The sequence below is a fragment of the Spea bombifrons genome, chromosome 2 (assembly GCF_027358695.1).
Source record: "Spea bombifrons isolate aSpeBom1 chromosome 2, aSpeBom1.2.pri, whole genome shotgun sequence".
Taxonomy (NCBI): Eukaryota; Metazoa; Chordata; class Amphibia; order Anura; family Pelobatidae; genus Spea; species Spea bombifrons.
In genome coordinates this window covers 75,340,185-75,468,060 of record NC_071088.1, presented here as the reverse complement: position 1 = coordinate 75,468,060, position 127,876 = coordinate 75,340,185, and the positions used below count along the sequence as shown (strand labels likewise).

At 39.2% G+C, this 127,876-nt stretch overlaps 3 protein-coding genes across 5 annotated transcripts; 2 read left to right on the top strand and 1 right to left on the bottom strand.

The window, feature by feature from the left end:
* Positions 1 to 16,055: 16,055 nt before the first annotated feature.
* Positions 16,056 to 48,192, bottom strand: SSC4D (scavenger receptor cysteine rich family member with 4 domains). The gene is made up of 11 exons (XM_053455955.1): positions 48,141 to 48,192; positions 35,233 to 35,406; positions 34,453 to 34,485; positions 30,081 to 30,386; positions 28,777 to 28,848; positions 27,395 to 27,709; positions 25,958 to 26,038; positions 25,207 to 25,281; positions 22,486 to 22,797; positions 18,676 to 18,753; positions 16,056 to 16,722 (listed from the first exon to the last, which is right to left on the bottom strand). Exons 1-11 carry the CDS (start codon positions 48,190 to 48,192, stop codon positions 16,406 to 16,408), a joined length of 1,815 nt encoding a protein of 604 aa, XP_053311930.1. The 3' UTR covers positions 16,056 to 16,405.
* Positions 48,193 to 51,917: 3,725 nt separating this feature from the next.
* On the top strand, positions 51,918 to 118,671 carry DTX2 (deltex E3 ubiquitin ligase 2). Of its 3 annotated transcripts, XR_008346220.1 has the most exons (11): positions 51,918 to 52,096; positions 54,462 to 54,858; positions 66,167 to 66,743; positions 70,053 to 70,111; positions 74,165 to 74,299; positions 81,017 to 81,084; positions 81,310 to 81,468; positions 82,569 to 82,730; positions 83,821 to 83,910; positions 84,036 to 84,637; positions 118,659 to 118,671. XR_008346220.1 is itself a non-coding variant. In XM_053454843.1 (10 exons), exons 2-10 carry the CDS (start codon positions 54,549 to 54,551, stop codon positions 84,258 to 84,260), a joined length of 1,785 nt encoding a protein of 594 aa, XP_053310818.1. In that variant the 5' UTR covers positions 51,918 to 52,096; positions 54,462 to 54,548; the 3' UTR covers positions 84,261 to 84,820. The 3 variants fall into 3 exon arrangements, 2 of the variants coding, with proteins under 2 accessions (XP_053310818.1, XP_053310819.1); XM_053454843.1 differs by lacking the exon at positions 118,659 to 118,671 and having other exon boundaries at positions 84,036 to 84,820; XM_053454844.1 differs by lacking the exons at positions 74,165 to 74,299; positions 118,659 to 118,671 and having other exon boundaries at positions 84,036 to 84,820.
* On the top strand, positions 93,337 to 110,110 carry LOC128473701 (uncharacterized). The gene is made up of 10 exons (XM_053455954.1): positions 93,337 to 93,465; positions 95,470 to 95,613; positions 96,437 to 96,641; positions 98,474 to 98,550; positions 99,429 to 99,558; positions 104,949 to 105,082; positions 107,544 to 107,772; positions 108,610 to 108,689; positions 108,939 to 109,068; positions 109,868 to 110,110. Exons 1-10 carry the CDS (start codon positions 93,405 to 93,407, stop codon positions 109,914 to 109,916), a joined length of 1,239 nt encoding a protein of 412 aa, XP_053311929.1. The 5' UTR covers positions 93,337 to 93,404; the 3' UTR covers positions 109,917 to 110,110.
* Positions 118,672 to 127,876: the final 9,205 nt, after the last annotated feature.

Genomic DNA, 127,876 nt, shown 5'->3' with positions numbered 1-127,876 from the left:
AGACTTACTTGCCTTGTTATTGTTTGCCCTGGGAAATTAGTACCAAATAATTAGAACATCATATTAGTACTACAAACTCTTGAGACCAACATTCACAACTAAGCATAGATATCCAATGTTTGTATTAGGTTATATATAATCAGCTTTTATAAGTAGACTGCGTTCACATTTTGTCCGCTACTTTATGGTGGGCTAGAAATTCCTTGAGGTTAACGGGAGAGCTTTCTGCGCAGGCAGGTTTTGTGAGACCCCTGGATCTCATGCTTAAGCCGGAGCTCAAGCTGGCTGGTGGGGAATATCCTATACGTGTCCGTTGCAGATGTGTTTAATGGAAAGTGTCTCCCCCAAAACAAAGTAAATGCACTGATGGATTCAGATTTATCCTCTAAGCACTTACATGCAAACAACCCTTAAATTACAAGTTAACGCTCACCTGTCATGCATTAGCAAAGTTGGTGCAGGAGGCCAGCTACATATCTCCCAGTTAAAAGTGATTGTTTTGAGCATTTACTAAAAATATGTTTCAGAAGTGTAGTGGCAGTCTTAGCTCCAGAAGTCTTAAGTGTACATGCGTGGCTTCCATTAAAGTCTGACCCTGCCATCTGAATGTCACAGCTGGAATCGAGGCTGATCAGACCAGGTAATATTCTTCCAGTTATTCATTGTCCAATTTTGGTGAGCCTGTGGGATTGGTAGCCTCAGTTTCTATTTCTTAGCTGACAGGAGTGGCACCGGGTGTGGTCTTCTGCTGCTGTAGATGCGCTTAGACAACCTCCGTTGCCGGCACTTCCGCCGAGGCTTCTATGGTGGAGCACCGGCGAGACATAACCTTCTGGTGCTTCACCATAGAAGTCCTGATGAAAGCACCGGCAGCAGAGGTTGTCTACGCACATCACGCAGGCGGCTGCGGCCGCGAGGAGGATCCAGGTCCTACGCAGCGCTCCGGGGGATCTGGATCCTAACTTACCCGCAGCAGGGCTAAATGAAAGAACAAACAAACATGTATTGGGCAATACGAATTGCGCATCCCTGCTCTAAACCCTGATTATAGGCCGCACCCCCACTTTAAAGACTCAAAGTGGGGGAAAAGAGTATATATATATATATATATATATATATACCTGTACCTAATAATATATACTGAGAATGACTATATTTATTGCATTAAGCCACAACAGCACAGGGGAACTGCAGAGGCAGAGAACCAGTAATACACACTTTACATGTTTCAAGCTACACAGAGCTCATAACGCACCCACACAGGCTATGAAGGCCTAGGCCTCTACCACTGATCTCGGCTGCTTGCTCCATTGTGCCACTCAACAGAAATGTGGGAAGGGGTGTCAGGCTGAGATCTTTTTGGAGAAAGACATAGGTCCCACTGCCAACATGCTGAACAACCACAATTAGCAACCCCCTTGCACAATTTTAAGTGCGGACAGGGTGCTCAGGAGGGGGCCCCCTGATGTTTGACAATCTGCAGTTCTTTTCCTCTTTTGAAGATTTTGTCTTTTGAGAGAGGCTGGAAGACAATATTTAAAAAAATATTCTTGTCTTGCAACACAGTTTTATGGTGACATTCTATATATTGTGAGTACTGTCCTAGGAAGATACATTTGATTTATTCCACTATTACCCATGTCAACTGAATTGCGAAAACCAATACATTTATTTTGTCTATACCTGAGAAATTTGGTGTCTTGTAAACTACATCCATTTCATATGAGAAGGGATCCTCTGAAATTCTGCTGCAGTATTATAATGAATTCACAACATAACACTCACTGTGAATTGAATAAACCACTGAATACGATAGGAAAAATGGCTAGGAACACACACCCTACAAGCACACACAGCACATAATCTGTTTACGAAAAACACCAGAAAAGACAAATAGAGTAAGAATGGCTGCAGAAACAGAAATCTCCTATGCCAACACCAAGCACACAGTTTTGCCAGGAAAAAACACACACCCAGATACTAAAATACTGTCACACACCCTGCTAGAAAACAGCAGAAATCACTGCGAGAAGAAATGGCAAATATTGAAAGGACTTCTTACCCTTTATGCAGATTGTCTAAAGTAATATTACTACATAAAATCAAGGGGGTAGTAAATCTAATGGCACTCTGGGTGAATACTGAAATTACTTCCCTTGTTTGTCACATACAAGAAATGCACTTGATACACAGTGTTGTGTATTATTCGGGTGGTACACAGCTCCTTCCTTCACAATTCTGCACCGAGTCTGTTGATGGAAGATGTGGAGACATAATGTCATACACAGAGCTCTGTGGGGCTGAGACTACCAAAGGCCCTGTAAGTTAATGTTACAGCCCCCAGTAAGCCACTGTTGAACATTTATATACCTTACAACAGTCCCAGTTTTCACAGGACAGGCCCAATTTCTAGGCCGCTTTTGCGGGCAAGGGGACGCATGGGCTGGTTAGGGACACCCCCTGATCTTCTCTGACCACCCCAAGCATGTGAAAATCAATGAAGGTCTATGCTATTGCATCCAGACACCTATCCTTTCGCCATACCCCCAACACATGAAATCTTGGGGGTATGTGTTTTATTTACTGGACTTTAAGCATTGTAAAAGGCCAAGCCTAAAACATTTTTCCTGCAAGACGGGTTGAGTTGGTCCTGCACGTTAATAATGATTCTTGAATGTCATCTCCTAGCGAGCACCCTGACTCCTTATTATACCGCCTGTGGTAAACAATACAATGGCTCAGTCTTAATCACCCAGTTGGACACTCTAACGAACACCACCCAAAATATCAGGACTGACAACAAGAGCAGCCGCCAGATCTGCAGATAAAGCAGGTGGACTGGAACAAAATAAGATGAAACCAAGTTTTTGTCAATCTAAATGATACGGTACTGTACGTAATGCTCAAGGAGAAAAAAAATTCAATGGGACTTCCCTTTTAAGCATATTATATGTATTAAGGGAGTATTCAGTTTTGTACCATGAATGGGACAAGTCATGCAGGGCTGCTAACACTGCCTGGTAAGAGGATTGAGCGGATAAACTCAAGCAAAAAGCAGAGCCACATCAGCTTTCATGACCTCAGAGTTCCCGTCTTCAGATGTCAGATGCTTTAGACCTCTCTTATTTCATACCAGCTTATGCAACAGACCCGGTTGTGTGTTTAGATCAATGATGCACCCTTTTCAGCTACAGTATATGTCCCTAGTATTGTGCACTGAACAAATAGAATTGAACTGGAGGAAAACTGTAGAAGAGAAAAACAGCATTCAAATTGATTATGTGAAAATCAGCTTCCTGTAAAGTGTGCTGTGCAGAATGCACAAGGCTTTTTCCTCTGAAATTACTTGTAGCAGTGAGTAGATGCTTTAATAATTTAACAGGCTAGTCAGGACCCAGATGTCAGCTCTTATTTAATAAGTCAGCAGAAATGCCGCATATGCAGCACTTAATGCCTATGCAAAAGAAAGTACTTCACATTTTGTGAGACATCAGGCTTGCTTAATTCCTTAGGTCCCACAATGAGAAGGATGCAGAATCGTGTCTATGAAGAAATTGCCCATCTCTCTTATACAGTATATTAAAAAAAGTGCTGGAGACAATTGCAGTACCCATTTTATTCTTATTCCTCTAGTGTTCTGTGCAACAAAGGCTGATCGGTTTCTTATAATGTACTACAGCCAAGCACATTAATTGACAGCTAAAGCATTTGGACATCCAGCAAATGGAGGAGTGCCACTATCTTCTGCATTCGTTGTAGCTTCATAGTGTTGCCAATTAAGAGATCTTTGACTTCCAGAAGTATGGTTGTGAAATATGTATGGGGTACCAATAAACATTCTAGGACCTACAGCATTTGTTTTATTGTATCCACCCAGCTTTCTTGCCATCTGTTCCACTTGACAGTGTCACATAATGATGTCATAGGTATCACTGTATGTCTATCACTGCTTGTATGTGAAACAAAGGATGATTACGAGATCTACTTATGGCCAAGTAGACCATATAGCACTGAAAATGTGTTTGTGGTATCTGCAAAGCTATCACATTGATTTGTCAATATATATTTTTTTTTACTAAAATGTTACTTGTAGAAAACACATTGACAGCCATATTCTGGCCTGGGCTGATATGACATCATGTCTTGGCACTCAACAGAAAGGAGATGCAGCACACTGAGGAGAGCCTGATTGAGGTATGTGCTGGGGTCAAACCAAGTTTATTTAATCTGTTGAATTAACAACATAGCTGACTATATATATTAATTTGGGGCAAAATACGGCTCTTTATAGCTGATTGTTAAGGAAATTCACCTTGAGATTACGCAAGTTGATTCTCCTTAGATTTTGCCTCCTATTATGTTTTCTTTAATGTTTGTACCAAGGGTCAATGAGGATACAGCATCTTAATACAATACAGTCGATCACCCAGGGAATCTATTGTACAGTTAGCATGTTTGCTTTCCTGATTAGATTTCCTTCTTTTTCACTCATGTCCAATAAGGTCTGATCCATGTTCAGTAGTACACATAAATAATTTTTTCTGGGCTACTGCAAAATGCGCTAATTTCCTACAACTGCAAGCCTTACTATACTGAAATCAGTCCTGGTGAGATATGATTTTAAGATCCATATTGCACATGTTTTAAGTACTCCTTACACATAGTATAATAATTAATATACTTCCTATTAATCTTAATTATGCTTCCTTAATGACCCTGCTCTTTGAGTAATTCCGCCCCTTCTATAAACCCTTCATATATAATAAAATAGGTTTATATACCTATACTTATGCATTTCTTATTCAGTAGCTGGCATTATCAGCACCAAAGTATGTAACACACACTCACATTTAGTTACAATACAGCAAGACTAGGATTACAGGGATCAACTCCATACGATCTGTAGAGAGGTCATAGAAAACTCCATAGCACCAATGTGGGAATTCCATTATAAGCCCAGTAATTTCAGCAGCTCTGTACAATTAAAGTACGAAACGTCTTTCAAGTCTAATATTTAATTCATCCTCTTTGGCTGAACAGATTATTAAAAAGAAAGATTGTGGTTATATAAACTGCAAATGTCCCTGCCACATCTCATGCAAGTTTTAGGACCAGATAAATCACTCGCTTCCCAAAAATGGAAGGAAAAGTATATGCCAAGGTTATTAGAATTTTGAATTGCCATTGTTGTGCCCAGTGTAGCAGATCTTGGCTTGTCGAATTACTTCAACCAAAGTATAAATAAGAAGTGAGCACTAACTAATAGTTAAATGTATTCTAAATAACTGAAAAGCTCCCTGATTGCAAAAAAGAAAAGCCCTATACTACATGTAAACAAATCTTGAAAGTGTAAATTGTAGCAAAAAAACTATGAAAGTGCAGGAGAGATGCAAAATTCATTCATCAGCTGTTTTTAAACAATTAATAAAAAAAATAAATGCATACGCAGAATATTGAACTATCAAGGCTTTGGAATAGTTCTTGTTAAATGAGCAGCTCATGACCTTTTTTTTTTTAGTAATTATTTCAACCTGACCCATTTTGTCCATATACCATCTAACTGGAAAACTAACATTTTCCATTATGGTAACGTCTAATACAGTGCTAGAAACTATTCATAAAACTAGCATATATATGTTACACACGTAGTGAACTGCTAGAAATTGATATTAAATTCACACCGGGCACTTTATTTTGCACCTTACTAGCATATATGTTTTCTTTTCTCTCTTTCCCTTTCTCTTCTTTTGTTCCCTTTCTCTCTTTTTCCATCTCTTTTCTTTTAACCATGGTTCCTTCCTCACTCATTTTATCTTTCTTCTCTTATTTTTATCCCTTCCACCTTCTCTTTTATACCTTTTCTTTTTTCTCTTTCTATCCCTCCCATTTTGTTTTTATATTCCCTCTTTCTTTCTCCTTTTTCCTCTTTTTTGCCCCTTCAGTTTTCTTTCTTTTTTCTATCCCCTTCCCTTTTTAAATTGTTCAAATATTAACAACCAGATGCATATTGACATTGACTTCAGAACCACCCTTTGGAATAAGGACTACTGGTCATAAGCTTGCATCATCCAAAAAAACGATCAAAAAGTTTAAAAAAAGCTATTCTTCAGAGAATGTTGATATGAATCTGTGAGAACATTATACATACCTTGCAGTATTCCTGAAGTAATGAAATATAAATATGTTTAGAACATATCTCTGTAGTAAACCCCTCAAAGGCTTTTATTTATGTAAATATAAATGTGTCCCTTATGAAAATCATGTTTTTCTGGCATGGCTGACCTGATGTCAAAGCTGTGCACCCCAAATCGTAACATGGAACTTTAACAACACTGTCCAAAGTACAGAACATTCAAAATATGAAAACAATATAGAGTCTGCTTAATGTTTTTAGTCCTTTTAAATATTTTATTTTAGTTACATGTAGCTTTCACTGGAATACTCATCTACACATGATCATCTATCACTCTTACCTTATGACCTAGAAATCAGAACACTGCAGGAATGATGTAGCATCCAATATCACATAAGCATGGAAGCTGCCTATTGCAGCCTTATTATCTGCAATATATGACTTCATGCGTGGAGTGTCAAACAGAGGGAACAAGGAAGCACGGATACCCATGAGCAACTTCAGGTAAACTGACCCTACTTCACCTAATGCTAGCTAGCTAAGCACACAATAGTAGGCACACAAATTATTACATAACTATGCCAAAAAATGGGAGATCAGGTTTAGGTGGGCAATTTACAACTATGTTCATAATTAGATTTTGATTACAGGAGATTCAAAATTAAAAAAATTACAGTACATCCAAGTAACCAACAGTGATTGGACTGATGAGATATGATTTCATGCCTGCAGTAACTGGACAGGGAATCGTCAAAGATGTCCGATATATCCAATGCAACCAGTTCTGTCTATACTATAAATGACTGAAATGACATTGCTGTCCTGTGATAGCACATCACACGGCTGAGGTTTGGCCCACAGCCTCCGCAGAACATTCCTAAGGGATGCACTCGAGTGCTGCCGCACAGAGCTTCTGTAAACTCATCCCTAGCTAATGCACAATATTCTGATTTTTAATGCTCTTACATTTCACTAATCCAGATGGGTAATTAGTGTGCGACTACATCCAGAGAAACAATCAATAGGCATGCAGAATTATTCTGAAAAGGCATACATAATTAGATGTGTCATCACTTGAATAATCCTCTGAATTACCATTCTTTTTACTATTTTAGCGGATTTCATTTATTGTTACAGCAGATTAGAGGTTTCCTCACATAACAGAAGCGGTATTTTGTATTAGACACATGTTGAAATCTGTTTATCCAACAAGTGTTACCTCGTGGGGTTGAAGAGCAGAAATTGGATGAACACACACAGCTTTGCTGAATTCACATAGTACATAGGGTAGGAATGGCATAAAACAAGCCTGTCTCACCTACTATTTTAAATATATAATGAATGGCTTCATAGGCATTAATATGCTGGTAGTGACAGCCATCTTTTTACATTCGGTGGTCTAACACCAAATTCTACCATCACCTGGAAATAAATATAAGCAGTTGTCATATGCTTATGGACATACTAATAAGTCCACAAAAAAGATGACTCTCCCCTGTCAGCAGGAGCTAGCATTGCCATGACATCACTGGCATACATAACAAAAGATCTAAGAAAGAAGAAGAACACACCTCAAAAGTATCTGTATCAGTATTGCACTGGTAAGGGTGAAAAAAACAAGGAAAATAATTTTGAAAAAAAAATGAAAAAGTTAAAAAATATATAAAATCATGTCCCAATGCCCTTGTTAAATATAAAATGGGTTATTTAGCCTCAAAGTGTTCTTGTATGCACGAAGTTAGAGCCCTAACCTTCCTGTCTAGTGGGGGCCACAGTGGTAGTCCATTCAAAAAAGGCTGGTCCAACTTGCACTACCCACTGAGAGAGGCAGGAATGTGGTCTGATCACTTAATGTGATGCAAGTGTGTGCAAGCAGCTAGAAAGAATGTTCCAGCCAATGTAAAGAGGTTTCAGAATGAGGAAGGGCGTAAGAGTGGGAGGGTAAGAAAGTTAGGGAGTATGTATGTATGTTAGAGTGAGTGTGTATATTTAAGTGTGTGTTAGTATGAAGTGTCACCTGGCTTCGCATGACCCCATACATTAGTGTAAGTGCTTATAAGTGCATCCAACCTCAGGTGACCCGTTTCCCCTGTGTGCTTCTATTCAGGCAGACTGTTAAGCAGCAATTTCAGTGATGAGCTTGAGAGGGGAGGAGGCTTGGTCCACTGAATAAAAGCCTATGCTGGCTTATCCAACTTTCGTTTCTGAACACTAAAATGAATGCTGCTCCCCTTCTATTTACACAGCCGCCTGCAGTGTATTACTTTAGGCATACTCTGCGTAAGACAGAAGTTGTATATTTTACAGAGTGTGTTTGTAATGGTTGAATGCTGTACATTTCAGTGACAAAATTCACAAAATTGTTGAACCCAAGGTTGCCTCGGTAGACCCTCTTAGTCATCAAGCAAAATGGGGAACCTCACTTGCATGGTGATGTCTTGATCCTTCATGTAAGTAGTAATTGGTGGAAGTGCTCTTACATGGCAACATAGATTTGGCTGCATATAAGAAAAATTTGTCCTACCTAGTCCTCACATTTTTCCTGATATAAGGATTTAGACCTTAATCAGTCCTTGGTTTCATAGATTCAGCATAACATTATGCCTGCCCCATGCATGTTTAAATTCCCTCACTGTGTTAACATCTACCACTTCTGCTGACTGCTCCACCTATCTCAGAAAAGTAAAACTTTCTTACATTAATTCTAAGTCTCTGACCCTCTAGTTGTTTAAATGTTTCACACTTTTTATCACTCATCTTTCCTCAAAGCAATACATATTGAGATCATTTTAGTCTTTCTTGATAATTCTTATCCTTTAAACTGTTAAAGATTTTAGTAGCTCTCCTCTGAAGTCTCTCTTCTGTTGTCACCGACAGAACAGTGTCCCCAATGCCTTTCTTGGGATTTTCACATCTTAAATGCATTATTTTACATTTATCGATGTTAAACTGCAGCTGACGCACTCACAAGCACTCATCTAATTTACTTAAATTGTTTGCCATGTGTCTTATTTAACCAGGGATGTCTATCCTCTTGCAGATCTTTGCACCATCTGCAAACATACATATCTTACCTTTGAAACCTTTTAAAATATTGCAAATAAAAAATATGAGTCCCAGTACTGATCTCTGAGGTACCCAGCTAGTACCAAGACCTTTACCTGAATATACAGTGTTGACTACAACATTCTGTCTCCTTTCATCGCATCACTGCCTTATGGATTCAACTATTTTAACATTTTGTCGAAGTTTAATTCAAAAGATCTGTAGAAATTAAGATTTTTGTTCCCCAAACCATTATTTGTTTAAGAGCACATGCTATTTCTAGAAATGCATCATTGAGAGTGTAAGAGTGAATATAGAAATTAGGTCTCTGGGAGGGGGAGCCTAGGAAGGGCCTTCAGGGCTGTATCTAAAATGATCCATGTCTCTGGAGCTTCTTCAATGATGAAGTTCAAGAGCTCAACCACTATTTGATGTCTTTGGTGTCGATAGTCACCACTGTTATCCTTCAATTATTCTTGCATACCCTATTGTTGTGGTCTTCCAGTTGTCAGCAGAGGAATGAAATCTGTTAACTATGTTCTCTAATCCTACTTCCCAGATTGCTAAGTGAAATATTTACCCTCTCCTGGTCTGTGTCTACCATCTACAGACACATTATGCCTTGTAGCATGAAATCTGATTTAAGCTTATTTAGTTCAATGAATAATGTGATATAGTGTGATTCAAAAGCTAAAATACATTTGTCTGTGGCACCTTCGATTATGGAGTAAAATATGTTTCTACTGACCCCAAAATTGGCTGAATTAGATCTCTGTTGGCTAACAGACTTCTTACTATGACAGTACTTACCTTCTATAAAATCCTATTTTTTCAATTGATTGTAAGCTCTCAAGGGCAAGACCCTCTCTTCCATCTGTACCAGTTTTAACATGTGTTAATGTTATAGTCCATTTTGTATATTGCCAATTTTAATGTCAGTTTTCAATTTACTTTTTGTAACAGTGCCACAAAATATGCTGGCATACTATTAATAAATGTAATGTAAATTTAATGTAAACTCAGCAGCCAAAGAAATTGAAGCACATTCATTTCCTAGCTTGTCCTCTGGGTTTATTCACTAAACTAGGATTTTGCAGGAGAATTTCATGTCCCCAAATCGTTATGCAGTAACAAATCATAATTTGCTGACTTTCACAAAATTTTAAAAGAAAATGTCAGAATTTTAAACTTTTCAGTAATAATGAACTATATTATGTGTTAATATGTTTCAGAATTGTCTTCTTTTAAGTAACCCTTTATTTAGAGAAATGACACAGTAATGATTCAGAATTGAACCAAACGGTTTCTATATGAACAAATATTATAGCATTGAATAATATAGAAGGTAAATGTACAACCTAATTACTTTGCTTCTTGTTGCCAGCGATTAGCCATAATGAAACCAGCTACCATTTGATGTGCTATGTCTGCACTTTAGATGTTGAAATGCTGGGAAAGAAACCTGCCTTTCTGCCAGGGTTTGTGATTGGCTACTCTGCTCAATTTGTATGCTGTGCTTCACCGGGTTATGACAGCCTACCCTGGAGATGCTTCGCGTTTATTGAGCTAACCATGCCTGCTTCAATTATCCTAACGTGTCCACTGCTCGAAGAAAAGGAAGCGCAGTTGGGAATTGCATTGTACCGAACCAGCATATGATGCGCATTTCAAAGCCTCGCACGGCAATGTTCTCATCTCTCTGCTAAATTATGGCTCCTCTGAGCTGTGAGCATAACAACAAGTACAATACATACACATACCGAGAAATGTCTGATTCTAGAAACTGAAGCAAACATATATATCCAGGCATATAACACATATATCATACATCAAGTATATGTAAAAACCAATACACGTTGGTATACAGAAATATAACCACTTAGTCAACAATTTAAATATAAAAGCATATAATAAATGTTGTGCCTCCCTGGCTTTGCCCCTGAGAACCTGGGGACCAGACCATTTGCACGTGCGCACACACACTAAATTACTGTTATTGAGAAAACACTAGTGCCTAATTCTACCTAGTTAGTACCTATAAGATTATATTAAGTTAAAATGTATTTTGATGGCATCAATTATGACCCTGCCACCACTAAGACAGCAATGCCCTATCGAAGATAGCATTCTACAATGTTGTGTTACAATACCACTTAATGAGATGTGGCATTCATCCACTCCTTTGCTTTAAAAACTTGGTACATCACGTTACTAATAGTGACAATCATGATGTATGCAGTGATTCCTTTTTCTATTTTGCAAAGACCTACCCTCATCTTGTTAATGAAAATGCCCAGCCAGTCAGCATTTAAGACTCATTTTAAAGCATTGCACTGCGATGTTCTATAATGGTGCAGATTATGTAAGATTGCACCATTTTAATGATATTTGTTCCCAACCTTTTAATGGTTGTGCACTTCGCCACCCACTTTTCAAAATGTTCATTACACTGCAGATGCCTCAAGTACTAAAATGACTGGAAGCCTGCCATTAAAGCAATCCATGTGAAGGTAACTCAGATCAAATTGGAAATTAGAAAATCTGTCTATGTGCTATAATAGATGCAAGGGTTTTGTATTCATCTCTGTGGAAAGAAAATAGTCAAAGATTGTTGTGAACATTCTTATGAAGCAATTTGGGAAAAAACTATTGAGAAATGCTTAAAGTAATACTGTCACTATCGTTGCTCTTTACCATAACGTTTTCTGCCTTTTGTCAATCAGTGTAAATGATTTGGAATATTGAGTTTCAAAGCTGAGCAACAGCAAGGCAGTTCCGGTGTTAGCTAATCAGCTTCTTGTCCCAAAGTTCTCTCCTTTCTAACCCACTATGATCATACCTGGGAACTTCTGGGCTCCGGCTACCCGGAGCCTTCCCTTGTGGGACACGGCCAGGACTGCACACTGACGTCGGTGGGCGGTCCCGCTGACATCAGTGGGAGTTCACACTGACGTCAGGGGGCGTTCCCGCCGACATCAGCGGGAAACACCCCCATTTAAATGAAAAATGGGCAGGGAGCGGGGCGTGTCAAGAACCTGCTCCCGCGACCCGGAGAGTTCTCAGGTATGACCATGATGGTAAGTGAAACATCCAAAAGCCAAAATCAGAAATTAATAGACAATCTTACTGAATAATCATTTGTATTGCTACGGATTACAAAGTGAGATTTACCCCTGGAATCTGCAGTGAAATATATAAACAAAGAAAAATGAAATTTACAAGTTAAAATTAATCAAAATACATTTCCCATGAAGAAAATATTACTGGTAAAGTGAATCCACAGAAGAAAAAAATATTCCTTCATTTTTTTTTTATTTTAACATATTACATAAAAGCTGTGAACACCTAAATCCTTCTCTCTCAGGGACGCCAGGTATTTCCATTTATTAATTTGCTCATTGGTTTTCTATTTTTTATTATATTCGATACACAGCATTATCTATTCCCTAGAATACAGGCCTTTTTGTATATTCTGCTTCATGCGGAAATGTGTTGAAAAAAAAAAAAGTTTAACAAGGACCAAATGAATCAGATCGCACCAGGGAACAGTTGTCATTTATAATTTACACCCTATTACATTTTCTACATTTACAAATTAGCACAGCAGACAGTCATTAGAACAGTGTTCTCTTAACGTTTTTAATAGAGAGGGCACAAAGGCTGTGGGCAGGACCATAGAAAAGCTATGATGTAATATAACAGAATCTATAAAATGTCCTACTGGGCTGGTGGGTGGAAAATCTTCATGGGGACCATATGCTATAAGGAGCGGGGCGTGTCAAGACCCCGTGACCTGGAGTGATATGCCCTGCACATGGGTGATATTGTTTTAGATTAACCCTCCACCTTCAATTAATGAAATGATCATTTAAATCCTGCATTTTGGGTTACTTACATTGTCTTTAATATAGTAAAATTAGTTGGATGGTCTTAAGCATTTAAATGTTTTGCACAAAAACATTGTTGTGGTAATGGTTTATATTCGAATAGAAAACTTTGTACATGGTGGATAAGAAGCTGGTGAAATAAGAAGCCAATTTCAGCATTGTCTGTTACAATAATTGACACACTCAAAGCTAGAAGTGTCTGGGCAGATTAAGTTAGTAAAGATGGTAGACATTTGTGAAACCAATTGTGTATAGTATACAAAGCAGAGGACTCAGGCTACCTAAATCCTGTCTCATTTTAAATCATATCTTTATTTTACTGTATTTGCTCGATTATAAGACGAGGTTTTTTTCAGAGCAAATGCTCTGAAAAATACCCCTCATCTTATAATCGGGGTCGTCTTATAATCAGACCTCAAAGTCTGACTATGAGACGACTAAGATCCAGAGCCCCCGCAGCATAAGGCATAAGGCATTTCTGGAGGTAGGGTGCTCTGTGAAAAGCCTTTTAACCCCCTTAATTTTACTCTGCCTCCAGAAATGCCTTTTTAACCCTCTATACGCCACTCTGCCTCCTGAAATGCCTTAAACCTCCCTATATGCCACTCTTCCCCATAATATGCCTTTTAACCCTCTAAGTGCCAGAGTGGCATATAGGGTTAAAAGGCATATCATGGGGCACAGTGGCATATAGGGTTAAAAGGCATATAATGGGGCACAGTGGCATTTAGAGGGTTAAAAGGCATATCATGGGTCACAGTGGCATACAGGGGGTATAAGGCATTTCTGGGGCAGATGTGCATAACTGGGGGGCAGGTTGGAAAATAGAAGGAAATAAAACCAAAATATTTTTCTCAATCATAGCTTTTATTAAAAAAATTGTTTAAATGAATTAACATTTACTGGTAAAACTTTTTTCCTATAGGGTCGTCTTATATTCAGGCTTTTTCTTTTTTTCCTAAATTAATATTAAGATTTGGGGGGTCGTCTTATAATCAGGGTCGTCTTATAATCGAGGAAATACGGTACTTAAAGCTGTTAATTTGCGCTTTTGACCATATTAGACAAAGATAGTCTGCATTACTATATCATCTATATGGCTGACAATTTTTTTTACTATTTAATTTGATAATTTTTCATGTTTCAGTGCAGGGGCAATCGTTAACACATTTCTTTAAATTTGATGGGTATGGATGTCTGCATGTGGATTGTTGCACATATACAGCCATTACCTTCAAGAACACTCAGTTATAATTCAACATCTATAGCACTGCAGGATTTTGAATGCAATGCAGAGGAGTTATGATGTGTGTGAGCTAAATCAAGCATAATGCTGCATCTGACTACAGCGTACTGAGTGGAAACCAAGGACAAGTGATGTGCATTCGTCTGCACAAATTAGATTTTATATCTGTTCACTTGTTCTTTGGCAGCGTTTTCCCTAACTGTAATAATCAGCAAGAATACAATTATATACAATTTGTGGAGACTGCATTCTGCTCTGCTAATGATCGATACCTTAAAATATTCCAAAAATGCAATTGTACTTATGATCCAAAGAATACCTGAGTATGTGCATTGCCCCAAATGTTAATTAGTTTTGATTAAAAATATAATTAAAAAGAAATATACCTGTTATTGAATGATTAAGCTATTGTTTTGAGGGGTTCTGTGTAATGCAGGGATATGATGGATATATATTGTGGGAAAGGGTTGGCCCTAGTTCCACCTACCTTTCCATACAAGACACTAAGGGAACCTGCCTATATCAATCTATAAGGAGGAAAGGAGCCGTGAGGAAGCTATACAGAGTAGGGTGCAGAGTAATTATTTCTTATGCAGATGCATCTGAGCCAGGTACACCGGGTGCTTTACACCCAGACACTCTGCTCCCTACTCTGTACTGCATCTTTTTACTTGGTGCTCTGCACATTTTAACTCTTCACTCAAACAGTATACAAACACACTGTTCAATCTAGTTCTGTATACTGATACCCCTATACACTCTCATTCTGACATTGTACACTGACACACATCACACTACATACTTACTCTAACACCATACACTCACAAACTGTACACTGACACTCTTGACATACACACACAATTTAACACCCCACACAGTCTAGCATTGCACACTAAAACACATTGTAGTACCATGCACTGTCAGTCCCTTCACACACAAAAACACCATATGCTGACATACACAGTCTAACAATGTACACTGAGACATACTATACACAGTAACTTGTACACTGTGTCCCACACACACATGTATTTTAACCTTGTAGATTGTCAATTTGTCATCCAAACATACATTCTTTTTAACCAGAGATAGGCCTGGACATGGTTCATGGAGACAATTTTCACAATTGCTGAACTCAGCGAAGTCCCTTTAGGCTCCAATCGTAATGTTTCTTGCGGGTACTAATTATTAAGGCTATAAGCCTAAGTGAAAATATGAGATTGGCCGGAAGAATCTGCCTTTGGTCAATTAAAATACCCCAAATAATAACCACAGGATATGTCCCATCAAATTAATAAATACAAACATATCCAGCTTACTCTCAAATAACCATCCAACATAACATGACAGCTATCCCCAGACATGTGTGAGAGCTCATAGTTCAGCTCATTACTGCCTTACACTGCACCAGCAGAATACACAGCAGACTAAACGTCTGTCAGAAACCCATCTCAAAAAGCAGGTGGGTAAATTCCACAAGACTGGAAGTACGGTATATAAACCTATTAACAGATATATACAGCACATACATAATAAACACAACAATGGTGTTAAACTTTGGCTACTATGATGCTTTTTTCCTCTTTAAAGTACACCCATGTCACACCAATATCAGCTGCAGGTAAATGACATTAAATTCTGTTATTCCAGTAGGTATGAGACAACCAACCAATGGTTTCAGATCTCCTACTTAAAGATTATTTTAGTTCAGACAAAGAAAATACTCAGAGGCTGACCAATTATTCCATAATTTAATAAAGAACACATTTAATTCAACATTAAGAATTTGAAATGTAATTTTAATTTCTTCATCAGCGATTACTTTAGAAAATGTCTATACAAATACAAATTCTACAGATGTACTGCATGTTATGACTTCTTTACAAAATAAAAATAAACATATTTCCAAACAGCTGGAGAAATAGATCTTTTCCCATTAACTGACTTTTTCCATTCACTGATCTCAATGGAATATGATGCAATAATATTTTCTTTTAAATGTAATAATAAAGTGCAAGTGTATGGGACATGAGAAGAGATACAAAATTATATACAAAATGTATACATTTACATATTTCCATGATATTTTGAGGACTAAAACATTCCACACATCACCCCAGCATCTTCAGAGTGGTCACAGTTATGAACGTTCCATCGTATATAAGAACACTGCAAGATGGAACTTTCATTGCCCTGACACTTCACGTTGTCAAGGAAGATGTAGCCACTGCCTTGCCCATACCAAGCTTCTCCCCGAGCTTTTATGGCAGCACCGCAGCCTAGAGATCGACATGCCACATTTGCAGCCTTCAGATCCCACGCATCATCGCACACTGTTCCCCACTGTAAAAGGAAAAATATTTCCAAACGACCTTCACAGCGGTGGCTACCATTTACGAAGCGGACAGACCCTGGTAAAGAAAAATGGATAGGTGAAATAATTAAGGAAATCTACAACAATCACACGTTCAGTTGTTAGTATATGTGAAGTTATATTGGCCTGGATATAAAAGGATAACCACAGTCTCTGACTATCCCTCATCCTCCCTTGTGCTCAGGCACAGATTGGCCATCTGGCACACTGGGCAAATGCCCATTATGCTGGTGGCCATCAGCTCCCCATGCTCACCCAATCTGCAGATTGGGCTCTGCAGCATGCAACCAGCGGCTTGATATTGCTGGCGATATGCTATATGAGCATATCCATCTGTCGTCCGCACCTTTGTCATTGGATGGCTGCTGACCTTGCCAGGACGACTTAATGATCATTAATTAATTACTTTCCCTTTAAATCAGGCAGAGGCCTAGACCAAAGGGGCTATAGAAACAGGCAATGATGTGAGAAATTTAAATATGAGCCACTGTTTCCACAACCCTTATAAATTTTAGTTTGATAAGAATTACATCCATTAATTAACTATAGTACCACAAGTCCTGTTCATAATGTGTTTAACCTCACTTTTGTTTTGCAGGTAATGTTCCCCAAATCTTCTTAAAGGGAGAATATAATGTCCCTGACACCCCAACATATTAAAAAGCATTTATTGACAAAGAAGGTGCAGCCATGCTGTTAACATTTCTTCTAAGATCTGACAGTTCTTGCAACTGATTGGCTCCTTAAGCTGTCAATCAGTGGCAGGAAAGTGGTCAAATTGGTTTCAATTTGAGCGCTTTCCTGACACTGATTGACAGCTGCAAGCAGCCAGTCAGTCGTAAGAAAGTGCTCTCACTAAAATCAATAGGAGGACTTTACACATGCACAGACCCCTGAACAGACCCCTGCATGCAGCATTCACTAGAGTCAATGCTGGAGCTGACTGGAGGTGAGTACATCATGTGCATTTGGGTGAATGCATCTCCTGCAGGGCATTTAGCTGGAGGGAGAGGGGCACATGAATTGGAGGGGGTTAGGTAGAAAGTACATATGATGGCTGGAGTGTCTCTCTTATGTTCTTCAAATGCTTTAGTTATTCATACATATATATCCTGAATGCATGTGCTGAGGACAATACAGTTTGGCCCTTGTCAGTTACTTGTGCCCCTTTGCTTATAGTCTCTGCATTACTAGTAGGAAACTGCCAGGGCCAACTGCAGAGAGAGAGAGCATCAGAGAGAGTGGTAACACATAATAATGTCATCCTGGGGCATGTCATATGTAAGATGTTACCACCTGGAAATGTCCTGTAACTAGGCTGGTGACTAGCACAACTGGCCAGTAAATTGTGGCGACATGGGGGGAATTCGGCAATAAATATTGGAATATAAGAATGGGGCTTGGAAGATAAGAATAGTAATTGTAGTTTAATGTATGAATGGTAGAAGTGCGGTAAAGAGGGAGGAAAATGTACTGGGTGACTTCGAACAGACACAAGGTAGCAAATGGGCATGGAGAACAGAAGAGGGATGGTGAATTGACACAGGATGCAGCAGGAAATTGAGAGAATAGTAGGAATATTAAGGACACATACTCTAACACTAACACACACACTTACACACTAATGCTAATACAGACTTCCTCTAGAATACACTTACATGTACACTTCCTCCCTCTCTCAGCTTCTTACCTGCTTGCATATGCTGTGTTAGCAGCCTCGCTTTAACCACTGGACCACATAATATTGCATTATGTGACCCAGCTACGTTCCCGCCTTCAGGAGTGGCCTGGTCCGCATTGGACTGTCACCCTTTGTGAATAATTTTGGAATGGCCTAGGGGCAATCACCCACCAGGCCAGCCCACCCATGAAAGTGAGGGTAGCTAAAAATGGCAGAGAACAAGAGAGTGACCAGGGAAGCAGCATTCCTGAGTCAAATCTGGAGAGAATATGTGGCTGACTTCATATACCTTGGAATTGCAATGCATACCTTCTTTTGGAGGCGTTGCAGATTCTGTTGTGACTTCAAATCCACTTTCTTTAGAAAACCATTCTGACTCTTGTGAACCTACAAAAAAGCAAAATTGAAGATACTTTAACTTCATGAATCATTTGCAATGTTGGTGTTTAGGACACATTTTTACTCTTGGGATGCTAGTCCAGTTTTTGCTCTAGTAAGGTAAGAAAAGGGTATATAAAAGTAAAAGCAGCAATAGTGCAGTATCTTCCAGATCTGCTTTGATTTATCACATTCTCCTGAAGAAGATGGGACAAACCGGCGAAACGCGTTGAGAGACTTTTTTGGACGTTATATCAACCTTCCTTACTTATACTGGGCTCGTTTGCATGACTCTTTTGTTATGCCTCCATGTCCTGTAAGTGTTTTTAGTATTTTTAATGTATGAAGCTGGAAGATACTGCACTATTGCTGCTTTTACTTTTATAGATTTCAAGAAAATATATTAAAGAAAACCTTTTTACAACATTTGAAGAGCTTGAAATTCACCTACTCATGTGAGTATAATCAGAGTTTCTCTAGTCTGCTTTTCCCAAACATATTACACTATTGTGGGATTTGTTTTTTCTCCCTATGTATATGCGCCCCTTCTTCTGACTACATTTGATTTTGGAGTATTTGGAGGAATACTCAGGCTGGGTGCTGCAGTGCAATATTGGGGGAGTATTATATTTTTATTTTATTTAGTTCACATTCTATTGAGCACATATACCACGTGTTAAGGAATACTTCTTATTGATCAGTTTTTGCACCTCTGGCCAGAGCTGTCATTGGGGTTACACCTAGTACTGATGCACTAGGCATGACCTCCCTGCTGTCTCACAAAGGGGTGTGCTGAGGCAGGTCAGTAACCCGCGTATATTACTTGACTCCCACAGTAGTATGGACGTGGTAACTAGCACAGAGAGTGCAGGCTGCAGTCTCTATAAGGCAAGAGGGAGAATGAGAGGGAAGGGGGATAGTGTATGTGTGTCCTGTATTGTAGTGTTAGAGTCAGTGTGTATGTATTTATGTATAGTGTTAGAGTCAGTGTGGTTATACTTAACTGTGTTACAGTGCACATAGCAAAGTCCATAATTGTTAAGCTTGGTGTGGAAGAGCTTGACTGATCTACACCTAGCCCTTACATCAACCCCATTGAACACTGACCGCACAAATACTCTACTGGATGAATGGGCAAGACTTCTCAAATCTTGTGAAAAGCCTTCCCAAAGTGGAAGCGGTTAAACCTGCAAAGAAGGGACCAACTTCATATTAATGTCTATTTAGAATGAAATATCATCAAACCCCTGTTGGTGTAATGGTCAGGCATCCCAATAATTTTGTCCGTATAGTGTGTGTCCGCAAGTGAGCCTATTGGTCGCCTGCAGGGGCCTCCTCTGGCATCAACCAATTGGTTGATGCTAGAGGAGGCCCCTGCAGGTGACCAATAGAGTCGTTCTCAGGGCCCTTTAACCCCTGACCACGAACCTAAGGATTTCCGCTTCCGTTAACCCCTGCGATGCTGCGTAGATAAGGTAGGCTAGATGGGGAAGGGACCAGGGAGATTAGTAGACGAAGACGAACACAAAGATTATTCGTGTTGTGTGTCTTCGTATATGCTTTGCCGCCGCCATGTTCGTGTGTTTGGTGTTATCAGCTTATGCTGTAGGAGTGACATGGGTGGGCCTCCGGGTTGGGGTGCTCATGTAGCATGTGATCAGGCATGTATCTCTTGGCATTGCTCAATGGGCTAGCTCAGTAGCTTGCACTGTAGACAGTGGTGGGATTCAGCCGGTTCGCGCGAACCGCTTCTTAAAAAATGATCGGTTCGCGCGAACCGTTTCCTAACTACCCTATTATAGGCCGCACTTTCCCCCCCACTTAAAGTGGTTGTGCAGCCTATAATTGGGTTTAGGATCCAGATCCCCCACGGCTCTGCAGGGGACTTGGATCCTCCTTTCCGGCAGCAGCAGACGTCTGTGCGATGCAGAGAACCCTGCTGATGCCGGCGGCTCCACCCACCCTCCTCACTGAACGGGGCTGTCACCGCCCACAAAGGTCACTGAGTCGCGCTGGCCAGCTGACTCAATTCTATTTCGGATTAACGGGGACGGCTTCTAAAAATGACACCCCTGTCGATTCGAAATAGAAGTGAGTCAGCCGCTGCTGCTCAATAACTTTCGTGGGCGGCACCAGAGCTGCTCAATGACCTTTGTGGGCGGTGCCAGCCCCGTTCACTGAGGAGGGTGGGTGGAGCCGCCGTCAGCAGCAGCGGGGTTGTCTGCATCGCACAGATATTTGGCAGCGGGAATCCAACAGAATGCACATCGGGGTCTTCGGTCAGGTAAGTTGAAGTAACTGGGGGAATGCTTGGCAGTGGGAGGATGGGACAAAGATGCTTATGGGAAACTGGGGACAGAGTTAATTAATGTGATTAATTAATGGTAATTTAAAGTATGCACCGGTGCTTTTTAAATGATTGCTTGAGATTTTTTTAATGTGACAAATGCAATTGATAAATCATCAAAGGAGGCATCATAGATTTGTAAAAAAAAAAATACTTTTTGAAAACAAAAGGTGAAAACGGCATATACCAATTTGAGTCAAATAGTTACTTGCAGTTTTCACCTTGTTTTCAAGAAGTAGATTTACAAAAACGTTTAGTGGCTCTTTGCTTTATTAATAGCATTTGTCACATAAACAATTCACAATCAATTATCTAGCACCAGTGCATACTTTTTCCAGACTTCTATTGAACACTTTGATTAACTGCTTTTCATATATATATATATTTGCTAAACAGCCTGCAATTGTTCAAAGTGCATTTTTTACAGTAGATTTTACTTATTTACGTGTGACTGTCTGAGTCTCTGTGTGTAAGAGAGACTGCCTGAGTCTCTTTGTGTGAGAGAGACTGCCTGAGTCTCTGTGTACGTGTGTGAGAGAGAGAGACTGCCTGAGTCTGTGTGTGTGTGAGAGACTGCCTGAGTCTGTGTGTATGTGAGAGAGAGACTGCCTGTGTGAGTGTACGAGAGATGGCCCGTGTCTGCCTGAGTCTCTTTGTGTGTGAGAGAGGCTGCCTGAGTCTCTGTGTGTGTGAGAGAGGCTGTCTGAGTCTCTGTGTGTGTGAAAGAGACTGCCTGAGTCTCTGTGTGTGAAAGAGACTGCCTGAGTCTCTGTGTGTGAAAGAGACTGCCTGAGTCTGTGTGTGTGAGAGAAACTGCCTGAGTCTGTGTGTGTGAGAGAAAGAGAGACTGCCTGAGTCTGTGTGTGAGAGAGAGAGAGAATGCCTGAGTCTGTGTTTGTGTGAGAGAGACTGCCTGAGTCTGTGTGTGTGTGAGAGAGACTGCCTGAGTCTGTGTGTGTGTGAGAGAGACTTTTTCAGTCTGTGTGTGTGTGAGAGAGACTGCCTGAGTGTGTGTGTGTGTGAGAGAGACTTTTTCAGTCTGTGTGTGTGTGAGAGAGACTGCCTGAGTGTGTGTGAGGTTTTTATTTTTTAGTACGAAATCTCGGAAGTGGTTACTAAAAAAATTGAATCCCACCACTGACTGTAGAGGTACTTCGGAGGACACAGAGGCAGGACATCACATCATATCATGCCCCCATGTAAAAAGGAAGGGTAGCCAAGGGGCTAAGTCATAAGAATCAGCTGGATAACTGCCTTAGGTAAAACCTAGCGTAGCACACAACTAAATGTACCACTGTCTGAGGCATAGCTGGTTGGCCGACCTGCACACTTCATTAGCCTACTTTGCAGAGATCATAGTTTATGCTTCTACGATGACATTATATGCTATTCACCTTGACATATAACCCCAGCATCCTCATGGTGTCCGCAGTTGTGTTGACCCCAGCCTAGGTGGAAGCAGTCTCTTAAGTCTTTCTCTGTACCATCGCAATCCACATTGTCAAGCAGGATAGGGCCACTGCCATAGCCAAAGTAACTCAAGGTTGTAGCAATAATGGCGGGGCCACAACCCATCTGTCTGCAGACCACTTGAGCATTGCTGTAATCCCAGTCATCGTCACATATAGTTCCCCAGCTGTTTTGGTACAGCACTTCCACTCGACCCTGACAGCTGCTGTTTCCATTTATCAATCTAATACTGCCACCTGCTGGACAAAAAAGATAAAAATAAGTACCGTCTGCTAAGGAGAGAATTTCTGTACAGTATGAAAATATCTGAAGAAAACGGTACCAGTTACAACAATGTTATACAGGCACAATACAAGAGACTATCATGGCTTCTTCACAGTCAATTCTTTCTAGGATTGACAGCAAGCGTCCACTTTACCACTTTAAAGGAGTATTATGGCACCTTTAAAATGAACCTTACAGTCTTGTTATTATTCTTTGAGATAATCAGTATAGAGACTGGACATGTACAGTAGTGAGAAAGTACACCCTCTTTGAATTCTATAATTTGACATATCAGGACATAATAACAATCATTTGTTCCTTGGCAGGTCTACAAATTAGGTAAATAGAACCTCAGATGTACACATGACACATGACACCAGCTTGTAGAACCCTTTAGCAGCAATATCTTGAAGTAATTGTTCTCTGTATGACTTTTTTAGTCTCTCACATCACGGGGAGAAATTTTGGTACACTCTTTACAATGTTGCTTCAGTTCATTGTGATTTGCCTGCATTTGTTTATGCACAGCTCTCTTAAGGTCCTCCCACAGAATTTCAATCAGGTAAAGGTCTGGACTTTGACACGGCCATTGCAACACCTTCATTCTTTTCTTTTTTAGCCATTCGGTTGTAGATTTGCTGGTGTGCGACACGCTTTAGCTGTCAGACAGATGGCCTCACATTTGACTCTAGAATACTTTGGTATACAGAGGAGTTCATGGTTGACTCAATGACTGCAATGTTCCCAGGTCCTGTGGCTGTAAAACAAGCTCAAATCATCACCCCTCCACCACCGTTCTTGACAGTTGGTATGAGGTGTTTGTGCTGATATGTTGTATTTGGTTTTTGCCAAACGTGGTGCGTTATGGCCAAACATCTCCACTGTTGTCTCATCTGTCCAAAGGACATTGTTCCAGAAGTCTTGTGGTTTGTTCAGATGCAACTTTGTAAACCTAAGCCATGCTGTCATGTTCTTTTTGAGGCAAAGAGGCTTTTCCTGGCAACCCTTGGAAACAAACCATACTTGTTCAGTCTTTTAAAATTTAGCATGCTAACAGATCCAATGCAATTTTTCTGAGCATTGGACAGTCTGACCTTGGGGTGAATTTGCTGGGACATCCACTCCTGAGAAGATCGGCAACTGTCTTGAATGTTTTCCACGTTTGAATAATCTTTCTCACTGTAAAATGATGCACTTTAAGTTGTTTGGAAATGGCCTTTTAAGCCTTTGCAGATTTATGGGCAGCAACAATTGCTCCTCTAAGATCATTGCTGATGTCTTTCTTCATTGGCATTGTGTTAACAAACACGTGCTCCAGGCCAGCATACAGTTGAATCTTCAACTTTTATGAAGTGGTCACACTTGCTGAAGATCAATTAATGAAGGTCACTTGATTAGAAGCACTTGTCTGCATCTTAATTCATATTGAATCATAAGGCATACTTAGTTTTTCACACATGGCTTCTCCATTTTGGCTTTATTTTTGTTGAATAAATCATGACACGGTAATATGTAATATGTCATGTGTTGTGCCGATATGTAAAATCATAGAATTCAAAGAGGGCGTACTTTGTGTATAGAAGAATAAATTATGCTGCATGGTTTAAATACCATTTTTTAATATCAGGCTTCTGAAATCTCTACAAAGAAACGTTTAGGAAAAATGCACTAATAGTGTAAATGCACTATTTTATTTTATGGGCTGTATTAACCATTTTTGTTAAGGTCTAAGTAAATTACTAAATTCACTAAAATGTATGTTTAGATAAGAAGCTACCCCTATGGAAGTGAATGTGATGTAGGCCTATTTAACTACTAATTCAGTGGCATAAGGTTTAGTATATGAGTATTATAGCAGCTTCACTTTCATATTATAGGTCATCTGTTGGCAAGTGTTAAATTGTCACCGAGGATCTGTGTTGTTGCCCGCACGTGTGCAGGGTGTTTATTTCAGCTTTAAATTTGCTGTACACCCCTTTAAAGTGTATAATGGAAGTTGTTTCCTATTTTTTGTAAATGTACCTTAATTTTAACATAGAATCCACAACAATAAATGGCAGTTTTGACTGAGAGTTGAATAGCAAACCATGCCTTTTTAACCACTGTTAACATTTAAGGTTAACAAGTAAGGTTTAGTTGAGTCACTGACTGGAACCCCTGGTGTTCCTTCTGGCTCTTCCAATGTGGAACCAATATGTGTCTGGACGAACAGTTACTTGGTGGGAACTACAAGCAATAAGAAGCATTCTGTAAATTCATGTAAATCTGCTGGCTGCTTTAGACTTGCCATTTGTTTATATTGTATGATTATATGATAGATATAATTATATATGATAATATAATTCCCGGCAGAAACTAGTAAGAACAGAGTGGATGCTTACTCTTTTTCCAAGGTTGCAGAACTGCAGTTGAAGGTAAATCCGTTTCAGTAGATGGTTGATCTCTACTCCATGTAACTGCAGAAAATAAATAAAAATATAGGTAATTACATATTTTACCCCGGAAAGTGCTGAGTAGCAGTTTATTCAGTGGCGGAACTACCGGGGTCGCAGGGGTCGCGACTGCGACCGGGCCCTGGAGTTCTGCCAGTCAGAGGGGCCCAAGGGGTGCCGAGCGGTTGCTGAAAACGACCGCTCGGCAACTCTTGTGCCCCCCTGACTGACAGAAATCCAGGATGCCTCTGCTCCCCGCCGCTGCCGCTGCTGCCGCCGCCTGCCTCAGCGCTGCCCGAAGTGCAGTGTTGGGAGCGTGAGGGGTTTGTCTCGGGTGCCGGCGCTTCACGCTGAGTGGCGGCATATGACGTCATATGCCGGCGCTCAGCAGTGAAGCGCCGGCACCCGAGACAAACGCCTCACGCTCCCAACACGGTAAGTGACCTACAAAGGGGAGTAGGGAGTGGGTAGATCGTGAGAAGGGGGGGTAGGGAGGGTAGATCGTGAGAAGGGGGTAGTGAGGGAGAGGGTAGATCGTGAGAAGGGGGTTAGGGAGGGAGAGGGGAGATCGTGAGAAGGGGGGAGGGAGAGGGTAGATAGTGAGAAAGGGATAGATGGGTTGGGGGTGGGGGGGCCCTTAACAGATTTTCGCACCGGGGCCCCTGAGGTTTCTAGTTACGCCCCTGAGTTTATTACTTACCTGTAGCAGTGTCAGTAACATATTCAGCAGTATCATGAGACACAGGAGTTGTGTTTGGAGGAGTGGTAGAGATCTCCAAACCTAAATAGAAAGAAAAAAAGATGAACAAAGTAAACTATCCGGAAGTAAAGGATTTACATCATACAGTCTTAATCTTGGATAAAGTTAGCCTAGAATCTATGTTGTTGTTGTGTTAATAAGTATTTCGTAGTGAATAAAGGAATTTCTTATGTGGATGCTACCAGAACACAGGTTAAGTTTTAATCCTTTTTTTATAGCGGGAAAAAGGCTGTAAATTCCAAATGGTCACCTCTCACGGCACTGATATAAAAATGCATTTACATAGAACCTACAACATCATTAATATTCCATGAAATTAATGAATCTTAAATAAATTATAATAACACTTATTCACCGTCTTCATTATTGTATATTAATCAATGTTTATTTAAAAAGAAAATTTGGAAAATGGGATCGACAGTCTACTGTAGAAATAAGTGATATTTCTCACTGCTTGATAAACATAATAAAAAATGTCTAAAAAGGATGCTAGCGTAACTGCAGTAAATAAAATGGTATGCTAAAAAGCACTATTCAGACACCATGATTATACCCAGATAATGAAAAATGTATCTCCCCACATAGTCAGCTTGAAAGCAATATGCAAAATTGCAGCAATCTTATTATCCTTTGAAGGATATGCCACTTAGCTTGATGTACATTTGCACATTTCTTGAACACAGGCCTCATCAATGGCAGACGTGGGCCACTGAATGTCAGCCATTACATAAAGTGCCATTATTTTAATAAACACCACAGAATCTTGTTTAAAACCTAGACCAAGTGCTATAAAAGAGAGTGTGCATGAGAAAAGAGAATGAGTATATTAAACCCAAGTTAAAAAATATAATGAAATATGATACTTCCCATAATATGTTTTTTCTGTTTTTTAGACTCTTCCAGGTGCCATTTGACGTTGGGACGTCCTGGCTGTACCGTTGTGCCGACAGTTACATGGAATTAGGGACTTAGACACAGATGAACTCTGCCCGCTTTAGACATCGATTTTAATTGTAAGATTCTACTTTTTTTTGTTATAATTCTATAAAGTTTATCGTCTTAACTTTTGTCTCCATCCCCTTCATAGTCTCCTGCGATCTAATACATAACCCCTTCCTGGAGGGTTGATTTTCTACTGCTGGATCCATTTCAAAGGGTTGTCTGTGCCTACAAATTTGAGCACAAAACTGTTCTATGGCAGTAAGAGGCCATTCTACCAGTTTTATTCATAAATATATTCTATATTCCTTGCCTGAGAGTCCGAAAATCAGAAAAAAATCCTGTTTCAATGTGTTTCCATTGTTTGGAACATTTACTCTAAAGCATGGTTGTATCTAATTAGATACTATTGAATCTGTAAAAGTTTGCAGAAATTACCAGTACATATGATTCCAGCATCTTCATGATGTCCACAGTTGTGAATTCCCCAGCCAAGACTGTAGCATGCGGAAAGGTATGGCTCCGACCCATCGCAATTCACGTTATCCAGTAGTATTAATCCGGTACCATAACCAAAATAGGCATTGCTCTTGTAGTCCAGTGCTTGTCCGCAGTTAAGCTGTCTGCACACCACACTTGCATCACTCATTCCCCAGTCATCATCACACACGGTACCCCATTTTCCCTTATAGAAGATTTCTACTCTTCCTTGGCAGTTGTCTGCCCCATTTACCAATCTGATGGTGCCATCTCCTGAAAATATTTGAAAAAAAAATCAACAGGTCAGATTTACCAAAGATTATAATACTGCCAAAAGAGCTATAGCTTAAAATAGAACTAAAAGTTAGATGAGGTCATCTAATTATTCTGTTTAGGTGTTTCAGCCACACTTTTTGCTAACAGGTGTATAAAATCAAGCACATAGGCATTCCATCTCCAACACTGGTAATAGGATGGGTCATACTGAAAAGCTCAGTGACTTTAAGTTTGACACTGTCACAGGATGCCGCCATTGCTACGAGTCAGTTTGTGAAACTTCTGCCCTGCTAGATCTGCCCTGGTCCACTGTAGGTGCTATTATTGTGAAGTGGAAGCATCTAGAAGTAACAACAGCTCAGCCATGAAGCAGTAGACCATGCACACTTGCAGCCCATAGAACGTAAAAATTACCTGTCCTCTGGAAACAACATCAGCACAAACGCTGTGCATCGGGAGCTTTATTAAATGTGTAGCCATGTCCGAGCAGCTTCACATAAGCCAAAGATTATTATTCACACTGCCAATCATTGGATGTTGTAAACCATGTTCTTTGGTGGATGCCAGGAGAATGCTACCTACCGAAATGCATTGTGCCTACTGTAAAATTTGGTACAGAAAGGATAATGGGTTGGTGCTGTTTTTCAGGGTTTGGGCTAGGCTCTTAGTTCCAGTGAAGGGTAAAATTAATGTTACGGCATTATGTTGCAAATGCCTTATTAGCAAATATGTCGCTTTGATAAGACTGTGGCTCTGATATTCATCATTCCTTCTCTGGTAAATCTAGGGTCACAATAAGATATGTTTTTCTTTAATAAAAAACAAAAACAAAAAAACAAGGAGCTCCACAAGGTGGCTCTTCAGGTAAGGTAGATGGGCTGACCCACCCTTGGGTTTGGATACTTATATGTTAGGGTGTAGTGTGAGGTTAAATCTCTTGGTATTTAAAGCAAAGGTAGCATTTAGTTATGAAACAACACAAATATAACCTTAGACATACTGAAACAGAAAAGGACAGAACTATATGTTCATTTACATTATAAAAATAATTATTTGCTACTCACTGAGACCATTTTGTAAGGAAGGTGAGGGGCCCTTTGTGGAATGACCCTTATTAGATGGGGTTGGTAAAAGCTCTGGAAAATAAGAAGAGTTTTTAAGAATTTTACCTTTACTAAAAAGAATATATTAATGATTCACTTGTGTAAAACATTCATTCATTGTGCTCTTTAGTAAAAAAAAATCCTTAGTATATCTTTCATTTTGCTCTTTCTTCTAAATATGTAATCACATAAAAACATGCAGACATATTCAAGAAGCCTTTCAGTTTCCATAGCAACAATCTATCAGCGTCTCCCTTCATGTCACATGACAAGAGTTCTCAGCAAAAAGTGTAAGGAAAATGCTGCATGATTAAATAATACTGTACTTTCTGGGAATGGCTTGGTCATTTAACAGTACTATGGATAATGTTTTTTTGATGGATTCATTTAGTCTGGACAGCCCCTCTGCCTCCAAAGATCAGCAGAGTTCCTTTATTGGGTGATTAGGCTCCCTAGTGCGCCACTGCTTAATGAGCTGGTTACAAAGGGGGATCTTTAATCTCTGTGACCAACCCGTTAACTTCAGTGAGGACTCTGCCATAGCAGAGCCGCCTATATAGCATGCTGTTCCCAGGTGCTTCATACCCCGAAGAGCTGTCATGTACTGGTGCTTAGCAGTAAGGACAGTGGCCTTGTAGGGGGTGACTAGATGGGCTGGTCTACGGCAGCACAGAAGAGAAATATGCCGCCGGGTATTCCACAATAAGATACTTTTCTGTCCTCCCTTACAATTTGAATGTAGTAGTTTCCATGTATGGAGTGTCTTGCCAAAATGTTAATAACTAGACAAAAAAGAACAGTGACTTTCAAAATATAGGCAGGTAAAGCAGTCATGACATTCATACCACAATGTTTGATGACATGGTTAAAACCTTAAAACCATTTAAGTGCTAGACAGGGACCATTAAAATGAGCAAAGCTTGTGCTTTATGGATAGTCTAGACCTTTATACCTAGCCACTTTTCTTAAAAAGTGAAGCTCCAGCTCTAACTTCATGTTTGAGTTGTTTTGTACGTATTAGTTATCTAATTTGTGTAAGGTTTGTGTCACTTACATGAAGCAATTATTTCAGCGAGGATTCAATTTCATTTGTGAAGCATATATTTGCAACATAAAGATTTAATAGATCTTTCACATATGGGAATATTCCAAGCCGGACAAAGGTTAGTACAGACTATCATAAATACTTATAATTCTACAAAGACAAATGTTTGGCCTATCATCCTATCCCTTTTTCATGACAGACTGGAAGCAAACCTTTTTACCATTGCAGGTGACAGCAACGTCCTCATAGTGGTAGCAGTTGTGTATTCCCCATCCAAGGCTCCTGCACTGGCTCAATGCAGTTTCTCTTCCTTTGCAATCCACATTGTCTAAAAAAATTGGTCCCGTGCCCTGCCCGAAGAATAGTCGAGGAGGCAGAGCTGTAGCATGGCCACAACCCAACTGCCGGCAAACCACATTGGCATCCACAATGTCCCAGTCATCATCACATACTGTGCCCCAAGTTCCGTTATGTAGAATCTCCACTCGCCCTTGGCAGCGAGTCTCACCATTGACTAATTGGACCTCTGTAAGTAAGTGAATAAGAATGTAAACAGCAAATACTGTTTGGAAGTATTAAAATTAAGATTAATGGACAAAGATTTTGTAGATAACTAACACAAAACTAAAACTAAATGCTTTTCCACTGAAATTTGTTCTTTTCTTCAAATTCAACCAGGGATTATATCAGCTGCTTCAACATCATAAGTAGTTTCCCCCCCTAAATATTGTGACAGCTAAAACATGATCTGGTTAGCTATTTAAAAGGCAGAGTAAGTGTGAGAATAAGAAGCCATGGACGCTTTTATAGCAACAAGGACCTGGTGCATCATTCAGCCAAATAAAAATTAAGAAAAAAGGCATACAACAATGTTTTTATAGAAAAACTAAAAATATCTAAAAATCTATCTGTGTATACAGTACAGTATATACTAGATTGTAAGATCGCAAGAGCAGGGCCCTCTTCTCTTTTGCACCAGTGTGTTATTGTATGTGTTATTGTATGTGTTTATAAATTGTTCTATTGAATGTAACAGCGCTGCGGAATTGGCCGGCGCTTTATAAATAAATGTAATGTAATGTAATGTAGAGTTGCCAAACCTACATGTTAAAATACCTACGAACAACAGGTATTTGAAAACGATATATAGTTTTAGTATTGATTTTATCTTATTAACAAGCACTAATGGATGTTACATAAGACAACAGCAGTGTAAATTACTGCACTATGCAAGGAATACATAATAGCAAGTTTAATACAATGTAAAATTGTATAATGAAAACAAATTGCAGGTGTACATAGACATTAAAAGCACGGAGAATGTTCATTGTGTCATGAACAATCTTTTGTTTTCACAAAACACGTTAACAAATAAATATGAATCCAATGTTCTTAAAGAGGTTTAGGAAAATTACATGGGGATTACCGTATTTGCTCGATTATAAGACGACCCTGATTATAAGACGACCCCCCAAAATCTGAATATTAACTTAGGAAAAAAAAGAAAAAGCCTGAATATAAGACGACCCCAAAGGAAAAAAGTTTTACCAGTAAATGTTAATTCATGTAAACTATTTTTTTTAATAAAAGCTATGATTGAGAAAAATATTTTTTTTGTTTTTATTTCTTGTATTTTCCAACCTGTCCCCCAGTTACGCACATCTGCCCCCAGGCTTGCCACTCCAATATGGCACTGTGGCCCATGATATGCCTTTTAACCCTCTATATGCCACTGTGCCCCATGGTATGCCTTTTGACCCCCTATGTGCCACTCTGCCTCCAGAAATGCCTTATACCCCTATATCCTATTCTGGCATTTAGGGGGTTAAAATGCATATTATGGGGCAAAGTGGCATATAGGGAGGTATAAGGCATTTCAGGAGGCAGAATGGCATTAAGGGAGTTAAAAGGCATTGTATAGAGCACTCTGCCTCCAGAAATGAATTTTACCCCTATATGCCACTCTGGCATTTAGGGGGTTAAAAGGCATATTGTGGGGCAGAGTGGCATATAGGGAGGTATAAGGCATTTCAGGAGGCAGAGTGCTCTATTAAATGCCCCCTTAACGCCACTCCAGAAATGCCCTATGCCCCCATTTAACACACACACACACACCCTATACCCCCATTTAACTAACACCCTATACCCCCATTTAACTAACACACACACACTCTCTCTCTCACCCCCTCTCCCCTCTCAGCCCTCTCTTACCGGTGCTTCCAGCCGGGGCAGCGGGTTGACGTCGCCTTCCGCTGCAGCCGGAAGGAGGTGGAGTTGGCAGCGGGGGTTTGTATGCGTCCATCGCGTAGACCTTCCCCAGCTGTCAGAGATCAGAGTTCCCCGCACCGGTGCGGGGAACTCTGATCTCTGACAGTCGGGGAAGGTCTACGCGACGGACGCAGATAACCCCCGCTGCTAGCCACACCTCCTTCCGGCTGCAGCGGACGTTGTCTAAGTGGATCGCGTAGACGTCAACCCGCTGCCCCGGCAATACAGCAGGAAGCACCGGTAAGTGTGTGTATGATGGGGATGGGGGGGGTGAGACAGGAGGATCCAGGTCCCCTGCAGCGGTGCGGGGGATCTGGATCTTAGTCTCCTAATCAGACCTCTATTTGAGGTCTGATTAGAAGACGACCCCGATTAGAAGACGAGGGGTATTTTTCTGAAAAAAACCTCGTCTTATAATCGAGCAAATACGGTGCATGACGTCTTTAAAAGGATTATTGAATAATCTAGGCAGAAAGTAATAATACTTAAATGAATTCACAACTGTGATAACTGCAATTGATCTGTGTCTTCTAAGGACAGGAAAACACGAAGAACATAAAATGTAATTAGCTCAGTTTTGTTGAACATGTAGCTACCGTTTTATTAATACCACTAACCCCTCAGCAGGTACAATTGTAAATATAAAGGATCTGAAAATGTTTTACTAAAACAAAAGTATCAATGTCAAGCAATAATGATGTTAATACTGTATTTCTATAATATGGCAAAAAAGTATATGTTCCTTCTATTTCATTTTTCGCCTGCAGTAGACATCGGGCTCAGAACTTAGCTGAAGGGAGACCGATAGTGATGTGTCCAACTCAGGACTGCTGCCGTCTGTAGCCTTAGTCTTCTGTTTAGGTGCCATCTCTAGGCAATAAGGGAGCTATGTATTGTTTGAGATCATCTATTCCATAACAAGAGTTTATTCTAATAAGAATAATTACCACACATTTAGTGGTGAGAAGCATACCACTTCATACATCAGATCATCCCAAAATACTACATCTGAAAAAGTCGAGATTATTATCTACCATATGTAAAAATGTTGTCCTGTCACAGGAACCTGTAAATTGAATTTGGGTTTAGTGATTTTAAGATATTTAATAAAGGTTAAGTATTAGAATATTAGAATAGGACTCTTTCTTTTAACATTATTAGAGCCCTTACTTTAACAGTGTCTGATTCATTAGTGCAAGGTTCACAGGAATTTCGGAAGGCACAATGCTTAGGCTGATTGTCTGTGAACTTGCCGAGTAACACCTGAGTCTGGAACCCCATGTCCTGCTTGTAGATCTTGTTTTTGACTGTAAGCTGAGGAAAGACCCCTTGCAAATCTTGCACCATGTTGCATGTTCATAAACAGGACTATGCATAGGACACGTGGTCATGCGTTTAGATTGGAAGAAAGGAGATTTAGACTAAAGCAGAGGAAAGGGTTTTTTACAGTAAGGACAATAAGGATGTGGAATTCTCTGCCTGCAGAGGTAGTTTTATCAGAGTCTGTACAGACGTTTAAACTGCAACTGGATGGATACCTGGAAAAACATAATATTCGGGGATATAATCTTTAATTATGGGGAAACAGCTTATTGATCCAAGGAGAAATCTGTCTGCCGTTTTGGGGTCAAGAAGGAATTTTTTTCCCTGGTTAGTGCAAAATTGGAAAGAGCGAAACCGGGGTTTTTTGCCTTCTTTTGGATCAACAGCAACAAATTAACAGATATAGGAAAGGCTGAACTTGATGGACGCATGTCTTTTTTCAGCCTATATAACTATGTAACTATGTAACTATATGACTTGCAAAGATACTGATAAGGGCAATCTAAAAGCAAAGTATATATATATATCTACCTACATATTTAAAACATACATATGATGATAATGTGTAGGGTTTAAACTTAATCTGTAAATGTTGGTTTAGTTGAGTTTTAGTTCATATCAAGGGGATCTGGACACATCTGCATGCCTAGTTTGGCTTAATTGTTACTATTACTATTATCGTTATTGGCTGCCTGGAAGTTTGCTTTGATCTGATTTGACAAGCGCTGATTTAAAAAAAAAACGGTAAGTTGTGTTTGAAAAAACGGTGTGTTGTGAGGAGATAGAAATTTGCATGTGCTAAATGTTTACATGTGGTTGAATGATTAGCGAATGTTACTTGACTATGTACCATGATAGTTGAATTGCAGTCTACTTTGTAACAAGGTAAAGCATTTTTTTTTCTTAGTCTAGAAACTTGACTTGATTATTAGGACTGTGTTCCACTTTGTGCAGTCAAGGACCCTGAGTTTGTCAATAAATAATAATATACATAGTCTTACCTGCCTCTTCTCTCCTGGCCACAGTTATCAGTTCTAGGAGTAAAGAAAATATAATTTTGAAAAACCAAAAACTTAGAGTAGCATTATAAGAACTGAAATGGATACACTTGGGTCAATCCTGCACCATATGGGTCAGTGTCCATATACTTGAGGTGAGGGCCCTGTATGTAGGTGGTGAACAGGTCTGGCATATTACCCATATATCCAAAGGCAAATTTACTCATAAGGCTAGTCCAAAGTATATGTGCCCTAATGAACACATACAATACAATACATAAAAAAATAGCTTAAACAGGCAAGCGGAGCAGGGCTTCTCATTTCATTTGTTTTTGTTTATTTGCAGTCCCCAGTATAGCAACAAGGATGTATCCTTGTATAGAGTATCATCTCACCAGAACATATGGAGCATTTCAACCCCACAACTACCAGATGCTCTGTGTGTCCATTTTATGGGCTTTCTATGCAATATTTTTGATAAATGTGTATTATCAAGACAGCCTAGTGCCTGTTATAAGGCATTCATGCAAATTTTTTATGTAGCACACTAATCAAATCATTCCGTAAGCCTTCCTCATAGAAACTAAACATAGCTTAAATACATCTTTGTCGAATTATCTGTATTCAGGCAGGTATTTCAACTATAATACTAGTAGTAAGAAAAGCACGAAACACCAGGCAAGAGATTATATTAGCAACAAATAAATATATTTGTTTACATTTAAAATAATGCAAATAAGGATAATAATAATAATACTGATATAATGATGATGATAAAGTCACCTGAGGGGTTGCATAAAATGAGTATGAAAGTTAGTGGCACAAAGCAGGCAGTCAACATCCAGAGAATAGGTGTTGGCAGGTGAAGCTCAATCAAAGGACCCTTTCTCATTTCTGCTTCCACAAAGTAGCACCAGTTACAATATGTCTCCCAAATTCTGGGAGAACTCTCCACGCCTGTAAGTTAACAATCTAATATGAGTTACAAGCCGAACATATCTGCATTTTTATTTATTTTTATGAAACAAATATTCTTAACTGAAAAATGTATCATTTCATGATTGCATCTTTAGCAACATTGTATGAAGAAACTGGACTCAAAGCACTTTCAGAACCTCAAAACCACAATTCAAATGTTGTTACCATACATTCTACCCTGTTGGTCCATGTCTCTTTTTCTAAGAGGGCCTAAGTAAATAGATATATTGGGGGCTAACACAAATAATCATTTTTTTTTATTTCAGCCTTTCTGAAAAACTAATTTGTTTGACAAAATATACAGTATTTCTCAATAATCCATAAAATTCAAGTTTGTGAATATTAGAATCCACATTATTCCAGCACTCTTTTAGGGCATCTAAAGAGAATGTCTATAGATGTCACGGTGTGTCTTGCCTTTTCCCTTTTCCAATGTTCCCAAAGATGCTCAATGGGATTTTGGTCCAGTGATTGTGGTGGGACAGTCAGTGAATTTTGATTTATCAGATAACAGGATGTTTTTCCAGTCTTCCACTGTGACATTTCTGTATTATTTGACCCATGCTAAACAATTTCAACCACAGAGTGGTTTAGAGACCACTACTCTCCCATGAAGGCTACACTTTGCGAGTCATCTCTTGACTGTGCTTTTGCTAACTGTGGTGGGAAGTACCTTGTTCAACTTGGCTTAAATTGTGGCAGTAGATGCTGTTCTATTCCTCATTGATGTTAGGTTGACATGCTGGTCTTCTGATGTATGGTCACTTAAGGTCTGTTTGGTCTTGATTTGGAAGAAAGTTACTTGGCTTCAAAAAATCTCTTTAGTGTTTTATATACCCCCTTATAAATATTCAACTTAACTGCTATTTGGGGCTCGGAAAGTGTTTCAGCAAAAGGTATTTCAACTAACAAAAGGTCCTTATTCAAAGGCCCTAACAGGAGCATTAAGAGGACTAGTAGAAGCACTAGCAGGATCATACTAACAGAATTAGTATCAGTTGTTAAACATTAAAAGATAAATACAAATCATATGTGGGCTAGGATGTTACACTTTAAACTATATATATATATATATATATATATATATATATATATATACTGTCATAGCAGTTTTGAAAACATATAAATAAATAGTGTGCGAAAAGGATATTCATATAACACATGCCACTTGGAAGAATGATCCCATTCTTGCCATGTAAATTCCTTGCCTAAATTTGTATTTTAATGTCCTTGTTAGGATCTAGGAGAAGCTGGTAGCAGGAAAAACTTTTCTTACAGTGACTTGGCAATATCTTAATCTGTCACTTGGATAAGCGGAGAATATTTAAGTGATTATTATTATTATATTATTACTAGTACGGAAACTAAGGATAAAGTTGATACATTTATGTCAAGTCTATCATTGTGTCTATCATTGTTTTGATCTGTTGTGACCTGGTGTGCTGAATTCACATTCCTGACGGTTCCAATCTAAGCTAGTTTCTGTTTTTGTCTGATCGCTTCCTGTACAAACTTTTGGTCTGATTCCTAATGATCTGTATTCCATTCCTGAACCTGGCTTGTCTGACTTCTTTCTACTCTGTCTGGACTGAGGGGCCAGGTGGATCATTAGCAAGCCCATGGCTGCTAAGATCGAAGGGCTCAGCTTATGAGGGAGTTGTTTGGCGGGTAAACTGCATTTTGGTCTACAGGTGTAAATTCCTTTGCCCGACAGTCCAGGGGCAATCTCCCCTGCTAGAATCCTAAACCTGCATCCTGAAGCAACCATCTGTCTTCCTCGCCTTCAAGTTCTTCATGCCACTGACTATTCCACACAATCCTCTCTGCAATCAAATTATCCTTATCCAAACAGCCCTTTCCGTGTCTTTCCCTTCAAACTCCCAATAGATTTTAAGAACATGTGTTACTTTTGTTATCCATTTCAATGATATTGTTAATTGTCCCACTATTGTAATAGTGCTAAGGAATCTTTATAAATAAATGGTACAATGATTAAATGAAGCATTTCCTTAGGCAGGGCACCCTAGACTTAATTAGTGGGGAGACAGTAAGTATTTTATTTAAAAAAAACGGTCTTTTTTGTTTATTTACCTGCAAGGCTCTAGTCATAGAGGAGCTTGTGGCAAAGTTGTGTGTCGAGGAATGCAAGAGACAGCCAACATCTGCCTCTAAGGTAAGCTGCCCCTTTCCTGCCATATTAAAGATGGCACTGATAAACTTCAAAAAGATAAATCTTTTACAAGTGTTAAATGAGTTTATAGGTCAAAAATATATATGACAAAAATACTCCTTAGTCCAGGAACCTCTATTAGCACATAGTCCTTCAGGATGCAGAGAACGCATAGTTGCAGAAATGGTTTTATAAGGAGGACTGACCTGCTTTTATTTGTTCAACACAATTTAAGCAGATCCCTCCCTTCTGTCAGGGAACAAAAATGATCTGGGGAGTATTTTACTCTCTCCCCTATTAATTAGTAGATGCAAGTGAGTCAAATTAGAGTGTGTTAGAACTACTGGACAGGATTCCTCACCGGCTGTAGGTCAGCCTACACAAAACCGTGGAGTCGAGTGGAGCACTGGCCCATCCTGCTCCCAGAGGACCCAAATACACAATTTATCAAACACAAGTGACACCAAAGCATCTATTTCTGACCACAAAGGAGGGCAATGCAGAACATCTGAGTATATACTGTATGCGTATATTTACATATACCATCCACCACCATCAGGGCCGGCCTTAGGGGTGTGCGACCTGTGCGACCGCACAGGGCGCCATGGTTGCAGGGGCGCCTGACCGGGACTTAGATTAAAGCATCGTTTTTTGTTTTTTTTTAAATAAAGTTTTAAAAATAGTTTTAAATAAAGTTTAAAAAAAAAAACCGATGCTTTAATCTAAGTCCCGGTCAGGGGCGCCGAGTGGTTGCTCGTGAAGTTCTCGGCAACCGCTCGGCGCCCCTTACTCTCCGTGACTCCGTCGCGGTGCCAGCATCTCATGTTGAGCGCCGGACTATACCGGCGCTCAACATGAAATGCCGGCAGAGCGAGAAGACGGATGCCTCCCGCTCTTACCGCAGGACTCCGGCAACAAGGTAAGTGTGGGGGGGGGTAGTTTGAAGGGGCAGAGGGGGGGGTAGTTTGAAGGGGCAGAGGGGGGGGTAGTTTGAAGGGGCAGAGGGGAGGGGTAGTTTGAAGGGGCAGAGGGGAGGGGTAGTTTGAGGGGGGGTAGTTTAAAGGGGCAGAGAGGGCGGGTAGTTTGAAGGGGCAGAGAGGGGGGGTAGTGAGGGGGGGCGCCAGAGGAGTAGTCCGCACAGGGCGCCACAACGCCTAAGGCCGGCTCTGACCACCATCTCATTTATTGTCTCTTAATATATACAAAATATTCTGTCATTCATACTCGGCTACTCTTGACAGTGGTAAGTATGGTTATTACTTTTATAATCCTAATGGAATTATAAGAGTGTATTGTCTGTTAAAAAGAAGATTGGGTAGTTATAATCGTCAACCATTTTTTTAAATAAAAGGATGAAGCAAATATTTAAAGTACTTACTTTACAGAGTGTTCCACAATCCTGAATGCATTTATCTGGCGTTGCTCCCACAAGAGGCACATCTACAACACTACGGTGGTCTAATTCTTAACAACACCTGCAAATACAATCTACACTTTAGCAATACAGGAACAATATTATGCAAACCCTATTTCAATAGACTGTGAATGGCCACAGAGGACAGTTTTGTTTAGGGAGTGTGTTAGGTGGCATGGCTAAGGGTCAGGATGTATAGAGGGGTCTATTCACTAAAAAGGCAGATGATCATCAGCCAGATGGAGGTGGCGTGCCTTTCCTTCTGGTATATTCACTTAATTTTGCATATTGCACGAAAGGGCATTTAAGTTGAATGAACTCATGTGTCTATAATATAAATTTAGTAACCTAACAAAAAAAATCGAAATTAAAGAGCAATAAATGAAATAAACAAAGACCACATTTTAACCTAGAAGAAAAGGGGTGGTGACTGCTCACCGTTCCCCTTATATTAATCAAATGTCTTCCTTGTTTCACCATGTTCAGCCGTATGGGCTTGTTTCCAGGATAGTGCATATATATATGTAGACTGAACCCTGGTGATATGATATACTTTATAGTATTTTTTAAGATATAGTCGTTAAGATTATACATTTAAAAAAATCTACAAAATAATGTGGGGGAAAGTCATAAAGATCACTCCTGGTGCAAATGTGAGAAAGTCTCCATGGAACACAATGAAACATTCCTGCTGATTGCACAAAATTTTGCTTAACTACCTATAAAAGCAAGTTTGCATCCATATTAACCCAGAAATCCTATTCAGTCTCATTGCAGTGCAACTATGCCCTACTCCAAACATGCTCTCAAAGTCAAGAGAAGAACATGTATATTTCCCAATTTCAAGCATAATATCAGAGTCATCGTTGCTTTGTGGAACTTTGAATCACATATCCTAAGTCCTCAAATTCTTTAGATTCCATTCCCAGCTTCTTATTTTTGTCTGTTGTCTAGAGTGAAATCCATTCAAACAAGTGAGGAGTGAGGACTGTATTCACACATTGGGGGTTATATATATAAACAAAGTTTACTCTCCGTAGCCTTGCTACACCAAATAAAAATTGAACTGGGTGGCAATCTTCTTCATATTAATACATTTCAACCAATCATTAAAAATTATTTATTTACTGGAAATTAAGATTTTTTTAAATAACTGTAAATTTTAATGGAATAAGGAAAATGGTTGTATTTGGATACTTGGTACCAAATGTAATTACTGCAAATGCTCAGAATAGTATTTCCGATTGTGCCAAAGTTGTATTGCATTAGGTAAAATATGCCAGGTTAATGGGATGAAAATGAATCTACGCACTAATTTTGCATTTCTCAACACTTCATTCATCCAACATGTACTGTGATTCTTGAAGAATAATGTTGTCTTTTGTTCACAGTAGAACTCAACTCCCTCCTTATTAGCAAAATACAGAAAAATGGCTGAAAGATGGTAGCAGCCAGTCATGGGTGATAGTCAGAAGAGACATAGTTATTTAACGAACTGCCGGAAGATAAAATCTAGCTAAAATAATATATGACTTGAGGTTCACATACATTACATGCACCAAGAACAGAAATAAAAAGGGCATTTATAAAAATTTCTTAGTAGAAAGAGATAGGATTCCTTGAAGTGTTTATGTATGAAAAGAAACAGAAGTGTGCTGTCTTCTTTGTTGTACAACATTGTTAAAAAGTTAGATGTTATTGCTTGGTTTATGTATTCTGTAGCTGCAAGCTGCGTTAGACACAAACTGACAGAAGGTATGACTGTTTTAGGAGATTTGTCTAATCCTTCATATCTGTTAAAGTGGAACGACCAGGACAGTCACTAAATTAAAGGAGCTGTCCTGTGTCCCAAGGTAACCCTGTTTAGGGTCAATGTCATGTTTCAGAGTGAAATAGTAGTGCAGGACACCCTTTGCAACCTGTCTCTTCAACCAGAGTAGGGAGGGACAGAAAAAGTAACTGACATCAGTAAATCCTGCTAGTGAAGATACCATGTTGTTGTGGGCTTTAAAGGCAACTGGAATCCCAATTTATCCAGTGTCATATTTTACATTTCCTTTAATGCTACATAGCCCATCCTTCATGATACATTCTGAGATTGGATTTTAGGCAATAGCTCAACACACACTTTTTAGACTGAAGTGATGGTTCTATACACTAAACCCTTGTATACCATACCTTTTTGTGATCTGTATTATTATTTCACCCCATAAGCTTATCTTACATAGTTACATAGTACATAAGGTTGAAAAAAAGACCTAAGTCTTTAGGAGTCTGTCAGGGGTGAGGAGAGAAAAACAACACAATTGATTGAATAATGCTAGCTGTGCCTCTAAGCCACATATCTCAGCTTCATCGAGGGTACTTTTTTTACTATACATATGTCCCAAAAACATTTACACTGATGGCCAAACAAGAAGCACAAGCTATAGGTATGGATCATTAACTTAGTTATGCTAAAAAGCAGTTTCCACAACAGTTACTGAATAACTGTGTTTTTTTTGTACCCTTCATGACAATGGCTGTTTTGACATTTCTACTGTGTTTGTGTTTAACTGTAAGTTTCTTTTTTTCTCATTTATAAAGAAGAAGGGTTTTCTTCTTTAATTTACTATTGAAAAAATGAAGTATGATTAAAAAAATGAACCCCTCCCACTTTTCTGACTTTTATTTGCTAATGGAAATACCAGGTAAATAGATTATAATATTTCTCCTGAGCTTAGAAATATCCAGTGTTTTTTTGTGGGCAATAATTACAAATAGTATATTGCTATTTCAAAACTGTTTTTTTAATCTGATCATATTGCGCCTATGTCCTATTTGGGACAACTTTCAATTTTCAGCTGCTGCTATATGTCACTGCCAAACAACACCTAGATATGTGTTCATCGACATTTCCTGAGTACAATGATACCACCCTTGTGTGGGATTGATACATTGTTTGAGGGCTGAAAAGCACCTTTTGGGACATGGGCATTTCAGTTTCTTAACAAATTTTGACATTTGGTCATCCTGCACCCATGTCCTTTTTCAAAATGCGGAACCTGGCCAATTCATTTTACCCCATCAAACCATTTATTTTTGAAAAATAGACACCCTAGGATATTTAAAACACATTTTCTATGTCAGGATTTTTGGGAAGATACATTGCCAATTTTGTGGCTCGCTCATAAAATGAAACATTTTATTTTTATTTATTTTTAAACATTTATTGGACATTTTTTTATAATTTTTCTTGTAAATGGATGGTTCCTAAACGCGTTGCTGCAGACGGACGCCGCCTTATTCTATATGGGAAATGTGATTGCCCCGGAGAGCAATCACACAGAGCCCCAACATTTTTTGTTTGTTGCTGAATGTCTTGATGCCAAGGCATTGCAGCAACGCAGACTGATCAAAGAAAGCAATTGTTGATCACTTTCTGAGCTGATGTGCCTGGCACGTCAATTGTCTTCAAGGAGTTAACATAACATAATGGTAATATTGCATCATCAACTACAACAAAAATCACTGCTGAGCAGACTAAAAATCTATTATCATATAGTTCTACTTAATGATTCTTGTTTTTTTTTTTTAACAAGGCAAAATTTAACAATGTCTAAAAAAATATACATACAAGCAAACCTACTACAATTCTAGCATTGCAGAGACATCAATCTGAATTGAAACTGAATTAGAAAAAATAACTAGAATTAATCAGGTGTGTTCTTTTGTGGATAGATAGACATATAGATAGACAGATAGATAGACAGATAAAAAAACATCACTGATAGCTATTGTACCAATAGTAAAACGTTGCAGCATCATGCAATGCTCCTATTGTATTCTTGTGTTTTAGTCAAAGTGGCAGATTCTATATAGGATATTTCTATCCTTCTGTTAAGTATACATGTTTAATAAATACACGCAAAAGCACATGCATCAATATGTAAAACAACACTCTCGGGTGTTCTAAAATGAGGATATTGACATGCAATTGTAATATTTTACACACAATTATTTGTTTTATAAAGGATTAACAAGGAGCAAATCCAGAAAGATACAAGTTCTAAGGTCCTCTTAGTTTTAGTTTACAATTAAAGAAAATCACCTTCAGTATATGAACATAACAACCTAATTTACTACCATACATAAGGGAAATATCTAAATCTAGTTTAAATTTATTAAACTATAATTTTAAATATCAAAATGCTGTCGAAGGAACATACTTTAATACATGCTTTAAGCAAACATTACAATGTTTGGCAGAAAATCCATATTAGAACATAGAAATGGATTATTTTTTGTTTTCTAAAAATATGATATGGCATACCTCATTCCTTTGAATTTTCTTCTCAAGGTCACAGATGGTATTAACTTTCAAAACCGTTCCTTTCCCTAGGGTAAAATTATCGGAAATGTAAAAAAATACCCAGAACACCAAAATAACTGTCATTCGTCATATGGACAATATATCTCTGTCATTTCAGCCATGCTTGACTTTGTTTCCAGAGTTGAAGATACCAGGACAGGGAATAAAGGTTGTGGCAATGCAATTTAGGTTCTCTTGGGTAGATTACGAAAAAAAGGAACACAGGAGCAAACAATAAAACTGGACTATGGTGGGCTGAGGGAAAGTGTGGCTCGGGTTTCAGGAAGGCAGCAGCAGATAGTGCCTAAAATTACTGAATATCTTGTTGTTGATAGAAAGTGGAGACTGACAGGAGCTTTTAGGCAAAAGTCTGGGAAACAGGAACTAAACCAAAAATAAATGTTGGTAGGTAGATACTTTATTATTATTATTATTATCAATATTGTAATTTGATTGTTTGCACTTTGTTTGGTTTGTTGTGTTCTTTGAGTTTTTCAGTGTAGGTTAGTTAGGGTTTTGAATTTCTGTATTGATATAAAACATTAGATGGAACAATACATGAGATGTGTTTTATGAACTGTATAAAGTCTACATAGAATGGATAAAGGGGTTTATGGTGTCCATTTAGGATGTGTGCATCGAATGGCTGATGTTCTGTTGGAACTTACTACGGCTTGGTTTGCAAGTGTTGTGGGTTTTTTGGAATTGGACTAATCACACATTGTCATTGATAAACAGTGGTGATTAATTGGGAAATGAGAGGGACCCCAAAGACCATTTATGGTAAACTGAACTGAATAAACCCAATACAATAAAAATGTACAATAATAGCTTTTATTTAATTTTTATTTATTTATTTCTATTTAAAGCCTAAAATACTAGAGACCATTCATTTCAGCTTATGTTCCTCACGTTCGTTATCATCTCAGGGAAAATTGATGGCCCTCTTACCAGCCAAAAGGCAGTTTTGTAGAAGAGATGAATCTCTACACAGAGTCAGATTCACAAACAGGATTCTGCCTAGAATTGTCCTCTTTAGTAATACTATTGAAGGCGAAAGGGGAGCTTTGCAGTATTGAATGGTAGATTTACCATTACTGTCTGTGCTCTTCAATCCACTGATTTTTTAGCATGTCATTGACCTGCTTGCAACTTCTTTTGTATGGTGCAGTTTTGCACACTCTCAACCTAGCTTCCAACTGATGTCTGAATCTGCCCTCTCACAGCTCACATTTCAACATTATAACAAAACAGCTGGCTCCAGACATTGTTTGCAAATGTGGTGGGGTGTTCTTGGCAAAGTAGGACAGTTTTCCTTTAGAAACCTAGCTCAAAAGTTAGACAGTCAATACTGTGTGCTGGCACAGTCACAGCCTGGGATGTCAGAGGAGACCACCAACCACAAGGACCTGTGCCTGCATCAGTGAATATGGCTATGCAGTGATGACTGTTTCTATATTCAGAATCTATTATTGTTACAAATGAAATAAAATGTAAATTTAAGACATTAATTTATATCATAGAATAGGTTTCAATAATAATGTTTTATTCATGCAGTATACCATGTTGCCTACCAGCTGAATCTAAATAAACAGGTGTGTATCAGTATTTGAATGAATAGTAGTTTCTGTAGAATGATTAATGTCATGGATCCTTCCAGGTCTGCAAGTTCACAATTGCCTGATGTTGTCTAAAAGCACAGGAATGAAAGTACATTTATGAATCTAGGAAATGCACTGTTGATGCTGGGCAAATTAAATCCATAATTTCAGTGGATGATATGTGGTTGAACACATGAACAAATAAAACTGTAGCTTTGAAAAGCTTTTAAATATCTACTGCAATAGTTTGTTCAAACAGAACTACATTCTGAAGTGTTTTAAGTGCAGTTTTCCTTTTTTTGAACAAGGCTGCTATTGTCTGTGTCTTCTTATCTGGTCATGAGAGGAATGTGCTGTGGATCCTGCCCTGGTCGAGTAACGAGAACAAGGTGAGAAAGAGCGGTTCAAGGACACCTTGATGAAAAGGATGGCCTGATGGGACTCTTGAGTTTTGTATGGAATTCAAAATTCTGCTGTTGCATTTGCAGAGCAACAGAACATAGCATGAACCAAAAATATACTTTTTTATTTAGTTAGAGAAGGAAACATTTGTATGTACGTCTGAGAAATACCGTATTAAACTAAAGGTAATGCTAATAAACTGAATTCAACAAAGTGGGAGTTCAATGCATCCTGCATACTCATTCCAACAGACTAACGGGTGTATTTTGGTTCATAGAGGAACAGTAACGTATACAAAAGACATACTGTATGTAGCTAATATTGTTATGCTTCTGTACACTGACCTCTTGGTGTACATGATTTATCTGTGTTATGTAGAAATATTTGAAACAGTAAAACTATTTTCTATATTTGTTATTGCATTTGTTATTGTCTTAAATATAATAATAGTGTTATTGTATTTTTTTATATAATGCCTCAGTCATCTTTGGCATTATTTTGTAATGACTTTTATTGATGCCATTTTGCAACAGCTTCATAAATACAATGGAAACATTATCTGTTGCTATGCCTTTAACCACACTGTCTAACTTATAAATGTCTGTCCATGGCTAGTATTTGGAAATGTATAGGGCCCACCTGAAGTCTGAATCTGCCCAATTACACCTCACAGGTATGCTAATTGTAGAATATACAATGTTATTACACTGTTAAAAAATAAAACAGTGAACCCCTAGGCTAATCGCTATAACAAAAGCTAACTGGAGTCAGGAGTTAACGATCCTGTGGTACAATTAATTAAACGGGATTAAAGGTGTGTTTTAGATTTGAGTTTGCTATTCTTAAGAACCATCTGCTGATGTGAACCATGTAAACCTGCAATCAAGAATTGTTGATTTTCAAAAGTTGGAAAGGATTACAAAGTAATCTTAAATAGTTTACATACTCATCAGTCCAGAGTTAGACAAATTGATTATAAATGGAGAAGATTTAGTACTGTGGCTTCTCTCCCTAGAAGTGGTCGCCCAGCTAAGATGACTCCAAGGGCACAAGGTAGAATGCTTAATGAGGTAAAAGAAACCTAGAGTAGCCGCTAAAGGATTCAAGGAATCATTGGAGCTGGTTAACATCTCGGTTGATGAGTCTGCCGTACGCAATACATTGAACAGGCATAAAGTTCATGGGAGGACACCACAGAAGAAGCAACTGCTCTTGAATTTAACATTCACTGCTTTGCTGCCTTGGGGCCTGAACAGCTTGGCATGATTGAGGGGACAATGGATTCCCATGTTTATCAAGGTATCATACGGGAAAATGTCAGGGTGGCTGTCCAAGCTCAGTAGAAGTAGAACAATGACCCTAAACATCAAATTAAATCTATTGCAGAATGATATAAAAAAATAATTGCCTTTTGGAGTGGCCCAGTCCTTAACCCATTAGAGATGCTGTAGGATGACATTAAAAGAGCCGTTGACACCAGACATCCTAGGAATATAGATGAGCTTAAGCAGTTCTGTGAGGAAAATGGTCCAAATTCCTCCTAAACTTTGTGAAGGTCTGATCTGCAGCTACTGGAAGTTATTGTTTCCAAAGGAGGTTGGACCAGTTATTAAATCCAAGGGTTCACTTACTTTTCCCACCAAAACTGTGAATGTTTAATGGGTACTTTCAATAAAGACAGGAAAGATTATCATTGTGCTATTAGCTAAAGCACATTGTGTTTGTCTATACTTGTGACTTAGATGTAGATCAGATCACATGTCATGAACAATAACTGCAGAAAAACAGGTAATTTCTATGGGTTCATTTACTTTTTCTTGCCACTGTGTAAATGTATGTTACATAGATGTGCATTTATGTTATTTTTCTCTTCTCCTTTTCACCACTCCTTCCAAGACATATTTTACTAGCCGTCTCACTCCACCTCAACACTTCAAGGGACGTTCCAGCCTTCATATGCACTCTACGTCATATGATAACTGAGAGGTAACTTTACATTTCTGTTGTGCCTCTTTTGCAGAATCCTCCCATATGCATTTGCCCCCTTGCCCAATCCCCAGCTATTTCCCCTGCAGAGGATGCATCTCCTTGTAAGTCAGCTCTAGCACTGGCTTGGTAAAAGCAACAGGAGAGTGTCTATTCAGACTATATGCACATGCATGAAAGCTCTAGCTTTGATTTCAATGAGAGCTCCTTCCCTCTACTGATTGGCTGCTTCAAAGCAGCCAATAAGTGGCAAAAATCAACAGACCACAGAGTAGGTGAGCCCTTCTATCTCAAGTAAGTGCTTTTATTTATTTGTTTTGTTTTTGAAAAATGCATATATTGATTCTCTGTAGAATACTCTAAACAGGAGAGCTATTTTTATTAGTCAAGCAGTACCAAAGCTCACTAGCTCCCAGTGTATTGCGATGCCATTATGAGCTCGGTTTACCTCACAATGCTGGGATTACCTGATACAATCTACAGCTGATGCACAAGATTACGTTGTACTGGAATCATTAATTAGGTCTTATTCTTTCTCCTAAAACCATCAGTTCACGGGTAAAAACTGTATATGATTTATAGATAATAGAAACCATACAACAAAGTTTAGTTATCTGTTAATAACAAAGACATATTATTTTAAACTTATAACCGGTACTTGGACAAGACATACGTTTTACCACTCTTCCAAACCTCCTGAGAATTGCAGCTCATAGACATATTTTATTAATCCTCTTCTATCCCATCACACCAGGTTGTACTGGAGTCATTAATTAAGGCCTAACTCACTTTTTTCTGTAACAATCAGTTCACAGGCAATGAGCAGGCCCGGACTGGCCATCGGGCACACCGGGCATTTGCCCGGTGGGCCGGGCCGCGGCAGGTCCGGGTTGACTTAGGGGCTCATGGAGCTGCAGCTCCAGGTCCCTACCTTAAAATAGGCCCAGTCAGGACCTCTACGGCCGCATTAACGCAGGGCATAAGGGGCACCTGCCCCTTAAGCCCACCGCAACTGCGACCGGGTCCGCCACTCTAAGGGGCCGGGAAGCCCCCACCAGGGCTGGCCTTACGGGTGTGCGGCCGCACAGGGTTTAAATGAAAACATCGAGGTTTTTTTTGTTCTTACTTTATTTAACATCCTCCATGTTAAAGTTTTTGTTAACATTATTTAACATGGAGGATGTTAAATAAAGTAAAAAAAAAAAAAAAACCCCGATGTTTTAATTTAAGCCCTGTGCGGCCACAGACCCCTAAGGCTGGCCCTGGTGGGGGCTTCCCGGCGGGCTTAAGGGTCCCTGCGTTAATACGGCCGTAGAGGCCGCATAGGCCCAGTCAGTCCGGTCCTGACTGGGCCTATTTTAAGGTAGGGGCCTGGAGCTGCAGCTCCATCAGTCCCTAAGTCAATCCGGTCGCAGTTGCTGCTTGCTCCGGCAACAAGGTAAGTAGGGTGAGGGAGGGGGGTGCAGTGAGAAGGGGCAGAGGGGGGTTAGATAGTGAGAAATGGGGAGAGGGGATAGATAGTGAGAGGGGGTACATATTGAGAAGTGGGGAAGGAGGTACATAGTGAAAAGGGGGAACATAGTGAGAAGGGGCAGATAAGATGGGGAGAGGGGGTAGTGTGAATGCGTATGAGAATGAATGAATAAATGTGTGGATGAATTGTGTGAATGCGTATGACAATTAATGAATTCATGTGTGGATGAATTGCTTGAATGATTTGTGAGACTGCATTAATGAATGTGTTAATGATTTGTGTGCATGAGTGAGTAAATGCAAAGATGGTACATAAAGGGTGGCTTTAACAATAAATAAATAAAAAAAAATGGGCTGCTCAGGCTTAAATGCCCGGGCCTATTTTTTGTCCCAGAAACAACACTACATCTACTACACATGTCTACACACCTACTCAGCATTATCACATATTTTTTCTCACTGCTATGGGTGCTATAGCCCAAAGTTAGCAAAAATAATCAGGTATTACAAATGCAATTTAACAGATTTTGACATTTGTTTATTAAATGTTTATGTGCATAGGTTGGTTAGCGAGTTTATGGTGGATACAAATTAGTTTTATGATATATGTGTGGGGCATAAGTCTAGATAAAGCTTGGTGTGCTCTTAAGCTCCAAATCTTGAGTCTAGGGATTCTCCTGGTTAAGGATTTTAGTCTGCCATCAAATGCTCTGTACCATAACTTAACTAGAGATATATACTGTACATTTTTCACTAGAGGGCGCCAAAAACTGTGGTATATTCCTTTTTATTATCTGAACTTGTTTAAAATAGAACAGTCGCATTTCCCAAACCCAACATTTTACAGTTCTGTACGCCTAATACATGTAATAGTGTTAAATACATGTAATAGTTTAATAGAGATTAAAATAAAGGTCACCTCATTTATATATTTTTCTCAGGATCCGCATCAACTTTCTAATTGTTTCTGGGAGAGAACTTCAGGACAGGAAATTGGTTTGATAATATTAGCTCTGCCACAGGCTCCTGCTGATCTTTTTACATGAAGTGAAGTTTTAAACGAAATATCTCCTGGCTGGCCGCTGGCCGCCATCACTCGACATACACCCGACCTGCTGCTCCTGTGGCAGATCAGGTGCTGGGGTTTGGGGCCACTGGCTGGACATGCCAAGTCGCACTCTGCGTGAGCATAAAAACATAGCGTGCGGCCTCTGATATCCAGCCACAGCATAGAATGCACTTTAAGGCTACAGCTGCCTCGTTGTACCCTGTCCGGCTCAGTCCCTAACAATTGCACTGAATGACGAACAAAAAAAAAAAGCCCAATTTTAAATAGCTCTTTTGTTTGTTACATTTAAGAGGAAGACAAACAGAATCAGTTTGAGGAAAGTGCTTGTGCAAGACTGGATAGCCCTGACTCAGTTTAGCAGTCAAGGCGGCATGTGGTTGTAGGGATAAAGGGGTCAGATAGAGGTCAGGATAGTGGTAGAGGTTAGCAGGCATAATAATAATAATAAAAAGAGTAAAAAGCTTCTAGTTGTGCTCTGCCACTTAGTTTGCCCTGCTTTTTGCCCGATTTGCGCTCAAGGACATCGCGCGCCGCTTAGTTGCCATCCCCTTTTTTGCCCGCCTTGGGCTCGCGGGTGCCTCACGCTGCGCAAAGGGCGGGAATTCGCCCTATAAATAGCACCTGTTGAGGTGCGTCTTACTCACCTGCGGCGAACTGCTAGCTGTCTGCTCTGACCTCCTTTGAGCGTCTGGTGAGCAGCAGCATAGCGGGAGAGCCAAGGGATGAACATGGAGGAGCTGCTTCTCAGGCGATTACCCTCCCACCCATATAATATAATATTTATATATATTTATATATAATCTTTTTGTCGTGGCTTTTATTGGGTTAAGGCTACCCCTTTTTATATATATAAAAAATTTAAAAAAAAAAGAAAATATATATCTATATATAATATACAAGGGGTCAACCAGTGATGCATTTGGCTGTCCTGGCTTTAGGGCGGATGGTTGTTAATTGGTTAAGTATGGTTGCACTCTGGGGCTGCTTGGGCCAAGAGTGCTTTTATGGTTACAAAGTTTCAAGTTTATGTAAGTAATTTGTTAATGATACATTGTAAGCTAAATAAAAGGCCACGGCCTGCTTATCCAATTTGAAGTTGTTTGGTGTCTTCATTTATTATTCGTGGTTTACGTGAAGTCTGGTTCAATGTGTGTTGGTACATATCCCTTACAATCACATGATTGCTGAGCTTTTGTGTATCCTATTGTGATCACTATAGTTATTCTTCAAACTACATTAAACTTACAACAAGAAATGTGCTTACCCCTTGTAGAGCACTCCAGAGTATGATGGCGCTATATAAAACAATAAATTATTATAATAATACAAAGGCATAAATATGGAAGTGGGATTTCTGTACCATGTTCAGGGGTAGGACAGGGTGTTATTTACAGAACTTTGTAAGGCACTTTTTGTGCAAGAAATACTGTCTATACTATTATTGCTCCATTCGGGTTCTGACTGACTAGATAGATAGATAGATAGATAGATAGATAGATAGATAGATAGATGATAGATATATAGATAAGAAAACACTAGATACATTCACATTTTCTACGTCGCCCAAGCAGTTGTGTTTATGTAAGCAGAACTATTTGGTGATACAATACACACTTGAGTGGATATAGTGTTTATTAAAGTTTTAATTTGGGTGAATAGGAGTGATCCTGTTTATGATCGTTACTTTCGAAAGATGTTACATTCAAATAAAACGCAAGGCTACTGCTATTATAATAAAACGTAATATTATCAGTTATGTACAGGGAATGGGAAGAGTTTTTTTTCACACACCACAACTGTGCCACCTGGTCTAATACAGGACAGTTAGATGGCAAAGATACATAAGTAACGTGTATATTGAAAACGGCACTTATAAACATATAAGCCCACGATAAAAGCTAGAAAGATGCATCACTAGGAATACTATAGCGAGTTAGGAAGCGCGAACACTTTTGTCCCTGCCGTCTTCCCGTAGCCGGATAACATCAGAGAGTGACGCGCAGGAGCGTTCTCTATCCTCTGCCCTGGGAGCCAGCAGTAAGTGGAGAGTAGACCTCCCGTACGAGCGCGTCTTCGTGCTGCTGCTATTTGGATTGTCACAGCTCACCTACTTTACTGCACTACGGGACGGGGGCCGTAAAGAAAAGTAAAGCAGTGTAGGTATGGCAATGGGGTCCGGCTTTCGGGTGACAGTCTCATAAAGGTGTGTTTGTTACGGCGTAACAGTATACTATGTGGATTTAGCCTCGCTTCTATGAAAGCCGTTATTTTTAATTCCTGTTCATGGGTAGATGCGAAGTGTTGGCGGTTTTTACGTGGTACTGATGGGTGTGCACTGTATGGTGGACGTGGACGGGGTGTTACAGTCGTAGAAGTTGTGTTGTGTTTTCACAACCTTGAGGAGAGAAGCTGTCGGGCTGTTGTGAAACACCGCACAGAGAGAGAGTGTAAGCTGGCATTTGACAAATAAACCATGGGGTGTATGTTTAGCAGTGGTGTCAGTGGGTTTGTGAGGCCAAGAACATATCTGCTGTGTGTGAAGTTAAGTGCTTGTGAGGGGGGGAAAGTTTTAGTAAGGCCAGGAAAAAGAACCTCGCATATTACTTCCTAGTGAGTCACTAAGACACGCAAAGTACGTGTCGGGTCGCTACAGACCCCCGTGAGGTTTGTTTGTGTCTGGATTGCCAGAGGTTCCATATCCTCGTTGCTTTAAGGATTAGTTCTGTTTTAGTATAATTTATTCTAGCTAAGAAGGTTGTAAGATTTCAAGATGTGAGTATCGAAGAAGCGTGACCCTGAATACTAACTTAAGAAGTATTCAACGTGCAAGAGGGTGCCTGTTTATAAGATGGCCCGATAATAGAAGGTGGTAACCAAATTGTTACGTAATTAGCTATGTTTGATGAAGGCGAGGTGACGCAGGCACGATGACGTGGTACGGTAGTCTTAGGAGAAGAGTCGTGTTGGATAAGTGACTAGTAGCCAGCAAATGAGGGGCTGGTGTAGGCTTTCCCTCCATAATCACACTATGATGCAGGAATTTACATCGCTAATGTCACTCTTGAGACAGAAGAAAATTGTGATGTCAGCCTTGCACCTTCTGAGAACCTGACACACATCATGTTTGCATTGATGAATACATTGGAACACAAATATAATCTACTCATATATCAGAAGATGGTATCAGTGGCTGTTAAAAGATCACATGTCATGATGACCTATATATTTTTAGGCAATTATAACCTAACCCTGGGTGCTGTTAATGGAGTTTTACATATCCTGACAGTGTTGTTGCTGGAGAAGGTGTTACCCATCTTAATGTGTCATATGTGCTATGAGATCATCATAGATCTTGATTTTTATTTATTTATTTATTTTTTTTTTTTATATATGTGATCCTTTTTTCTCCTTCTTCTTCTTCCGGAATGTTTTAAGCTCCAGGATTCTACAGGAGGACATACATCGTTGAACATTTTACAGGAGGAGTAAGTGGCCATTGTGCCACTGTAATTGACTATATGCTGTTAAAATACATTGGCACAAAAGCCCTGTACAGTCACATTTTCTAGTGTACTCAAAGAAATATAATTAAAGTTTTATATCAAAATAAATTATAAGTATTGTAAAATTATTGTATTTTAGACACTACTAAACCTGGATGTACGGTATATCCTGTTCCTCTAGGGTTTATCACCGTACTGGTGCACCTCTGTCGGTAATATGAGGCACAGAAGGTGATAATTGGCCTTTTAATTAAAGAAGTGTAAAAAGCAGTTGTTAAAATGCATAAAGTCAAAGAAAGGTAGAAGGAACTGTCAAAGCAGATTAATGAGAGATAAAGGTTTTTGCAACCGGCTTAATAGACACAAACACCACCCGATCTGTCACTTATTTAATGCATCTACATGTTATCACATGCTTTCCAAACAGTTTGGCAGCTTGTGTGGTTTCAGTTCATATTCTGTTATGTGAAGAAGAGGCTGAAATGAAAGGCAGTTAGTAGATATCAAGAATGAAAGGTAAAAGCGTAGCCTGGGGAAGGTTGGCAGAAGCAGTAAGGGTGATTTATTTTTTTTATGATTTCCGCGAAAGGCCGGTACTACTTTTTGATGTAGACACTTATTTCCTGAACAGGGCAATCTCTTTCCTTTTTTGTCTGTGCTGCGCTGTTTTACTTGTCGCCAGCAGCTGTGCCATATCTCTTTACGATTTTCACGGTGGCAGTCATGTATACCTCTTTTCTACAATATCTCTTTACAATAACCTAAAGCTCTTTTATTTTTTTGTGTAAGAGGTGAGCCTTTTTTTTTTTTTTTGTAACAATGAACTTGTAATACATTTGGGTAAATGGGACTGAACATATGTGAATACAATAAAGGGAGGATGCTATATTTAAATATATATATATATTTATTACTAATTGATCAGCCTACTGTAAATATATGTAGTTGTTATTACAAATAATCATAAATTGGCTGTTGGCTTCACATCAAGGGATATATTTTATAAATTCTGGCAATTTTCTTTTAATTCCTTTTTCTGAACTTGGTATGTTTTTATATTTTTAGGCTCTAAAGATGATTTTTGAACACATTACCCCTCAACTATTGGCTTTCTAAGAGGCTGACTTTCAGAAGGACTCGTAACTCTTGAATATGGCAGCTGCTCCCCCGCATGCAGGTGGTGCGGCTGCTGGGTTCTCTACGCCCCCTGTGCCGCATAACCCCTGGAATTCTGGCTCTCTCGCTGTTGCTGTTTGGGAATGGCAAGATGAACACAAGAAATGGAGGCCTTATAGCAGTGTGGTGAGCAGCTATATAGAACAGTGTATGCAGTTGTCTCAGCAGCAGAAAGGTCCTCGAGGTCCTGGAAACAGCAGCAGTATCTCACTTGGACAAGCTGATCCTCAATTGTCACCTTATATAATTGATATTGTAACACTTACACAGTTTCGTCAGGATACAGGTAAGTGATCGCATTAACTGAACAATTCTTCGCTTGCCGTTTAGAGGTTTATAGGAGTTGCGTTACGTAGGTTAAGTAAATATCTCGGAAATGCTCATAATTTGTTGTACTTGTGTTAAAAGGGTGTTTTTGTACACCTTCTAACTTTAAATACATTGCTGGTTATGGAAATGATAGCAGTTTGAGTAACTAACTGAGGCTAACTGGTATGACAGGTGGATTAGGTTGGCGTGAATGTATATTGCAACGCAAATATTAATTCAAACCTTTCATCCTAAATTGTCAAGAGACGCCCTTGATTCCTCTTTGGCACATTGAAAGGAGTCATCAAAATATAACATAAATATCCCAAGTGAACGTAAACATTTCTTTTTAAGCAAAATAATAAACTTGTCCTTATTCATTGCAAGAGTTGCAACCAAATGGCCTATTGTTGCAGGGGATGAATTGCATTTTCCCGTAATACACTTTGCTGTATTGCAGTCCACTAGAAAATGAGACTTCCTTCCCTGACTGTTGCTGCTAAAAGCAGGGAGTACAAGCTGGAAGCATACTTTTCTGCACATGCTCAGTAGCATTCCTATTAAAGTGGAAGTAGCACCAGCCAATCACAAGTATGCTAGCCAGACATAAGTGTGGACATAGCATACATGTGATTGGCTGCTGCCGATTGACCAGAGTGGGAGTAGTACTGACGAACATTCTCGAGGCAGCTGAGGGGGGAGTTAAATTAGACAGAAGTCTCATTTTATAACTCCAATATCTAAAAAAATACCTGCACTAATTTGCATGTAGTAAGATGCTACGGAATCCTTGCGAAATGAACACGAAAATAGTTCTGGGATGGGCCTTTGACTTGTGTTACATGCTTTGTAAACATTCAAAAGTCTTAAATGAAAATGCTTTTCTAAATGAAATTCAATTCTAGTTTTGTTCAAATGATTTGTTCAAAGTTCATAATGACAGGAACAGTATTAAAAGTGGAGATATTCAGGAGATAGATGTTGCTGGTAAGAATCTTGCATAGATTTACACCAGGTCGTCATGGCGACTATAAATCACTTTCTGGCACCCGGAAAGCAGGGAATCTGCCCCCCCCGGCTCAGCTACAGGGGCCAGTATTATGTGATGGCAGCAGCAGACAGCTTAGTTTCTTGGCCCTGTCGGTGGAGCCACAGCTGGAGTGCAGAGAAACAGCTGTGTGAAATCAAGGCTTTTTGCTTTTAACTGCTACATATTTCTATTTGCTTAAAGAAACATAATTACATGTTTCCATTGTGGCCGCACATTCTGTTTTTACGCTCACACGGCCTGGGTCTGGAAATATGCAGCCAGTGGCCGTGTGCTGCAGGACCCAATCTGCAACTTAGCATGGATTGCTTTTGGCCAGTGGCCGTGTGCTGCAGGACCCAATCTACAACATAGCATGGATTGCTTTTGGCCAGTGGCCCACCAGGCTGCAGGGCCCAATCTGCAACGTAGTATGGATTGCTTTTGGCCAGTGGCCCACCAGGCCATGCAAGATTGCCAGTCCCGGCCTGACCCTATTGTTAACCTTTTAATCAGCAGTACTTACTCTTTACACTTTCCAAAGAAAACAAGATGGCCAACGCCACTCTGAGGTAAAGCATCAGAATGAAAAAAAAAAAAAACAGGAGGAAATTGGGTGTGAGAAGTTTTTACCGACATGACCTATCATTTCTTGGAACTCATTCTTGTACTTACAAAGGCGTTGTTCACAAACTCTCTGTTGGGTTTTTATTTTTCTTTCACCTGTGAAATGTTTAATTTCAGGATCAGGTTTACATTTGTTTTTCACGAATGCCTGTAACTCATTTCTGTTTTGTGGTTTGTGCACCGATGTGCAAACAGTTTACTGTTACTGTTTGTCGAGCCCTGCCAGCTACCTATGTGGTACGAAACTGGACCAAAAGGGCTAAAGGACATTTCGAATGAATGTAAAACTGTATATAAATCTCTTCACCTGCCTCATTCTGGGTAACTGGCTTTCCTAATATTTTCCTTTGTCTAACCTCAGTTGTTGGAACAACAGGCCAGAGATACAACGGGAACTCCCTCCAATACCTAAGCTGTTAGCTACACAATTCAGAGAACTTTCGGCCACTATAAATATAATGTGGGGAGGTAGATACGCAGGTTGTCTATTATGTTGTGAGTTTATTAACCTGCAAAATTTAGTAGGATCAACATTTTAATCTTGCTGCTCCTAGCTATGAATTATAAAGATCAGATTTACTTGGGTTGAAAAATGTATCCAGTTGAATGACCACATGTAAAGAAAGGAATATTCTTAGAGACAGATTAGTCCTAAAAATTGGGTTTTTTTTGTTTTTTTTTTACTGCAACTTGGAGATCATTTTGCATGGATTCTAATGAATTTACAGCATGAAAATTGGTACATGGACTGTTGGCTACTGGAGTTGGAGAATGAGACTTCTGTCTCATTTTTCTCGCTCTCTCGCTGTCCCTACTAAAACCAAGACGGCTGTGCACGCACTGTAGGTCTACCATTGAAATAAATGGGTGCGGAGGCAGCCAGTAGCACCTTTATGCAAGCTTTATTATTATCTTTTATTTATATAGCGCCAACAATTTACGCATCTCTTCGTACAATCCATATATTAAAGAGGTATGACAAGACTAGAATTGACAGACTAAGACAAACAGATGTCTCGCAAGCTTACACGCAAACTATTATCTTTCACTGTTCCCATTGATTTCAATGGGAGTACTACGGAGCATGTGCGTACTTACTTGTTTCAGTAGAGCTGCCATGGGGTGGAAATCTAATGTCCTTGCTCCGGTAACTAAAGAATGCATGCAGTAAAATGCAAAACGGACTAGTGCAACTGTCTGCATTTCAACTTATTGTTAAGTTTTCACTAATATTTAGCCATGTTCAGACTTTCCCTTGCATGGACAAAACCGACATAAAAGGATGAATGTAAAAATGCTGTATATTAAAAAAAAAATAAAAACGGAAACAAAGCTGATGGGACTATGGATCAGGCCCTGAGATTATGTTTTACAGCAGCCTCCTCCCGCCCCAGGGTTTGACCCCCTGGATTTTGGCAGCTGTGGATAGTTGAATGGGATCTGTTTATTCTTCAGCTAGAATGGAGCAACGCTACGCTGGGTTTTAATTGAGAAGCTTGAAATAACAAATTATAAGCATGTGGCATAGTTAGGTTAAATGAGGACAAGAATACAACTTTGAAAAGGAACGGAAGCTATTGAGCCTTGATTACTAAGCACATGCGTCTAAACCCGGAACAGTGATCCTTTCGTGAGGTGGAGACAGATCTGGGTTTAAATACCTGTTTTAATAAGCTTTACGCAGAGGTGTGGTAATTGGCCTGGTATAACGGTAAGGAAACCAACTGGTTAGTGAACAGCTCAGCATGTAGCAAATTGGCCAGCAGTACAAGGAAACCCTCAGCTAGGACGGCCCGATCACTCCTTTAACCAGCGATACTGGCTGCAGGGATTTTCACAAAGGCCCTTCGCATGCCTCCCAACTTCTACGCCCCCAGTGAATCGGGACGCCAAAGGGGGGGAAGAGCCTGGGAGGTAGAGGGTCACTCAAACTGCCAACGCCTGAGAATGAAATCGCGACTGCAGGACTGGAGTGCCTAATCCCATAAAGTGGGACAGAGGCAAAGCTCGGTGGAAGTTGGAAGGCTTGCTGTTGTATAAATGTCCTCGTGTTAGTTAAAAGGGGGAAAAATGGCCATGGGTTTTTGGGGCTGCTCTCAAGCATTAGGCATTCATATCTTTTGTAATACCCTTCTGGATGTACAGGTGTGATTTAAGATGCATATGTATTCAAAATATATTTTTTTCGTATGCTGAACATAAGGATTCAGTTTGGAGAATGGTTTATATGCTGGCAGTTGGAAAGTCAGCCTTCTTTTGTATTAATTAAATCTCTTGTTGATCTATCAGAACATCTGCATTTGTAAAACGGACTTGATAACTAATCCCTGGCCACAAAATCTGATTGAAAGATCTGAGCAGCGTGGGAACTTAATCTTGGAAAAACGTTTGGCCTGGAATGGCATGGGGTAGAGACGGCTAAATCTAGGAATTATACTTTAATCTGCCTCTTGCTTTTGACTGGCTGTTTTGAACATAAACAGAAACTATTTTTATGAACAGGCACAAGATCACAAATGTATTACTAAAAGTTGGATGCCTTATAAAAAAAAAATAAAAAAAATAAATAAAAAAATATATGGTTCGTTTGCGGTTTCACTAAAATTTTATTTGGATATCATATGTCCAATAAAATAAGATGGTCTCTATTCATCTCTATGCAATTTTTGACCGATTTGAAGTCGCCTATATTTCCCCCACAATGCGGTGACAGAATACTTTGAGCAGTTCACTAATTCCAATTTGCTAATCCTGTCCACACTTATTTGTTCGGTTGCTCATACAACTGAGTTCTTGTTGCAGTGCTGAATAAATAGCAGGACTCGGGTACCCATGACAAACATATACAATAATGTCGAAATGATATTTGCGTATACATGTTTTATACCATTGGACTGACACTACTATCTTTAGTATTAGTGTCCCCTGGAATACTGCTGTCTTTCAGATGGCCATGTTTTGTGGAATTTCTTTCCTTTACTGCCAAATTGCCTACGTTTAATGGAGCCTCCCTCATTAAATCTAAATATTTATGAGAAAACCTGGGTTTGTCTTGTCTGGAAGTATCCCGTATTACAGAAATACAACAGAAAAGAAGCATCTTCCAGACGGACAGACACTGGGCGCTTCCCAGGAAATGGATCGGAATAACAGGATGGAATATTTTTAAGCATCTCTGCAAAAGGATGGGGGCAGCTGGAAAGGGGGGGAGGGAAAGCATACGATTCAGATCATTCTATCTTTGAAAAAAATCTGCAGGCATTAATTGTTTCAAATGTATACTTTCATCACCCTCGCCGAAAAACTAAAAGTTTACAAAAAAAAATCCTTGCAAAGTAAGGCTTTTGGAACTTTCGAATATTTGTATTCCACACACAACAGCCAACACAGATGTCTTTGTGAAATGTAAAGCTGCCAAGTCCTCTTGCCTTAAAGTATTGTATGCACAGAGCGAGTGGGCCTCCTTTGGGTTCTAGGTTACGAGGTTATGCATGTGATTGCCCCGTTGAGAGAGAACACCTGTCCATTCAGTGAGTATATGGTTTCATGGTTGCTTTTCGGTAAGCAGATGGCATCCAGGCCAGGGAAAAAAGTATGTTTAGTCCTTTTATAGAGGTTATAATGAAAATATGACATGCAGTATATACAAAAAATAGTTATTTAGACCAGGGTTAATAATTGGGAAGCTTTTCTTTCTGTGTGTTTCGCCGGTGTCAAAAGTCTCTTAATATGATCTCTTGTTTGTAGTAAATCTAGAGCTTAGAGCTCTGCAGACCAAGTGCCAGCCGTCCACAGCTGTTGTGATGTCATTAAAATGCATTTACCCAAAAGTTTCCAGAGAACATCGTGGAGCTGATTTAAAAACAAAAAAGCGGATGCTTAAGGCGCTTACACATTCCAGTGTGTATTGTAAATTATGAGTTAATTGAATGATCTGTCTTTATGCAGAGCTGCTGTGTGCTATATGCAGAAGCATTGGATAGAGGAGTCTACAATTTGGTGACAAGGCCATGGGAAACTTCCACACATAGAAGCACATTTGCAATCCAGGCAGTTCTTCTAGAGGAGTTTAATAGGCTAAATGCTAAATTGTAATATTGTAGGCATTCCTGACTCTTTACTTCCATATTTATTAAAAGGATTGTTTCAATTATAAGAAATGAAACAAACGTTATTTAACTGGTAGACAGTTGATAGGCGTTTGATTTATGGTAGGAGGAAGCTACATAGGATGAGGCATGTAGGGAGAAATATATATCAATGAAACACCCCTGTATACGCATATCTGGGAACTTTCTAAATGAGCTCACCATGAGACTCTTGAAATGCTAAACCCTTAAGTAGCCCAAAGTGAAGATTATATGTAGTGATGCTTCAAATGTGTTAACCAAACGGCTGTAACTGTCCTTATTTAAAGATCGACTTCATTGAGTCACCTGCACTCAAGCAGTTACATTAACCACAAGATAGCTGGTAGTATCTTATGTATAATGAAATCCGTGCAGAATAGGAAGGAGTCCATTCCAGACAGTGTGATCCTGAGAATTTGCCATTTCACCCTGAGAGTTTCCAGGTTTGTGTATACGGCATGAGAGGGCCTCTACACACAGGCAAAGCGGTACAGACTAACTGGCCCATAGATAAAGATGATTATGATGTCTGTGGCAACTATGCTCCTTAAAATATTATGTAATTTAGAAGTATATTTTTAGACCACATTTGTGGCCTCCCACTGTTTGGTAGCCTATGTTGACATAGCGTACTGCTAGGAGCCAGAAGGGCACATGGGAGTGGTTAGAGGCAAAAGAAAGACAGAAGTTTCCAGCCACCTCACAATTCTACAGGTCAGTGGGCCACTTAGGGGAGATCCCATATCCCCAACCATAGCACGATCACTGTTGCAGTGATTATCATTTAGTTTCCCTAGGTGGCTTAAGAACTGGCTAAAACAGGCAAGAAGCCACATTCTGCACACAGGCCAAGATTAGCCCTATGGTACACCAAGCAAATGACTTCTGGTCCAGTGCTCATTGTGCCTCCCGCTTACCATTATCCCCATTCCTGCAGCGGACCCGGTTTTAATGTGCACTTGTCTGCTGGATACACATGGCCGCAAGCTGTGGGTGATCTTAGAGTGTGTTTACACGATTAAGCCCCAATTAGTTCCCAGCTGTGCATACCATTTCATGAGCATACATATGGCAAGTGGTGTATGTGTTAACGAGTATAATGACATTTCCAGACAACAGAGAGCTGGTTTTGCCTATCCCAGCTTCCTGTGTGGGGGAAATAAGAGGGATTGAGAGAGCTGAGTGGATAGTTCATAATTGTATATGCATAGAAAGAGGGTAGAAAGACACCATGAGCTGTGATTTCCTTACACAACTTCCAGTTTAGAACGAGGTCTGTTAGAGTAGGTTCTGGCTGGTTTTAGGTGACCGGATGGATATGTCCAGGCTCTGTTGTTTGCACTCTTGACCTAAGGGAAGAGGCTGACATGAACGCCCAAACATACTCTTTTGTTGTACCAGGTCAAGGGAAGCTGTAGATTACCTTGCTACCAGTTTGTATTTGTAGCAAACGTCTAACTTCCTACTTGCTGGGTGTGGGCTTGTTTAATTCATCCTGACTGCGTATTATTCAACATCTTGGGATTGCTAGGCTGCTAAAATAAAGAATTTTTTTTTTACAAAAAATGTCTTGAATCTGCTAAAAGGCATGATAAACCTATACACAGTGAATGTGTAAGGAATTTTCTAGTGCTATTATTTTACCTTTCTATGTGCATTTATTAGTTTAAGGCAACCAGTGCTACCTTTTTTTTTGATGCATACAATTTATACGCATAAATTTTTTTTTCTCAAGACCCATTGAAACAGCAGCCCTTTTTATATGTGTAAATAAAATGTTGTATAAAAGTAAATGTTATTTTTAGAAGCCTTTGTGGGAAAAAAAAGTAGACTGCTAATTTAATTTAAAGTTTCAGGATGCCCAGTTTTGTTAAAGAAGTTGGAACATCAACCTAATGCTATTGTTATGCTACTATATAGCAGCAACCAACAGGATGATCCAATGGAAACTTGTATCTATGTGAGCTTCCAATTCAGCTACAGTTAATGTTACCTTCCAGCTGCTTGCTAAATGTATACAATGTTATACAAATTTGGTTTGAATCTAGTAGCCAGCCCAAACAATTGGGAGCCAGCTTTTTTTCCTTCCCCAATCCATGTTTTTATTTTCATACATTTCCCCTGGAGAGGACAAACTCGAGGAACAGAAAAAGGTGAGAGGTAGTGTTTTAAGAATTTAGATAGGTGTGTGTTAACCAGCAAGATTATGTGCTGTGACAATGAGAAATTATACATCTGCACATGTGAGCAGCCAGGAGAGTATTATTATTATTTATTGTTTTATATAGCGCCATCCAATTCCATAGCGCTGTACAATGGGTAGACGGGACATAACAAGTAGTATGTAACATAACACATTGACTAACATAGACAACAGGTGAGGAGGGCCCTGTGCTTAATTCTCAAATAGTTCCAGAATAGTTTATTTTGCTGGGGTTATTTTTCTCTGTTCAATCAAGGCCGTACATAAACCACTGTTCTTTTTCAGACTTGCAGGCGTGCCTTTTTTTGGTAACTTGGCATGACGGCATAGGTTTTTTTTTTTGCAACGTTTTCCCAGATACAAGCAGAGTAATTAAGGAATAGTATGTTTACCTGACTGGTCTCTGAGCCACAAGCACTCCACCATTGTCTGTTTTCTCCAAATATATTATTTAATTATTATTATAGTCATTCCCAGCACTTTGAACCAGGTGGAGGGGTAGCAAGATATGCAAAATACTTCTACACCACTAAGACCCCAGTTTTTCTAGTGACTCATTGCCACATGCCTTCCAAAACTACTTATATCAACCACATTCTGTATTGAGCTTTTGGATTGGATGGGAACATGTATTGCTACTACAGTTAGACCAGGGCTTGACAAATTTGTTGTGAATCTAGGCGCCAGCTAAAAAAGTTAGGAGCCAGGATTTTTTTTAAACTACCAGTTGGACAGGTGTGATCAGATCATCATCAGCCTACGTACTAAACTCACAGCATTTGACCTGGAAACACCCTGTCAGTGCTGTTTTTTGTTGAGTTTTTTTTTTTTTAACTCTTTCAATGCTGATGTTTCATTGGAGCACAGCATTGACTGATATTTAGTCCCCAGCTTGTGTCCCCAGCTAGCTTGTGGGGACAAATGTTAACCCCTGCAATGCCACAAATGTGTCATACACAATTGTGGCATTGAAGGGGTTAACGCTGCACTGTGGCTCTCATGGAGCGATCAGGCAGCAGGGGAGGGTTGGGACTGGTCAGCTGGGACGCAATTGCTGGTCTATAGACCAGCCATTGCAGGGAGGAGGGCTTCCAGGCAGAGCACCAGCAGCAGAGCCCCGTACAAAACGGGAATTAACCCCTAAAATGCCGCGGCATTGAAGGGGTTAACGCTGCACTGTTGGATCAGGCAGCAGGGGGGTGTTGTGTCAGGTCAACACTCAACCCGCTTTCCTGAATCTGCCTGTGGCAGCTGAAAATCGCGGTTTCAGCCTACAGAATCACTCTGGGAGTAATCGCAGGCTCGGGGGCGGGCTCGGGGTGGCTGTGCTGGTCTGTGGCGACGTGGGGGCATTTTTGGGGGATTTAACAGGCTGACAAATACCTAGGCGTCACGGAGTTAGACAAATTGTTTAATAACGTTTTAGTCACAGTTAATATATTCTTTTTGATCTACATACAAAAGGATGTAAACTTACATAACTTTTCCAGACTTAACCCCTTGATGACAATTGACCTGTCTGGCACGTCACAGAAGTGCATACCCTTAATGACAATTGAAGTGCCTGGCATTTCATGGGGTTAAACAAGCATAAAAAGGGATCAACAATCACTTTCTTTGCTCTGCTGATATTGGAGAACTATCTCTCCAGCACTGCCTGCAGTATACTGTGCATCAGTCTGCGATCATGCACACATACGAGCCCCTGGTTTCACTAGGACTGTAAACAATCCAGCGACAATAACGATGCAGGGTGGTAATGAAGCTTTTCAGCCAAAGCCTGCCTGTTCTGGTCTTGCAGAAGATCTACTTCCTCTTTATGAGGCTCACTTCTTTAGGTATTCCTTATAAAGGAGCACAACGCTCCACTTTTTTCTCCTCTGTAAGAAGAAGGCAGCAATCACCCTGTGGAGACAGCCAATATAAACCTAGACAAAGCACAGGAAGGCAGGACCACATATGATCTGGAACAGGTGGTAAAGAATTCAGGCCATCTTTGCGGTTTATCTGAAGCTACACCTTCCAGTTAATTTGGCAACATCCTCCACGTTATGCTGCAGGTTGCTGACAGGTCCATCAAAAATAGACTGCAGTTCAAAAATCTCCAGGTACACATGGCCTTCTTTGCCTAAAATATTTGGTTCCATTATGAGTGTGGCACAGGGAAAGTGAGATGTATCCCAGTCTATGGCAAAGGTGCCAGTTATCCCATACAGAAGGTTTGCCTTTTGTTCGTGATACAGATTTATTGAATGTATCAACAAGTAATAGATCCCACTGCCAATTATGCACCACAGAAGGACTTTGTCATGAGAAATTCATTTTGGTCACCGAAAAGGAATCTAAGGCTGAACATAGGGAGGGCAAATGTCAGGACCCTTTTGAAAGTGGAATTCAGTCTATCTTGCTTAAATAAACATTGTGTCGCTCTCCTTCCAAGTTTGTTTCCACAGTTCTGGGTCATCTATCTCAAATTATTTCCCCTTTTTCTCCTTCCACATCAAATTCCTCTGCTTCCTCTTCTATTTCCTCCCCCTGCATATTCATGTTTTCATGTGTCTTAAATCTGTCTATGCTCAGATATGTGAGGGGCTACAGTAGTCGGCACTTCACACTCCAAATGCTGACTGAAGACTGGAGAGGTCTGTGGGAGTCTCAGTGACTACTGCGGAGCTATTATGGAAACATATGCTTTATCACCACCGGTGAAAAATAATACTTGAATTTATAGGGCATTAGCTCATGGTCGCAAATGAATCTGTTTGAGCCCAGCTAATTGGCATCTCATAACTTGAATCCATAAAACCCCACATAACATGTCTATACAAAAATGTTTTTTTGTCAGTTGTGATATAGAAAACGAAGAAATTGTGAGTTGGAAGCAAAGTTACACAGCCTTTGTATTTTTTCTTTTTTTGACCCGTTTTCACAATACTCATTCGTACATATGTGATGGAGCAAGAAACTAGGAAACATCGTGAAATGTGTTAATGTACCCTTTTCCCGACACACCTTTATTATTTACACAATGTAAAATGGATCAACACGTTGTGTTTACAGAGCAATCAAAAGTCGCAGAACAAAATATATATTGTCAAGCCCTGGCTTAAGCACATTGTGTTCGTCTACTTGTGGCTTAGATGTAGATCAGAAAACCAGGTAATTCCAAAGGGTTTGCTTGCTTTTCCTTCCCACTGTGTGTGTGTATGTGTGTGAAAATTGCAGGGATTTTCAATACTTTGTAGCATTGTATACCTTGCTTATGGTAATCACTTTATTCTTTAATTGTTTATTGCAGGAACAATGCGGTTTGTAAGGAAATTTCTTTATCCGTCCGATTCTGCACCCGGCAAGGGAATTTGTTGGGAATGGATGAATGATGATGGTAACTGGGCCCCTTATGAAATGCAAGTCACCATATTTTTGGAAGAGGCTTTCTGCAACAGACATCAGTCGGCTGATCTGACGATACTCGGACTGCACTATCACGTTGACTTTGTGTCTTGTGTTCAGACAAACAAGATGACTGGATTCCGGCGACAGGTTCAGAGACGCCTTGATACACCGTACACATTGTGCCCCAAGACAGGGCCAGTACACAGATCTGCTGCATGTGCGTGCCACCAGTGTCTAGCGAGCAGCGGAGCTGGGCCTATTTCAACTCGTAATCGACATTCCATGGTTAATTTGCCAACATCATCAAACTACCAGAACTCTAGTCGGACGTCGCTTATTTCTACCAATAATGTTGGTTATCTACCATACCCCAAACCGTCAATGACTAGTGCAAAGTCCACACCAAAACTGAACAGCACATATCAGCCACCATCGACATCCATGTCCTTTCCAGGTCCATCATCCACTAATGGAATCAGGTACTTTGATCATACTGCTTTTACAGTGTATTGTGTTGGAATGAGGTGCCGTTTTTCTTTTGTTTTTTTTGGAAATGCAAAACTTGATATTAGACTTTTTAAGCAATTACAAATTAGAGTTAAAACACATTGTACTTTCATAAATAACAGTTTATCTCTGGACAACCAATACGGGGGATGATAGTGTATGCTATTCAGGAAGCATTAAGTTTCAAGATTCAAGCAAATATCTGCCCAGTGTGTGTCCCCAGAAAACAAACCGGCCAGACTAATGACACCAAGTTTCCCTACTTCTAAATTTCTGTAAGTCAGGGCTTGACAAATTTGTTGTGAATCTAGGCGCCAGCTAAAAAAGTTAGGAGGCAGGATTTTTTTTAAACTACCAGTTGGTCAGGAGTGATCTGATCATCATCAGCCCACTTACTAAACTCACAGCATTTCACCAGGAAGCACCCTGGACTTTCAGGTCAGTGCTGTTTTGTTTATTATTATTATTATTATTTTTGATTATTTTTTTTAACTCTTTCAATGCTGATGTTCCATTGGAGCACAGCATTGACTGATATTTAGTCCCCACAAGCTTGTGGGGACAAATGTTAACCCCTGCAATGCCACAAATGTGTCTCACAATTGTGGCATTGAAGGGGTTAACGCTGCACTGTCGCTCTCATGGAGCGATCAGGCAACAGGGGGGTGTTGGGGCTGGTCTCTACACTCATGTGGACACCAAAGAACCCTCTCCCCCTGTCACTGAAGCTGCCTCTGGTAGCTGGGGCACAATTGCTGGTCTATAGACCAGCCATTGCAATCAACACTCAACCCCCTTTCCTGAAGCTGCCTGTGGCAGCTGAAAACGGGATTGATGGTTTTCCTGCAACCGCGTTTTCAGCCTACAGGATCACTCCGTGGGATGACAAACACCTGACAAACACCTAGGCGCATTTGTCGAGCCCTGCTGTAAGTTATGAAAGAACAGTATCACAAAATGATATAAAGGTGATCATTACAAAACACACAAACTGTAGTGTACTTAAAATTATTACTCAATAATTTCTGTGATCATTACAGTGTTTTGCGTATTTCCATGGTATTGACCCGTTGATGTTTCTCTGGAATACACTCAGTAAATGACCGTCACCATATTTTAATTTACTTTAAAAAAAAAAAAATAGGTGCACATATAATATAATACAGTAATCGTGTTACAGACAATAGGTTGGTCTTTTTCTTTGCGGTTAACTTCACTAAGGAGAATGTTGACGGTACAGTTTGGGGTAGTTGTGTTTCATCTCCTTGACTGCACAATGCATTGAGGTGTAAACCACAGTGAGCTTCTGTTACAGGAAGAACTTTGCTAACCCATGTAAAATTTATCTTTAGATCAGCAATAACTTTACGCCTCTTTACGCATTGAATTTTGCATAACAGACGGCTAGCTCAGCCCTCTTTACTGGCTAATCTTGCTAGTGTTGGTCCCTTGTGATAAATAAAGTGTTAAAACTGCTGCTCTCGTGCAGTCTGTCTTTTGAGCAATGAGTACAGCACTGTGTACAGTAACAGATTTTAGGATTTGGGGGGAAAAAAACCAACTTGATTTTATCCTGTTTGGTTCCGCTAGGCTTCCTTGATTTGCAGACATGGAGGCTGCCACTTAGCCGTACTTTCTTATCCTCAATAAGTAAATAAATGCTTACCCTAGGGAGAAGCTGCAGTTCTCCCTGTTATTGAAATCAATGGAAGCTCTTTACACCCATCCATACAGGGATCCCGCTAGACTCCCTTGCGACGTGAGCGGAACACGTCTTCTGCACAGAGAATAGCTGGAGGGTGAGCAAAGAGTAGTGTAGAATCCCCCATGTATCTGCATGGTCCTGTCAGCTATCATATGATCGATATGCATAGGAAGGCTGGAGTGTCCCTTTAAAGAAATTACTTTTGTGTGAAATATTCCAGTTTCTTAACTTTTTTTTTTTTTCTTATTTTTGAAATCAGATTAACCCCATCTCTCCTTGAGGGTTACTCTGGGCGCAAACAAACACCATTTATTGTTTTGTAATCCTGTTTAGATGCCCACTGACTGCAGTTGGATACCTTCTGTATGATTATAATTCCTTCCCCTAATCCGCATAATATTCTCAGAGACAAATATATTAGTGCCCCCGTACTTCATTTACATCAATGTTAAAGCTAAGCAAAAATCAAGCCATAACATGAAGTTTTAGCAGAGTTGTTTAACAAGCAAAGGAAAACACTAAAACTTTGTACTGTTTAGTTTTAGTGAGTCCTTAAACCTACAAACCTTTCAGTTCTCTGATCACTTGTAAAACTTCACTTTTCACAACATATCTCTGGGAAACAACTTGTTTGTGTTTTGTTTCCAAATCTTTATTGCCAGTAACCAGGCAAAGTAAATCCCACGTCCCAAATAATTACAGTATTTGTTCTTTCCAATGACGTGCGACTGGGGCTTTTTCAGTCAGACTATTAACGCGTAGTACCTATCCTTCTCTGTGCCTTTGCCATGCTGAAATGCAAGGTGAAATTGCGCAATCATCCGTTTGATTTACACCCTGGATAATTGCAGAGAAATCCGTTTTGAAATAAAGGGAGTGAAGAGGGCGTCAATCTCAGATTAGGTTGTTACTTATTACTACTTTATGGGCTTGCTAGAACTATTGCATAAAATCAGAAGGAACAAGGTATCACAAAAGCATAATATATGACAACCTGATATGGTTCTAGCCATGTAACAACCATATTACTAGATTAATTATTAAAAGAAAATAAGGTAGAATCCACCTAAAAATTCCCAATGTAATTTGCAGCTAGTGGTACTAATATTGTATGGCATTGTGTGTATATGTGTGTGTGTGTATATACATATATACATATATACATATACATATACATACATAATTTGTTGTTTGGTAATGCCACATTGAAAACTCAATTACATTTTTTTACTATCACACTCATTTTGGTTTTGATTGCCAACACGGTCAGTTGTCAGTCAAGTAAAAAAAACTATTTTGTTTACTCATATCAAAAAAAAAAAAAATCGCCTTCTCTGTCGTCTGTAAGCAAATGACGACACTACTTGTTCCAAACAGGTTTCGTTGTTCAGGGTGTAGGCTGATGTCTCCCTGCATTTCATTGTGATCTCGCGACTTACCGTTAACGGACATTTAATTTACTGCAAATCCATAGCATCTTGGCGGATAACATAGAGCAGTGTGGTCTGTTAATTGTTAGTTGTGCTATTGTTCCTTAATTAAATGAAATTGAATTTGCTTCTTTTTCTCTTTGAAGGATACCATCTATACCAGTTCAGACTCAGAGACAAAGCATCATTCAGCCAGCTCTTGCAGGTAACATAAAACTGTATTCTGCTTATACGTACTTATTAAATTGATTTTCTTACTGCTACGGAAACGGCTTTTGGGTTTTTTTTAATTGGGAAAATTGTCGCGTATATTAGGAACCTTACATCTTCCTGTATTTTTGACGGCCATGCTGTAACCTCTGCTAAACATAGCATTTTTTCTATAAATGATAATAAAAGAAAAAAGAAATATTCAAGGAAGAACTTCACAATGGCGTGGCATTGATCAGTTATTGCAATAGATACCGAAATGTTTTTGTGCGGTAAGTATCTTGAAGAAAGAATGAAATGACAGATCTGCTTAACGTGTTAATGCATTTAATGTTTCGACTATAAGAGCAAGTTATAAGTTATTGCAATAGATACCGAAATGTTTTGATGCGTTAAGTATTTTGAAGAAAGAATGATATGACAGATCTGCTTAATGTGTTAATGCATTTAATGTTTCGACTATAAGAGGAAGGTTTCTAAGGCTTTAGTCGTTTCTATTGACAAGGTGCTCTCCCTGTACATAGTTTGCAGTAATCAAAAAAACAAACTTATTGCATGACAGAGGACGGTGCCATGTCGGTATGTTGGTTCGCCAAATGCTAAATAACGTTATTGACAGCTCACATGCAGTGTTATATTACATATTTTCACGAGTTCATTAGCTACAACCTGGAGGCTATTCTTCTACACCACAAATGGAATGCCTCGAATAAAGCAATATAACAGATTAACCGTTTCTTGGCAGTGTATTGGTAGCACAATAAATTGAAACTTTAAACCTCTATATGTTCCAATTAACAAGTACTTTTGTGAAGCTCTGTTCGGCTCAGCTTTTCTATACAATTGCAAATTGAGGCGTTTCTCAGATCTGGACTACATTACGATTTCTTTTTCCCAGCGTAACATTTTTTTTTTTTGCCTAATCCTCACCTGTTGGGATATTTTATACTTCGATATCGCAAAGAATAGAAGAGAAATATTATACCTTTGCTTTTACTAAACAACAAAAAAAAAACATGCCAGGATACTGTGGCGTTTAGGTGGGGATGTCGAATTTTACGAGGTGTATTCTGTTACTTCACCCAACCTCAGTTTAACCCTGGTGAGCTCCTTCTGCATGAAAAGAGACAAATATTTAAAACAATGAAATGAATGAAAAGAATCCTCTACACATTGACTATTGTCATACAGGCCCTGCTCAGCCATCCTTGCGGAAGAGGCCAGAGAGTGAAGGAACTTGGCCAACAGTGCAGAGTTAACTGTATGAGCTGAAATGCTTAAGTCGCTTGCAAACTCCCATTTAGTAAGACCTTTTCTGCGCATGTGTGTGTGGGGATGGGGTAACTGTTGAAAATTGGCAAGCAGGGGATGTTTTTGGCTGTAAACATCTCCTGCAAACCAAGAATCTGAGGGGAGAGAGAGAGAGAGAGGGATAATTGCTGGAGTTTTTCTAATCCCGCTTTGAAATTCCCTACCTCCCAAAAAAGAAAACCTAAATATAAAATTAGTAATCTGTTGATCTATAACAATAAGGATGATTTAAGTGCCACTATGCCATAGTTACTTGGGAATAAATGTGACGGTCTTATTGAAAATGCTATTAGGTTGCTAACGGTGATAAATATTTGATTGACACTCCTTTACGACTAATGCTTTACACTGGCTGTCTATCACTTACCAATGAACTTGTTACACGTTCCTTCTCCGGCTGCCTGGCTGACTGTAACAAACTATTTGCTTTTTTGACACCTGCAGTTCTTCCTCTTGTTACAACTGTTCCTTCTACTTCTTCAGTAGCGTGTACACTATGTTGTATTTTGTGCCATCAAGCACTTGAATTCTTGCACTCTTACGTTTTATCTGTCAATTATTTGCTGTTCAGGGGCTGTTATATTTATTGAAATGTCTGATACCCAGGCTGGCCTGTAAAACTCATAAATCATTAAATTCGCTATAGCTTTAAAACGAAAAAAAAAAATACAAACGTGAAACAACACAGATGCCCAGCAAATGCAATTTTTCAGGATTTGCTACTCTGATCATTGTTTTGATGTATTTTTTCTGTGAATCGGAATCTATATATTTATATGCATACAGAAAAATGCATGGAAATTGTGTCATTGGATGAGGGTAATGATGGTGCTGATAGAGCGTTTCATACTGCAATATTGAAGTTTAGTTGTCGGCCATACAGACAATTTACACTTTGGGAAATCTCAAATATAATAACCTTGTCACCCTGGGAATTGTGGGTCACGCTAGAGGCTTAAATCCAATGTCCAGTCAGAATGGAGATGGTGGAGTGTGGTGGACATTCGCATTTAATTCTGCCTAGCCTGTTTTAAGCTTGTGGAGGACATGATTGTGGGAACAGATGAACTAATCAATTGGGACCAGGGCAGTGTAATGTGGATGGGAGGCGGGTAAGAGATGAGCGATTAGGGGAGACGCGAATAAGGCAAAGGAGTGAGAAATATGTGTTTTCCTGACTGAAAGCTTCATAATGTCATAGAAGAGGGTGCTGCCTTCTACATGTCTCTAGATTCTCCGCAGCACAACTCACACTATGAGAGAACCTTTAACCGTTCGCAAGTAACCAGTGCTTGCTCTGATTGCTGCTGGGGAATAGAAGGCTCACCCTGAGATGGGGTTCAGATGGAGAATGTGGTGGGGTAGGACTTTTCTAGTGAGAAGCTGCTGAATACTGTTGTTTTGAAGAGGAGGAGATCCATTAGAGTTAAAGGGAAGGAGATGGAGAGAGACCGGCCAGCTGCACAGGAGGAGAGGAGAATAGAGGTACAGAGGAGTTGAAGGACAGATGTGTTTAATTCCACTTAAATAAAGTTGAAATAGTCACCTCCCTGGTTAATTGTAATTATTGCTGCTAATACTGTGGTATTAATATAAACATATTGTCTTCTTTTGTGCTGTGTATGTGAGCTGCATCGTGTTTTAAATGTGTGCCACAAGCTACTTTGTGGCACTGCACAGTCACAAAAAATAACTAGTGTTATGTGAAGTATGTCCTTAAAAATATGTTTTAAAGAATGCAGATGTAAGCCACCAGGTAAGTGAATTAGCGAGGTTTCTCAATGATACTGCTTATGATGCAAGAAACGAGCACAGTGAAGCAAGTATTGTGTGCTTCACTGATCCCTTCAGTGCTGACTCAGCTTTGCTAAGCTCTTGACCAAGGTCCATTCACTTAGCTTTGCAATGAACAGATGATTGTATTACCTAAAGTTTACCCGTTCCTCTTCTATGGACTTTATGGTTTTGGCTGATTTTTAAAAGACAATGCTATCATCAAAGTAGTCTTCTATTGCCAGTTAAGTCTAGAAGTATTTCACAATGACTTTTACAAAAAATCTTTGAAAGTAACTGCAGTTCTAAGGGACTGGCACATGCTGAAGCCATGGCTTCTAGGTTTTTTACCTTTTGGATCACACCTTCCCATGATATGTTAAATTGATTTGTTTCTTCCTGTGCTCTTGGTCAAATCAGGCTGGCTCTTGAAATTGTCTGGCTCTTAAATGCTATTTACATTTATCTAGCGTTGAGGTTGCATGCATATTGACAAATACAGATCTCAAGGGGGAAATAAAGTGCATTGTGCAGTTCCCACCAATAATGTAAACCTAACCCGGGTGCTCTTCTACTACTAACACATGCTTTGACAGCCACAAAAGCTAATGTGCGGTGACATTCACAATTCATAAGTCAGTCATATCTTTATTAGTACATATCTACAGGAAAAGATCCATTAACCGTTTAGGTGTCTCCTTAAAGCAAGAACATGTTTAAGCTCCCAGTGTTTGGAGTCAGGATGAAAAATATTGCATTACCATCTATTATTCCTACACATATATATTTTTTTTTTTACTCTAAATATAAGTTATTTTTGCATATTTTATGTCAAATGCCATTATCCTTTATCCATTTTATTCGCGATTTGTTTTATTTATTTTATTATTATTTTTGTGTCCCTTCCCTCCCCCGTCCTGTTTTTTTTTTCTTTTGCATGCGGATTTCATGTACACCTTTTTAGGCATGGCGGCTATTCTGATGTCAGCGGCTGGGCTACCCGTGCGTCTTATCTCTGCACCTCCACCTTCCAACCCACTGGTGACCAGTAAACCCGATAAAACCTCAGTTAAGAAACTGAGGAAAATGCCAAAGAAAGGTAGTTTTTCATTTAATATCTATCCTCTACCTCTCTTTTTTTCCTATTTTACTTTTGCCAATCCGTTATTTCATATCCATATCCTTGCATATCAATATAACAAGAAAACTAGTGGGAACGAAGCACATACTTTTTGGTTACTGAAATTTAACGTGAGGCGGTGCTGCATTGTTTCCTATAATAAAAAAACACCTTTGGTTTGACCAGCTTTTCATACTAATGCCCTTCACCTTTCCCACCCTGGGAGGTTCAAATGTATACAAATCACTCCTCAAATTGTCTTCCAATAAACTGTTGTGTTAAAACAACCATAGCGTGGCACCACCTTGTCGCCAAGTAAATGAATGGGCTATTTTTGTTGAATGACAAGAATTGCTGAAGCCAACAATCATTGAAAAGTAGATAACACTTCCATTAGCAACCATTAACAATATGTTTGCTTTTGAACTCTTTGTGAGCTACATTTATGCAGACAGAACATTTTAAGAGCCAGCTACAAATGGTACATTAGCGTTTTATCATGCATGATATTCTCTAACACTAAATTCACTATCAATTATTGTATGCTGACATCGGTTCTATTTTGGTAATAGCAACAGCAATGTTGTTGTGAATATTAAACACTAAAATTGACTTGTGATTCAACCACTGTGCTCTAAAGACCTACAGTTTCCAAAAACTAACCCCTTAAGAGCAAGCAAGGGAAGTGTTTTAGTTTTAAACCACATAGGTTGAATTTTTATTTATTTTTATTTTTTTTGTAATTTTGATGAACTTTTTTCCACAGGATAAATTTCTCTGCTTAAAACAAACCCAATTTATGATTCACGACATCCCTCGAGTATAGCAATATCCCACATGCGCAGCCTTTTAAGTTTATAGGGGTCAAAACACCCCTCCCCCTTTTTTTTAATACTTCTGTTTTTTCTTCCAGTTTCACACTTCAGGGCACACATTGAATAGGATCCAAGGCTTTGCAGCCCTGCTTACCTGGTTATTGCATATGTAATCATACACAGAGGAGGTCAGAATCTCTGATTCTCTCCCCTATGCTTCCCACAACGTTTCCTTTGACACTTCAGGAAGGGAATGCCAGAACTTGAGGCATTTAAGCATTTTAACAAGTCAGTTTGGTGCCATCAGTGCTGGCTCTGGCTGAGGGAGGGGTGTTTCTGAAAGCGATTGGTGCCGCAGTGTTGATTGTAGCCCATGCTGTACCAGGTATGTCGGTGATCCTCCAGATATATTTATTCTCATGGCATACCTGGTACATCATTCTTAGTCCAGGGTTGAAAACAAACAAGGTAAAGGATACAGTTATCTCAGCATATTTAATGGCTCACAAGTGGTACCCAATGCTGTTAAATTTGAGCTACAACAATCATACTGTGAGTCTGAAGAAAAATGCATAAATTAATCAAAAAGTGAAAGCTAAATCTCACCGCTCACACTGCCAGGAAATGGCTATTCCTCAAAACCTGGCACTCATCCAAGAAGGATGCATGTGATAGAAGCCACAGACAAGTTAACACAAGCAATCACATTTGAAGAAGGACAGAGTTCAGTGGCTGGGGATGGTGTCATGGTGGACTATCCCAAAAGCTCTGCGTACCGCTTTCATTTATGGGAAGACAGAAGCCATTAATCAAAAAGTACTATGTGATCACACATCTGCAATTTGCCAAAAAATGTGAGACTACTCCAGTAGCAATGTACGAAAAGATTGTATGGTCATAGGAATCCAAGATAGGATCAGACCACATATGTTGCTTTGATGTTTGTCTAAAAAGCTCTAACACTGCCTATCCCTATGGTAAGTTATGATGGGAATCCTTTGCATCAGCCGCCCTTGGGCATCGTTTAAAAATGAAAGACTAATGGGAGTAAAGAAATACAAAGAAATTACTGCACTTGCTTCATCCTGCTACAATATTAAAGCTTGAGAGGAAATTCACCTTCAGGAAAATTATTTCAAGCTTCAGTGGAATGACCCAAGAACAAAATGGTAGATGTCCTAGAGTGGCTGAAATCCTCCTATTGAAGATATGTGGCGCTATGAAAAAATTATAGTCCACAAGCAAGGTTTTGAACAACCTGGGGCAAATCTTCCTAAAAGAATGAGCCCAGCTAAGTCTGACCCTGAGAAAATCTGGTGCATACTTACACCAAAAAACTTAACCCTTGAAGTGCCAGCTGTAATGCTGTGGATATCTGGCAAACTGGTCTTGAAGTTTTATGTCAACTGTGGTGACAGCCTGATGGCTCACTCTAACAGTTCCTATATTTTGTGTAATGGCTACCCAAGAGCTACTTGGCCAATGTGTAGCCTTCCCTTACCTACCCTGGAGGAACTCTAGAAATTTTAACTGTATATGTGCAACCTCTGTTAAAGACAGGTGTCTTGTTACATATTCATGCTGAGGGCTCCATCTGTAGTATGGAGAATGCTGTATTTTGTATTGCTTTAAATAAAAAAAACAAAAAAGACCAATGTACGTGTGTGGACTACAACTCTCATCACCTGCAACGAGAAAATGCCCATGATAGGATTTGTAGCTCATATTTCCCCACAGGGGTGCATGGAATGTCATGCTTGTGGAATAGACTATTCTTTAAAGCATAATTATGGAATATTATGTGGCAGTATGTTGTGATCACAATAAGAAACGATAATGGTTCTAAATATTAATGTGTGAGAAGTTAATAATCACATTAAGTCACATTTCTGTGACTCTAAATACATAGACATTAATATGTAGTTGGTCCCCATTTGCAGCTATTACAGCTTCCACTCTTCTGGGAAGGCTTTCCGCAAGATTTTGGAAAGTTTCTACAGAGATTTTTACCCGTTCATCCCGTAGAGCTTTTGTGAGGTCAGGCACTGATGTTGTACAAATAGGCCTGGCTCCCATCTCTGTTCCAGTTCATCCCAAAGGTGTTCGATGGGGTGGAGGTCAGGGCTCTGTGCGGCCAGTCGGGTTCTTCCAGACCAAACTCATCCAACCATGTCTTTATGGACCTTGCTTTGTGCTCTGGGGGCACAGTCATACTGGAATCGAAAATGGCCGTCCCCAAACTGTTCCCACAAAGTTGGAAGCATAGCATTGTCCGAAATGTCTTGGTATGCTGAAGGGGACATAAGAGTGCAAGGTGTTATAGCTGCAAAGGAGGGAAGAATGCAATGTCGTAAAAGTCCCTGTCGGTGTAATGGTTAGGTGTCCCAATACTGTTGTCCATATAGTGTGTGTGTGTGTGTGTGTGTGTGTATATATATATATATATATATAATTACACACGCAGATAAATCTGCTGGTGCCCACTAAACTATAAAAAAAAATAGTTGCTATATAAAAACTCTAATCATCACAATGTTACCATTCCACAGTATAATTGTAAAGCATTAAATAAGTATTGTCACTAGATAAGACACACGGCTTAAATTAATTTCATCACTTCTTGATGGAGAGAAGGCCAATCAAGCATTGACACTTAGAAGTAAGTGGATAACGGTGAACAGACGCTGAAGAAAAAAACGTGAATAATTAAACGCCGATCACTTACTTAAGTAGAAACATCCTATCTATTTTTTTTAGAAAAAAAACAAACATATAAAAGCAGTGCAAGAAGTATATCTATTATTTAAACCAGTTAAAAAGAATGTTTAATATAATTAAAATATTTATAAACTGTTGTAATGATTGCTTGATGATCTTTTGCATTTTATAGGTATACCAAAAAAAAATAAAAAACAACAATAAAATATATAGTGCCCTCGGTTTGAGGCAGATTCCACAAAAAATAAGTCTCACAATTCTCAATTTAAGAACAATATTCTGCTCTGGTATTAAAACAGCGTTATAGGTGAGGACCATGTTGTAGCAATCTGCCAGTCTTTAGGCAAAATGGTGTAGCTCGGCTTCAGTTATATCCGGTAGCAAACAATCTAACCATAAAAGAACAAGAAACAAACCATCATGTATATAAAAAATAAATAAAAGTTTAATGGCAGAAAAACTGAGTCTATGTGAGCACAGCAAAATGACCAAGCACTTCCTCTCAGACCTCCTCCTATCATAGGCGCTGGGTCCTGGAGCAAGGAGAGACGCAAATGCCGAGACAGCAAGAACAAAGAGACGGGGTGTGTCAGATGTGTTTCGCCACATCGTGTTTCCTCAAGTTCATGCCCCCCTTCCTCTAGTGTTGAACATATTAATTGCAATTCATCCAGTGTACGTCGTTTGTCTTCTAAGCTCGCTTGTGCGTAACTTCTATTGATTGAGAGTGTCTTGTTTTGTTTTTACATCATTTGTAGTATATGAAAAACAATCAGAAGTATAATATAACCAATTTGGTTTTCATCTAGGAGCCAGGCAAAAATGTAGGAGCTGGTTTTTCCCCGAATCATGTTTTTATTTTTATTTAACATTTAACCATTAACAATTTAAAACAATTCAAAGAAATAAATAAATCAAGTATATATAAATATAAAACAACTATATGCTACCCATATGCTGTCCAGATTCTGTAACGACCGTAAAATGGGAACCTTCTAACCAGATCCCCGCACACTAATTTAGTGTCCTCCCATTTAATAAAAATCAAAACCCCTTTGTAAAATATTACCAGTACTAAGTACACTGACAGAAGCATGAATCTTTATATAAAAAATCTCAAATATGAGCCACACGCACAAGATAAATGCCAGCAAGCGACCACAGGTCACACAGAAATTAATCTTCCATAGTGCTAATAAAATGAGATTTTAATCTGCTCGGCACACAGTGGGTTTACAAACTAGCAGAATTAACCACTCGTTAGCGCGCGCGCACACACACACACACACACACACACACACACACACACACACACACACACCACACCCCCCCCAAAGACACTGTTTACACAAAAAACACCCACACGCATTCTAAAGTGTTCAGACACACTAACACACCCCAAAACACACACACATAGGCACACACAAAGCTTACCACGCAATGTGATGTTGCGTTACCCCGCTCAACCGCGCATCCTCCTGGAAATTAGATAAAGAGGTAAATCCGTGTGTCGGGACTAACCTCCCTATCCCTACTCCCGGGGCAGGTATGGTTATAGTCTCACGTGGGCCACACCTCAATGTCCAGTGGGCCGTAGGTTGGAAGCCTCATAGACATTGGCATGTAAAACCATTTACCTGCATTATTATTCTGCTTGGTCTATACAATATAGTTTCTGAGGTTGCTCTCTTTATTACGTGAATTCTGGTTTCTACTTGTGATGTACTCGCTGCTGCTGATAGTAGTGCATTCATTTCTTTATCGTTGAACAGTAATTGTGTCTAGATTTCTGTTATATACATTTAACATCATCTTTGTGTTTGGGAGTTTCATGTAGATCCTCCAGAGGCGAGTGAACAAAAAACATTACGCATAATTACTACGATTCATTAGAGAGGGCACAGCGTAAAAGGAATTCTCTGCTTTTTCATGTTTCGCTCATAAAAAAATTGCAGTATTAACGTAAATCTGCCGTTAGAGGAAAGTTATATTTTCTAACAGTTACCAAGGTCTTCTAGTTAAAGTAGAAACAAATGTTAAAGATCTTAAAGTGATAGTCCAAGTATTAACAAAGTACTTTAATATGTATTGCTGAAAAAAAAATCAAAATTAAGGTAATGTAGTCTTTCCTTTATAATATAGCTCCTGTGCCATCACAATATTATTCGACATGACAACCTGATAATAAAAACAATCTTAATTAAGATTAAGGAGCAGCCCTGCCTCAACCAACCCTGGTCCGCGACCTGGATCCCAGTGGCGGTATTACTTGCTCACCCCTCTCCATGCAGATAGGACTGTTGTTGAGTACCGGAGAGGTGCAGCGTAGGTGATGATGTAGCAGTAAGGTATCTGTTGAGGTGTGAACCCATCAAGATACAGCTCAACATTTTGAGACTACTCCTCTGTCCTGTAATACAATTGAGTTATAGTAAATGAAGGCACGATATCAACGGTTAAAACAAACAATAACATATAAACAAAAGTGCGTCCGCTGAACATTGTGGTTTACGCTTAAAGAGCAATTAATATACAATCACCATAGCACTCAATAAAATGCTTCTGCAGATTGCTTTGCACCGGCCCCCTTGTGCCAAAAACAAAACATTTATTTTTATATGTGCCAAAAATTGTATTGTACTAGGGTCTAAAAGCCAAGGATTCACTGTTCAGTTACATGTCGTAAACTTTTATTTCATGATCCACAAACGTTAGAGATTTGTCATATAGGAAAAGTCTGATGGGTTAAATTATATAGAAATCACTTGTCATTTTTTTTATTATTGGGGGGGATCTTCTGGGACACTGGTTGAGCATCATGGTGCTTCTAGCTCCACAGCTGTAGAGATGTATGCATTGTTTGGTGCACATTTATATATTATCCATGGAATTTGTATAGTGCAATGTATCTATTGTTCTGTGACTACATATATATTTTTAAGTTTTAATAATTTATTTACTAGTTTATTGTCTGATTTGCCGCACGCTTTATTAACCCTGCAATCTATATACACATCCATATTGATCTGAAACCAATGCATGTACATAGAGCTGTGATTTAACTATTTTTTCTGCATGTTGATGCGTGGGGGGGATTATGGAGAACTCAAAGGATTAAGGTTTATGTAAAATATGCCATCAAATATTTTTTTTTTTCTTTAAGGAGGTCCAGTAGAGCCAGAACAAGTTGTGAAGAAATACCTTGAAAATGTTGAGAAGCCATCTAATGAGGTGTGTTGGGAAATCACATTAAAAGGGCACTTTGGCCAGCGACCTGTGAAGCCAACTAGGTGTTTTTGTCTTTCAGCAACACATAGTATCACCACTGCCACTGGTTATTTACTTATCGCTCCCTAATTGTTATGCTCTGCTCGTGACAAAGCTTGTTACTGATACCGATATATATTTTTTAAAAACTTAAGACATATTCAGATTCATTGTCTTTTTATCTTTAAGGACTGCATCATCTGCATGGAAGCTCTGAATTCTGCTTCAGGATATACAGATGCATCAGAAAGCAAAAACATCAAGCCGGCTGCAGTGGGGAAACTAAAGAACTGCGGTCACATATTCCATCAGCTCTGTATGCTGGCTATGTACAATAACGGGAACAAGGTACCTATTCTGACAATGTCAAATAAACGGCACCTTTTATGACATCAGACTCAAACCGAAAGCAGAATCCTGCACCGCCTTGCTTGTTTAGTAACTTCAGCATGGGCCTCGTTCACTGGGTTTTTACTGTCACCCAATGTGTGGGTTTTCACAGTCTGTGTTTCTCCCACACACTATCTTTTAGTGTTTCCTGTGTCTTACACACCCCTATCTTTCACTCTAAACAGAAAGCTTCTCAGCTCACTAAAAAAGAAATTCCAAGTACAAATATGTCATCACGGTACTTTGTGCCATATATCACGCTACTTTTCTCTACAAATCACTTCTCTTTATAGCATCCTTTTCAAAATACTTTAGCACATGTTCACTTCAGTTGACTTTTCCAGCTCAAGTAAACACGTGAGCTTTATACAGGTGAAGGTTTTGTGCTGTTTTCATGCTCTTTCCTGGGAACAATTTTGGGAAGATTAATACATGACCTGTCTCATTGTTCTCAATGTTTGGGTTAATCATGTGCCAAATAACCTGTTTTAGCCTAACAAATCTATCAGTGTGGACCTTGTATGAGAGCAGAGTACAGCCTTTCAATTATTTCACATACACTTGCTGACTTGCTTGCTGACTGGAATTCCTAACTACCCCAAGCCCACCTTTTTTCAAACAAAGTACTCTGTTACAAAGTGTTTTATATTGCGTGCAAACATACATAGAAGAAATATCTTTCTACTCAATGCACCACTAAGAAAGCTGCCAGTTTTCTTTTGTATTTTGTATGTTAAGCAGCAAAAAAACACCCCAAAACTGTAGGATACTCAACCTCAAAGCAAATGTATTGAAACAAGTGTGTGGGATGTTGGTTTTGTGACAATACTGTACCTTTATGCTTTGATCTAGTGTTGCAAAAGTGCTTCATAGAAATGTTGTTTACACATTATGTTCCTTTGACTCTCATTATCCAACGTATGGTCGTTTTATTTTCTATATTGTCTTTTACAGCTGAATGTCAAAACATTCTTCAAATCTTACATTTGTAGAAAACTAATAAACTGTTTCAGAATTAGTTGCAATAAGGTGATTTTAATTATTTTCCTTTTCTGAAGGATGGCAGTTTGCAATGTCCATCTTGCAAGACAATATACGGAGAGAAAACGGGGACACAGCCCAAGGGAGAAATGCAGATTTTCCTAATACCCCAGTCTTTGCCAGGCCATGAAGACTGTAAAACAATTCACATTGTGTACACCATTAATCCGGGAACACAGGTACATCATCTTTAAGTGGTCCTAATTGGAGACATTCCTCTACTTGGCAGACTCCCACAGCTTACCTCTGACTTCTTTTGTTCTTCATTTGATATAATACTGTTGAAAAAATAACTTGTTTTGATTGCATTTTAGTACAAAATAAAGGTGTAACAAAGGAAGTGTGTTGTAGTATAAGTGACTTATTTAATAAGGTAACCACCTATATGCATTAAATAGTCAGAATATTAGCTTGGATACACATATCTGATACTCTTTGTTTAGGTAGACATTCATCTCATACAGTGATGTACCTAGGCTGGGGCGGCGGGGGTGGCTGTTGCCATCAAGACTAAAGATCAACAATGTGTCCATCGCCCTGATGGTTCCCTCCAGTGGTGGACTAAATTGTCTGCCACTGGAGCAGCAGGGCCCCTTGGAGAGAATATTGATTTCCTTCTAACTAGCCCCAAATTCCTACAGATTTCTGTTTCAATGTGAGGGAGCAATGAAACCGGTATATAGGAACAGGCCACGTTCTCCCTGCAGTGGTAGCAAGAGAGAGGGGACAGCGAGAGGAAGGGAAGAGGTATATAGAGAAAAGCAGCAGAGAGGGAGAAAACAAAAAGACATTTTGTAATAAGGATAGTTTTATGCCTGTAAAATGGCAAATATGCATGTGTAATATGACAAGTGTGTGATATGATTGTGTTTAATGGCAAGAATTAATATATATTTGTGTTTGTGCGTAAGGACAAGTGTGTTCATCTCGATTGTAAACTCGTTAAAGCAGGGCCCTCCTCACGCATTGTCTCTAAGTGAAATTGCTATGTAACATACTACTTGTTATGTCCTGTCCACCCATTGTACAGCGTTACGGAATTTGAGGGCGCTGTATAAAACAAATAATAATAATACTGTACCTTGACGGTCTATTACTACAGTTTTGGGCCAAAAGGGATAGAATGATTAATTTGAACATATGTTAGCCCCAGGTGTCAAGTGTGCTAGGTACTCAACTGGTCCCATGTCATACTTTTTGTACTATACTGAAAAAAATATTAGTGTTTTCATTCTAAAAGATAAAAATATATATATATTTTTTTTTTAGGGCCCTGGGCATCCAAATCCAGGAAAACCATACACAGCTCGAGGCTTTCCCAGACACTGTTACCTTCCAGATAACAACAAAGGAAGATTGGTAATAATTATAGCCTTTTCAATGCATATTTAACATGAGCTAGAGTGTTTGTTGGAAGTTTCTGTGGTGGTAAAATATATGCCTTCCATGATATATTCTTTTTTTTTTTTCTTTTTTCTTTTTAGGTTCTAGAACTTCTAAAGCTGGCATGGGCCAGGCGCTTAATTTTCACTATTGGAGTATCTAGCACAACAGGTGAATCTGATACTGTAGTATGGAACGAAATCCACCACAAGACCGAGATGAACTCTAACATAACGGGACATGGCTACCCCGATCCAAATTACTTGGACAATGTCATTGCAGAGCTCGCTGCTCAAGGGGTCTCCGAAGACTGCTTGAAAATGTAAAAGACTACTAAACTAGTTGTCTTCTGCTGTCTTTGGTGGAATTCGATTTATTATAAAATGCCTTAAAATTTGATTTTAATTTGTATGTGTATATAAATATATATATATTGCTTTTTTCCTTTTCTTTTTGCAAAGCAATACATATCTAAAATAGGTTTCACATAGAAGCTGGGGAAATCTTTTTGTTAAAAACTACCTGACGGTTCATGCTACCACCCCTGCAGGACAGGGACAATCTTTATGTGAGCTCTATCTTGTTCTTCTATAAACATTTATAATAGTATAACACATTCACTTAACTTGAGAGCTTTTTTATTATTAATGAAAAGGAAGAATATTACAGCAAAAAGTGCATATATTTTGGTTTTTCCCATTTTGTGTGTTATCGTCTCTTATACCTGGTACGCCGATGGCCTTGACAAATAATTTTCGGTTATATTTAAAGTGGTTCTATAATTCTGTTCTTTTCTTGACTAAAACAATTGTTTTACTTTTCCTCTTTGCTATTGATTTATGTTATTGTTAAAAGAATGAATGAATCAATCAAGGTCTTCAGTTCATAAACACATTCTGATGCTTGTGTCTGCTCAGGCATCGTGAGTGGTCTTACACATTCTTTCATTACCTCCCTCCGACACCATATGTTCGGAGAAGATACACAGAAATGGACTTACAGCCATTACGACTCAATGGCAGTTAAAACTCAGCAACCTATTTTTCTACACTTTATATTTACAAAGTAATATTGTGCCTTTAAAGGTGCTCTGTCTTGTAAAAAAGGCCCTCTTTGTATTTATCAGCTATTTTGATTTTTGAGTAGATACTAGTGGGGCAGTGACACTTTTTTTTTACAAGTTTCAGATTCCTTTAACATTGAGAGCCTAGGCGGCTTATTGTGTGCTTTCAAATGAGCCTCGTAGTCGTCTGAATACGCTAATCAGCACTTCAGCCTTTTCGCTTAAATATTGTCCGTTGTCCTTTTCATGCTTTTGTAAACGGCTGGCAACTAGTGGATGAATTTATGAAGCTATACACGCTTTCAATTCACCCCTCTACAGAATCGAGTGCAGATGTCAAGGGTAAGGTTGTTTGCTGGTAATGTGAACTTTTATAAAATGTGACCTGAAGATTTATTCACAAATATCATAGTGAGGTTAATTAAACTGTTAATTATGCATTTTGGCATCCTGGCAAACTGTCCTTATGGAAATACATAGTTGATTCTTCATAATGCATAATTAATGCTGCTAGATTACCAGAGACATTTAAATGTGCCCTATGTTGGACAAGTTCAGCCCATATTGAAGAGGAAGTGTATGGTTAGATTTTTATAGTGCAAAGCCAGTAATATAAAAGGTTTCATATGACTTCAACTCAACGGCAGTTCATTGATTATTTAAACCCCAGAGTAATTCATTGCTGATCTGCTAAATTGTTTTAACTTTATTTATCCAATGAAGACTGTCAGGAATAAATAATCAAACAAGTACTTTTGCAATTAAAAATCACCATTTCAGTTGTCTTATTTTGTTTTCTTTGTGCCATATGTTAACTAAAATGTAAACATGCTGATATGCCAGTACAAAACGAAAGCACATAAAATGTAAGGTTCGGTGAATAAACGGAAACAAATATTTAAAGTATATTTGATCATCTTGCCTCACCGGCTTCGATATGTTCACTTCTTCAAGAAGGGTAAAGTCAACCCTGTAAATTCAGTTAATATAGTGAGATGACATCCAAAAAAATCTTACTATTCATTAGGCAGGGCTATCTTGGCCCCTCTTGCTGAAGAAGCCACCCTTCGCCCCTCGTGGGAAGTTGGCACCTGTCTCAGGAACACCCTGCCAAGTTGCTTTCGTTTATTTTAAACTGTGGTTCAAATGTGAAAAGGGGGAGGGAACACACTGCAAAAACAAGTTTAGTTTTAATGGAGATTTATTAAAAATGAGAAATTGTATTGCATGCAATTATCACAAAAAAAGAATATTAAAACTTAATATATGGTATTTTACTTGTGGCATAGACCTTTTTTGTTTTCTGAACATAACTATGCAAGATAAAGGCCAACTATGACTATTTGTGTTGAGTAGTGCGAATGAGGTGATAAGTTGTTTGTTTTTGTTTTTTTGGGCAGGGGGGGTTGTTTTTTAATAGAGGCCATGGATGATGTCAAGGTTTTTTACTTTTAATTATGGCCTTGGTAAATTCTTGAACTGCTAGGATCCTGTATTAAATGGCAAAATGTGTGTGTGGGGGGATATATATTTAGTATAATATAATCCTAAGTAGATTTCCTCTGCTCAGGGTCTCACATCATAACAGAATTTTCTATAGCTTTGACCTATATATGTGACTTACTCTATTTTAAAACAACAAACAGCCACTGGCATACTCAAGCCAATAAATATAATGTATAAGCTATGATGTATTGGCTTTTATACGAGCAATGACAACATTGAGAGTACTCTTACCTTACAGGTTAGAGCTCACCATTACAATGAATAACAAAGTCACCACTTACACAGTTTAATAGACTAAATGCTTTATACACCTTATCTATATGGGGCTTTTGGTTAACTTTCACAAACCCACCTTAAGCAGTTTCTGCAGAAATTGCCCAATTTTTTTCTAGATGTAATGGCATTAGATTCGGTTTTCTACCTTACCATCTCCGAGCAAACCAAGTACATTATTTCATGGGCTGCTAAAATACTGGGACTTTTTTTTACCCCGGAATAAGCAGTTGAGTTCATATTCTACTTCACTGTTAGATTTATTCTCTAAAGTAGATGTTTGCAGGAGATTTGTGCTTTCATTTCCTTGACCTCGTTATACAGCAAGAAGGTCCTGCCCCCAATAATCTTCTGTTACATAAAAAGCTTGTTGGCCCTATGTGAAAAAAACTTGCCGGTGTTATTCCCAGTGTCAGCCTTTTATAGTGAATAGTAAAGTGAGAGAGTTGATGCCAAAACTTCCCTGCTAAGTCATGTGTCAATGATCCCTTTAGTGAATAAACCCTCATGAAATTATATATTGTTTGCCTGTTCAGCACATTTTGCAAGCGAAGGTTATTGGGTTGGTCCTTTGCAACACAGTGATGTATAAAATTGTTCATGTTCAAACTACCCGTGCATCTTCTTCACCAATTTCATGTTCAAGGTTCATGTGCTTTGATCCTGAATGGCAATACTGACTTTTTAAATTTCAATACACTAATAGCTAGGATACACTAACTAGTTGTTTTTGGGTGTTTTATTTGTAAAACATGATTAGAGTCCAAGATTATGTAAATCATTTCTGAATATGAAAAGGCAAGTGGAAGACAAAGCATAAAACAATACATGTTGTGGCCTTCATCAAAACGTGTTAAGTGCTGATACAATGAAGTTGTAAAACAGCAGTGTCTTTTATTAAAATAAGGATCTCATTTAGCATGCATACAATATAATAACTAAGTAGTAACGTTGAGAAAAAAACCCGTCGCAACAGCACCTTCAGTAACATGTTTTTTTTTTCATTACATTAATCTTTTTTGTGGTAATCTTGATTTTAAAAAAAGATATATATTAGGTTGGCAATTGGGTGAGATAAGTGGGTTAGTGTATATATATATATTTGCGTAAGTGCTCAATTACCAATGTGAAATGCTGCTGTAGCAAAATCATATGAGACAAACTCCAGAATTATCTCATAAATAGAATCCAAGTCCCAAAAGAGACTGTGCACACAATAGTCTGTATAAAAGTGTTTTTTAAATAAAAAGTCTTCCATGATACAGCTTGAGTGGGAGTGCTTTTAAAACACGTATATGAAAGGAACAAACAGTATAGTCTAGTGAGTGGAATATAATGGATGGTGAATCAAAATGTAGGAGACACTCTTACAATATAAAGTGTATACACTGCTCAGTAGAAATTATGTGTAGTACCCCCTCAATAATGGTCAGGAGCGTCGTCTTTTACTTCAAGCATAAATGATCCCCAAGGCGTACAGAGTCTTCCCAAAAAGTAACCGGAAAGGACAGAGATAGGAAGTTAAAAACATAAATACCTTTTAAATAACAAAGCCAAATAACACATAGAACCCAATCACAGTCAGAGTTGAATAACTTACAGTCAGGTTTGCGGCAGCACTACCATGGTATCCTTGTGTGCCGTTTTCCTAGTAAATGTTTGACTCCTCACGATGGGGGTGGACAATGTCTTTGAAAGAAGAAATACAAAAAAAATACTACAACAAACTGACAAATGTTAATAGAATAAGTGCTTGATATATATGATTTGATGGGGATCATCTTCAATGATGTCCCAAATAACCTATGGGTGCAGCATGGCCATATGTCAAAATTCCAAGTAGAAAACCTGAAATGCTCGATCCAAACGTGGCCATTTACCCCCAAGCAACCCAACAAACTTATGCATGGGTATCACATTACTCAAGCAATGTTGGTGAATAAAAATTGGGATAATTTCTTGCAGCATCACACAGCAGACTGACAAACCTAATCGGAAAACAGCGAACTTAGTTTTCTGTCCATTAAGTACGTATGTTTAATATTGAAATGCAGTTATGCTGTATATATGTATGTGGTATCCAAAGAAAGCTCATCTTGTATTTCATCAGATTTATTTTAGCAAACCAGTTTTCATAGCACAAGTCAATAAATCCAGTGTATATTTGCATGATGGTATCATAAAAATGTTTGCCATTTGAAATGCTGAGTCACATCTGTAAACATCTGTCTTGTTTCAGGGATAGAAGTAAGATTTTTATGATATAAAATAAACTTTATTATTAAATCTCTGTATGTTAATTTTACATGTATGCATAAGGTGTCAATCCAAAAAGAAACTCTAACTTAACAATAGACATAGATGTGCAGACAGTATGGAAACATGCAAAAGACAGAAATATAAATATCTGGTACAGTTGACCTATGCAGGATCAACAAACAAAGCAATACATGAATCCAAGCCTCTTGTGATCTTAACATTGTTATAGAAGACAATAGCACCCTAACTGCATGGCAGACCAAGTTTGACTTACATTATATTGTAATGAATAAGAGTGAAAGACGGGGCGAAGGAAAGAGGATGTAATAAATTTGCTGTATCCTGTAGGAGGCGGCGATAAGAATCCTAAAATTAAGAATGGTGCCTAACTACTATCTTAAGGCAAACTGAGTTGCCGTGGGCATTGTATACCATCTCACCCATACTACTGATGAATTCTACTCTATTAATCACAGGGGACTGCTTGTATTTTCAATGTAAATGAATGAGAGTTGAGAGTACAAAAAGCAAGACTTTTTTTTATAATTCGATATTGGCATCAATGTAAGGTGGAGAAGAGCAGCTTTTGGAGTAGATTGGAAATTGGTGATATAGGTCTCCTGCATTACCTCCGTTACAGCAGTCAAAATTGGACCACCATACATGTATGTAATCACCCTAGCCTCCTGGCACTTCAAGCACAAATCCAGCTGGGAAGGAAAGAGCAGCAGTGCACACTCCATACCACCACATTAGAATCTAGAGTATAAATATAAGATAGAAGGAGTCAGATAGAGAAGGAAGTCACTGATCCATCTCTGGTCAGGGGTCTCCCTGTGATTGGAAATAAAGGCTTTAGTTTCTGAATCACCTGTGGCCAAGTGTAACCTGTATAGAGAAGAGGGAATCAGGGAAAATGGGTGTGTCAGGGTTTAGGTCTCCCCCAGTTGACCACTCTACAAGTCTAGTGAGGAAGGTGACATAATACATTTCCAGAACTGAATGAGCTAAACCCCTCTATCCCTCAGCATGGTAAAGTACTAAAATCTCAATCAAGATTTCTTTGCAGAGGTAGAGGGATATATTTAATACTATATAAAGCTTTGATATCTGCTGTCAAGTCAATGACCAAGTATTTCAGGGAGGGTTTGCACTAGGAAAAAAATCACAAGGTCAAAAAAAATAAAATTAAAATTTCTTTTCAGCGCAGAGGTGGGTGGCGTAAAAAAAAAAGTGTTCAGCAACCGCACTGTGCCCCTCTCCTCTGCTCCCTGCCACCTGGGTACCTTGCACCCTATGCACCCTCCTCGGCGCAGCCCTCTCCTGGATTAAATACAATGAGCAAATTAAAACATACATGCGATATGCATAACATTATCCATAACCTAAAACATCCAATAGTAATAAAAATGAAGACACAGGAATTATGGGCATTCACTTATATAAAAATTAAGAAAGCCCACTGTGACAGAATGACCTGTCATACTTCAGTAACATTTTTAGCAATTGCTCATTGGTCTGTGGACAGGCCTGGACAGGCCATCGGGCACACCGGCCGTTTGCCCGGTGGGCCGGGCGGCGGCAGGGCCGGATTGACGTAGGGGCTGATGGAGCTGCAGCTCCAGGCCCCTACCTTAAAATAGGCCCAGTCAGGCCTATATGTAAATGAGTATCTGAATGAGGGAATTAATGAGTATCAATGTATGAATGAATATCTGTAAATTACTGAATAAATATATGTGAATGAGTGAATGAATATGTGTGTGTGCAGGGCCGGCCGAAGACTTAACGCCGCCTGGGGCGAAGTTTAAAATGTCACCCCCGCCGACGCGGGGGGGGGCAGCATTTCAAACTTCGCCGACGCCATAATCTACCCCCCCCGGTACTTACCTTTAAACAGTCCTGTGGCGAGTCTCCCTGCTCTGCCACGGTGCCGGCTTGTAATGCTGAGCGCCGGAAATTGACGTCACTTCCGGCGCTCTGCATTACAAGCCGGCACCGAGACCGAACAGGGGACACTCGCCGCAGAGGAGAGAGAGAGAGGGGCGCCGAGCGGGTAAGCGAAAACCACTCGGTGCCCCTCTCTCTCTCCTCCGCTTCAAAAAAAAAAAAAAAGCGCTTGGGGCCCTGTGTGTGTGATAGCATGGATGTGTAAGGGGGGGCAAAGATGCCACAGGCAGACTGTTTTGGTGGCCAAGATGCCACAGGCAGGCTGTTTTGGTGGCAAAGATGCTACAGGCAGGCTGTTTTGTGTGCAAAGATGCCACAGACAGGCTTTTTTGGGGGCAGCGACCATCACATAAATCAATACCAAAGTGAAACTGTCCGTGGAAACCCTCCGGATGCGGTTGTCAGTGTGGCAGAACCTGTCCTGGTGTTTGTGATTGGGTGTCAGTGTGGCAGAGCCTGTCCTGGTGTTTGTGTTTGGGTGTCAGTGTGGCAGACCCTGTCCTGTTGTGTGTGTGTTTGGGTATCGGTGTGGCAGGGCCTGTAACCTAAGGATTGGAAACTGATTGAAGTGCTGGGATTTTTTTCTGTGTTTGTATACTTCAAGAGGGTTTATGCTGTCCCTTTTTCCCTGCTAGCACCCAGCTTCCTGGGAGTTGAGTGCTGAACCATTTTTTCTTTTTTAACTGTCCTGGTGTGTGTGTCTGGTGTTGGTGTGGCAGAGCCTGTCCTGGTGTGTGCTTGGGTGTCGGTGTGGCAGAGCCTGTCCTGGGGTGTGTGTTTGGGTGTCGGTGTGGAAAAGCCTGTCCTGGTGTGTGTGTTTGGTTATCTGTTTCCTTAATTTACAGTAGGAACTATTTCATTTTTACTTATCCAGAGATAAAACGCGCTCTTGAATTTGTAGTGACTTCAGGGGACAAAACATTCAAGGTCCTGAAATCATTTAGTGGAAAGGATAAGGTATTGTGTTATTTACTGTATAATATTTATTTCAAGGATTAGTCACACTAAATTGTGGCTTCAGGCTTCCCATGTTGAATGACCAAGTATTATGTATGTGTATGTACATATATGTTTTTTCATAAAAATGGGCTGCTCAGTCTGAAATGCCCGGGCCTATTTTTTGTCCCAGTCCAGGCCTGTCTATGGAATTGTGAGAGAACAACTATATATGAATTTAAGTTGTTATTTATGTTAGATGATTTACTACACCTTCATAGTAAACCAGACATAAAGAAAAATGGGCACTAGAGGGCAGCAAATTCTAGCTATATGTACTAAGAAACATTTTTAGAATTTTTTTGTTAATTTCCAGACCAGTTCTAAGTAGGCAAATAGAGTGGCTGCTTTGTCTTGTGTTTTATGATTTATCTTTTATATAAATTTAAAGGGGCAGTTTAGCCCTGTGGGCACTTTAATATGCATTCTTTTGAAATAAAAATTAAATAAGCAATTTACCTGAGCTTTCGTGCCACTAAATGGCTGCTTGAAACCGCACGTAGGCATGGGGTCCAGTCTGTAGCATTTGCTGAGTCAGCGTTGAAGCTGTAAAGCAGTAAGTATATTGTATTGGCAGGAAATGTGTTTGAATTTCTATGGTTATGCATATCAGGACATAATAACAATTATCTGTTCCTTACCAGGTCTAAAAAATAGGTAAATACAACCTCAGATGAAAAACAACACATGGCACTGCGTCACGATTTATTTTACAAAAATAAAGCCAAAATGGAGAAGCCATGTGTGAAAACCTAAGTACACCCTTACCGATTCCATTGGAATTACGATACTAAGTACCAGACAGGTGCTGCTAATCAAATGCCCTTGATTAATTGATGATCAACAAGTGTGACAGCCTATCTAAAGCTTTAGCAGTTTGCTGGTCTGGAGTATTCAGGTGTGTGTTAACACAATGCCAAGGAGGGAAGACATCAGTAATGATCTTAGAGAGGCAATTGTTGCTGCTCATCAATCAGGGAAGGGTTATAAGGCCATAATTCTACAGAAAGATTATTCAAAAGTGGAAACATTTTTTTTTTTGCGGAAACATGAGGATTTTCCTTCTTGCTTATTATTTGTCTTGTTTTGGGGTTTTTCCATATTACATTATTTGACTGTACTTTTACCATGATGGCAACCAATCTTAAGGGTTAGCAACATTTCATAGCGCTTGTTTGGTAACTTTACATTGGTACGCCTCAAGAAATTAACACAATTGACTTTTTTAAACATTTCTCCAGAGTACTGGTGAACATGTTAATTCAGTAAGCTCTTGAAAATGTAAAAAATGTGGGCTTTCCTGGCTACATATTCTGGGTGGAAACTACTGACATCAAAGAAGCATTGTTGTCTGTTGGTTGAGCTTCTCATATGAAATATACATTATATCTACTGAGTGAAAACCCCCCAGGACATTACTGCAATGATGGGTCAGAATTTCAGACTATGGCTGTTTGCTGCAACATTTTCAACTTCTTTTGCAGGTAACTTTTTCTAATAAAACCATAATATGAGGTTACTTTCAAATGTTATTGTAATTTCAGCATTTATCAATTTTCTCCACTAACCAGACCTCTGTCTGTTTAAAACAGACATCTGGGCAGCTACCTTCCATGGGTGCTGTTGTGAGACCCCATAATTTGATTATAGTTGAAAATTACATGTATTACAGGAGTGCATACACAAGTCCAATTATTTTTTAAGTACAAGGGCATTTTCCATATCCCAAAGACAGATTATAATATACATTTGTCTCAATTTATGGTTTACATCAGTTTCGAATTCTGCTAATTCTGTTTAGAAACCGTTGCTTAATTTACTGTTTTTTTAGTTAAAGGCATAATTGACAAAGACAGAGATGATATCTGCTATCCTTAGGGATATATTAAGGTAAAACAGAAGTCCAGGTAGTTGCAGGTTTGACTCCTGTTTCACCATGCATTATGAATGAATAATAACAGTTAAGTTCTACTGCATAATGTGATTGATTGAAACTATAACTCTCCTGCAAATTACTTCTTTAAGAAACAACCCCTAAAGCTTTAGGTAATGCCAACTGAACAGGTATTTCTCTAGTATTAATTCGATTGTTTCATGATCGTCCATCTGAAGCTTATGTAACACAGAATAAACAACCTTTATTGGAAAGAAAATGCATCGAGCAATTGATACTATATACATTTCTTTAATGTTTCTTTAACAGATAAGATAGATTACAGTATGTAGGTGATATCAGTAATCATAGAAATATTTTTGATCACTATTTTACGATGGAGTACAAATGCTATAAAGACATTCATGCACTGAAAATATTAACAGTACACATACATTTATAGTATTTTCAAACATTTGAATGTGCAGAACCGCCTCAAAGAGACAGGGAAGGACTTAAATGAGGCAAAAGTATTATTTTCAAAATCAAATGACTAAACAGTTTGCATGTAGTAAATTAAGCATCCTGAGAGCAACTGCACGGTCAACAAACTCACAATGTGGTTAAGTATAAAAAACAAAGGTGAAATAATAAAAGGTGAAATGGATTAGTGAAAAGCATATTTTTCAAGGGTGGGGTAAGGTATACATGTAATCTCTAAGGCAGGGCTACACAAGAGACTTTTTGTTTGCAAAACGTGTTATATCAAGCAAAACTAGTCAAAGGGCATCTCAGATTTGAATGGTCTGGTTGAAAGGGACACTTTTACAGAATTTGTAAAAAAAAACAAAAAAAAAACTATTTATGTAACTGGGTAAGACATTGAAAAGAAAAAAAATTTAATTTGTTAAAACAATTTTATTCGTAAATCCATTTCGTGAAGACGTTGTAGAACACTCACACCCAGAAAAAAATCTGAGCTTTTAGAAAAGAGGGACATCAGGGAAGTAAAAATGATGGAGTGATTTGAGTCCAAAACAGGGATTCCAGGGATATCTGGAAAGTATAGCTTTCCCATCGTAATACCTCTTTCCGTAATACCAACTTCTGTTTTTCCACCCAGTGGAAGCAGGAACAAAGCAGAGTCACGTGTCATAATATGACCCTGCTGCATTTTTCTTCCCCTGGGTGGTACAAGAGAGGTAGCTAACACAGTGTGCAAGCAATGCAGAGGTAAGCTGTCAACCAATATGGAAGTGATGGCAGGGGTTGCCTGGGCCACCTAGAGTGGAATCGTGGTTTATGAGGACTCAAAGGGCAACTGCAATGGTCCCCCAGGAATGACAAGGCCTGGAGCAGCTGTCCCTTTTGCCCACATTTAAGACAGCCCTAGTGTCCCAAAGTCTGTGTTTCTGGAAAAAGAATTGCTCCATCTGGCCTCCTAGAACAACAAATTATTTATTCAATTCAAACAAATACCCAAATTACACTGCAGCAAGTTGGAGCCCCTTGCCACCAGGGGCCCCTTGGACAAATGTCCCATTGTTAATCTGCCCCTTTCTACTATACATATTCTTAAGATCTATTAAGTATCCTTATTTCTCTTGTTTCACAGATATCACTTCCTATGTTCCACAAGTCACAGGTCATTCTGTTCGAGGAAATATTACAGCCACTACGTTTGTTTTAGATTTGCCTCAATGTATCTTCAATGGCTATAATGCCAGTGATGTTTGGTTGGTTATAGCAGAAAACTCTGGTAAGGTATTTTGCGATCTATTTGGTATGGTTAATGGGTGATTTGGCCTGCTCAGACACCACCCTGAAGTGATTCTTTTTGGCAATGCTAATAAAGTCTGATAATTCATAGCCCTTCATTAGTCTGGCTGAATGACTAAGACTGAGCCATTTTATTGTTTATGATAAGACATCACAGTGTTTTTCTAGTAGAGTGGGCTATAATAGCTAAAACACATGCAAATGGCTACTAAAAAATATTTTATGCAAAAATAAGAAGGAAAACCACGCTACTTTTGAAAACTTTTTTTAACCTGATAACAAACAATACGAAAGTTCCCCTTTCCGTATATAAAATGTTTGAATACATTTTCATTCTTTCCGTCAACATCAGTTTTGCTTCTTTTTACGGTTAAGTGAATACTGCCATTTCCATGAGTTTTTTTTTATTTTTTGAGTTAAAAGGATGTTTTAAATGGGCCACTTTTTAAGGTACACAGTCACAAAATGGTACATGGTTTTACAAGGAAAATAAACCAGGAAATACAGTACATCAAAATCTTAATATGCTTAATTATGCTAAACCAGAACATTCTAGCGGTATGTAGTGCTCTAGGTAAACAACATTGTCGTCATCTTCTGCATCACCAGGTGTTTAAATTGCTTGCTCTTCTGTCTAGCTGAACATGGAGATGAACAAGTCAGGTGCTAGCGTGTGTGAGATGAGCAAGGGACAAACCAGACCCCTTTGCATTTTAAACTGTGGACTGGCTAAGATAGACTTGGACACAACATAAAGAATAGAAACAATAACAAAACATTAACCTTTTCCGATTTCCTTACAGTTGCAGGAGCGTTAACCGATGAACAATTGTCTATTCCAGTCCAATATTCTTCATCTAAAGCTCAGGGGTACTATCATTTTCAGCCTCTTTCTGCAAGCAACTACCCGTGTTCTGATTCTTTCAGTTTTACCCGGGTTGGTGATGATGCAAGATGTACTAATTCAGATTACTGCAATGGTCCTTTAAATACATCTTTATCATACAGGTGAGCAAAATATTGATATACCACCAACAGGTGACAATGTGTACTTTGTAATGTATATGAATGTGGTACAGATCTTAAATCATCAAACTTTATTCAAATAAATGCTGCAGGGTTTATTTTTTGCAGAAATAATAAAAGAGAGAAATGTAATGTTTGGATTTTTTTGTTTCCTGTGTGCATCCTCATGCTGTGAGGATATAAAAACATTATTACCCATAGTTTGGTGGTGGCTGGCCTTAAAGTGCAAAGATGCTTCCTTACCCCAGTCTGGCCCTGTCGCTCGCTGATGTTTTATGAGCACTGATGGATGTTTAAAGCCAATGACACTTTTAACTGTCACCAACTGTCAGCTTATAGTAACATTAGCTAGCTAATCAGGGCTTACTTTAATTCTAATGGATGTATCTTCATATCTCTGTTGTTGGCGCACATATATATAGATAGTATAGACTTTGGACAACACAAATATCTTGTTTTGCCAGCACATTCTGAGTAGATTATAGACACTTTTTAACTTAACAAAAATGTCATCTTACAGAGCTTTTATATATAATAAGGATGCCCCCACCTCACTGTAATCACTAATATTCACAGAAAAAGTGGCCACTAGATAACAACTCCATTGCATTTAGTGGTAGTTTAGTTATTTACACTTTCTACAGTTGCTGTCATCTTCCCAAATAAGGTGGACAGTATCACTATTACTGATATACACTCAAAAATATATCTTGAACATTATGTATTTTATGTATAGCGTTTTTCACAGGGCAATCCCTGTGTAGCTGCCCTACTGTTACATGGGCTGGCTGGGGAAATGCTGTGATCTCCCCTGACCAGCTCAATGGAGTTACAGAACAGATCTCCATTGCAGATCCCATATGGTCATCTCATGGTGCTCTGCAGCTGAGCGATGCAACGTGGCTGTTCTGTTAAGGTGGGCAGTTGGTCCGGCCGGCCGTCCCTCCCACTCCCAGCTCTGGCCATGAGCACCTTCAGCCCCCTTCTCCGTCAATAGCCACACCCTCAATGCAGGTGTCCCAATATGGACACCTGAAATGTTGGAAGGTATGCAGTACTGTATTCAGGGTGCACAGAAATGGTTGTTAACAATACAACTGACTGCTTCCAGCAGTGTTGACATGACACCTGAAATGACCAGGGAATTTTTGATGACTCTATCAATAAACATACATGCAGAGTCTCACATTCCAAAGATATTCCTGCATTAGCTTCCCTCTCTCCCTCACCTGCTGTTCTATACACAGAGGGGTATTTCAGAAGGAGCAGATAACATACAGAGGGGTTTGTCCAAGATCTGTCTTTATTTATGAAAATAGAGAGGATCTTTGACCCCTGTGTAATGTTTGCTTGAGTTAAACTAACCATTAGAGTCTTCTATTTGTAAACTGTTTCTTGGATTACCCACTTCAGGAAAGCTGTCTACCTTCAATCACAGTAGATAAAAACAGTAAAGTCACTGTAAATTATTACCGGCCAAATCACTTGACTATTAGAGTTGGGGCTTAGAATCTATTCTTTCCACTATGAACTAGTTTATTTTGCCTTTTATTTGGAAAATCTTTGGAAGGCAAATGTGAAGCCGGAGCAAAATTGGAGCTGTCCTAGGATAACAGGTAAGTAGTGAAGAGAATCAAGCAAGATTAATATGCTTTGTGCTGCATAATAAATAATAGCATGGACCACATGGAATGCAAATGTTGCCCTTTAAATTACTTATGTCAAATAACCCAATAAAGATACAAAACTACAAAAATCTATATAGTTTTTAATTGTATTCTGTAGCTCATCAATAAACTATTGTATCATTCCAGTGTAAAATTTGTTGCATGGAAAGCTGATACTGCGGTTGTAGGAACAAAGTGGTCTCCAAAGATTAAACTGATGGCAGGTAATCAAGTTTATTAAAACTTTTTTTTAAACCTGTTTATGTTATTTAAAGATACAGTGGTCAGTAAAATTCAATAACAGATTTGCCTAAGGCTGCATGCAGCAACACTTGAAAGGCAACTGTGACCTTTGTACGTGTACGTGTTTGGTGAGGGTGTGTGAGATGAACGAAACCTTTCATATCCTCAACTGAAGCACACAAAACAAAGACATTACCCCCGGCAGCATTTTTGAAATATCAAGTAAAACAATATATTAATAAAATGAAAAAGGGGTCCACAGGACCCCATATTAACTAAGGTATTCAACGGTTATCTTTCCCTCTTCCAGCAGCCTGTGTGTGATGGAGGGGAATGTAATAAAATCAACCTTGGGAGGAGGTTAAGGTTTACTAGTATAGATTATCAATGTCCATTCCCCCAACCCTAACTAACTAACTAACTATCCCTAACTAACAAACTAAAACTGGTAAATCTACTGTAAGGGGGCATAAACCAAGCAAAGAAAATATAAAGACCTCTTTATTAAGCCAAAAGCATGGTAACAACATTGTGATCCAAAAGACGTAATCCAAAAAAGAAGTTGGAGTCGGTAACAAAACAATCAGACAACCGGGGGTCAGGAGTACAGAGATCAATGCAGTCAGGGTACCGATGTCAGGGAACAAGAGCCAATAGGGAAGTCAGACGAAGCCTGGTACACACAGGAACACAGGATGCTAAGGAACGCCCTTGGTAGCCGGAACAAAACACAAGGGCAAAGAGGAAATGAGCCTTAGCTGTTAAATAGCGTGAACTGGGCGGGCTGGAATCCTAGATGGTCAAGCAGAAATTCTAATTAAACATATTCAATAAATAATGAATTTCTTGTCCATATTAGGGAAGGATCCATCTACGATTGACACCTGGCCTGGTAGGCGGAGTGGAGGCATGATCGTCATTACCTCCATACTCTCTATACTTTTGGCAGCATTCCTTGCTTGCCTTATTGCCTCTGTCATTATCAGAAGGTAAGCAAACAATTACACAGCTTTCCAGTCACTCATTGATACAGATTTATAACCATGTGTCACCTAGTTCTCAATCAAAGTAGATTGAAGATTGGCCTATAATGCCTAAAAAACAGAATGTTGCAGAATCTTGTAATACCTTTTTTATTGGACTAACAGTATTTAAAATAATAGACGAGCTTTCGGGAGTCCTCCCTTTGTCAAGTCAAAAGCATTTCTGACCAAGCAAGTGAAAAACACAGTTTAAAACAGTTTAAAACTGACCAGTACATGTTCTGATACAGGGTTAAAACAGGGGTTAAAATAACAAGATAGAGAATTTGCAGACAAAAAACTAAGAGGGTCGTAAATAGTAAATAGTGGCATATACTATAATGCCTATTATTCATAAAATATTTATGCATCCCTATAAGAAAAGACTGTTAATTTGAAAGACAATCAATAAAACCAGGAGCTCATGAGGTGACTGCCAAGTAAATATTGTAACAGTAGTTGACTACAAATGTAGCTGGTCAAGTAATGTCCAATCTGTAAGCTGTATATAGACTTTAATTACAACAGTATCCAATATAAAAATCACAGCTAGTCAATGAACTGCCTGGTAAAATGGCTCCAGCTGTGGGATAACGTTAAAACAAGACGGAGAGAAACTTTACTGTTCGCCCACTGTTGCCATAACCTATTACTATTCTATCCTAAGTAACTGAATAAAAAAGATGCAGGCTTCAAGGAGGAATCTGTACGTGTAAGAGAAAACTATAATCCATACAAATAAAACACAATAATGGCATTAATGACTCAATCCTGGTGATATTTATTTATTATGCAATTATCACCATCATTGTCAATTGGTGTGTAGCTTGGTGTTTTTTCCAATTGTAGAGATTTAAGGTTCTGACAGACAAAAGACTAGTCATTTATGTGAATTTATGTTAATGCTGAATGCATATTTATAACTACATTATTTATGTATTTGGTACTTTATTATATAGATTGTGAGCTAGTTGTTATTTCAGTTTAATTGTATTCATTTTACAATATACCGTACTATATAATTTATCATACAATTCCACAACTTGCATGCTTAATTTTAATTAGTATATAATATTTGTTTAAATAATACTAATGCTCTAGAATTTTTATGTATGATTTTCAAGTAAATGATATTTTTATATATTTTTTTATCAGCAAGGGCATTTCCTGGCATAAGAAAGCTGAAAGAACTCAACCAGTGCCAAAGGGGATTGATATGAAGAATTACAAAACACATTATGCACCCAACCAAGCATATGAACGCTACACTGTTCCTAATACTGCATAGATTAGCAATAGACAACTAATTCACTTCAAAAAGCTATGGATTAGACCACCAGGGGTGGGCTGGCTGGGGAGCAAGGATCAATTGCCATGAAAGCTGGTCCAGAATTCTTAAAATGTTTAATTCTTCAGCATAGCCCTGCTGTAATTGCGCTGTGTTTGTGCAGCTGCTTGCACAGTGTGAGGTGTGTGGTGTAATGGAGTGAGGTGTGAGAGAGTCAGGTGTCATAGGGTGATATGTGATTGAGTGTGGTATATTTCAGTGTAAGTGTGTAAATGTGTGTGTGTTACACTGAGTATGTATAGTAGTGCGTGTGTTAAAGCATATGTTATCTCCTGGTGGGAGCAAGGGAACTCGGCTTTTATGTGTTTTATGTGTTAAATAATGTGCTGGGATGCATCATTTTTTTCTTAAACTAAGTAAGCTAACAATAAATAGCTTCATTTGTCCTGTAAAAGTATAATTCTCCATGGGGAGAAAACTGGAGAACAGTAACCTGTCTAATCATCCTATAGTGTTCCCACAAGGCATGGCCTTTACCTTAACGCTGTTCAACCCATGACCACAATATTTTAAGAAAACCTTGTGTATTTCACCAATCTGCTCTATATTTGTATCCTCTCAATAATAAACATTCTCTTTTTAATGTACATCAAATGATTTTGATACATCTCTTTGGCGCATTCTATTTCAAACATTAAACACTACAGGGAACTGGAGATGAAGATGTGTGAAATAGCTGGGTTGGGGAAAGGGGCAAATGCATATGGGGATTCTTCATCATGAAAACATGAAAATCTGTGTCCATCTTTATTTATTTATATGTCGTGTAGAGCCAGAGTAGCTGATCATATTGGCCCAAATATAAATGACTCCCTTGTGTTTCAATAAATCAGCAGACTCAGAGATAAATAAAAAAAAAATTAGATTCCTTGAATTTTCTGAATCAATTTACAATCATAGTTTGTGTTATATGATATATTCTTTCTTTTTATGTCAATTGAAGTATCATGGAAGAATTTTTGAAAATCCCCTTGATTCAGGACATCTACAAGTATCTACATCATTTTGGTGCTGGTGTCAGTTTAATTTGTTTTAGCTCACCCTATATTGGTTATTTATTTTTATTCGTTTTGGGTGATCTCTGTTTTAGGGTTATTTAGAGCACCTTTATTATACAGCAATTTTCTTCTTTCTTTTTTGGTTTACTACAGGTCTACATATGAATTATATTTTTATTCCGTTGCCCATATTTTGGGATAATATGGAGGACATAACTGCTTGAGCAGTTATATAAAATGAACAATAATGTAAAAAAATGAATATAATTTTATTGGATATAGTGTAAACATTTGCTTAAAATATCCCATATTTGTATGCCAGGATAAACCTGAACACTATAGAATGAACTACATACTCTTCTCTGTATTTTCGCTGCCCTACACCAAGAAGAAATTCTCTCCTCAATCCCACCAGTGAAGTGCACCACTCTGAAGCACCCTAGGAGTAGTATACCACAACACCTACCCCAGCATTTTAATTTCCTCACAGTCTAGCAGATATGGGTGATCCATGAAGAGCTGAGTTGAGAAAATCCAGTACTGCTACTGTATAGAGCTAAGGGAAAATAAAAATAACCAGCATTACAAATCCCCTTCAAATACAAGTGTAGTAAATATGGTAATGTTACCGATCTTTTAGCATGTAAGACACATCTTTATCACCTCTCAAATTTAAATATTCTGTGTTTCACAATTCATTAGAATACCACTGCTTTAAGTTTTAATGTAGAGCATTCAACTTGAAAGTGATTGCATGTGTCTGTAAAGAGGAACATGGGGACCCAAGGGAAGAAGAGAAGGATGACCCTAATGAGCCAGATTAAGCCAAGTGTTCGGTTCAGCACTACCTAAAGGATTTGTTGATGTTGTTTTTGTATGCTAATGCTTATCCCAGCACTATGTAGCAATTATTAAGAGTTATTTAAGCAATTTGCAGCAATAAAAATTCACAGGACCCAATTATAATTTATTAGGTATGGCAATAAGGATAGCATTTTGATTGTACCTAGATGTGTCATCTTCCACAGAAAGTATGCTTAGCCTCAGCTTAATTTGGTAACAAAAAACACGTGCTGAAAAGATCAAAAAGCCACTTTTCACCAGATCTAGGATTCAGAAATTGCAATAATATAAAAGGAGCGATGTGCGCTGAGAAGAAATAAGTTTACAATGCAGAAAATTCAGGAACCTAGACTAAACTCATCCTCTTCAAAATGATTGGACATGGTAGTTATTAAACCTGATCAAGAATGTTGCGTTTTTTCGTTTGTCAAACCAAATAACAAACAAATGAAAATGTCAGCGGATAGACGTACACGAAGATGCACAACATGAATAATCTTCATTTCTTTGTGTTAATAAATATACTAGGCTAGCCTGTTAGTTAAGACAAAATCCCCCTGCCCACAACCAATGGAGTCATTCTTATGGACCTTTCTGGCGTCAAAGCCGGGTTTTCCACTTAGTGACTCCCTGCTCTGATGAACCCGAGGTGCATCTCGGTGAAACAAGCGCAGGTGAAGGTTTTAGGGATTATTTTTTTGGGTTAGATTGCTAGGGATCTAACAAGTAGTTACCAGCACTCAGGTCTTCTTTTTAAGACACAATGGACACACAATGAAAGTCCTGATGAAAGTCATTAAAGACTGAAACGTTGACCCTAATGGAGCATCATTGCATCATTTAAAAAGAAGACATGAGTGCTGGTATAAATATAATATAAAGAAGGATGTATTATCACTGGGTTTCTCCCTCACACAAAATGTTGCCAGCCATCCTTCTTTGCAAAAGGTACATCTGGTAGAAAACATACTCCACATACATCATCAATTTTGTCCAAATCACATTAACAGAAATAAAGTAAATAGAAAATCTATAAAACCTATAGGGAAAGTATTCAATCATCATTGAACAGGCTAGACACCCTGGTGGTTAAGTGTAGAATTGCTATAATTTCATATGCTAGTGCATTTAACTGTTAGTGAAGGATTTGGAGAACTGGCAGACACTTAAATGCCTCCTAAGTAGCAAAGTGAGTGAAACGAGAATACTGCGTGATATAGCATTTTTACAGCCCTGCTATAAAGTTCGCAACATATCACTAATATAAAAGGGAGCAGCATAAGAACAACTGCTGCCTAAAGGGAAAATCACACTCGAAGAACATTGGGAGAATGTTTTAATGATTACAACTTCAGTGATGCACTTGGAAATTCTGCAAGTATAATTTATTGGATTTGTCATAGGTAGCAATCAATAATACCTTGTAAATATTTGGGAGTGCAAATTGCTGTCTCATAAAAATGAAATAATAGTGTTTAACAATAATTATTGTAACTATATTTATATTTTATTATCCTGAAAGAATCTGCAGCCATTCATTAAACAGTAGGAGGAGTAGGAATGAAAGAAATAAGCCTTCTGTAATAAATGAACTTGAATATACTGGGAATACATTAAAGGGTGTTCTGGGGTTATGTATAAAGGTGGTTCTGATGCAAAGCTTGAAAAGTGACCAGAGCAGGCAATTGAAGGGTCCGTTCAGGAATATTGTGACAAAAAATATCATTTCTTATACACAACCAGTAAATCACTCTTTAAATTTACTTCATATATCATTCTAGGCAAGAATTTAGTATGTGGGGGTTTTTTTTATTTACATTTGCACTTACATCAAAGAAATAAGATACGGTAATAACCAAAAACTGTCACTGTTAACATTGGGCCGCAAGCAAAAAATTCACATTTTATTCAATACCTGCATTGGTGGAAGTGGTGATAAACGTGATATATTCATGTGTTTACATGCTGTAGCTGAGTTGCAAACAGTTCATCTAAGTGTAAAGTTGATTATTCCAATAATCCTGTATATAGTATCACATCTTTATGGAAAGAATAAAAACCTGCCCAAACTTGTTTGCCATCTACACCTATGTCATTGTAATTGCAATAAAAATCTTGGAATGCATGACCTGATTACTGAGATTTTTTTTTTACCGTGTTTATATAAGCGGAAATCTGTCAACAAAATTCATAGTTGAGTCTGGTAACAGATCTTGTGGTGGCACACCAACTGAAGAGATGCTATCACCACTGCCATGCCTATTGGCCACTGTGTTCCTTGTCGGCCATGCTTCTGCTCAAGGTAAATATCAATATAATAGCTCTCATTCTATTTTGAAGGTAGTAGGGAAGGTATTTTGGTCTGCTGTATCTTCAATGGTTAACTGAAAGAAAAAATAGAGGTTCAAATATTATTATTATTATTTTAGTAGGAAAGAACAATTAAAAATGTGAATTTTCCTGTAATAGCAAATCTGTGGTTGCCTAAAAAATCAGGAATTCAAGCTAGCTCAATTTGCAGAAACAAACCAACATATGCAGGCTCAGTCTTTAGATCAAAATTATTTACCTCCACTGGTCAAGCCAAACTGAGACAACATCTCACGTCACATCTTTGGAAACGAAATGAACAATGAGGACCATCACACCTAAATGAAGAGCAAAATTCCACAAATGGTAACAATGTAATAAAAGCTGTTCTTTAATGTAATCCACAAATGTGAAAACAACGAGATCATTATTATAGCAAAAGATAATTCAGTGCAGAGCAATGACAACAAAAGATTGAAGTGTTTTGCACCACTGTGCTTATTCCAATACCTCTTCTGAATAAGCACAGTAGTGCGAAACGCGTTTGCTTTCATTGCTGTGCATTTCATTTTTTTTTTGTCTCCTAAAGAATTACATTGTTGTTTTTACATTTGTAGATTACAATAAAGAACAGCTTTTATTACATTGTTCCCATTCATGGACTTCTGCTCTTCATTTCCGTGTGATCACCTTCAACGTTCATAATATGATCTTTTTATATATTTTTTTCATTTTAAAAAAATAATCACTGATGATCTACACAAGTTGAGTAATTAATCATTGCATTTAACCCCTGGATTTTTCTTTTTTCATGATGTAATATTTCTGTCATGTTCAAAATGCTTAAATGAGCCTTTATACACCCTCCTCGACTCTCGTTTTCATGCATGTCGTCACAATCTATGCCCTCTGTGTATAGTCATCTGTAGGCCTGAAATTGTTCCTGAGAGCATGTTGGGAAGAATCACTGGCACCACTGTTTCACTGGAAGTGCCCTGCTGTCTAATCCAAAATCCTCTTGTTCCACCTAATGGCTTATTGTGGACTGTCGTAGCAGCAAGCAATGGTTTGTAAGACACATATATATTTAGATATGAGTGAAAACATCTATTCTTTATATGTAGGTACATATGTCGATATATGTTTGGTATAATTATTGGACTGTCCCAAAACTGTAACCAAAAAATCTACAAAAAGTTAGCCTGCATAGTGAAAGGAAAAGGGAATATCACAAATTACCTTTATATAAGATGATACACATGCAGAGTGTTTTTATGAACCTCCTGCTAACAAGAGAAGGACTATGCAAGACAAACATAACAACATCACATAAAAGTATAAAGGAATTATATCTGAAAAGTAATTGTGGTGCAAAGTTTCAAAAGAAACCAATGTAATTGACAAGTCAGCTTTGCACCAGGATGTCTCTTTATAAATAATTTCATATTGGCGTGTATCTGCTGTATATTCCATTAAGTTTTAGGAAACTTTATTTGGATATTTTTGTTTAATCTGTAGACAAGTAATTTTAACATTATTACGACCAACATTTAAACTTTGAGTATGTGTTTTCAACAAAACGATGTCCCAATTTTATTGCATTGATGTAGAACAATTTTAAAAAAAATCTTTTAAGGACAAAGAATCTTTTAAGGAGATTTTAAAAATCTTTTAAAGATTAAAAGAAATCTTTTCATGTTACATTTTAATCAGTATAGTCATAATAGAAACTTTGAAATTACTATTTAAGGACCCCTCAAGGCCTTTTCTTGTCAAAAAGCATTCTAGTTTCTTAGTGTATGTGACCATCACCAAAATTGTCTCTCTCCTCTTTCTATTCCTTTTTCTTTCTCCTCTCTGTTCTCTTTTGTTCTCCATCTGTTTTTCCTCTTCCTTGTTTGACTGTCTTTTATCTCTCTCTTCCCACTTCCTCTTTTCCATCTCTCTTTTTTATCTTGTAACTCTTCTCTATCTTCCTCCTTTCACTCCCTCTTTCTTCTCCTCTTATCTTTTTCTTTTTTCTTCTCTCTCTCCATCCATTTATTCTATTTCTTCTCTTTCTTCATCCCAACCCCTTTCTCTTTTCACTCCTTGTTTTACATAAAAAAGACACCGTATAATAACATGAAAACATCATCCCAACTGTGAAGTACAATAGAGGGAGCATCATAATTTGTGGCTGCTTTGCTGCTCTGGGGCCCTGACAGTATGCCATCATTGAGTAGACAATGAATTCCCAAGTTTATCAAGTCATCATACAGGATAATGAACCTTTGTTAAACCTGTGCTAAGCAATTAATTTCCATAAATATTTGTGTATAAGATGAAACACCTCAGGGCCCAAACCAAATATTAGGAACATTTCATAAAAATACCACGTTGTTTTTTTGTAGTTTTTTTTTAATTTGTATTTTCTTTTAATAACACTTGTTGTTTCTCTTTTTCTGTTTCAGCTATTGCTAATTTTAATCCTAGTGCTATCACTGCAGGAAATATACCATCTTTTTTCAACTTCAGCAGTAATTTATTTTACCTAACTCTTGGAACACCTGTTAATACACTGATATGTGTTACTCCTACATCGGGGATAAATCTCCTGCGTATTGGAAATGACATTAACTGTATTTTCAATTTGGGCATACTAGACTGCAATGGTCCACTTAATCCTGAATTTGCATACAGGTGGGTGTAAAATATCTATCCATATCTACTTCATCTATCTATCTATCTATCTATCTATCTATCTATCTATCTATCTATCTATCTATCTATCTATCTATCTATCTATCACTATCCCAGATTTGAAGCTGTCTTATTACCATTGCAACCAACCAAGTTACATATTGAATGTTCACTATACTGGTTGGTAGGTGAGACCATGTTGCACCAGAATCAATAGACATTACCCCTAGTGGAATAGCACTCCCTAATCAACCTGGCTAGGCAGGTTGTCAAATAGAAAAGACTAGGGTATCATCCTTATCAATTCACACAAGTTGCCACCCAGTGACAACAATAAATTAAAAAGTACTTCCCAACTCAATCCAGCAGCAGTCCAAGGAAAGACACTCTCCAAATGTCCAACTTGATATAGATCCACCAAGGGGTGCTTGCACAATTTAACCCCTTAATGACAAAGCCCGCACATGTACGGGCTCAAAATGCATTGTTTTCAATGGGTTCTGGGACTGCCCATTGTCCTTAAGGGGTTAAAAAAAAAATAAAAGGTACAAGAGTGTAGACTGCATGTGTAGCACAAAAATATAAATCTATGTAATATATGCACGCACAAGAGGATAAATGAAATCAGGCTCTTCTGATAATCTCATAATCTGTAAAACACTTGCACTTTAAATATAATGCCCTATAAAGTAGAAGTATAACAAAAAAATAAGTTAAATAATAAAACAAAAATATTGAAGATGGCATATCATCTACAGTAAATTTTCCTGCAGAATTTTAAGTTACTGTTTCTTACCATTGCATCTTTACTCACCGTTTTTATTTTTATTTTTTAAGATTCAAATTTGTAGTGACTAATGAAAATGGAACTATTGTTGCTCAAAGTGAATGGTCAGCTGAGATTTTTCTTAATAGAGGTGAGTTAACGATAATAATATAGTAAGTACCACTAAGAAATTGTAGTGCCTAGTATAGACTCTCTCTCTTACATATCTATCTATCTATCTATCTATCTATCTATCTATCTATCTATCTATCTATCTATCTATCTATCTATATTTATATATATACATAGTATAGTTCTTGGCCCCATCTTGTAGTTTTCTCCACTGATGTTTGCTGAATTCATCTTTCTGTCTCTCTGATATTTTTTTATTTTTTTGCAGCAAGACCATTTTCTTCCATAGATACCCAAGTTAAACACGGTGCTGGGATGATCGTTATCACCAGTATTCTGCCAGTTTTCCTTGCCTTTATATTTGCCTTTTTGTCTGCCATTTTGATCAGCAACTGCTGGTAAGTTGATGATAAGTTAAAGCAAGTATACGCTCTATGCACTGAAATTGTTAAATTTGCTCCTGTGCTTTTCCCTTATAACATTTTACATTTGTAGTTAGTCCTACCTTTTTTCAGAGACATAACCTAGATATTAGACTGGGCTCTCATCACTACTCTCTTGTCTACCTATATGCACATGGAGATGATAGTGTCCAAGGAGCCAAAGGCAAGTATGAAGAACCAATGCAGACAGAGGCCTGTAACTATCTTTTTCTTGCCCTCTGCCAGTCTGCATATGATGTCATAACCCAGGACTCTGAGATCCTAAAAGCATGCACATTAGCATGGAAAAATAAAAAGAGAGATCTTTGCCAACCGAAATCATGTTATTTCCCAACTAGACCACCAACACATAGTTTAGAGGGGTGCAGAGTGGCTGGGTTCCCCACACACCTGCATCACTTGCAACCCCTATTGTATTAATTTCCACAAGACCCTCTACTGTATTACTTACCTCTACTTCTTTTTTAGTATCAAAGCAATGTCAAATGCATGTTGTCATTCTGGAGAATTAGATCATCGTGCTCATACTTACAAGAACAAAATTAATAGTTATTTTTGTTTAAAAGGGATAGGTGAGGGAAAATATTTATTGACAAACAACTTGGAACAAATCAAATGGTTAATTAACTTAAATGCTTAGCCACACCAAAACAGTTTGTATCAAATAAAGCTATTATTTTTGCAACTAACAAGATGATAACATAACTATAATTGATGTTGTGTCATTTTCTTTGTGTCTCTTTTTTATTTACAGCTGTATCAAAGTTTCATCGACACAGGTTGATGTATCTCAACATACATAAAACCACCAACAATTAAATCAATCTGGAATCTTACAGCAATTGTGTCCCCTTTTTCTGTATTATTTGGATTATATTTCAACAAATATGTACAGTGACAATCATAGCTCACAATTTAGATAATAAAGTAGAAACCCAATGTACATTTGCCAAATTGTTATTGAATAAAACATTTATACATCATGTATGTTGAGTCATTAGAGCATCAGCTACATACACTTAGTTTTTGTATACAGAGCAATTTCCGTGGAAAATGGAATAAGCTGACATATCGCAAGGAGCATTCCATTGGTTGCTATAGTGATTGCTCAACAATTAACACTCCCGGTCTAAGGTTTTGTCTTAATTTCTGAACCTAAAGGCAGTCATCAAGGAAACCAAAGAAAAGGCATGAGTGAAAACGGCAAAATAAATGAAAGCGTAACTGCTTTAAATACGGTACAATTATTTATTTTTTTAACAAGCCATAGATATTTATGACACAGTGCACCTCTTTACCGATACGTAGTAAATTGGAATTGAACACAATTCACGTGCCATGTTTCCCAAAGTAGAAGAGACTCTAAAGACTGTGGAGCTTGGAAACAGATTTGGGGCTCCTGTATTTTGGGAGGGGGTTTATGTGTAGTGTTACTCTCCATCGGGTCAGGACTTACAGGACAGAGAGCTCCATGGCCAGTAGTCACACCAGGATCTGATATCCAGCAGGTTTCACCCAGAAGTCAGGGAAACAACCGTGTTTCCCATCCTCCCCACAGACTACAATAGCGATTCCCTACTGGACTGAGGTGGACTGAGTGCAAGTACTGAGCCGTGTGCAAAGGAGGACCTGATGGAGAACTGTGTGTGGCTTGTTGTGTCTATTGTATGTAAATTACCCCCTTTTACTGTTTAAATACCCCTGTTTTCCAAATAAACCTGTCCTGAAAAAAGTCCTGTTTTCACCTCAAGATAAGTGCTGTCTGATGCTTGGGGTGGGCTGCTATGATCCTTTATTGACCTTTTCAGGACAATAGACACGCTGTGTAGCTCAGCTTCAGCTAGCCACAGTGCCAGCACAGCTCTGGTGCAGTGGTGCCCCCCCTTCCCTCTACAACACTGGTTCTGTCTGGCGCTGAAGGGGTTAATCGCTGGTGTCCCGGCAGAAAGGAAGCAACGTTTGGTGGGAGTACCCAGTCAGGGTACAGGGCGTCCCTTCACATTGTCTATCAGTGTGCCATCAGTAGTGACCAATGATGGTAGAGAATATTTTATATATATGGGAAAACATATAATGCAATGTTGGATAACAGCTTCCAACAGTAAGGGAAACTAAAATGCTTAGATTAAATGCTTTATAAGTAGGGGAAATGTTAATGTCACCTTAAATTTTATGGCCATAACAACCAAAGCCACAACAATGATTGTAAGTTTCTGTTTTGTTGTTGCTGGTTTTATTATTTATTTTATCAATGTCAGCATGCCTTTCATGGGGTCCGATTAAAATGAAGTATGGCTACACTGGGAATACACAGATAAAGCCAAAGAGCCTGTCAGTGTAAACCATTGGCATTGTAGAATAAGCTATTAATTGCAGCTAGACAATCACAGCCCTTGTTTGTAAAGGAGAGATAGGCACATTTTAGATAGGCGCATTCTACGTAACTGGCCCATAAATCAACCTAATATCCAATTCTTTTATTCCACCGATAAGTATTTAACATTGCCATCTGGCTTGGTAGTTTTCCTTATATACTAGATGGAAGAGCAGCTTCATGTTCATTGGATGGAAAAATATGCTCCGAAACACATTGATGGGATTAAAAACATTCAACAATTAAACCAAAGTGAGGGATCCAGAGGAAACACGGGTCCAGCAAGCACAGCTTACGGTGAGAAAGGAGGCAATGAGAAGACAGCATTTTAAAGGTCAGTTTTTCATCGTATTTGGAAGCTACTCTGATCTGCATCAACTGTGTACAGGTAATGGGAGGTCTTGAGTGAAGTAACTAAAGAATGCAATGTGTTTATGATCACAAGTTTATTGAACAACAATCAATATCTGCTACATTTCTTAAGATCAACGGAGGCTGTACATAGATGTTTTGTGTATTTTCACAAGAGCATTATAATATTATTATAAATGTAGGAATCTGGAAAAGCCTTAAGCCTGAGTATTTCACCCATCTCTATAGACAAACATTGGCAGTAGAATGGGTAGACCTGAAGAGCTCAGTGACTTTAAATGCGGCACGTTGTGGGATGCCACAAGTCAGTTTGTGAACTGTCCTGCTAGATCTTCCCCCGGCCACTGTAACTGTTATTATTGCAAAGTGGAAGCTTCTAGCAGTTGTACATTTGGATGCGTAAAAAAAATGTAGTTGTCACCAAATTTCCCAATTTTGTTAATTCTTACAAATGTCCAAAAACGTTAGGAATTTAAGTTTTTACTAATTATAAATGTTAAAAAGACACCCACACACTAGGCAAAATACTGATATTATCGGAATTAGACACACACATATGCAAAAAGTTTCTTAATACACTACTGATTTTACAATGCGTATGACATTGTTATTTCCACCAGGTGGCAGCAGCGTCAAAAAGATTTCCCATAAGATTGTTTTCTGGTGTTTTTTTTAAGTAGTATCAGTTTTTAAACAGATTTTTTAGTAATTCCTTTTTTTGCAGAATATGTTTTCAGACAGCTACATATTAGCCATTTGTATGCGCTTTAGCTGTATTAGACTTTTTTTTAAATCATAATTGAGAACTAGGGAAGTGTAGGGGTGGAGCTATCTCCAAACTGCCTTTTGTGGGAGGGACATGGGCAGTACTAGGGGATAAGTAGGCAGGGAGTAGGAGTGGCAAAACATTTTCCTTTCCACAGAAAATAGGACTTCACTGTGACACTCCGTTCAAACCCAGAGGTTTCCCAGGTATGCTTAGCGGACTACCTTGTGGTAGTATTAAATAAATTGTCTCCCTCCTGTTCTCCAGACACTGGCTTATTAAAGTCTGAGGAGGAAAGGATTTCATTGGACAAACAGGACTTCTTTACCAATGTCATAAACTTCTCAGCATGGTGTTTGAAATAAAAACATGACTGACAACAAGAGTGGCCCCCAGTACAAATACCGTATTTGCTCGATTATAAGACAAGGTTTTTTTCAGAGCAAATGCTCTGAAAAATACCCCTCGTCTTCTAATCGGGGTCGTCTTCTAATCAGACCTCAAATAGAGGTCTGATTAGGAGACTAAGATCCAGATCCCCCGCACCGCTGCAGGGGACCTGGATCTTCCTGTCTCACCCGACCCCCCCCCCCTATCATACACACACTTACCGGTGCTTCCGGAGGTGAAGTTGGCAGCGGGGGTTTGTATGCGTCCGTCGCGTAGACCTTCCCCGACTATCAGAGATCACAGTTCCCCGCACCGGTGCGGGGAACTCTGATCTCTGACAGCCGGGGAAGGTATTTGCGACGGACGCATACAAACCCCCGCTGCCAACTCCACCTCCTTCTGGCTGCCGCGGAATGAGACGTCAACCCCCTGCAGCAGGAAATTGGAAGCACCGGTAAGTAAGTAAGTAAGTGTGTGTGTGTGTGTGTGTGTGTGTGTGTGTGTGTGTAGGGCATTTCTGGTATGCCTTATACCCCTATATGCCACTCTGGCATTTAGGGGGTTAAAAGGCATATTATGGGGCAGAGTGGCATATAGGGAGGTATAAGGCATTTCAGGAGGCAGAGTGGCGTTAAGGGGGCATTTAATAGAGCACTCTGCCTCCTGAAATGCCTTATACCTCCCTATATGCCACACTGCCCCATAATATGCCTTTTAACCCCCTAAATGCCAGAGTGGCATATAGGGGTATAAGGCAATTCTGGAGGCAGAGTGCTCTATACAATGCCTTTTAACTCCCTTAATGCCACTCTGCCTCCTGGAATGCCTTATACCTCCCTATATGCCACTCTGCCCCATAATATGCATTTTAACCCCTAAATGCCAGAATGGAATATAGGGGTATAAGTCATTTCTTGAGGCAGAGTGGCACATAGGGGGTCAAAAGGCATACCATGGGGCACAGTGGCATATAGAGGGTTAAAAGGCATATCATGGGCCACAGTGCCATATTGGAGTGGCAAGCCTGGGGGCAGATGTGCGTAACTGGGGGACAGGTTGGAAAATACAAGAAATAAAAACAAAAAAAAATATTTTTCTCAATCATAGCTTTTATTAAAAAAAATAGTTTACATGAATTAACATTTACTGGTAAAACTTTTTTTCCTTTAGGGTCGTCTTATATTCAGGCTTTTTCTTTTTTTCCTAAGTTAATATTCAGATTTTGGGGGGTCGTCTTATAATCAGGGTCGTCTTATAATCGAGCAAATACGGTACAAAGGACATTTCTGGAAATAAAGGAAATAACAAACTACGTTTTCTTTTATGGTGAACTACGTTACTGTATACATTCCTGTATTCATAATATTTAAAGTGCAGTAACATTTCTCCTAAGGAGACCTGATTGGCAGGAACATTATTACAATAAAGATGCAAAAGATCTGCCAGTCCTCCAAAAAAAGCTACTGTGTACAAATACAGCAAAACAAATACTGGCAAAAGGTATTTGGTACACGCAGAAGAAGGGCAATTTCTTAAAATAAATCATTGACACCTAAGGAGAACCAGAGAATTAGTCAATGAGCTAGATGGTAATCTCGAAGTTACTCTACTACAATTGTCACCGACCAACACACAACCAGGCCAAACACAAAATGTTTTTGGTCCACTAGGGGGCGCTTGTGTTTTTGGTCGGTTTTTCAATTTGAAACATAAACAAAAAAATAACTTATGATAGTGTAGTATGTCAAATTGACTCTTTGTATAGAAAATGGTGTGTATGCACTCACACTTTAAATGAGATGATCAGACCTTGTATATAAACCCACCGCGATCCGTGTGAGGAGTATATATGGAGAAAAAACAAAATGTGCAAGAACCAAGAACATCTGAAACATTGGACATTGGACAAAGCAACTCCATCTGAAAAATTATGTCTGACTTTATCTAATCTATTACACTATTTAAAATCATATCATGTTTTACATTACTCATTTTTTTGTTTTGTTTTTGTTTTAAGAGAAAGGATGTAGCAATGTTATACTAGCAACCTGCAGAGGAAGCTGTAGCATTCAGTGAGCTTCTGCCATTTTAGTTTAGCTAAGTATCCCGGCATGGCAGTTGTATGTCTTGAAGCTCTGCGTAATAAAGAAGTTAGTTTAACACTAAACTGAGAGTGCATCAATCTATTCCTAGGAGGTATCAAAACAGGACCCTAGAACCTTTTGGTCCATGGAAATGTTCTGCTGGACAGTTAATTTCCCTCACATTTCCCTGACCCCTTAAAAGACAATTGTAACCCAGTTTGATTTTTGCAAGATGGCTCCATATTTTTTACGCCTCCTCTGTCTTACTCAGGTAATATTCAGCTTGAAGGTTGATTTACTGAGACTTCTATTTGAGTTTCAGACCTGCAGTGCAGAGGGAGGAGAAGTGGAGACTGAGGTGGCTAAGGAACAGCACCACATTACATCGTAAGCAGGCACATCACTAACTAAAGTAGCTTACAGTCCAATTCATTTTGCATTGTGCAAATGGAAATGGCTAATAACATAATCATTGATACGTCAGATAATACAAAAATGTTTATTTTGTACTTAAAAATGTTTGCGTATGTGTGGGGAGGGCATGTCTAAGTCAAACATAAACTCTCTCAGCTTACACAAACCACTTAATAGTTTACGTTTGTCCTTAAAGGAAATCCTTTCTGAAGAATAAATCAAACTCTGGGGCCGACATTCCCAGGGAAACAGCTCTTTGGAGTTTTCCAATTTTAAGCACAGGTATTGCGTGTGGTATACTACAAAATATTATTTTTTCCTGTTTGGATACTGATATAAGTCTGGGTCAGTCTCTCTTCAAGAACGATAAATGCTAGCTGTATTCAGATAAGCTTCCAACTACATACCTCCTAACTGCCCCCTTTTTCACAGGATAGTCCCAGTTTTGTAAAATCAACGAAGGTCTGTGCTGTCGCAGCACATCTATCTCAGGTACCACATAGCCACCTTGAGAAGTTTGAATCGCCCCATTTTAGGTCCTGCACTGCTGACTGATGCAGATAGATGGAAAGCCTGCACTGGCATGAGCTAGGATTGTCCACTTGTGGGTAATTACGTCGGATCTGGATGTCAGCAGCTTAGGATAGAAGACAGAGTACTTCCCAAGGAAAGCAAATTCTACAATTTTGAAATGTACATGTATTCATAAGAATTTTTTTTTATGGTTTAAAATAAATATTAAACTTTCCAAAATTCTTGACAAGGGACGGACTGGTCCTGGGATGTAAGAGGTCCAAAATTCTTCAAACATGGTCAGTCCAACTTGGACCATACCACTTTTGAAAACAGGATCACAGTCAGGTCACATAACACAAATGGTTTTGACAGTTTAATGTCCTTGGGACTCCCTATTTTAAAATATTATGTTAGTAATTTAGTATGCATTATTTTAATCCCCAAAACTGGGTTACAGGCTGCAGAGCAGCTCAACAATTCTTACCAAATCCTAAAAACAAAGGCCGTCCATGGGGCAGGAAGCTTAACATGGCTGCTTGGTAACCAACTATGCACAATGCCAAGCTTTGCCTGGAATGGTTTGAAGCACACCGGCACTGGACAGTGGAAAAGTGAACAATACTTCTGGAAGTCTGACTGACGAATTGGGGTTTGGTGGATGCCAGGAGAATGCTACCTACTGAATGCATAGTGCCTGCTGTAAAGTCTGGTGGAGGAGGATTGTTTTTCAGGGTTTGGGCTACGCCCCTTTGTTCTAAAGAAGAGTAATGTTAATGCTAAAGCATACAAATACATTTTGACCGTGCCCCAGTGCACAAAGCAAGTTCCATAAAGACATGGTTTAGCTTGTTTGGTGTGGAGGGAGTTGACTGGCAGCACAGACCCCTCACCTCAACCCCATCGAACATCTTTGGGATGAACTGGAACATCTTTTGCAATCCAGGCCTTCTCGTTCAACATCAGTGTTTGACATCACAAATTCTCTTATAGCTAAACATGCATACATTCCCACAGAACGGAGGCTGTTATGACTGCAAAGGAGGGGCCAACTCCATATCAATGTCTGTGGTTTTGAAAAGGGATAGCCAACAAAGTCATATAGGTGTGATGGTCGAGTTTCCACATACTTTTGGTCATTGTGTATTATAGGATATTCGAATGTATATCATCTATAACATAATCGTATGCAGTATGCATATTTGATTTAATATTTTCAGCCCAGCATGTAAAGATCACTTTAAACAAGAATATATCATACATTGCTGTCTATAAAATCATAAATTCATGAGTCATAAAGCCATAGAAGTAATATTCCACTGTCACTATTTTCTCTATTGATGTTACTCTTTCCTAGGAGCACAGTGCACTAAAACATTTATGATACAGTGTATATAAAAAGAAGAAGGTGTATATATTAAAAAATATAAATCAAAAAATGAAATCTACAAGTATAACCTTGATAGGTGATCTAGTGTACAGCTAGCCAGTTGCTAGGACCAGCTCACTGGTCCAAATATATTGTGAAGTCACTTACACAATCTTCATCATGTAATCACATGACATCACATGAACATGAACTCTTCACTATTGTTGCATAAATAATGCACTGCAAGCAAGGTGCTGGCAGACTTGAGCCGACAAGCACTCTGGTGCTTTTGTGAGTTGATGTTTTCTCAGTTTTTTTCCTGTTCAGTGTGCAGATAACAGAGGTCAAACCAGCTGCTAGAGGTGTACACATTAGGAACAAGCAACATCACACAGTGATGCTGCTTGACGGAAGTCTCTAACTAGCCATTGGGAAAGTACCCCTGAGTAAAATGTTACTTGCTTGTATTGTATTTGCTTCACTGATCCCAGAAAAAGTGGGCATTGGGTGTAACTCATCTATGTCTCCAGCCTGTTTATCTTTCCCAAGTGTTTTCAAATTTTGATCACTTCCTGTCAGGGTCCACCCTGCCTGCCAGGACTATGCAATAATAATTTCCAGTCATGTCTACCTGCAGCCACTAGTGGCCACCCTTCCCTTTCTGAAGCACCCATATCCAATCACTTGGGGCAGCTGAGCCTTGTTACCTGAGTTTAGCCCTGCCTTTATATACCTGCTCTGCCCTTCAGTCTGGGCCTTTGCATTTGTTTGGCTTGGGTCCCTGTTAGCCTGCTTGCAGCTAAAAATCTGTGTTTCTGTTCTGATTTCCTGTGTTATGACCTTGGCTACGTTCTCGATCCTGATTTGTGTCCCAGACTTACCTATCTCCCAAGCCGTGTGCCCTGCCTGAGGGCTTCCAAGCCGTGTGCCCTGCCTGAGGGCTTCCAAGCCGTGTGCCCTGCCTGAGGGCTTCCAAGCCGTGTGCCCTGCCTGAGTGATTCCAAGCCGTGTGCCCTGCCTGAGGGCTTCCAAGCAGTGTGCTCTGCCTTTGCTACAGTTTCCCTGTCCGTGCTACAGTTTCCCTGCCAGTAGGCTTCCTGCCGGCTGCCCTGCCACTGGGCCTCCAATTTCAGACATGTCAGGCAAGACTTTCTAGTCCATGTGTTACGATTAACAGAATCCTGTTGCTTTACTCCACTGTATATACCAGTCCTGTTCCTGTCCATCAATGCTATCTATTCTTGTATATCAGCCTAGTGTGAGCCTGTTATCTCTTGTCTGTACTTACCTGCCTGTCGATATGCATCTCCGAGCACAGACAGAGCCTCAGATATCCCCTGCAGTTGGGCTCCTACCCGACCTGCTGGCCCGGGTCCTGACACTTCCCTTCATTCCCATGCAAAGTACTTCCCTGGTTCACTCAGAACTGACTTCCCCTGTAGTCTCGTTTACATTTTCATTCTTCATATAATTCTATGCTAGAACAAAGTAACATTTAAAAAGTACCCACCCAATTCAGAAAAATACCCTTACATCATTTTTACAAATCATACACACACACAATATTTTGTCATAGCATGGTTAAAGTAGTTAGAAAAAGGGCAGGTTGAACAACTCTATGAAAATTCCACATTCGCCCCTGCATTTAATGTTCCCTGTCATAAAGGAATATTCTTAAGTGTAATCCATGCTCTTGAATTAAACTGCTCCGACGCAGCAGCATGCTAGAAGTGCAGCAATCTTTTCTGGTACACGTATAATGGGGGCATGAACCAGTACTTAGCATGCTTTATTTCCACTTGAAAGAAATAGCTTTTTAGTCTTTACTCTCCTGTAATTAATACTACAGCCATGGTTTACCTTGTCAATCTTTTTTTCTCCTAGTGTTCTTTTCATTTCATGGTTATTTCTGATGAAAGAGCAAAGAGCTGTATTGGGATCCCGGGAGAAAGGTCAACGTGCAGTGAACAGTGGGTACTGTTCTCAGCGATTTTCAGTGACTGCTTTGGTAAGATCTGTTCAATGTAGATATCACTCAGAGTTGTTTTCGTGTCCTGGAAATGCATGAATTTTTAGCTGTGCTATTTCTAAGACAAATAATACATAGGTTTGTAGTATGAAATGTTCATTCATTTTTATGAAAACACACAAAATCTGGGAGATCATTTCCATGAATCTCTGAAACAGTGTGCTTCTTTTATAAATATAAAATGAATATAATTTTCACACATTTTAATTTTATTTGTTCTACGAGTGACAAAGCAAAGAATACAGACACCGTCTTAAGCTAAGCCATGTCTTAGGCAGCTTACTAGCCACATTCCTATGTTTTCTCCTCATGTGCCTGGTAGCGTGTATTTTGGGATGATTGGACATTCCAATTCCATGATTTAGCCAGAGTTTTGGCACCTTCCTAACCCAGAAGCAGACTGCACCTCCTTGCCAATGTAGTAAACCTTGTTAATTCTTGGGTGTGCTTATATGGTTGCTTGAACCTGATTATAAGACGACCCATCAAACTTTCGATCTTATTCAAAGACTGTTTTTGTTTTCATTACTGTCACACTCTCACTCTCTCTAACAATCTCAGGAGTACTCCATGAGGCTAGAATAATGCAAATTGAGAGAGAAATTCACTAATGGAAATTCATATCTATATACACGCACACGCATACATATTATATATATTCATGGAGAAAGAAGTGTTTCTGCACGTATTTCTCTGCAGATCCGTCTGCGATATTCTAGAGTACTTCTGCAAAACGACAGAGCCATAGCATGCACCACAGGGACAGCCTCTCCTCCAATACTTTTCTCAAATCGGGGGAGATGGTGTGCACTAGGTCTCCATCATTTTACAGAAATACCTGGATAACAGAACTGATACCAAGAAGAAGTGGATGAAGATAGAAGAAAATGAGACAGTGACAAGTTGGTGGAAAAGATAGCGAGATATTGAAGGAGAACGTGAGAGTGAATGATAGTGTGAAAGAGTGAATAAGGGCATGAGAGAATATGAGAGAGGGTGAGCAAAGGTGAGTGACAATTGGTTGATGCCAGAGGAGGCCCCTGCAGGTGACCAATAGACTCACACGGCCCTGTAACTCCTGATGGCGCAACTTGGCCTGGGGAGACCATGGTCTCCCCACTCCAAGAGTTAAAGGTCCGTACAACCGACTCTATTGGTCGTTTGTACGGATCTTTAACTCTTGAAGCCAAGTTGCGGCACCATTTTAAAAGTCAGTACGAGTGACTCTATTGGTTGTCGGCAGGGGGCTCGTCTGTCATCAACCAATGTCTCCCGAGGCCAAGTTCTGCATCAAGAGTTAAAAGGCCATGCCACTGACTCTATTAGTCGCCTGCAGGGGCCCTGCCAGAGACCTATAGAGTCGTTTTTATGGCCCTTTAACTCCTGACAGCGAAAGACCTTTAACCTCTTGGAGTGGGGAGGCAGGCCAAGTTCCCCGTCAGGAGTTAAAGGGCCATGCAAGCGACTCTATAAATTCTATAGACCAATAGACTCCTGACGGCGCAACTTGGCCTGGAGAGACGGTGGTCTCCCCGCTCCAAGAGTTAAAGGTCCGTACAAGCGACTCTATTGGTCATTTGTACAGACCTTTAACTCTTGGAGCGGGGAGACCAGTGGTCTCTCCCGGCCAAGTTGCGGCACCAGGATTTTAAAAGTCTGTACAAGCGACTCTATTGGTTGCCAGCAGGGGACTCGTCTCCCATCAACCAATGAAGTACATTGGTTGATGGCAGAGGTAGCCCCTGCGGGCAACCAATAGAGTTGCGTTAACCCCAAATTAACCCCTTCTACAAAAAACTAAAAAAAAAATGAACTTAGAATGTACACGAATATTCGCCCGAACCGAACACAGGAAAGGGCGAATATTTGTGGAATGCGAAGATTTTTTCCCCACAAAGACGAACACGAGGATGACACTGGAATAGAGGTCAAATCAGAGCCGGCCTTAGGTGTTTTGGCGCCCTGTGCGGACTACTCCTCTGGCGCCCCCCCATCCCAAAAAAAGAAAGGAATAAAAACTTGTAACAAAACTTGTAACAAAACCTCAATCACTATATACTACGCCAAACATTGATGTGGTGTAGGCGTACCACTTCATTGTCTGGCTTAGTAGTAGGGATGCACCGAAACGAATTCTGGACTGAAACCGAAAGTGCAGCATTTACCTGGCCAAAACCGAATAAGACCCCCCCCACACCATAAAAAAATCTAACACTTTTATTTAAAGTAAGTAACACACCAAAATAGGACAAAACAATTAAATAACAATATTATATATATATATATATATACATATATATATATATATATATATATATATATATGATTAACAGCAATCACATTCCTATAATGCCCAGGCATACCCAGATTCCAGGATGTACTCGCAGACTTGGCATGATAGGAGTATGATTGCCCTATCTACCCCTTCTCACTCCCTTCTCCCTATCTACCCCCTTTCCCCTGTCTCACTCCCTTCTCCCTATCTACCCCCATCTAACTATCTACCCTTTCCCTCTTTGAAGTTCACTTACCTTTCAGGAGTCCTGCGGTGGGGGTGCAAGGCCTCTGCCTCCCAGCTCTGCCACTGTATGGAACAGTATAGAGTGATGGGAGTTATGATGTACTTTTAGAGCATAATTAGATCATGAAAAAGACATTGGAAATGGTACAGCATAACACCCATCACTCTCACACGCTTACCAATCCACACATATACCAATCCACACGCATACCAATCCACACGCATGCCAATCCACACGCATGCCAATCCACACATATATACCAATCCACGCACATACCAATCCACGCACATACCAATCCACGCACATACCAATCCACACGTATACACTAATCCACACATATATACCAATCCACACATATACACTAATCCACACATATACACTAATCCACACATATATACCAATCCACACACATACCAATCCACACACATACCAATCCACACACATACCAATCCACACACATACCAATCCACACACATACCAATCCACACATACACCAATCCACACATACACCAATCCACACATACACCAATCCACACACATACCAATCCACACATACACCAATCCACACACATACCAGTCCACACATACACCAATCCACACACATACACCAATCCACACATATACCAATCCACTCTCACTGAATGCTTTCCTACCTTTCCTCTTTTCTCCTTACAGCTCCTTTTCCTTCTCTTCGCTCCTCTACTTCAGTTCTTCTGTCTTCTTCCGGGTCAGAGGGCACGGACAGCGGTGGGCGCGGCTTCAGTGTTGTGCGCCGGGATCTGACAACAAACCCCGGCGCACAGCAGCTGTTGCCGCGCGGATCACAAGGGAGCGGTATCGGAGGTCTTTAACAGACCTCCGGCTCCCTTGAGTGATTTTAAGCCGGGTTCAAGGGAGATCCTTGAACCGGCTTAAAATCACTCAAGGGAGCCGGAGGTCTGTTAAAGACCTCCGATACCGCTCCCTTGCGAGCCAGCTCCTCCAGCGGCGGACATTACTGTCGGTCTCTGGAGGGGTGCCGGGTGCCCCCCTGATGAGCAGCACCCGGTGCGGAAAGCCGCGGCGGCGTCGGACAGCGCGGCGGCGCCCCCTGGAGTGTGGCGCCCTGTGCGGTCGCACAGGTCGCACACCCCAAAGGCCGGCCCTGGGTCAAATCATCGGGTTTATTTTCTGAAGTGGTATTTTGCAAGAGAACCTGAGTTTTGATTTACCCAGTGTAATTGTGAATTATGAAGGGCTAACCCCACAGGGTTTTTCACTTCCCTGTCATATATGTATACCTTAATCAATGATCATTCTTCCAAGTGTCTTGCAGAACAAGCTTAAATCGTCTTGCTGAACAAAAGTGTTGGTTTTTCATATGGGTTAATGAGGTTGGTAAAACTCAAGCTGTTCTGCAAACCCTACTTCCATTGACATATGTGGTCTTGTTGAATAATACTTTTTATATGTACATCCACAAAATGGTATTTTCAGAAGTAGCTAAATAGCTATTAACTTTATATTCATTACTTCATTTATAATTTAATTCGAATAGCGGCACATCTGCATTTACATTCAGACTAAACATACAGTATGTATTAAAAACCTACCTTAAAAGTACTTAACTGAAACAGTAATCAAGTATATAATTCTGTAACAGCATAGAGGATATAGTTTAATAGGCTTTACCTAAATCTAATTATATAGATGATGGAGATGCATCTGAATGGACAAAATACATTAGTCTAATTGGATATCCTGAGACTCATTACGCTAATATTTCAAATTGACACAACACAGGATTATTGACTCATTTTGAGTTAACTTAAGTTTACTTATGGTAAATACCACAGCAATGCCAGAGTGTATCTTGGTTACAACTACAAAATAATACAGGTTCCCTGCACCTCTGTACCCTATCCAGCTAATGATATATTTTCCTAGGAATGCCATAGGTTTAAGCAAGGACAGCAAACCACTTACAAATGGGTCAGTTCCTCCATTACAATGGGCAGTAGAGAATGTGGAGATCAATGCTGTGGTCTCTATCACCATATCTAGTCACTCTCTAAGTTTAACCTGAATTCTCAGCTTTACCTAGTCTCTAGGTCAGTTTCTACTTTCTCTGGGCAGAGGAACAATGCCCACTTGACCTTGCCCACTTCCCCTCCCCAGCCTAGGCGTACATTTACCACAGTATGCAGCACTTCACCTGGCAATCTACCAGATGGCAGGAAGATAAATGTATTTGAACCTTCCTATACCTTATACCTGAATGAAGGAATTGATCAGTGCGGCTCTAGCACACCATTTATTCACACACTGATATACATTGTACAAGTTAACACACATAAATGCCACCTGATACATGTACACCTTTATATGAACAAGGACACATTCATATGCACATATAAATCACTTGCACAAATATTGTCCCCATTGGTACCCTCATGCACACCCAGGGGCATGCTAAGGAAAGTGCGGCAGTTGTAATACTGCAGAAGCTCGCATAGAGAGCATGAGCTGCACTAGAGAGAGGACTCGGCATGTGGGAAGGGGGTGGAGGAATTCTATACAAGCTGCGTTGAAGATGGAAGAGAGAGAGAGGAAGAAAGGGAGAAGAAGAGTTATGGGGTTTAGACAGAGTAAGAGAGAGGAAAAAGTGTGCATATTTATATGTGGGGGTGTCAGAGTCTGATGTTAGGGAACGTGTGTGTATATGTGTATAGTGTAAAGGGTAAATGTGTTTGTGTGAGTACATGGTGAATGTGTGTATTTTACTTGTGTTAGTGTATGGTGTTAGCATGTGTATGAGCATATGATGTTAGCTTAAGTGTGAGTATATAGAGTGTGTGTGTGGCGTTAGCATGAGTGTGCATGTCAGCACAAATATGTGTGTTAGTATTTGGTGTTAGCATATGTCGGGGGGGTTTCATCACTTCTTGTAAGTGAAAGGAGTAGGAAATATGTTCCATCGCTGCTTCTTCCTAATACATTTCTCAGTTGGTGCACCGTGAAGCAGTGGGGTACCATAACCAGGACATGCAGTCTTGGGTGCCTGCTTCTGTGTGTCATCTTGACATTCCCTTTAGAGGCAGACTGAAATTTCTGTCTCTAGAGGAGCAGAGCCGGTGGGGTAAATCATGGATCTTTCTCTAACCAGCTCAAAATGAGGGGAGTTTGAGGTTTGTTTCTAGAGACCTCCCAGCCTCGCTCCTGGCAGTGTCCTTCACTGAGTCCACTTACTTTAGAAATGTCTGCCATGAACCATCTACATACCTGTGGTCACTACACTAAAGTGCTGCTGCTCAGAAGATTCTGTGTTTCTCAGTATCTATTGTCAGTGGGTCCAATGATGCAGTGATGTAGGTTGTTCAAATATTGTTTCTGTATGGGAGTGTTAAAAAAAACATCAGCCCAGGGTGCCAATTGTGCTAGGTATGACACTGCTTTGAAGTAACATGATATCATGGGAATCTTTTTTTCAAGACCCACAAAGTGTGACAACGCATCCATTTCATTTCATTTCATTTCATTAAGTGATTACCTAAATTTGGAGTACCATTTAAACCTCCTCCCCTACAAACTGCACCACTAATCTCATATGCTTATATAAAAGTTTGCCAAACTCTTGTAATGTTTCATCAAAACAGTATATGATTTCCCCATCGACTGCATGGATCATTTACATAAAATATGCATGCTGTCAATCACTTCCATACATCCATCTCTCATTCCCTCTTTCATACATAAAGTTTTTACATAAAGCCACCAAAAACTTTCAGTTTCTGCCAGGTGATCACCATGTAGTCTCTTCAACATCATTCCACTTGACAATTGGGTTCCAAGAAAACTATGTAGTACTATATTTTTTTTTTATTTAAGTATTGTCTTAAATTGCATTGTATGAATAACCTGATCGCAACAATTTAAGCAAGTGCCATTAATAATAAATATCAGAGTGCCTTTAGTTTGATGTCAAGTAAGTAATGATTGAACAATGTCTTTGACTGAGAAGTTCTTACTTGCTGTTGCTTTTTATCCCCATATCAGTGACAGAAACGTCCTTCCAAAGAACACATAAATTGCCACCAAAGATGCAACACCTGCCAGCCGTATGTAATAAATGAGAGCAATGACTTTCTGAAGAAAATGTGTCAAGGACCCAAACAAAGTAATATGCTAGTTGTGGTTCTGCAGAAGACACAGGAGACACTGGATCACCTGCTGGTCATTTACACACTGCTGCTGGGAGTATTACTCTCTTTTGGATTTATATTGAAGTTCATCCTTCCAGAGCCAATAGACTGAATCTCCAACTTCACACATTACAATTTTGATCACCATGGACAAATACCGGTAAATAATTCTAGGTCTGAAACATGCATCTCGTACACATTGTATGAACCTGAGTTTTACTTTTAGAGTAAAAAACTGAGGGGTACCACAAATCTCAGGTGTAGGATTTGTCACATTGTCATCTTTAGGTAATGCATGCATTAAAAGTTATAATTAACATTGAATTTTAAGATGCGTTGTGTGTATAGCTGTCAGAGGTATAAAATGTTTTGAAGGAACTATTGTTCTTATATATTATTAAAAAGATGCATCATATATCATATAGATGTTACCTCAAACCTACTGCTTGCCTATGGCATCAAACCTGTGGGCCGAACCTAACGGGAGTACCTAGATAATATGGAAGGTGTAAGAAGGCAGGGTGGCCAATCTCTTATCCAATTTCATTTATCCTAACAATAATAATCACATCTTAACCTTTTTAAGGCCCACTTTCAGTATATTTTACATTTAATCTCCTTTCATGGCCTTTTCTTTCCCTGCTAAGTCCATACTTCTCCCTCCTCATGTCTGTGTGCACCAGTAACTTTTGTGCATGACCTCATTGATATAACAACTGCCTAACATTCTAGCGTCAAACCCTGCCACCCCTTGTCCACACGCACGGGCCCGCAAGCTTACCTCAAGTGCGCTTCCACAGCTAAAGTTGCCATCCGGCATGGATTTTACCAGCAACGCCAGTACTGGTTTAAGTGAAATACCTGCGATGCAATGGCGGTAGTTTTTTGTGGCTGAGGGAAGGGGGGAGCAAGCAACAGACTTCCTCAGTGCTTATAAGTATCTGTGCAAGGAAGAGTTAAGGGAGCACGCCAAGCCAGGACAGGGAACTACTCTAACCACCATTTCCAGACTCCAGTGAGGCATCAACCTTAGAAGTGTGGGGGCATTGGTGAATATTTGTGGTCTTGGGACAGTCCTCCTCACCTTTGGTGCTTGTAAGGAAGTATATATATGTACAAAACATGGTCCACTTAAAATCCTGTGTTAATATGATTCGGTCGCTCCTTAACGAAACACTACTTGCCGGGGCTCATTCTATGAGGCTGCCTCCCTGCTGCACAATCGCTCAATGAGATTGTTTGTGGTTTGTTGGACAAGCCATAGGGAAGCAGCAGGATCACATTACATAACACCACAGTAAAAGCAAGGCTGCTCACGAAGAGTGCAAGCGCCACAGAGAAATGGGTGAGGTAAGGGGGTGCGGAAATGAATGTTAGAATGACAATGTATGTGGAAGTGTGTGTTAAAACAAATGTGTAAGTATATGTAAGCATGAATTTTTATGTGTACTTATGTGGGCATTTGTGCATTAGTATGAACGTTTATGTGTAACTGTTTGTGGGGCAAAGATGGCACAGGCACGCTCTATGGTGGGCAAAGATGGCACAGGCAGGCTATATGGGGGCAAAGCTGGCACAGGCAGGCTCTATGGGGGCAACAATGGCACTGACAGGCTCCTTGGGGGAAAAGATGACACTGGTAGGCTCCTTGGGGCAATGATGGCACAGATATTCTGTTTGAGGGCAAATGTTGCACTGATAAGCTGTTTGGGGGCAAAATTGGCACTGTGTGACACGTTGCTTGTGAAG

Excerpts from the sequence above, each read along its gene's own strand:
- LOC128473701 (XM_053455954.1), top strand. The coding sequence starts at position 93,405 with ATGATGGGTCAGAATTTCAGACTATGGCTGTTTGCTGCAACATTTTCA. Across the intron at positions 98,551-99,428 it reads AAAGATTAAACTGATGGCAG|GGAAGGATCCATCTACGATT; the intron begins GTAATCAAGTTT and ends TGTCCATATTAG. Across the intron at positions 105,083-107,543 it reads CGGCCATGCTTCTGCTCAAG|CTATTGCTAATTTTAATCCT; the intron begins GTAAATATCAAT and ends TTTCTGTTTCAG.
- SSC4D (XM_053455955.1), bottom strand. The coding sequence starts at position 48,192 with ATGGCCAGTCCGGGCCTGCTCATTGCCTGTGAACTGATTGTTACAGAA. Across the intron at positions 27,710-28,776 it reads TTCCTTACAAAATGGTCTCA|GAGATGGCACCATCAGATTG; the intron begins GTGAGTAGCAAA and ends AAATATTTTCAG. Across the intron at positions 22,798-25,206 it reads TCTGCAACCTTGGAAAAAGA|GTGGCAGTATTAGATTGATA; the intron begins GTAAGCATCCAC and ends TTTGTCCAGCAG.
- DTX2 (XM_053454843.1), top strand. The coding sequence starts at position 54,549 with ATGGCAGCTGCTCCCCCGCATGCAGGTGGTGCGGCTGCTGGGTTCTCT. Across the intron at positions 81,085-81,309 it reads TTGAGAAGCCATCTAATGAG|GACTGCATCATCTGCATGGA; the intron begins GTGTGTTGGGAA and ends TTTATCTTTAAG. Across the intron at positions 83,911-84,035 it reads ATAACAACAAAGGAAGATTG|GTTCTAGAACTTCTAAAGCT; the intron begins GTAATAATTATA and ends TTTTCTTTTTAG.